This window comes from Musa acuminata, chromosome BXJ1-6, assembly GCF_036884655.1.
Source record: "Musa acuminata AAA Group cultivar baxijiao chromosome BXJ1-6, Cavendish_Baxijiao_AAA, whole genome shotgun sequence".
Lineage (NCBI taxonomy): Eukaryota > Viridiplantae > Streptophyta > Magnoliopsida > Zingiberales > Musaceae > Musa > Musa acuminata.
The window spans coordinates 372,088-480,780 of NC_088332.1; the positions used below are offsets into that span (position 1 = coordinate 372,088).

The following is a 108,693-nucleotide window of genomic DNA, read 5'->3' on the forward strand; positions in this document are numbered from 1 at the left end:
TGTTGTGTTTTTCTTGGACTGCTCATTCAGTTCTGTTAATTCCCTGCTTTTCAGTTTTGTTTCTATCCTCTCTCTATATGTGTTTTCCACAAGGAACCAATATTCTTTACCATACATGCTATTCAATTATAGGCTTTTGGAATTGTTCCTCCGTACTGAAACATTAGCATTTTTGTGACAATGGAAAATTTGATTTGTTCTTCTTATTTTTTGTATTTCTTGGAGTTTTAAAGTATGACATTGTTATGGGCTTCAAACTAAATTGAACGGTGCAATTCTGCAGTTCTGTACTAGATGCCCTTAGTTCTGGAAGATGAAGGACTGAAGTAGGTGCAATGGCATTGATAGCACATCACACACAGGTTCTTAATGCTAAAACCCATGCTGCTAATTTCGTAGCCTTTACATCTCCTTTCATTTTTCTGCACTTTCTTCCTTTAGTTGCTGTCTATGTCATGTTTGCTAATATTCATAATCAATAGAAGACTATAATATAGTATTCTAAGGTTATGCTGTTTTTTTGTCAACCTTCAGGGTTCTTTTTCAACACATTCACTGAGTTGTAGTGCATCAAGTAGAAGGGCAAATGTGAGGTCCTCGTTTGTTCAGTTGCTGTATAAAACACGTGTTTGTGCCCCTGAAGCATCATTTCATTTTAGGTAAGACTTAAAAACGAATGTGTTCGAAAGGAATATGACCATTTTTACCATAGTTGTTATTGGCTTTAAAAAACAACAGAGGTAGTTTTTTAAGATAAAGGAATACATGCTATGGATTGTTAATTTTACTAAAGTAATTGTTACTTGTAGGCTTGTTTAATTTAATGTTGCCCAATATCACTATACCCCCTCTTTGCAGCTATGTATGATTGGATCTAGAATCAGGTTCAGAGTACTTTGCTTCCTGGATTTGCAGTGGTACATGTCCTGAATGCAGAAATTTGTTGTTTGGTTTCATTGCTATGGTTACCATGTTATCCAAAATGAATGGTCTAATCCACAAAACTCACCCCCGCAGTTTGAAGAAGGTTAACATGTTCAGTCTTACCTATACAAATAAAGAGGTCATTTCCATTGACTTTACAAACCTAAGTTTAGGACAAAAAGGCAAACTCATCATGGAGATAAGGCCAACCTTTGAAGGCATTTTTATTATAACATTTTTCCTCCCACTATTCAGTATCTTGTTGGGACATTTCTCACTATTCAGTATCTTGTTAGGACATTTCTTAAGCTTAAAAAATCTGGAATTTGAACATTGTCTCTGATTTTTATTCTGCTGTTAGTCTTACATTTACTTTGTTTGCTATAAATGGTGTAGATTGGTAATTGTCTTTGACTCTTTGTTTGGTTAAATATATTGCAGTGTTGTTGAAAATGTTTAGCTTATGATAAAACTTTTGGTGACTTTATGGTGAAAATTTGCAATCAACTGAATGAATGCATTCCTCTTGATGACATCGTTATACAGTATTGAATGTGGAAGAGTACTGCCAAAGTGATACTGACCTTTTGTTGCCTCCGTGTTATGATGACCAGTTGATTTTACAAACTTAGTCCATTATAGTTTGGCTGAATGATTTTGCAAGAGGCAAATCATATCTTACAAATGGGTATGGTATAAGATAACAGACATGATAGTATACCTTACATGCTGATATTGGCTGACATGGAGGCCTAACATTTTCAGAACCACATGAATAGATGTTGGTGGATTGCTTTTTATAATTTTTATTTTTTGGAACCTTTTTATGTGCTTATCTCTCATAAAATTGAATAAATAAGTTTTGATAGAAGGATTTTGTGGCACACATCTTTTTCAAATAATTGGTCTTAGTTAAGGAAAGTTGAGATTGAATTCCAAATACCATTCAGTCAGCTAACACTGCATGGTGCCTTATTTTCTTTTCGTTGAAGAATTTTGACTTCTTTTACTCTTTTGATCGGCTTAGTCAGTTAGTATTTGTTGATAAGATCTATTGCTATGTTTAGATTCCTTGGTCTTACCACTTCAATTGTAGATCCAACCTAACTCCATGAGGTTGACTACGTTGGGCAAATTTCATCATAAAAAACAGGTGATTAAATATATGTGTACTAGCCTTTGGCATATTATTTTTCATCGTAGTCTTTTGGAGGACAATAAAATGAATTTTTTGTCCATTTTTTATGAGTATGTGTTTCTTTAGTAGTTTGGTATCATGAAATTAATTTTTGGTACCCATGAAACAGTTTGTATTAAAGCATATTTTGGTTGTTCAAGGTGTTGGGCGCAGAGCCAACCTCGATTGAAGCTCCGGTCTGTCATCAATTTGATGTTGGGAGATGAGTAGGTTAGGTAGAAGATCCTACAAAACTAAATCAGAGGCATGCCCGACAAAAGTATTTCCAAAGTAGAGCTGGAGAAATGTAACAGTTGCTTTAAAGGGTTCAAAGGGGTGTTAGGTTACTTAGCATACCTAGGACATTTTATATAAAGCTTTGGTAATCATCAATATTAATTGGGAAGTTAATTTGTGGAATTATTAAGCGTTACTCGAACGTGGAGAGTTAACCGAACCATCGGGACATTTCCATTGGCATAGTCGTGCGAACTTGGTATATTATAGTTGTCCATTGTGTTGGGCCATGGAGCCAACCTTGATTCAAGCTTGGGTCTATTGTCAGTTTAATCTCGCTAGATGATTGGGTTCAATAGGGGCATATGCAAAATTTAGTCGGGGACATACCAAACAAAAGTCTTTAATGCTTAAGTTAGTAAATCTTGAGAAATGTAATGTAGGATTCAGAGGTTTCAAAGAGCACTACCTAGGGCTTTTTAATAAGGGTTTTGATTACCATCAAAATTAAGTGGTTTCGCTGGATTGTTGGGTGTTACTCGGATGTGAGGATTCACTCAAACCGTTAAGAGATATATGGCAGCTTCATGGCTGGATTTGACCATATTAGAGATACAGGGAGTTTCGTGGCTAGATTCGATCGTATTCGAGATAGAGAATAATTCATTATCATATTCCATTACATCGTTGATAAAGGATACTTTATGGTCATATTCGGACACGTTGGAGAAATGATGCTTCATGTCGAAGTCGATTGCATCGAGGGCTCGAGATGCATCTTGGCAACATAAGTGGTGGACACAGGCTTACTTCTATGGCCGAGGTCGTGGGTTTGCACAAGTGAGATGATAAGGCCATGGGTGATAGGGTGACTAGTTGACAAGACGGACACTGAGGGAAACCCACGAACGAGGCTGTCGGTATAGGCGAGGGGCCCTTGAGGGCAGGAGGAACGCCGAGGGCGCGATTGCACGAGGCAGGCAATGATACTATTGCACTTGGAGACGTAGGCAACACTACTATTGTCATCACTGATGTGGGCACCTAACTCTTCCTCAGACTCCACAGCCCGATATAGATTGAATCACATTTGGACTTCTTCCTTAGGTCTAGGAGATTGGGTTTATGATATGGTCCAAGCAGATGGACTCAATGTCGGATGATGAGGAGAAGCTAATGGATTAGTGGTAGTGGTGGTGGTGTTGGTGGGTGTGGAGGAAGTTGAGGAGGAGCTGGAAGTGGGAGTGAAGTTATAAAGACGGTAGTTGGTGACACTAAGGAGGAGGAATGTTAAGGGTGCGGTCGTGTGAGTCACATGATAGGTGTCGATAACGCCGCCCTCACATATGGTCCACGTAATTCAACATCGCACACAAGCCGCAGAGCCATGAGGAAGGGCGTGGGTCCAACATGGATATGCCATGTCCACCAAAATAAAAAGAAAAAATAAAAACAAACCTGTGTCAGACACATGTTCGATTGTATCATTGATGTATCCCTATTTGACATGGATGCACCCATCAAATTGGGGTGTCCGTGCTTCTTAGCCCAAAAGTCCCCAATACCCTCCATTGAGTTTGAGCATAGGAAACTCTTGTGAATCATTCATGCTTTGTCGAACTCCGTCACTATTTCTCAGGTGAGTGAATAGTTGGTAGCTCATCAATGCTAAGCTTAGTCTTGTATTATTCTGTTTTGGCTTGGGTGCTAGGCAAGTGGATTGGCGTCACTCGTGTCTTGTGTCGGAGTCATTAGATCAGCATCGCATGTTGGGGCCCAAGGCTAGCCTCAATACGCCTTGATAGTCTCGTTTTTTTATGTTGAGGGAGACGAATGTGTGAATGAGTATTGATGTCACAACTTGGGCCTGATGGGCTAAAGGGTCTATCAACTTTGTTTGGCCGAACCATTAGCCAAAATACTTAAATTGAAGTTGATAGTAGTATACTCATCAAAACCTTATAAACCAATCTTAGTTTTATCCACGTTCGATATGGGACTAATCGAGATACTATAATTTTTCCTGCTCAAGAGCTTCATATCTTCGTCAAGGCTCAACATGGCCCAAATCAAACTCTAGCATGATGTATGTGAGACATAGTTCAATGGTGACTCCATGCCGTGGCGGGTCCCCTGACTCCATCCACGAGTAGCCTTTTTCTACTTGAGCTCCTTCACTATGCTGAAATACTGCGTCGGTTCTAATACCAAATGCGACTCGGGTCTAATAAGTTAACTAGCCTATCAACTTCGTTTGACCCAAACCATTGGCAAGAATGCTTAAGTTAAAGTTGATAGTAGTACATTCAGTAGACCCTTATAAACTAATCTTAGCCTCATCAACTTCCAATATGAGATCAATCGCGGTGTTACAATTATTAAATTGTCATTATTTTGTAAGATCTTGTGAGTAGAATTACCTTGAGAAAACTTCTAGATAACCTGAATTATTCCTTTTTAATCAAATCTAATCTATAGCATACAGCAGTGTACTTGCTGGCAATAAACTTTCTTCAGTGAAACTTAATCTTGAGTGAGGTTAGTTGATTCCCACCATTGTGCAACATTAGTATTGGAGTTATTCATCACAACATTGATCTCTAATCTTCCTCCACTATATATTAGTTGTATCTGAGCTTCCTACTTTACAAAGCCACCATCTTTGATGCTAAACAAACAGGTGGCTGCAGTCTGTGGGCAAAGGCATCCATGGAAGCCACCTTCTTCATTTTAGTAGGTAAAAGCAGTTAACCTTACCTGTCTTCCCCACCCGATGAACAGCTTCCTTGAAGCTTCCTACAGTTTCTTGCACTCAGCTGATTGGACTCGGAAAATAAATATTTCATCTTATTTAATGTCAGTTTTCAGAATTATATACCCTCAGCAACCTTTTTTTTTTCTTTTCAAGGACATAAAACTGCTTTGTTGATAAATTTTGCTGTTAATCTCGAGTTTTGGCAAATTGAGAGCTATGTCATGATGTCTTTAGAACTAAATTTGGCACAACAGGATAAATTTCTAGCATGCTTCTTAACCCTAATGTTAGAAACCTAGTGGATTCAGGTACATGTTGCATGAAACTCCACACACTCATCAGGCTTGATTGAATTTTTATGAGACTCACATTGTGACATCCAAGTTGATGCTAATTTAATGATTTAGTTTGAGGAGTCATTACATCCAAATGCGAGCTTACTCAACGCACTTGATCAGTGTCATAGGAAACATATATATTATCATGATAGAGTATGAAAGCTTAGATTAGGTATATAAAACACTAAGTGATAGACAGAGTAGTATCAGCATGAATATGAATGTTAGCTAGATATATAATTCATGGTGTAGGATTCATGACAAAGGAGGTGAGTTGAACATTAAAAGTTCTCTTAGTTGCCCAATGAAGAAAAAGATGGCTTTTTCATTAAGTTCATGAACCTGAAACACTGGTCCAAAGTGTTTATTCATTTATTTTATGAGCCTTGAAGTATTTTTTTATTCATCATCTCGGCCCAGTCTGATAACTTATTAATTTGATGAGTATGAAACACTAATTCAAAGCACTTACATTCATATTAATGATAATAGACTTATTTAACAATCTGCCCCACTTAAGTTGAACATATTGAACTGTACACTCAGCCATCTTTTCTGGTTTGGGTACCTCATCATGCCCATTAATAAATCCCCCTTGATATGATTTGTCACAACTTGATCTGAGGAGATATCTTAATAACATTATGAATCTGAACTAAGTGCTTAGGCCAAAGTTAATAACGATAAACTTATGTAGCTCTGTATACCAATTTGATTGAGCTGTTGTATGTGATGTAGATCTAAACATGCGGCATCACATTCTTTTATCCTGCTATAAATGCTCCTCATCTTCATGGCTTCACCTAAACATCACTTGAAGTCCTCACAAGAACAGCCATGTCTTCTCTTGGAGCCAGCTATGCTTACATCCATGAACTGAGGAAACGCTGCAAGGAAATGGAGAGGAAGAAGACAGATGGTGGTGTGGCCACAGAGGAGAAGAGCTCCAAGGGAAGAGTTCATCCTAGTGACACCCCTTCACCAGTGTGTCGTGAAGAACGAGGTGAAGGTAATTGTTGGAGAAGCTCGGTCACCAAATAAATCCCCAAAAAAGAAAGATGATGAATTATTGGGTGTTGATGGGGGGCTTGTTTTACATTTAGACAATGCTATGTCCACATATATATATTTTGCCTTCCAATGTTCCAAGTCTCTTTAGTAGGGAAATGTGGGAGGAATAATCATCCAATTGTTTTCTTTTTCTCTACCTACGTACGACAGAAATAGATGTTGCTTTCATTATTAACATAGTTCAGGTTCATAGCCATATGGAAGTTTTTTTAAGGAATAATTTTCTTCTATCATATCAAATTGCACACGAGATACAATAATAACAACAAAACTATAGTCCCAATCAGCTACATGGATATTTTTGTTGCTGTTGAACTCTATGATTGTAAATTATACATAAAGATACTCCTACACAAACTCGAATATGAGATGTATCAATTGCCCAGCACCTACTATTTACGTCATGGTTTAATTAACATAACACGAGGACATCTCAATAAAGACAAACCATAGAGAAGTTATGATGGAAGTCAAAGAGCATATGTTCATAATTTTGGGTTCGTAGAAGGTTTATGATGGAAGCCATGTATCTCAAGTTAACTTTTTTGTGTGTTTACTAGGGTTTTACTACACATATAACGAAACTTTTCTGAATTCTCTCTCTCTCATATGTTTGTATAGTACTTTATTTTGGAATTCAGTCTCAAAACCTCCTAAAATTAGATATCATTCTTTCCATTGAATTGGCATGCTTGTTGATGATTAAGCCGAAGTTGGTAATATAGGAAGCTCTCACTTGTTTTATTGTCCTTTATATATATATATATATATATATATATATATATATATATATATATATATGATACATAACAATAACAACAATAGAACCGTAAGGGTCTAATACACTACTATCATCAAATCAATATTTTAAATATAAAAAATATATTTAACTAAATCAAGCTTGAGAATCGATAAATATTTATGAGATGAGATTTCCAACTCTCAAGTTTTAAGTGGGTTTATCACATCACCAACCCCTCTACTTAGATCGTTTTTTATAACTCTTAAGTATAACTATGTGCCTATTTCATTTTTCATGTGATGTTTGGTCTATTCTTCCATATTTTTCATAAACTTGATGTCAAGTGTTTTGAGCCAATCTAAATTAAATTGATTAATTTTTATCATCCATCGAATTGCAATAATGTTATTAAATTAAACCTAATATTGAACATGATAGGTGATTTAAATAGGAAATGATTGTAATAAAAAAAAAATAAAGGCCCATGTCAGTTAGACAATGTAAGAGTGAGTTTACTTACCATCAGTAAAATTATACAAACATTGAAGTTTTTCAAAAATATTTGAAGAATTAAGACATGTAATGATCCATGCAATGATTCTCTAAGAATTTTGGTTATTCAAAACCATATTTCTTAGAGTGAAAATAAAATTGACAATTAATTCATAAAGCAGTATCTTTTAGCTAACTATAACATTTTTAAAAAAGCATATTCCTAATGATGTCAGGATCTCTATAGTCTGAGACACCAAAAATTCTGCCATATTAGAAAAATCCAACTTCATCCTTTCCCAACTGTTCTACATCTTTAATTTCCACATGGAACCAAATTCTCTCTTCCACAAACATTAGATATATAGCTAAATCAATCTTAGCCCTAAAGGTGAGTATGAAGAGAGGCTTCTCTCTCTCCAAATCATGCACATGTTTGTAACTTGATTCATTCTTAGATATTTTTTATGAATGGCCAAGACATAGATAAGTATGAGTAAACAACCAAGTATAATTAACAAAGAAATAGAAGACATTAAGCCAATTTAGTAATATAAATATTATTATCAGAATTATACAACCTAAGTTATCAAACATTTCTTTTACCAAGTATTCATCATCAGTGGGAAAAGTGTTTTCTTTCTCTATCCATGATGAAGCCCATCATATTTGCATTAACAAAGAAATAAAAAAAAACAATAAACCTATCTATTATACAACCAAAGCAATCAAGCATTTCTATCACCAATTATTCATTATCAGTAGGAGAAGTTTTTTTTTTTCTCCATCCGTGATGAAGCACATCATACTTGCATTTTACTTTGTGGTTCCATAATTATTAACTCAAAACACTCAGAACACTTTCCTAGCAGAATCAACAATTAAAAGAATCATTCAACCCTATCGACAATACACCAAAGAAGCAACAAATGTTATTGTTCAGTTCTCATACAGAACCATGAGTAACTGCATGTTGCAATACCAACATCCTTGCACAATTAGTTCGAACACATTCGGTGGCGAAGAAAAACTTCTCCAGATGACGGTGAAATACTGAAGCTACTAATCAGTAAATTCACAGTTACTAACTGGAAAATTCCATCATATCATGGCCAATTGTCAGAGGATGGTGCAAGCACATCTGTTGGTCTTTGGGTCTTTAGCAAGTGGTCTTTCTGTATAGAAATTACAAGGTTAGTATGGTAGCAAAATAAAATTAAGTTTGTATGGTAGGATGACTATGTAAACAAGAAATGCACACATCTGTTCACATTTGAATCTCATTGCGTCATATAGAAAATGTACAAATTAATAACCCTAATTCAATGGAGATTTACTACTTGCATCGACAAAAGAAACCGTCACTCATTTGCACTATGTTATAAGGTATAGACCAATAACTCATGATTATTGTCCTAATATTAGAACCACAAATGCAATTTTACCAGCATCAAATTGTATTCCTAATTTCCTATCACTTAAATGCAGATAATTAGGCCCTAAGTTTGAGCATGTGCTATGGTTTAATTAACGATGACTCAAAGAACCATCTTTCTTGGTTCAATCTTTTCCAAGATAAATCACAATTTATAATGTTTTTACAGGATGATAAAACCAAAACGCATGAACTTATCTTCCATAACTTGTATTAACACTAAAAGGCATAAAATATGTGCAGCGAGAACTAAAAAACAAATGTGAAAGCAATAACATCAGAGTCTGCCAATGGGACATCAACCATGTGCGACATCAACCCAAAATCAAATTTCTAAAGTGATGATATAAATTAATAAAAACAGTGCAATGAACTTGCATAACTGCATCATGTATGTAAGATTATTTGTACTTAGGCCACACAGGATTGACTGTTTGCACTTACAAACTTGCATAATGTACACAAAGGTATCTTTCAGGTTAAATTAGAATCTCCTTTCCAGATATGTTAAATACAAATTCAAGTTAAACTAGGAGTATGGTTGGATGTATTGACACATGGTATGTTCTCATGCCAACCAGTATGAGTCTGGCTGCAGGGGAGGGTAGAATTGAGAGAGAGAGAGAGAGGAGGAGGACGTAACAGTGACCCAAAGGAAAAGGCAGCAGCAACAAACAGAAAGGATGAGGCGGCAGAGGAAGTGGATGACGATACTGCAGAGGAGGAAGAGGAGGAGAAAGAAAATAAGAGGAGCAGAGGTGAAGGCAAAGTGAATGGAGAAGGCAAAGAGGAGAGAGAGAGAGAGAGAGAGATAGAAGAGAAAAACAACTGTCTCATCCTTATAAAAACAGAAAAAATTTAAAAAGTACCAGTGTTAGGCAGTAGGCTTACTCCCACATACGTATCAATACCAATTAGTTTATCATTGGGTAAGCTAGTATGATGACCTTACTGGGTGGTCAGCTTCGTTTTGCCCCAGACCAGAAGAAATTGTTCATATACTGGATGGCTACGGAATGATAAATACAGGTCCAGCCGGTACAGTTGAAATTTTAAACCTTGACAACAAGTACATACATATACAATATATTCTTGATGTATACCTCATCATACAAAAGAATGTATCAGATGATCACGTCCATTAAAATCCATAATAGAATGTTACATTATCTCAAAAATATTCTTTTAATTCCTTTGTTTCATTTTATCATTATCAACAATCTCCAGAAAATAGATGGCAACTGGCAGGTAGTCATGGTTCTGTTAGAATTGTAAGCATGTTGCAAGGAAGATGGAGTAATGCAAGGTGCAAAAAATCAAAGTGCCTGAAATTTATACTAAATAAAAGAGGGACCAAAAAGATGGAGTAATGCAAGAAACGAAAACATGTAAAGAAAATTTTAAAAGAAAAAAAGAAAACATGCAGCAACTCATTTCCTCCACTTGGTCGATGCAATTCTAGATCATTTTCACCCCAAGTCTCCTAACAAGAAATGAAACAATGACATGGGCTACAACTAAATATATCCATTTTCGACTTGCCTGAGGGCCTGACCAGCTTCAAAACTGAACCAACACAGTCCAACTGAGCTAAGTGGTGCATGAACCATTTGAGGACTCAAAGTCCTTGAGACAGCCCAAGATAGTGTTTCAGACATTGAAAGGCACACAGAGACCTCTCAGATCAAGAAAGGTATTTAGGCAGTTGCCTGCTCTTAAGGAAACACAGATTCAATTGACACGATATCATTTTGAATCAATATTCTGTAAAATATAGAAGAAATACTATATCTAAACTCCAAAATGCACCCTGTAAGAAAATTAATTCATAATGTCATGCAACTGAATCCTATGTGCTGTTTGACACCAATCGGTATTATGTTAATACATAAGACATGCTAAATCTATTCCACTTTTTCAAACACTAGGAAGATCATAACTGCTTGAAAAGTTTGACTAAAAGTAGCTTTTAAATGTTTCAATGTGGAGCATTAGGGCATAACAAATGCAAAAAAGAAATTCACTTAAGAATATAATTGGAAAAGAATTAGTTCATTTGGCAATAGAAACTATATAAACAAAAAGTAGTTTGAACTTTGAACATATGAACAAACATAAAAGAAAAAGCAGGAATCACAGAAAATACCATTATTTTTGTCAAGCATGGGAGGCCGCACTACAACATGCATAGTGATAACACCACCAGGAAGTTCACAAACTGGTACCCTAGACTCAGTAATTGTCCAGGTGTTCTCCAAAATCTTTCCAGCATTTATGAGCTTGACATCATTTATGGTTTTTGGAGCAATTTCTGTACCTAAGTAAACAAATGAGTTCAGCCCCCAAAACAATACATAAATGAAGGGAAAAAAATTTCAAATCCAAAGGGCTATATGATTTAAATATTTAAAAAAAATTAAAAATAATGATGTTGTAGATAGTGGCATTTATCATAAATAATTAAAGTGAGAAGGCTCTTCTTTCCAAATAAACATATATGATTCAAAAACAATTTACTTTTAGTCAGCATTAATTCTAAACTTAAGTTACGGAGACAAGCATTAGAAACCAAAGATTTGAAACTAGGTGGTGGTACTAAGACCGAAAATGTGAAATTTTATTTTAACAGCGGTTAGAGAAAAATTGAGGGTGTAGGTAAGATAGATGAAAGAGAAAAAATTTATGTATAGTGAATCTCCCATCCATTCACTTAGTTGTTTATAAGGTAAGATAGATGTAAAAGGTATCCTCTTCGATTTATTTTTAGTTGTTTACAACATTGTTATTTCCAATTGCTGTTCCCACTCCAAGCACGAAGCAAATTATTTCTTCTCCCGTTTTTTTCAATAGCAATGTCAAAGCCTCTATGTCACACCTCCTAAGCAACCACAATTACCTCTATGCCTTTTTCAAGAAATTACAGGCTTTGACAAAGAAAAAACTTGCAACAAATTATAGTCAATCAAGACATGCACCCAAGTGGTATATGCAATTAGGATCTGTGTAATTAAAGGTTTTAATCAAATTCACCACTGACAAAAGCATAATTAGGACTTGGCAGAATTCATCTAGATAATCAAAGAAATAAAACGCGAGGAGAAGACAAGCAATGTGAGCGGCCAAAAGGCCATCGAGGTCTCACCCTGGGGCCATCGAGCAAGTATAGCTTCTTTGAGAGAGGCGACGGTGGTCGAAGGATCGTACTTGTTCGGCCCGATGTCGGTGCCGTCAAACAGCCTAAACTTGAGCTCAATCAAATCATCTCCTGCCATCGCCAGGCCTTCAAGAAACAGTTACTATCGCCCAAACAATCCACGAATCAGGACCAATTCAGCTTTTGCGGCACCGATCAATCCAAACTGCCAAGCAAGAGCGAATCAGCCGAGAAATCACGTGGGCCTCAATTCCTCCAGCAACCAGAATTCCCAGGATTAGCAGGTAAAAACCCCTCTCTGCCGGCCGTAGAGAATCTTGCAAATTCCGGATCCAATACGAAGAATCACGGCTGACTCCCGCCCTACATGATCAGTTTTCATATCAAAATTGGGTCTCGGAGGATTCAAACAAGCCAAGAGGCAATCTAGATCCTCTTAGCGTTGCTGAAATTGCTCGAGGAGTGGAAGAGGCGAGTCCAAAAGAAGGGAAAAAGACGCTTCTTTTGCTTTCCAAAGCACACCCTCCTCCTCGGCCCTTTGCTTTATTATATGACTAAGCCAAAAAAGCCACTGGGAATATATCTTATTAGCTTCGATCAACCCAACGGTCTTTCTACCACCATAAATTTAGAGTAGTACGCGACAATCAATTATTATTCTCAAAAAAAAATCTTAGTAAACTAATTTTTATTCAAACAAAAAATTTCAATTATTTTTCATAAAATGACAGCAATCTTTTTTTTTACAAAAAAAAACTATATTATTAATCTTTGCTTAAAAATACATAAAATACTAAATACAAAACAAAATATATCAACAAATTCCTCGAGCAGGAATCTTCTAAAACATCCCTTTAAAACATATGACAAGGTCTCAAATAAAGTAAATCACAAATAAAATATCAATCCAATCATGCCACATGTCAACATCAAAATCTGGAATCACTTGAGGTAGCCTAATCGGATCTGAATCAGTTCACATTGGTGGGCTAAACCAGCTTGAATTGGCCGGAAATCGTCTGAAACTGTCCTGGACCGATTGCAACTGATTGATTTGGAAGCCACAAAGGGTCCGAGCGTTGGGCCGCCCGAATCGACTGTAACGACTCCAGTTGGGCTTCAAGGCGTCTTCTGCCCAGCTAGCCGTGAGCAGGGCCCAAGCCGTAAGCCCACGAGCCGCTGGGTCTCAAGGGCCATGGGCCCTGCGTCACACAAGGCAGCACCTGGGTGGGCTTGTCGGTTGGGCTCGCTTGATTCGATCGAGCCAACTGGTCTAACTCGAGTTAGACAACAGGCTGAATGGTTTTGAATTCGACCTAATTTGAATCTCTCTTTTCTTTTATCATTAATTTACAACCAATTGATTGCAAAATTTGAAACATGTAACATCACATGGAAAAATAAGATTAAGTATCAAAAATCATATTACTAATAATAGTTTGATCTTAACGACTTATTTATTTGAACATGAATTATAAATACAAATATGTAAATATCAAATATCTGAGTTTTAAAACAACATCATGGAAATTTACTTACAAATCATAAATCTAAATTATGTACAAATATCATCTTTTTAGTTCTAAAATCACCAATGCTAAAATTCTAAAAAGAATGGAAAATAATTGTATCATGATCGGACCATTTTTGTAAATCAAAACTTTAAAATTAAAAAGAAATAATTAAAGGAGAGCGAAGGACCTATCTCTTTGACGATCTTCTTGTTGATCAAAAACCTTAAGTCGTCGTTGATCAACATGAGGATATAACCATCAATTAATAGGAGAAGCAAGGCGGGTTTCCTACTCAAGCGATGAAACCAATCATGGCATCTTTGGAATTTTAATTAGTTAATTAATTTAATTTTATCCTTGATTGAATTATCTTAGGAATCAACATTCTCTCTTTAGTTATATGCAAATAAGTTGTACATTGCATTGCATGGTGACATTCCTTAAGAAAATTTTATATCTAAATTTGATTTACCTAAATGAAATTTACGTAAATCAAATTGCCCTATGATATACGCTTTATGGTATTTGCAACTAAGGGTATAGATTTTCTATGCTCCCTTCTTTCCAAAATTTGGATTAGTTGCTGACAATATCTCTCAACTATATTATAAGCTCATTTGATTGTTAATTTACTCTTCTGTCCAAATCTCATCACTCATCTTATCAAATATATTTTACAAAAGATGTGATCTCAAACTTCTTCAAATTCCATGTCCCTTCTTCAATTTGTGCAGCTTTTCTTCCCATTACAAAGAGATAATGTCAATATATCTTTGTAATAATCATAATATAAAAAGTTTCACTCTCGAACGACATCCTAATACACAAACAATATACATTTTCACATATAAGATACTTCGGAAGAGGTCATCCATATGTTACACTGATAATTACTTTTGTAGGCAAATTCAATAATGTACATATGCTTATCTCAACTACCAACTAAATTTCAGTGATAAACTCTTAAAAGATCCTTCAAAATTTTAATTATTTTTAAATTTTATTATTTGTTTTAGAATGAAATTATACTAAATTTTAATTGAGTACACAATATGAACCGAATATTTTTTATTAGAAATAAAACTAACAAGAACTCTATAGTCTCTCTTATACATGATTATGTTAGTTTGTTTGATGAATAATTCTTGTTAACAAAACAAAATATGTAAACTTATTAAAATTACTAACAATCACCTACATATTATCATCTTCTTTCTATATTTTAAATAACCCTGATACAAAATATATAGTGATGTACTCCCAGTTTCATTTAGAAAGTTATATATTCTATAATTTGTCATTATGTACTTATTGCTATAACTTTCATTTATTAGCAAAACAATCATTTGAAGATAAACTTTGCTATATTTCTCTTCATACCTAACCACTGGTATCCCTAATACAAAATTTGATACATCTTGATACTTTCTATATGAATGACAAATCACAAATATATATCTCTCTAAATGATTTTGGGTAAATAACTCTCTTTGGATTTTTGTTGCTTCTATGCCTATTTTAACCATCTACTTTAATACCTCTACGTTCTTAAGAAGTTCTTATCTGACTAATCGAAATATAAATTGTACCTCTCACTCATGACTTCCACCATCGTGTTGAAAAGGCATATGTCAACTTTGTACTTTGTTATATTCGTAGAAGTAAAATTTGCTCCGTCTAACCTTGTCTATTGATTACATCAAGTTTCTACGAGTGAATATAAGTTCTAAAAAAATCTACCATCCAATAGCTGTGATCATACCTTTATACAATTAAGTGTTTTACTTGACTTGCTAATATGCACTTGGAAAATATATCCTTATGGTATTTTCCCTCATTTGCTTATGTTTATAGCTTTAATGCTATGTAAATTCAATATATCACTTACCTTTATAGTATCATAAGATTTATTTCTTGAGTTATAGCACTTTTTAATATTGTGTTGATTACCGAAACAAAGCTCAAAGTAGCTCCAACCATTTCTCCAAATTATTAAATTGTTCAGTGCAAACAAGTTTTTTTAGAGAACACAAGTTAAGAATTTGTCAAATTTTCTAGGTAATCAATCTCTTTCTTACAAGATACTTTATAGGAATATATCAATCTTCTTTTCTACCACATATAAAATTTTATTTTAATAAATATATTTTTAATAAATTTTTTATTTCAAACTTAAATATTATTTTTTCTTCAACCAATACAATATAGAACAAATGAGAGAAAAAGACCTTCATTTCTAGTTTATCATTATTTAAATATCAATCTAATTTAGGCATATGAGATAAACAGTGATTTTTTTATTTGAATAGGAGAAAAACACATGATTCAAATTATTATTATTATTATTATTATTATTATTACATATTATTTGCCACCAGTCTTGTAATGTCTTGGGGGGGGAGATGCATTTGGACTCTCTCCTTTCATATTTGTCTTCTTTTTCTCTGATTCTTTCTTTTTGTAATTATTTTTCTTCTATATTTCTTTCTCTTTAATATATTTTTTTTCCTAGCTTGTTTTTGGTTTACGTGAGAGGTCTTCCCATACAACATTCACCGAAGAGCCCTTTGATGTCATTCTACAAAAGATTGTTAGGTTTGGAAATTGAGATGAACATGTTCTTGCAAAACTTTATAGAAGTTTTAATTTAGACTACACTTAGTCCTTGAAAATTCATGTGCATGTTTACCATCAATACCTTTTAATTGGTACCCATCTGATATGTCTGTTTTTATTTTCCCTTGGATTTTTCGTCTACAAAGGATTATATGACTATTTTCATTCATTTTAGTCTCAGTATGTTGCCTTGTACTTTTGATCCGTGAGAAATCATCACTGACAATCCTTTTGATCACACCACAACAAAATATAAGATAACACAGATAAATCAAGATATAGATTAATGTTCAAAATTAATCATGGATGTTACACGCAAAGCGAAGGAATTAAAAGACATTTCTGTAAAATCCAAATCAGAAATTGGAGAGAACAGATTTGGCACTAAAAATATTAGCTGCTCATGATATCTCTGAATGCAGCAGTTTACTTGTGTCTCCCTCCCTCGTAGAAACAACCCCACGCCACACTTGCAAAGACATCTCCACTTTCAAGAACAAGCTTCAACTTTCTTGCAGCAAATCAAATCAAATGGCTGCTTTATTTGAATTCAGATGATGAGTACATAACTTTGCTGCTAATATTTACATAAACAAGCACATATCCCCCAGCTTTTTTCCACCAACAATGAAGAATTATCATTCATCATCAAAACTTTATTTGATTGCCAAGAGGAAGGAGCATACAAGTCATCCCTGTCATAAGAAGTCTAAGCTTAGCATGCTAGGTTGTACAAGAATTTGCTGACATTATGCATGTTTCATTTTATTGTCTGAGCATCAAATGTTTATCTCAATAAGCTAGAACAAAAAATTATCTAGTGCTAGGTTTAAATATTTGATCTTGGTCTCATATTAAATGTACCAAAGATCTTAATTGGTACATCAGAACTACATGAGCATCTTATGTCACTGATTCAAATCTATTGTTAATGAATCAATAATTTTATCGGACCAAATCGTCATAAATGTTAAAACATACCTCATGATATCGATTAGTATAGTGAAACATAATTGAAAAAGGGTTACTTGTGGATAGGAACATCAAATGTGTTTTCTGTATTGTTTGAACAGCAAATGTTTGTTTATTTAAGCTTGAAAAAATTATTTAATTCTATTAAAAAAACATTAATTTAAAATTAAATATTTTAAATTAATGAGTCAATTATTCCATTTAAATCTTATGAATGGTTAGACACATTATAAACTATGGTAAAATGCCAAAGTGAGAAATGATTACTAGTGGATGTGATTAGGCATCAAAATAAGGATTTAACTTACAAGTACTTACATTTGAATCTTGATATTATTGACAAAGTCATTCAAGTGGAAGTGGAATAGATTGTAACACCACACCACCAACAATCTAATCTTTTTTAGTGGGAAAATTTATATTGATTTATAAATATCTCGGATTATTTATTATTCAGATATATCATTGCATCGTATCAAAAGAAGATATCACTGTCTAATAAAGTTCAGAAAACGTATTAAATATACCATTCAGAAATCCATACTACTATTTTTCAGATAATTTGATGTCATCAACAACAGAGTTGGAATTATGTCTATGCTTTCTTTCGAATTCTAATTTGAGCTTTTGTGAAGAAAAAGAAGCATACCGACTGATAACAACGTGACAGAGTCGAAACCATCAGCACCGATCTGTGTCCTCCATGTCTTCTTCTTCGCCTTCTTCTTGCTTCTTCAGCTTGGCTTGAGCCTCCAACAGTGCCCTGCTCACCTCCTCATCCCCTGGAATCTCTTGGATCAGCACTCCATAATCCTTCACCGATGCCTCCCACCTCTCCAACTACCAGACGATCAATGGAGATGACATCAATCCTTGGCCCGGACTATGTAGACTTTGAGCATGGCGGAATTACTGACCTTGGCGTTGCAGTCCGCCCGCCGGAGGCGAGCCTTGCTGTAGGAAGGACGGACGGCAAGGGCGGTGCTGCAGTCCTCGATCGCCTTCTCGTAGTGCCCAAGCTTGGAACGACAGGTGGCTCGGTTGTAGAGGAGAACAGCGTTGTGCGAGTCCTGGCTCAGGCCGTCGCCATACGCGACGCATGCCTCGGCGAACTTCGCGGCCCGGAAGAGATCATTGCCTCTGGAGCGAGCCGCGGCCACCGCCCGGGTCCGCCGCACCACCGCCCCGATCTCCCGGCTACCGGGGTCGAGCTGAGCAGCCACCTTGGCCGCCGCCACCGCGTCGTTGAACCTTCCTGCAGCCATGTCGACCTGCGCTTGGACCATGAGGACGTACGCCTTCGCGACGGCGCCGAAGAACCTTGTGTGCTCATCCATGCCGAACTTGGGCGCGGCGCTCATGATCGAGTCGGCCTCCTCGTGTCGGTTGAGCTTTAGAAGCGCTTCCGCTTGCCGTGCGAAGACCTGCCAAGACAAAGCCATGGCCATGAATTGTGCAGGTGGATCGAAGCAGAGACGAGAGATGGAAGGAGGAAGACGAGACCTGTGGAGCGAAGTCGGCTCCGGAGGAAGCAGCAGCCTGTGATTCCTTCAACAGGGTGATGTAGTCCTTCAACCTGCGTGCTTCGTTGGACTGGGAAAGATGGGATTGCAGAGCCTGCGCTCTCGCCATGTCGCCCGAGCTGGCCTCGTTTCTTGACTGCTTGAAGTGATGGATCGCCTTCTCCGCTTCTCCCAATCTGATGGATTACCATGTGATTAAGCCGTCGTGATCCTGCAAGCAGCAGTTGGATTGAGGTGAGATGGGAGCTACCTGAGATGGAGCGTAGCCAAGCGGTGATGAGCCCGGTGGTAAGCGGGATCGAGTCGAATGGCTTCCTTGCATTCCACGACGGCCTCGAGGAGGCGGCCCATGGCAGTGAGCGCGGCGGCCTTGTTGCTGTAGTAGGAGGCCTTGCCGGGATCCATGTCGATCGCCCGATCGTACAATGCCAACGCCTCCGCGAACCGCCCCATCTTATACTCCCCGTTCCCCATTTCCTTTAGCTCCTCCGGGTCCAGCATCCTCGATAGAACCCGGCAGAGCTCCGGTGCCGGTGCCGGTGCCGATGCCGGAATCGGCGACGGTCTCATTGGATTGCCGAGGCTTCCTTTGGTGTTCTTGGCCACGGTCGGAGGATTTTTGAAGTTGGCGTTGCCACGGAGGTTGCCCAGGTTCCCGAAGACCATAACGTTGCCGGACGAAGCCCGGACGAGGTGGCCGCCGTCGCTGGCGTTATGGCGGTCGTAAAGCATACCGTCGAGCTCCGCCATTAATCCACTGTTCGACCTCGCCGTCGTCTGCGGCGGTGGCATCCGGGGGTTGGCCACAGCACGCGCGGTTGGGGCCGGGGACCGGGGCTTCACGACGGGAACCGGGGGAAGGACGGGGACGATCGAGGTGACGTCGGATCCGGTGCGCCGGCGCGGAGCGGCCGAGGAGTCCTGCAACCTCGACGCGGCGTCGGGGACGATTCGGGGGATGGAGCTGGTGGACCTGGACCTCCGGCGGCGGAAGAGGCCGCAGCCGGAGATCCTCGGCTCGTCCTCGACCTCCATCTTCTCCGATGCAGGGCTCCGGTGGCTACGACGAGGTGGGGTCGGCAGCCCGGCATTCGCGCATGACAACAGCTCGCATAGAGAGGGAGAAGGGTGGCGAGACATCTAAAAGGAGGAGGGTGAGGCGATATATAGCGTTACGTCTCTGCGTGGCTGTCATGCACGGTTAAGGAGGTGGAGCTGAAAGCCATCGACGGAGGAAGCACAGCAAAATAATGTAAACCAAGAGGGTGGTGGAATTGCTTGGAATGAGAGAAAGAAGAATAGAAGAGGAATTCTTTTTGTTTTAAGGGTAAATTCTTTGGAAGAATTCCTTCATTTTTCTTTTCTTTTTTTTGCCTCTTTTCTATTTTTTTTAGAGGGAGTCCTATTTTTTATAATACCAAAATAGCTCTTAAAGTGTCGACAACAATTTTTTCTCCCTAAATTTCCTGTAGAGATTCTCATTTTTTAAATAATACCAAAATTCCTCTCGATATATCTTTTTAAATTTCTCACAGGGCATCCTTTTTTTTTCAATAATAACAAAATACCTCTCAAACTATGAATAAAATTTCTTTCTAAATTTCTTGCATTTTTATAATACCAAATTTCCTCTCAAACTATCAACATAATTTATTTCTAGATTTTCCACAGTGCATCTCAATTTTTTAGTTAATACCAAAATTCCTCTCAAAGTATCAATATAATTTATTTTTTAATTTTTCACAGAGGGTATCCCTTTTTTTTCAATAACACAAAAATTCCTCTCAAATTATCAACCATGTCTCCTTCAGTGGAAAAATAAGGACAAACAATACATTGTTTTAATATTTCACTCTATGGGAAAAAGATGAAAAGATAGTCTATTCTAGGAAATTCATCCTTCTTTTAATATGAAAAAATAAAAAAATATATATATATTTGAATTTGTGAGGCACAAAATATTTCTTTAGAAATTATAAAAAAAATTAAACATGTTTTTTCTTTGATTTTCCTTTGTGTATCCATCACACAAAGTCAAACATCCTCCCATTATAAATAAATATATATGAATTGATATAGGAAATCTCTGTCATGTGTGCTTGTGATGAAAGAAAAGGATTAATATGAAAGGGAGAGGAATCCGGGAGAGGGAGAGATGTGGATCTCTGATGAAATGGGAACAAGAGGCTGTTGCTGTTGTTTAATCGTTCTATCTTTGGCATACTGCGATTTGGACCTTTGGTGGCCAACCTCTTCGACACCTCAAAACAAGGAGAGCTTCTCTTCTCTTTCTTTAACCTCTTTCTCTTCCTCTTCCTCTTCCTCTTCCTCTTCCTCTTAAAAATGGCTTTAATGAATGATGCAGCAATGAGGGGGAAGAGTGGTCATGTGCACACCTCCACGTAGTTGTATATTCGTGCTTCCCACGTAGCCATTTCTTCTTTTATTGTTGTTATGTTCTGCTATTATTACTAATTTTTTAGGTTTTAGGTCTTCAAAGAATGGCTATCTTTAACGAATGAAAGATTTTGAGGTAGTCGTAGTACTAGTATTTGATATGAATGTAGTAGATAAGTTCTATGTGGAGTTTACTTTGACCAAACTATATAATGTTGAGTGATCGATCAAATTTGACATTATCATTATTTAAAATCATTTGAATTCTTAAAAAAAAAAAAAAAAGTGTGTGCGAGATGAAAATAGAGATGGACTAAAAATAGTTTCACAATGATAAGGATCGGAAAACTAGACTGTATGTGACATACTGTAGATTTCATCCACGAGTCAGCCTAACTTGTTAACTTGTATTTGTGTTCAATCTCGATATGTGTATTGCACAATTGAGTAAGTCTCCACTTTTCAAAAAATTTAATAAAATATCAAAGTCAAATGGACAACATGTAATTTAAATGAGTCAAAATTATAGAAAAAAAAAGACCCGAGTCGTCGAATGTATCATTGAAACCCCGAATCAAGTTACCCAAGTTTTAACCTCCCCGAATCAAGTTACCCAAGTTTTAACCTAGGTCAAGTTTGGCAAAATGAAGATGAGTTGGTCGAGGAGTAGGTCGTAACCTAGGTCAAGTTGTAGTTTGGCAAGATGAAAATGTGTTCGTCAATAAGTCGTAACCTAGGTCAAGTTGTAGTTTGACAAAATGAAGATGAGTTTGTCGAGAAGATAAGTCAAGTTGTAGTTTGACAAGATGAAGATGAGTTTGTGGAGAAGACAATCGTCGAACTAACAAATAGAGATGAACTAAAATAACTAATCTCAGAGAAGATTTCGATATATGACTTTGTTCAAACCTAATTCAAATCCTCCGAACATCAATACCATCATTATCATTATTAATATTATTTCACATTCATCATCTTTGCCAGATGAATCAGCCATGGTTTTGAGGAACAAATGGAAGAAGAGAAGCATGGAATGTGGTCAACGTCAGATGCAATCCACCTGGAATATAAAGTCAAACACAGTCACAACCCACAGGCTTTCCTAAGCATTCGAAATGTTACTTGTCCTATATTAGGAGAGCTAAAACGCGAGTCCGAGAGCTTATCAAGTTACAACAATACAGTATTTAGCATCAATCAACACAAGTCAGCTGATAATCTATATCTGCTAAATTAATCCATCTTTACAGCAATCTTTATCTAGATAAATTGAAGTGGACATGTATTATAGTACTCTCAGAATTAAGAGGTGAGCTGTAGCCTGAAGGCATGCCATTATGATCATAGATGAGTAGCAGTTCGGGTAGAATGAACACGGTTCCCAGATCTCCACAAACATATAAATCAGCTTCTGTGATCTCAAGTCTTCATAGTTTAATCTGATAACTACATGTCATCATATATGTAGTTATTAACTATATTTTGAAGGCAAGTTAATCCACAATGTGCCTTTTTTTTTCCAAATAAAGCTAAGCTTGTCAAAGGTTTGGGTCATCAACCAAATATCTATCATATGACAAATATAGAGGAAGTAAAAGAAAGAAAGTCATAGAGCTTGGTAGTAAGTAAGCTTATCCAGCCCTGTAAACCAACTCAATTCTTCTTTTCTCCTACATTTAGCATGGGGCTATCTCGGGATACGAGGCACATTCCAATGATGGCTTCATATTATGTTATACCTCCAGCTCTATCCACGGGTAGAGCTTTCCTAAGGGGTTGATCCTCCTATGGTAACTGACTCACTAACTCGATCACCCACAACTAGATAAAAATGCTAAAGCCCAGTTAATTACAGTAGACTCGTCGAACCCTATAAACCAACTTTCTTTCTTTCCCGCACCCTTTGTGGGATTGGATTTGGAGTGTCAAAAAGATCTTCTTGGCCTGTTATATCTCATCATTTTAGATTGGAGCAGGCTACTATTTGTTGTTATGATGGTTTTCTAGTTAAGTTTGATTCACAGTCCTTCACTAAGTTCTTTCATTTACTACACTATTTTTTGCCACATTACTTGTCCTGGAAAAGGTTCACTCTTATAAAAGATTTGACTCCACAAAAATGACAATAACTTTTGCAAACATATATGAATCAAGAAAGAAAGACTTACCTGGAATTTAAGATGACTAAGAAAGGATCTTCCCTTGATAAACATAAAAGATATGATAGTCCAGAATCCATTTGAGTAATACAAATTGTGGAACTGATAGGACATTTGGAAACAATGGATGCACCGTTGCAGCATTCAGCTTAGCAGAAATTTGACCATTTCTGGGACTTCTGGTAACTCCAAAGATTCTACCATTACGACAGACTACTCTGGTGAAGATAAATCACTAGAAGAAATCAAATTCCAAATAGTTGTTGGAACCTTTCTGATCTTTGGTAGCTGCAACTTTTTCATTTGTCAATGCTGCAGGCTTTGGCAGCCGTTCAATGTCGATGGATTTTGGGATCTCCGGTGGACTTGCACAACGTATCAGTGCCCAGTTAACTCCCTCAAAAAATGGATGCTGTTTTATCTCTGAAGCCCCACGCTTGTATGCAAGTCGTTGCTGAGGCTCCTTCACAAGCAGTCCCCTTATCAGATCTCTGGCAGCGAAGCTCACTGTTGGGGACTCTGGGAAGTGCAATGGCTGCCCGACGACATTGAACAGTGTGGCCCTGTTACCTGATCCCTTGAATGGGGTCTTCCCAAACAAAAGCTCATACATGAAGATACCAAAGGTCCACCAGTCAACGGCACTCCCATGTCCCTCACCCTTGATGATCTCCGGTGCCAAGTACTCATGTGTACCAACAAAAGACATCGACCGAGCATCTGTGGGCTCTACTATGAGCTCTGGCAATGGGCTAACCTGGTTCCCGGTCTCTGATTTCAGCTTCCTGTCCTTGGACTTGGATTTGGAGAAAAGTCGTGGACCAAAGCATGTTGTAGGGGCAACACAAGAAGGATGGATACAGGATGGCTCGACGCAAGCAGGCTGCACACAATATGCTGAATTGTTCCTCCTGGATGATTCAGAATCTGAATTGATCAACGTTGGGCTTACTGCACAGCGAAGCGAGAGATCGAAATCAGAAAGCATGATGTGGCCATCATTCCGAACAAGAACATTTTCGGGCTTGAGGTCACGGTATATGATTCCAAGCATGTGTAGGTACTCTAATGCCAGGAGGATCTCTGCTACATAGAACCTGCATTTTACGATATTCAGAAACACGGATCAGCTAATAGCAGATCCAAAAAAAGTTTTGCTTTGAGAGCAGAGATTGGTGTCCGGAATTATCAAGAAAATTTCAATAGAAATTGATTTGCTAATTATGCCACTCAAGTTAGTATCTAGTCTAAAGTATTAGAAACTAATAAAATGAAACAGAGTTTCCTAAGTGTTGTGAGCTTAATATGGTACCTTTCTCAACCTGCCTCATGTTTTTATTCATTCTAATGAAGTGATTAGAATTCTTGAACTTGAAAGGATGTGAACTATTGTAACCAAACTGTTTTGTTCATAGAATTTACTTTGTGGTAGGAATTATGAATACTAGTCGAAAAATTATGTCAAGCAATGTGGATAAACCTAGCAACCATTCATTCGACGAATAATCTAACCAGCATGTAATCAGTTTGTAAAAACCAAATATTTAAGCAACATATACATCATTGAATGTATTGGAGTTCCGGAATTAGCTAAAAAACTACTATTTAGCATGTTGTTTAAGTCCTAGAACAATCTACAGAGATCAATCAACCAAACACTCATGTAAGACAAGAAAATAAAATTTAAAAAAATGGAGAGTAATATTCAATAACAAGAGAAGAAAAATATTTACTAATAGAAAATAACCTAATGTATAGAAAAAGGATTTCCTCATTGAAGTTTATCTCATTTTTTCCAGCTTATGTTCGTTTAGTTGTGCCACTTCCTTATTTCTATTCAAAGCAACTGAAAGCCCAAAATAAATATTTGTTATCTCCACAATAAGTATTTAAGTGTTGAATCAATGCTTTGAGAAGTAATGAGTTAAAGCAAAGCAATCAATTAAAGAATAAAGGTAACAAAGATGTCAAAAGAATGATGCATTATGCAGCATTATCAACATACACATTTAATTCAGAAACGTGGACTCACCAAAACATATAGAAACAAAGGAACATGGAACCTTAAGGAAATATCTAATCTATGTTGTGAACACCTGAGTCTAACAAGGAGTAAAATTGTAGAGCGTACTTCACCGCTTGTTCTGAGAAATGTTTCCTGGGTTGCCTCTGACGAAGGGTATGCAAGTCTCCACCTGGGCAGAACTCCATCACCAAACATGAGAATTTATCAGTTTCAAAGTGGGCATAAAGTGTTGGAAGAAATGGATGATCCAGAGATTGTAGTATCTCCCTTTCTGTCTGAGATCTAAGAAGCTTCTTACGACTAGCCAGTGCTCCCTTATCCATGACCTTCATCGCAAAATAACATTTCGTCCCACTCAACTCTGATAGATACACACTGCCAATATCACCACATCCTAACTTTTTTAACAGCCTAAAATGGCTCAAACCGAGAGCTCGATCTCTCGAGCGGATCATTTGAATGGCTTCCCATCTTGAATCATTTGCTTTGTGAGGCTTGTTTAAGCTGCTACTTAAACTGCTACATGAGCTCTCGTCACTGACATCACTGTTAGTACTAGGCCTACACAAACTACTTTTTGTGCTCTCAACGAAATCAGCTGTCATACTGCTGGTTGCATCACTAACTTTAGCAGACACGAAGCTTACGAAGCTATCGTTTCCACTCTGTTCAGAGTTCTTATCTTTATCTCCACTAACATCCACACCATTTAGTTCTGTGGAAACTCCTTGTTGCATTGGTTGTTTCTGACCATCTGAGGGAACTGTATCATTTGTTTCAGAAGAAAAGATGGCCTTTCCAGGATGATGAATCGATCCTTTATCTTCTTTGATGTCATTCAAAGCATGCTTTGACATGGTCTGGTTTATAGTTACTTGTATGTTGGCTGCATTAGAATCGGACTTGATTGGTTGCAAAGTCTGTGAAGGTTTACAGGAATTTGGTTCTATTTTGTGACTCCCAGATGCTTCAGGTTGTTGCTCGAAGCTGCTTTTTGATATAGTCTTCGAAGCCATGTATTTTATATGCAAATCTTGCTTATAGAACCATGATATGTGACCAATAGGTTGCTTATCAGTTGAAATAAGATATGCAGCACCCAACCAAAAGAATCAAATGTCTCTTTTCCCATCACTGATGGATCTACTCAATGCGGGATCTTCCATCACGTACAACACAGATGAATTCACTGCAACGATGGCAAACTTAGCATTCGATGAATCAATCCCACTGCCTACAAAGATGCAAAACATGAATCAAAGAACTCCCTTGAAAGACTAGAGAGAGATTTTAGAGACCTTGTTTTTCTTTTTTTGGGGGGGGGAATGAAGAAAGTAACTACACAGCTTTTTCATTTGAAAACCCATCATATAGCAAGATCAAGAAACAGATTGAAAGTTCCAATCACACACTTTTTAAGTGCAGTAGTGACATCAACCAACTCTATCAAGATCAACAGTGCGTGTGATGGTTTCTACTATGTACGTATATAATGCTTTGACATCAGAAATCTTTAACCTCGGAGTAACTTTAGGCTTGGAGATAAGGAAACAGATTTGATATGAGGAACTCAGACATATGGAGCATCGAAGGCTATGTGGCCAGCTTGACACCTATTCGGATGTCTGAGGAAGCACGTCGTCTGCTCACGATGTCAACCGCAACGGAAGTTGATTCAGATAACTTTTCATGTCTCGTAATGCTATACGGTTTAATGTAAATGCTGACCATCACCGGATACCCGTGGGACTTTTTCTTTTCCCGACATATTCTTGCAGGTCAGTGCCGCTAAATCATCCTACCATCCCCACACCAATCTTGTGACAGTCGGTCCCAAGCCCGACTGGGTCCGCAACTTGTGCTGACCCATCGGACAAGCAAAATCGACATTAACAAGATTTCAACTCCGACAGCGGATTAGCATGCAGAAAAGAGGTAGTCAAAAGGAGGTCGGCATGGCACAAAAGAGTGCATCAAGATACGAACTTCCACAGCAGAGAGGATGAACATCCAAACCCACCTCAAAACAAGGGGACTTATTGGGCAAAGGACCAGAGGCAGCCTGGATTAGGGCATCGACGCCTTAGCAAAACAAGTTTTCTTATCTGAAGAGGCCTCAGGAAAACGAACCGATCGAGGAAATCATGGATCACAAAACACCGATCAAGCCAGCCCCAGAAAAATGCGAGCTTTGTACGGCAAAAAAGAGTCCCGAACCTCAGGAAAACCCACAAGAAAGGGCTTAACAGTGCAGACCAACAGATCACCGGCCTCAAAGCACAAATAACAGATCTAAAATCCTACGGAACCAAAGAGAATGAGGAGAACTGGGGAGAAGATGGAGGTGCAAGAAATCAAACAAAGAACCATACCTGGTGCCAAGGACACAACTTTAGGGCTTCGGAGTGGCAGGCGGCGAGAGAGTGCGTCGAGGCCACCGCAAAGCAAGCGAGAGAGCGAAGTGAAGAAGCGGGGGAAGCGAGGTTTATCCCAAGGAAAATTACGAGGGAGGGGAGCCGCACCGCAGCGGTTCGGGAGCTTTCGGACGGTGTGTCTGTGTGTGTGAAAAGAAGAGTCTGGTCAAAGCTCAAAAAAGCTCGCTTTTTTGTATCAGCCAATTGTTCCATTGTTTTCTCAGCTTGTCAACAGTGTGCTACCCAATCACCTGCCTCTGTCTATGCACTTCCCCAAGGATTGGTCCCCTCCTCTCTCTCTCTCTCTCTCTCTCTCGTAACAAAAGCACATTTTGCTCGATTAAATCAGCCCCTAAAACTTCAGGGGTGACGAGGCTTGTTATAGACTTGATAATTGGCTCCCATATTTTTCCCAATAGGCTCATGAAATCATTTGTTAGACTGAATCAGCCCCAAAAATTTCAAGGGTTGATGAACCTTCTCACAGACCTGATGACCAGGTCCTATGTTTTCATCTCTAACATGTGAAAGAAGCCATTTTGATGGACTGAATCATCTAAAATTTTATGGGTGATGAGGCTGCTCACCAAGCTGGTGCCTGGGTCCCATGTTTTCAACTCCAATATGCCAAAGATACCATTTTGCTGGACATTAAAATTTCAGGGCCGATGAAGCTTCTCACAAACCTGATGGATCTCATGTTTTCAAATCCATTTTGCTGGATTGAATCAGCCTCTAAGATTTCAGGGGTGATGAGGCTTCTCACAGATTGGGTATGGTATGCCCAAGAAACCCCTCTCAAATTTCAGGGGTCTCATGTTTTCAGCTCCAACAAGACTGAATGGGCCCCAAAATATCTGGACTGAATCACCCTAAAAAGAAAAAGTTTTATGAGTGATTCACATGCTTAATATATGAAGTCACTGATGAGTTATTTCCACATAAACAACAGAATCATCCTTGAAAGGAAAAAAAATGAATCATAGGTGATGTGGCCTTAAAGAGTATATAAGTGGATATCATGTTTTAACACCTTAATCATTGATCTATACACAACAAATGATATATATATTGTCAACTCAAAATTGTTTTTCTTTGACTTGCTTGCATACAATGCAACATATTACAATGGTAAGGGTTTACAACTATATATAATGTAAGGACTTTTTCTCACCACATGCATGCCAACTGCACAAGTTCTACACTCTATAACATCATTAACCATTCTGCAATGATATTTCTCACTACTGTATGTATGTAATAGAAATTACATACGTATAGTAGAAAAAACCATCCATATTATTATAGAAAAAACCATCCTATAACATCAAATCACAAGTCTCTTTCATTTCTCTATCATTATAGAAAAAACCATCCATATTAGATTTTATTATCTATAGAATTTGAATTTAAACTCGATTCATTATTTATTATTATTATTATTATTTTAATGCTCAGAAACAATGCCTTCCATGCCTGCTGGTGAGCCCACACCATTGCTCGATTACATCATCCATTCGTCATCACTGCTCATCACAGTCTCCTCCTCTTTCTCCATCGCATCTTCTTCTTCTCCTCCACCCCATATATATCCTTCCTCCTCTCCTCACAATTCCTCTTCCTCTGGCCTACACATCCTTCTTGTCCTCAAGTTTTTTTCCATTCTTCCTCTCCTATCTTATCAACACAAAATACAAAATATGTTAACCAATCATATGGGTTCGGACGAGTCCTTACCATAGACAAACCAACAGTATGGAATAATATGCTGCTTGTTCCAAAACCAGTAAAGGCAACCATAGAATACCAATCTAGGAACTGCAAAAATTATTCTCATCCATAGTGCCAAATCCAATGCAGAACCCAATACATGACTTGCATAATTTTTTCAAAAGCACACCTGCAGTCAAAAAGTTGTGTCAATGTCAACAGTTCAAATGGCACTGTTGGGAGTTCAAATGTTACGATCTTATGTGCACAAGTCATGACAAGCTTCCAAGTGCCTCATTTTGACAGAGAACAATAAGCAGGTGTAGAGTGGAAAAAGCTTTGACTTAAATAATCTACCACAACTTTAGACTCAGTCAAAACTTTTGCTGCTAATGTAGAAAGGACTTTACTTTGAAGAAAATATACCACAATTGTTAGCATCATTCAAAACTTTTACTGCTAAATGCAGTACACTGAAGACACTCAGAAGAAGCAGCCTAGGTGACAAATTTCCCTCAAACATCGTAGAAAGTGCTACAAATTCTGAATCAACAATCCAAAAAGTTCACCAACATATGGCAGTTCAAATATTATGATCTTATGTGCATAAATCATGACAGACAATAATACTAAGCAGATACAGAGTGAAAGGACTTTTGATTTGAATAAAATTTACCACAATCGTTAGCATCAGTCAAAACTTTTGCTGCTCAATGCACTACTCCGCAGTTTACCAAGAAGAAGGTGACAAATTTCAATCACTGTAGCAGGTTCTGCAAAGGTCATGTTAACAGTCCAATAAGTTCACCAATATATGGCACTGTTGAGAGTTCAATATATTATGATCTTATCAGCATAAAATCATGTTAGACCTCCATGTTCTTCATTATGACAGAACAACAATAAGAGGGTGTAAAGTGGACGGGATTTTGAATTGAATAAAATCTAAAACAACTGTTGGCATCAATAAAAAATTTTGTGGTACAGCAGTCTTGGTCCTCCGGTGATGATACTTTGCTGCTTCCAATATACTACTGGTTTATGCTTCAGTTGCCGAATGCTTCCCTGTTATCTGGCCAAGTGCACAAACACATTTAGTGGATGTTTCCAACTCAATATAATCTAACCCTGGATTGAGACATGTGAATTAGATATAAGTCTCCTAAATGTACCCTAACATGAGATTTATGCGACAACTTTGTCCTAGATTCTTTCCAACAGAAGCGAGAGCTAAGCCAAATACTAAACCCAGAATGAGCCAAATACATAAGTCTCAAGGAAAGCACTTTATTTTCCACAACAGGCTGCAATTTTTGCAGCTTGTCTTCTGTTTCTGTACAACTTCCTTTTTCTATTTTTTTTCTTTCTGTACAATTTTGATGCCTTAAAATATTGTTTTAGGATCATTCTGTAGAACTGTTGTCACTATGACCTGAACTGTTTTAGGAACCATTTAGCTGCAAGAAGAGAACTAGAGAAGGATTTTTTAGCTTTTTCCCCTGATACATAGATAAATCCTGTTTGATTGTAGGAATAAGTAAATGAATTATGATATTCTTAAATGGAAGAAAGTCATTTTATCAAAGGAATTTTTTTTTTTGCCAGATATCTGAAAATTAGCCTTTCATTTATTTTAGCTACTGCCAACCAAATAATGTATCCAATTAGAATGCTTACAAATGAGGAGAACAAAGAAAAAATAATGAGACATTTGCTTGCCTACATTGTATAACATTTGCTAACAGTTTCATTGAATGACATAGAACTCACAAACCTAACAGATTTTTGGAAGCATTAAATGAACCCAAAGACGGTTAATAGTTTTATTACTAACTCAACATGACATCATCAAGGAAAGAACAAGATAATCAATAAGCCTCTACATTCTCTGATATGGAAAATTATATACAAAGAACATGTTTCCACAACATGACCTGGTCTTAAAAAAAAAAAAAGACCTCATCTTGATTATCAAAATTGCAAAAGCAAAATATCAAAAAGAAAGAGAAGACGAGACAAATTTATCAAAAAGAAAAAGAAAACAAAGAAGTTAGCTTGGTCAGTCAAGCAAATGCTTCCTTTGCTCCATGGAGTTGTTCCCTCAAACAGAATCCACAATATCCATACCAACCTTCTGGTCGTCCATGGTTGATTTGGGTTTTAAGGAGAATGAATTTTGCTTTGGAAGTAGCTTCTTACTTGCTGCTGCTGACTCCTTCAACATGTTGAGGTAAGTATAGAATGACATTCCACTCAGAGCAACAACAGCACCGCATAAACTAATCATTCCCGGATCAGAATTAAAGAATACATATCCACCAAGCATAATGACACATGTTTTGAACTGCCCCAAAACAACATGAGAAGTAGCAGATGTCGCACTGCATAACATGAATCAGAATGAAAAGAGAGTTACAGGAGTAAAGAAGGGAGGCTTTTTACCATCACAATAGTGTAATGACATGTTAACTTAGTGTTACAATCAAAGATAATATACATTTCAGCAAGGCAGCTATATGATGGATATGAAATGAGAAAACCGACAGAAATAATATGACAGAAAAGCTCCGGGAGCCACAAACCCATCTTATTAATGGTGGAATAACTCGTGCATATCATGAAAGTAACAGGTGCAGTTTAGTTTGTAGCTTTAGTTGTGTAAATTTACCTCTTTCAAGTTGTTGATAACCTTCCTCCAAAAACGGAAACTGTATTCTTATAAGGCTTGACTGAAAAAGTGAAGTCCCATGTAAAAAATGGTTTGAAAGGATAACATCTGTGCAGGTGAAGTTTGAACAAACAATATATTGAGTTCCAAAATGGAGAATTTCCCATCACATGAATGATATGTTTGTCATCTCAGTGTTGTGAAGGAAGCATTATTACTAAATATCCACTGATGAAACTGCAACAGATGACACAAAAAAATATTCTAAACCAAGACATTAAAAAATATATTGACATGATAAATTTTAAATCCCTACTCAGGAAGTGTTAAAGTTTTCTTGCTAAAATGATTATCTTAAATGTCACAAAAGACTTACCCAAGTGCCAAAGCTCCAGACCACTGAAGGAGAAATCCAAATAAAGCTGATATGATGATGGCAACCACATTGTTCCAATTCCAGTTGAAGGATAAAACACCTGGTGGATCTAACAAAGGCATCAAAGCTACGAAGAAGAATATAGTGATTGGGCTAGTTTTCCACATCAACCTGATCAAATGACCACAGATTCAGTAGAATTCTTAGAAGCAGTGACTAGCTTAGTAGATCTAGTTAGCTTACGCAAGAGCAGTCCAATTTCCAGTTTGTTGCATATTTGACCATAGAATTTTATTTATAGCACCAGGCACGATCCATGCTAATGCTACACAAGCACCAAAAAAGTTGAATTCTAGATCAGTGACAGTTGCAACAGCCACACTGATTGAAACAATAGCCAATGTGATAACCTGCATTGCCCAAGAAAGAAAGGAAAAACAAAATTGAAGGTTATTTACTGTGAAATAAGCACTGATAACTAAATCAAGTAAGATTTGGGAACCAATATATTCCGTCTATATCTTAGATTTTCTTTAGTTGTATATTAGCATACACCCTAAACAAGTTTAAATTATGTGCACATTTCACTTAAAACCCAGTCTCTAAGACATTGTCAAACTATTTTCAATTACTTTTAGGAAAACAGATACATATACCTTTATGCTCAATTACAAGTGTCAGACAAAGATGTGGTATTTTGGCCTATTAGGTGTATATTCACAGGAAAAGAAGCTACCATATAGATTTTGCTGCATATTCAGGTGTATAAAATGTTTAATTTTAATGGTGTGTAGACAACAATGTATGGAAAAATGAACCAGCTAGAACTTCCATAACATCTTCAGCACTTCCTAAGAAAATATTTAGCTCGAGCCAGACCAACTCCATCAGAGTTATAAAATACTGAAGAAAGAGATGATTAATAGGACAAGCAAGTGCACCTTGTGAATAGAAACCTTCTTGTTGAAAATCATAAACTCAGCTAGAACAATTGTTGGAGTGACAGCTATCTTAGCCATCTGATAGAAACCCACACTGCAAATAAGAACCGGATAAAAAATAACAGAAGAAAGAGATCCAAGCATCAGAACCAAATAGGGCATCACTTTGCAAGGAAAAGGGGAGTATAGCTTCCAAATCATATCAGTTCTTGCATGACAATCTCACCTGTTATGTTGTAAGCTGACATTAGCGAGCCCTGTGGCAAGAGACATCACTGCACCCAATAGAAATAAAGAAGAAAATGGTGTGGCTTTAGAAGGAGGCGAAGCAGGCAGTAGAGAGAGTGCCTTGAAGATGGCCATGAGAAGCCAAGAAGTTACATAGTGGATCAAAGAAAGTGCAACTGGGAAATTAAACCCAACCTTGCCCATCACCTGTAGAAAAAGGAGTAAGGCTTATTCTATCTTACTGAATTAAAACAGATACATTGAAAAGGAAGTTGCCGTTAACTAGAGGAATTGATGTGATTTATTATATAGACAGACTTGGGTGGTGTAGGTGACATGAGAAAACGCACCACTTTGTTGGCCATGATTATTCCAACAGCAACAATGAAATTAAAGGTCATTGCCACAAATGGACCGCATAACCTTTGTTGCTGATGTTTTGCTACTTCTGAAGTATGAAAATCACTGTAAAAGGAACTTTGCGGCTGTTCCAGTGCTCGACCTGGCAGCATGATATTGTGATATAAGAACACAAGAATCAGCCAATGTAGTCTATCGTATTCTTCTTTCCCTAGTATCAGATGATCAATAAACACTGTATTTTCTTTTAAAAAGTGCTGTGTGCTATTTGCTTTTAGGGAAACGGATAGAGAAAAACTGAACAGTCTTGCAAAGATGGGGACGTTAGCGACCGAAATTATGGTGATATGAAAAAAGAATGGAATTTTCCCTCGATCTTTCTAGTTATGCATAGCTGTGACAGCTCACAAGCAAGCAGCTAACGATGAAGCTTACAGTGACGCATAAGGAATCTCATTTATATTACTTATACAAACCTGAGTATACGTAAGTACAAAAAGCAAGCAGCATCAAAAGCATAAAGATTCCAGGGTTTCAGTCGCTCATGGTTTTGTGTAACATGACCTTATATCAGTCACTACCGAATCTAACAAAGAAGGCACCCAGACTACTGGGTTTGGGAGTCAACGACTAATTAGGGCTTAACTTTGCAAGTCAAATGCATTGAAGAAAAATAATAATGGGAAAAAGTTCACAAATTAATCTGATAGAAAAAAAGAGATAGTAGGCGATTCGGACTGGGGAAAGATGGAATAATCTGGCACAATGGTCTATATTTGTGTTCTTAGAAATTCCTCCAAGCGTACTACATTATTAGAAACTTACCAACAAACAATTATAGGAGGTGAGATTAGAACAATCAACTAAGGGCACCAAATAATAAGAAAGAAATGGTGGAAAACAGAGAATTAGAATGAGAATTTTGAGGCTCGATAAATCCATATTCGTAAGCTAAAACAAATAATGAAAAAGGAATCAATTCGAGAAAGAAGGGAAAGCACTCAGCGACCACTTCCCCCCGTCTTAGGGGAAACAAGGGCAAAAGATCTGTTTCTTCCCCAGGGACTACCCCCTCATATAACTCAAATATCGCGTCATTATGGCGACCACCACCGATCGAAGAAAAGAACGGTACCGTTCTCTCCGGCATCGCTGTCTTTGCGCTTGACGAACCTCCTCCCGGCCTTTCCCAGTATGGATTCCCACACTCCCATTCCCACTCGGGACAAAAGAGCATCAGCCCGGACCGAAAGATCCGGCCTTTCCGCAACGAAACCACAGGTAAAGCTGGGGAAAGCAAGGGGAAGAGAGAAAGTGTGGGTCTTTCCTGAACTCTCCACCGGATTTGAGCAACGAAAGCAAAGGAGACGGTTGGAGACCAAGGGAAAAAAAGAACAAAAGAAAAGGAGAAGGGGGGTATTTTGGGCTACGACCGGTGTCTAAGAGCTGCTGCTTTCCTCGTTAATAATATTCATCCATATTATATTGTTGAACGATTCGAATTGAAATGGTTTATATTGTTGGTTTGATATATATATTATTTATTAAAGAAACCAACAAACTAACTGCTACAGTATATGGTGTTGGTGGCCGGTACTAATATAAAAAACATCTATACTGTTATTATTGTTCAATCATTTAATAGTTATTTAGACAATATAATATATATATATATATATGATATTTAAAACATCTTTGTTATTATGCAATTATTTAATAGTTATTTAGACAAGATTATATATATATATATATATATATATATAGGGTTTTCATGAATAATGTGATATTTAAAACATCTTTTCTTGTTTGTTGTTTATTATCAAATTTGTGAGATTGTTAGGAAATATTGCATGTCTGAAGGGGTGGGTTTCATGTTATACTTTCATGTAAGCTAAAAACTATGAGTTTGTCAAAAAAAAAAAACATTGCATATATCTTTGTTACTGTTTATTATTTTTTTAAAATAAAAAATAATGCGTCACATATTAATAAAAAAAATTATGGTTATATTTTTTCCCTAGAAGTTCAAATGTCAAAAATATTAGCATGATATTTTTAAGAAAATTTTAAAAAGTATTTAAAAATGAAAATATGATATACTGTGAAGGACCTGAATAATTCTAAAAAAATAAAAATAAAAAACACTAGCATATGTTCGTATGGATCCAATTTAAAGGTGTCATAAAATTTTTAGGGCATTTTGAGATGTTCCAAAAAACAATGCAACACATATTAGTAAAACTTTTTTTATAGTCAATTTTTTATCAGGTGTTTGGAACCTAATTAGGAGGTCAAATGTCAAAAAAAAAAAAAAAAAGAGTGCATGGTATTTTTGAGGAAATTTAAAACAGTTTAAAAAATAAAAAATGGCACATCATATAGGATTGAAATAATTTTAAAAAAATATAAAAAATTCTAAAATAAAAAACATTGACATATGTCCATCATGATCCAATTGAAAGGTATCCTAAAATTCTCAAGGCATCTTGACAAGTCCGGTTTTGCGATCCACTATTTTTAAATTTTGATTAAAAATAGTGCATCACATCTTACTAAAACTTATCTCATGGTTAAGTGTTTATCAGTTGTTTAGAACATAATTAGAATGTCAAATGTCAAAAAAAATAATACATTAGTGTTTGATATTTCTGCACAAATTTGAAAAAAAAAATTTAAAATTTATAAAATGACACATTATACACAATATGAATAATTCTGAAAAATAACAAAAAAATTTCTAAAATGAAAAAACATTGACATATGTCCATCTAGATCTCATTAAAAGGTATTCAAAAACTCTTGATGCATTTTGAGTCCTTCTATGTGATGCACTATTTTTGGATTTTGACAAAAAATAATGTTTCACATATTAGTAATTTTTTTATGGTCGATTTTTCACCTAATTAGAAGGTCAAACAAATGTCAAAAACTTGCATGAGTGCATGATATTTTTGTAGAAATTAAAAAAGCTTTTGAAAAATAAAAAATGGCACAATATGCATGAGTTGAATAATTCTAAAAAATATCAATAAATTTCTTAAAATAGGAAAATGCTAACATTTGTCCATCTAGATCAAATTCAAAGATATATCTAAATTTTCAAAACATTATGACAAGTCTATGTGATTCAATAGTTTTGAATTTTCCCCAACATAGTACATCGTATATAAAAGCTCAAATAATTGTAACTTATTAGAAGCTCAAATGTTAAAGATCATTGAATGAGTGCATGATATTTTTATAAATATTTGAAAAATTTTAGAAAATTAGAAAATGACACTTTGTAGAAGCTAAAAATGTAAAAAAAATTCTCTAAAATAGAAAAAATACTAACATATATCCATCTAAATCAAATTTAAAAGATATCTCTAAAATTTTATGATATTTTGATAAGTTATACTATCCATTGTTTTTTAGATTTTGACCACAAATAATATATTGCATATAAAAAATATTTTCTAAAGGCTAAATTTTTACCGGACATTTGGATCTAATTAGAAGCTCAAATGCCAAAGAAAAATATTGCATGAGTGCATGATATTTTGTTAAAAATTTATAAAAATTAGAGAAAAATAGAAAATGGCATATTATGCATAAATTAAAAAATATATAATTTTTTAAATAGAAAAACACTAACATATGTCCACTCGATTCTCATTAAAAGATATCCTAAAACTTTTAGGATATTTTGTTAAGTCCTACTATGCAACACACTGTTTTTGGATTTTGACCACAAATAATGTATCATATATTAGTAAAATATTTTTGTGGTCAATTTTTTTACCAATTATTTAGGACCTGATTAGAAGGTCAAATGCCAAAAAACTTATATGAGTGCATGATATTTTTTGTAAAAATAAAAAAAATAGAAAATAGAAAATGACACAATGTGTAGGAGTTAAAAATTTCTGATAAATATAAAAAGGCCTTTAAAATAAAAAAATGCTGACATATGTCTATTTGGATCAAATTGAAAGGTATATTATAAATTTCAAGATATTTTTTTAAGTCTTGCTATACAATGCACTTTTTTGGATTTTGGTAAAAAATAATACATCGTATATTAGGAAATATTTTCTGATAGCCTAATTTTTATTAAGTGTTTTACATATATGTATGTAGAAGGTCAAATGCTAAAAAACATTATATGTGTGCATGATATTTTACTAAAAATAAAAAAAAAGCCAATGTGATTTTACACATTTTAGTTTTTCAAATATTCATGAAATATAAAAAAAAAGACAATGTTCTTTTGTGGAAGATGATGATTATTCTCACAATGATCTTTTTATTAGTATATCCGAATGGTACACAAGTTATTTTTTTTTTTATATTTATTTGATATATATTATGTAACTCAAGTAATATTTTACATTAGTTAAGAGTTTCGAGATAACGTTAAATTTCAAAGAAATTTAAAAGGCTATATCATTCGAGAAAATTTTGAGATTAAATATGTTACAAAATAAGTATCACAATGTGTACATAAAAATAAAACACTTAGAAAGATATAAAGTAATTTTTAGGATGGAAGTGAATACCAACCTTAGTTGATGCCCTATAGAAGATAATAATATAATCTCAGTTGGTTTTAAGGTTTGATTCAAGTTTACGAACAAATACGTCACAAAAATTACTATAGCACATATTAAATGAAAATAAATATTTTAAAATCGTAAACCATATTAATACATGAGAAAGTGGCAAAAAGTGAGAGTCGGTGGATTTCATAGCCATCGGATATAATTATCTTCCATTTGATCTCTCTGCTTTTAGAGAGCAAAAAGGAGGAGGAAGAAGCCATTGTCAGGCATAGAAAAAGCCTCCACAGCATCTCCTCTTAGCTAATGAAAGCTACAACCACCACTACACCTCTTATTGATACCACTAATAGCAATTCCGCTACAAATAAACCGAGGAGGAAACAAGAAAACAAAACAAAAAGAAATGAAAAAAAAAAACAGAAACAGCGCATCGGTTAGCTGTTTTCTTATTTATCTGTTGCTGGGACGGAAAACGTTTTGGCTTCTCCCACCAAGCATTTAGAGGTGACCGATAAAGGGGGGAGGGAGGGGCAGGGGAAGCGTGGCGACCGACTCGACTGCGGAGTTAAATCCACCCCGCGGAGCACCAGATCTCGCGCTGCAAGTCGTCGCCCGTGCGTCTTGGGGAAGAAGAAAGCCTTCGTCGTCCCCGGGAGCGGGTATAAATACCCCCACGAGGCCACGACTCTCCCCAATCCCCTAATCCCCAGAAACCCCGACCCCGGTGAGAGAGAGAGAGGGAGAGAGGCGATGCATCTCTACAACGCGTGGCTGCCGCCGGTGGTGGCGGAAGAGACGAGGCGGGAGGAGGAGTCCTTCGCGGCCGTGGTTAGATCGGTGAAGGACTTGTGGCGGCGGGATGATCCCGACTCCGTCTACTCCACCCTCAAATGGATCTCCGTTATCAACATGTGAGACCTTCTCTACCTCTCTTCCACTATTACAAGTCTCCTGGGGCTTGAATTGTTAGGGGTTTGGTCCTTTGCATGGCTCGATCGACTTGCAACTTCGACATGGAGTTTGATGAATCGATTTTTTTGAGTTGTCTTGGTTCTTGTGGTACTGAAAGATTTCATTGTCTCCCCACTTCTCCTTTAAGCCTTTTTGTTTCTGGTAGTGTCTTCTAGGAGTTTTGGTGGGGTGAAAAATGGTGAGTTTTGTTGATTGTCTCCACATGATTGTTTCGTTTGGGTCTGCTGTGTTGCGTTGCTCTGTTTCTTCTTGTTATCTACGTTCTTAGAACTCGGAATTGTCGTTAACTTTGATGGCATGGTTCACTGTCTTAGTTTTGTGAAAGCAAAGAGTGAAGTGTCTCCGGCAGACGTGAGGGAGCTTGTGGAGTTTGGTTTGGATTTGTTTCACTCCTCACAGAACAAACTACATGTCCAGGTGATGATGCTGATGATGCTATTGAAATGTATGACTTTGTATGTGAACCATGGTTTTGTATCTTCAGTTTCAGTGGTGATTGTTACTGTTTCATGATCTTGATTTTTTTTTTCTTCTTTGCTTCTCTTGAGTAGGTTAGATGGGGAAGCGTGTTAGTCAAGCTTTTGATGAAACATGGGAAGAAGCTAGGATTAACTATTGAATGGAGACCCTTCTATGACTGTCTGACACGGACACATTTTAAAAGGTATTTTGTTGGCAGTTTCAACAACAATGGTTTATACTGATAAATTTGATGTTGGGCAGTTCAAGAATATCTTCTTTAAATTATTGGCGGTACCAGGTGTGATCAACCACCTATATGAATTATTTCCTGGCAGCAATACTTCCATATGAATTTGAATCGAAGATCTTATTCAAAAGGAAGAGTATAACAAATTACTAGCCTATAGCACAGTTTATACATGTGAAAACCTTTTTAGATTCATTCATGCTTGTAGCTTTACACGGTCACACAGCTGTTTTGCAACCATTTTCAACTTTGTAATGCTCAATGAGAATATAAGTTTCTCTTGTTTTTGTCAGTGGCAAATTAGTTCAACTGACAATGAGCTTAAAATTCTTTAGCTTTGTATGACAGACTCATGCTAATGCATATTCATCCTTTGAAAGTTTTTCAGCTGCTCAGTATTTACTGTCTAGACCATATATTGATTGTTTGCATGAGAAACTTTGAAGGTTGGATTTTTTTTTTTTTCAATTGTTGTGCTGAGCAGAAATACTGGCCCTGAAGGATGGAGGTTGAGACAACGACATTTTGAGACCGTGACATCGCTTACTCGATCCTGTCGGAAGTTCTTTCCTGCAGGTGCTGCTGCTGAAATTTGGTTGGAATTCAGGTAGCTACTTCTTTCATCAACTTCCAACATGAAATTCATTTCATACACATCCTGACAGTTAGGAAATTATGAAAGTCAATTGATGCTTTAAAGTTGGCATTACCATAGTATATTCAGATAATTTAGGTCATTTATGGTACTGTTGGTAGATAGTGAAGAAGCAAACAAAAGGTTGGTTAACCAGTGTAATAGATTAGTCATCAACTGGAGATATCAAAGTTGACTCTAGATGGTCTATTTTTTGAATCTTGTCGCGTTTCGAGTTGGGAATTTGTCCAGGAAGTCTGAGCTGTTAGATGACTTGCTTGGAGGCGAGTCCTTCCGGGTTCAAGATGGTTTGGGTGTTGGATCCCTACCTGAACGAGTATTGCAACTGCCACATGTAGAGGTCATCTTTTATAGTGTTCATTCTGTAACCACCATCTGTTATGGAGTTAGTAAGTGTATTAACGAAGAAAATATTCTTTTTAGATATCATGCTGACATGGCATACCCGTTTAGCACATTAGCATTTCCTGGTTGGATGGGTTCCATGTGTTGAGTCTTGACTGATCACAAATAGCTGCCATATTAGCATCTAGATTTGCCAGTTGATGTTTTCAAGAGTATTCACTTCAATTATGTGATTCCTCTAAACGGTTATTTGATGTTTCAGAAGCATGCCTTGTTCAAACTGATTGTGGGAGCACCATCCTTTTGTGGTCTTGACTAGCCCTTCAAATTTATATCCTACTGATTGTTAAGACTTTTCTTTTTCTTTTTCCAGTCACGCCAATAAACAACTCATTCTGCACAAGAGAACATTAAGATTGACGATACCTTAGATCTACCACTACATGTTGGAACTGTACTTACTAATATATTTTTCTAACCGAGTTTTTATATTCAAAATTGTTCTGTTTTCCTTGTTATGCTTTCATTTCATAATAAGTAAAATTTTCTCAGTTTGTCCAAATTATATACAGTTGGGTTTTTTGTCCACTCCTTTAAGCACAGAAATCATAATTTTGCATTACATATTGTTAACTATTCTTTCTTGGCAAATTTTCTTTTCTTTTTTTATTATTCTATATGTCTGTTATTGTAATCTGGAGATCCCAATGCAAATTTTCAGCAAAAAACTTCCAAGCCGTGTAAGATTTGAATTTATGATCCCAAGTGAAATGTTATTCTTGTGATCGTGTTATGACATCTGAAGTCTAAATTAGAGGACTGAGTGAAGGTTCATGGCAAATAATTCTTTTGATTTAGTCAATTATATTTCAATCACAATGAAAATGTACTGGTATTGCTTCTTATAATTCAGTAGAGTTGATTCTTTTGAGGTTACATTTTTCCTTCTCTTGTCATGATTTTATACTGAGCCCTTTTTTCCGAATTTTGTACCCAATCTTACCATCATGAGTTTGAAATGGAAGATTATGTAGTTTTAAGCAATTTTTGGACCATGATTTTGTATGTAGAAGACATTAGTGCTTCTTGTAGATGTTATAGTTGAAGTTTGGAAAAGCGTATAAATCAAGGATTGCAGTTTTGGGTACCGGGTCTGTGCCAATCTAAGGAGGAGCCGGTGGAGGAGAAGATGAGGATGAGGTGGTGGGGAAGTGCCAGAAATTAGGCAAGCCGATGGAGGTAGGCCGTAGTTGGATGGTGGCGGTTAGGTGACGGAACGCGAAGGGAGAGGACACTGTAGGTGGCTGTGGGGATGGGGCCACTCACGAGCCTTAAGAGCCATGCTGCTGCTTTTAATAGGAAAAAACAAACGAGCAGCTGCCTCTTAAGCGGAGAAAAAAGCAAATAAACATGACCAACCCAAAAGGGGTAGTCTATATCCCGGTTCACACTCGAATTAATAAATACCATTCTGTACTAAACATTCCAGGTGAAATCAAGCTTCCTAGTTTAAACGAATATGAATTAACTGGAGTGTCTCGACATATTTGTTAAACTTGGCATTTTGAGAGGCAAAGAGAGACAAATAATTAGTTTCACTAATGCTATTTCTATTAGAATATCCTAAATAAATGGATATTGTCATTCCACTTTTCTCATATTGCAGACTGACTTAGTTAATTATTATGCAGGGCTTTAATGGAAAACCCATGGCATAACTCAGCCTTTGAGGGTTCAGGATTTGTGCAACTCTTTCTTCCTGTTAACTCCGAGAATCAGAATTACTTTACAAGGTATAATGGAAGATGGGTATTACCAAAACTGAAACTTCTTCTCTTTTACATGTTCATACCATTTGATGATCTTGCAGTTGTTGGATCAAGGAGTGCCTTGATCTTTGGGAGACACTACCGAATTGCCAATTTTGGGATATTCAGTGGACTTCTTTTCTTGCACGTTGTATAAAGAGTTGCAAGGCTATTGACTGGGAACAGTTCTTGCCTGCACTCTTTTCTCGATACTTGAACATGTTTGAGGTATATGATACTCTTCTGAGTAAAATGCAATAGTTTATGTTAAACTGATCAAAAAGTTTATAATGTCCTTTTTTTTAATCTTTTATCTAAAAGAAAGTTTCTGAGATAAAAAGAGCAATGTAGTGGTTTAGCTTTGTCTCCTGTAATAACCTTTTGTTTTAAGTATAAATGAGATGACAAATTTGTTGCCTTTTTTAATTATTATTATTTTTGCATATCATCAAAGACATTTAATAGATCATCACCATGCATATATTAGTCCAACATACTGAAAGCTAAACCCTACATCATTGGTGCAACAACATCAAGAAAGCAACTCCAATCCAAAGTAGTTGAATTCGTTGATCATCACCATGCATAAATAAGTAGTACGGGATACTGAAAGCTAAACCCTACATGCTTAATACGACATCATCAAGAAGTGCTCCAAGTGCTTCACTCCTGAAACCCTCATCTCCCTACTTGGAAGAGTTGGGTCCTCTCTTCTTCCTGAATCCAACAACTGCGGTGATGAACCGGCGGTTATACTGCATCTGCTTGTGGGCCCTGCTCCTTGGCTTCTTCTTCTTGTCCTGCTCTGCCACTTTGGGGGTCTGTTCCATCACCTTCCGAGCATGAGCGAGAGATCTGTGCACCTTCCCCATGGCAGATGTGATTCAGCTCCTTCTTGGGCTCGCAGCGAGGCATGGAGGGAGGAGCGGCCACAATGACAGCCTTTTTTTATTATTAGCACTTAGGATAAATCGAGATATATTCTTATTATCTAGAAGCTACATCTATCTGTGTCTGGTGTTTATGGCATCTTTATCTGAGTTATAATTAGTTATGTAGTCTTCATATTAGTTACATCTTGAATATTCCCTCGATAATTATATATTTTAGTTTATGCATTTCAGATGTTAGTCATAAAGAGTAATGTTTTGTGATTATATGAAACTTATGATAAGCCTTCATTCCTCATTATTTGTTTTATTTGCAATCTGTTTTTTTCTTTTGATTCCCTTTTTTTTTAATTTTATGGTGCTGTTGGAGTTTCATATGCTTTTCACTAATTTGTAATAAATATTCTTTTTCATATAAGTAATCTAAAGCATATGCTGATTTATCTATTTATATGCTGACCAAAAAACATTTGTTACTTAATGGTTATAAATTCTGAAATGATAGTTGTGGTCTGTTATATACATGGTTTATTTAGGTTCCTGTATCAAGTGGAAGTGGATCATATCCTTTCGCCCTGGAAGTTCCTAGAAATATGAAGTTCTTGTTTTCCAGTAAGAGTGGCACTCCTGCTAAGGCTATTGCAAAGTCAATCGTAAGCAATTTTGTTCTGTTTTTATATATCAAGAGCATTCTGGGCATATTGTTATGCTTTTCAGGAGTCTTTTTATATTATGTTGATTTAAATCCTATGGTATTATTGTTGCAGGTTTATCTCTTGAAGCCAGGTAGCTCAGCGCAAGAGTACTTTGAGAGGCTGGCAAATCTACTGGAACAGTATTCTTTTCTGACCTCTTATCTCACTCTGTGGTTTAGTTGCATTTCTTATCATGTAATTACCATTTAGCATTCTGTTGCTGATGAAACATTTGGTTTTCTAGATATTATCATCCCTCAAATGGTGGTCGCTGGACTTACTCTCTGGAACGTTTTCTTCGGTACTTAGTAATTAACTTCCAGAAGCGACTTCAGCATGAGCAGCTGTAAGATGTCCATTAAGATGATGCAAATTCCAATCCCTATTGCTTTGCTGAAATATTTTTCTCAAATTATTTCTGTGCAGCAACCCGGACCAAAACAAAGAAGCTGATATCTTCTTGCGAAAGACAGAAAGGGCCTTATTTGTTAAAGTGCTGTTGAAATTAATAGATCGTGGTCAGTACAGCAAAAATGAATCTCTTGCCGAAACAGTTGCCGTTGCAACTTCTGTTCTGTCATATGTGGAACCATCCTTGGTCCTTCCATTTGTTGCATCTAGGTTTCAGCTGGCATTGGAGACTGTGAGTATTTGATAATGTAGAACATTTTATTAGTTGGATTATCTAATCTGTGCATATGAGTAGGGCCACAGTCAATATAAGTTTTTATACAACTTATTTTATTATACTATTTATGATAGTTGGTTGTTCTTGCTTTATTCCTTCATGGAAAATAAGAACATGTAGGACAAACTTCTTTGTTGGTTCATAGAGATTAAGAAAGACTAAGTGGTTGTGGGCAAGTAATGTCGTATTGCGTACCGGATCTATATTGGTCTTTGGTCAGACTGGTACATACTAGTCAGTACCAGTGTATTGACACATGGTACACTGGTAAGCACTGGTGTTTCAAAGATAAAAAAGGAGAAGAGGAAGGCGGAGTGGAGGAAGAAAAAGAGGAGGAAGGAAAAGGAAGGAAGAAGAGGAGGTGGTGGTGGAAGAGGTGCAAGGAGGAGGAAGAGGAAGGAAGAAGATGAGATGGTGGAGAAAGAGAAGGAAGATGAAGGAAGAAGAAGAAACAGTGGAGGAGAAGGAAGAAGAAGAAAGAAGAGGAAGTAGAGGAGGATGAGGAAGAGGAGACGGAGAAGAAGAGGAGGAAGCCTACTTGGGAGGTAGGCAGTGGTGAAAAGCAGCAGCGTCGGAGGGCAGTGCGAGGGTGTGATTCCATGCTCCTTGCCAAAAGATGACTGGACAGTCCGAAATGGGAGCGGTCTGCATACCAGTCAACACCCAGACCGCTAAGTACCCCACTTTCGTACCTGTCTCGGTTAAATAGAGAACCCTGGTTGTGGGACATGTCACCCATATTTTAACCATATTCTCGTGTCTTCTCTGATATTTCTGTTGGTTTTAAACACAATAGGACTTAAGATTTTGTGTGTTCTCTTCCACTAAAAGTCGGTAATTCACTGGGATAAAAAGTTCTTTCCTTTTTGCTGGGTAGTTGACAGCCACCCACCAGTTGAAATCTGCTGTCACATCAGTGGCATTTGCTGGTCGTGCAATTTTTCTTGCCTCAACTTCTGCTCCTCAAGCTGATGATCACAACAATTCTGATGCTTTGGTGGATCTAATAATAATCTCTCTCTCCAATGCATTACTTGGTATGGATGCTAATGATCCTCCAAAGACCTTGGCAACTATGCAGTTGATTGGTTCCATATTTTCCAATGTAGGTACTTTTGTTTATTCCTGTACATGCTCATGTATTAATAATTGTTTACTCATAAAGTTTCATGTAATTTTAGTTAGCTGTGGTTGGCGACAATGATGATGGGTCTTCATTCCTGCAAAGCATCAACTTTTCAGAATGGCTAGATGAGTTCTTTTGTCGCTTATTTTCTCTACTTCAACATTTGGAACAAACTAGTATCACGTGAGGAGTTATATTAGTTTTTATGCATTCTTGGTGTTTGTTGTTATCTGCTGTTGGTTCACTCATCCATAGCTGATTCCTGCAGAAATGAGGTTCCTCAAGCTTCAATTTCATCAGGAACGTTTCTTGTAGAGGACAGTCCATACTATTTTTGTATGCTCGAAATCTTGCTTGGGAAATTGTCCAAACCTTTGTTTGATCAGGTTTTTAATTTTTGGTCCAGAAACCACTTTCATATGACTAGTTTGCCTGTTTTCTTCTGTTCATTTTATATGTACTTTCTTTAATATTTTCAGTCTTTGAGAAAAATATCCAAGTTTGTCAACTCAAATATTCTTCCTGGAGCTACCACCGAAGTTGGCCTTCTTTGTTGTGCTTGTGTTTTGTCAAACCCAGAAGAGGCAGCAGTCCACCTTATTAAGCCAATCTTAACGACCATATTATCCTCTTTTGAAGGAACCCCAATTTCAGGTTTTGGTGGTGGAAGACGTTTTGATGCATCAGTTTCTACGAAGGTTTGTTTACACCATATAACTATGTAAATGTTTGTGGTGTCATATATTATGTCTTGAATTTTGTGTAGATGCAGGCTGCACTTTCACCAGCTCTTGAAACAGCATTAGAATACCATCTGAAAGTTCTTGCAATAGCCATAAGTTATGGGGGATCAGAGCTGTTGCAGTTCAGGGATAAACTAAAGGAAGCAATCGGATCTGCATTTCAGGCCCCTTCTTGGAAGGTGTTTACAATTTTTCCTAATAATCATTATCAATTAACTTCATGTAGGTTCAACTTTAGGTTAGTTATGTGTCTTTTCTTGAGCAAGGGTAACACTAGTTTGGTCATGAAATGACAGGTCAATGGAGCTGGCAATCATGTGCTTCGCTCTCTTCTTGGAAGCCTCATTCTCTATTACCCCATTGACCAGTTTAAGTAGGCAGATAGTTATCTGCTTCAAATTTCATCTTTGTGTAGTATGTATTTATACTATTGGCATTGACATTTTCTAACTGTTGACTGTTTCTGTCTGTATAGGTCTTTTTGTAGTGAGCCTGGTTCTTCTTTAATGGAAGAATGGCTTTGCAGCAAAATTAATGAGAATGAAATGAATGAAAAAGCCAGTTTGTTTCCTCGATGGCATGTTCCTACTCAGAATGAACTTTCTTTTGCAAGTGAGCTCTTAGTTGTTCATTTCCAATCAGCTCTGGATGTCCTTCTCAGTATTTGTCAGACTGAAATGCACACTGAGGCAGGTAAGATAATGTATGATCTTTTTTAACCACTAAATGAAGAGGTATATTTGAAAGAGCAATCTATACATATCAATAGGTGGTAGACACATGCAAACTTAATTTAAACATTGCATTGTATACCATAATCTGTGTACTGAAATTTAAGCCCTTAGTACTTAAGGTCCATTCTTTGATCCTGCGTTACAATATCTAACTAAATTCTGTCTCCAAACAGAGATTTTCATTATATCCTATGCTTTTGAGGGTTAGAATTTTGTTTTAATGCTGCCTGCTACAATAGTTTCATATTTTGTGATTTTACTAAAATATCTAAGGTTTTACTTTCTCATATATTGAACCTAAATCTGAAACTTATCTCTTAGACCAACTAATTGCATATTATGATACTAATTAAGAGAAGTATTTTGCACAGGCGATGAGAAGGAACACTTGAAAGTGACTTTATTGCGCATATACTCATCACTACAAGGGGTAATGTCATGCTTGCCTGATATGCGACCTTCCTACAAAAATAAAGGAACTAAGGACACTGATTTTAATTATTCTGTTATTGCGGGAGCTGTTGGGTCATGTATTGGTAGTGCAGAAATGAGGGAGAGGGCTGCTCAGCAGATACATGTAGCTTGCAAGTATGTTTTTGATTATTAAATATTGATATCTTACAAAGGTTATTTTGTCGAGCCGAATCTCATTTACCACCGTAAATTGACAGATATTTACTGAAAGAAAGATCAGATGATAGCATACTTCTTATACTTATTATTCGTGTCATGGATGCTTTAGGGAATTTTGGTATGTGCTTTATGCTAAAATTCAATCTGGTAATTTCTCTAGAAGTAATGATCTGTTGGCCTCTAAAACCAGTGGTCTATAACCTTCCCCCCCTTTTTCATACTAACATAGGAAGCTTGGAATATGAAGAATGGTCGAGTCACATACAGGCTTGGAAATTGGAGTCTGCTGCGATAATTGAGCCTCCATGTAATTTTATTATTTCTTCTCATGCTAAGGGAAAAAGAAGGTGAGCCTTTTGTAGCTGTATTGGTGCTTTTGATTGTTATGGAATATCAAACTAAAAATTGCTGAGTTGCTACTGGCCTACTATATTTTTTTGTAGGCCAAGATGGGCACTTGTTGACAAGGCATACATGCATAACACATGGAGATCCTCACAATCATCATATCATAGGTTTCGCACAGATAGCAATATATCTCCACCTGAGCACTTGGTTCTTCTAATGGAGGATCTTCTGGATCTCTCTTTGCACAACTATGAAACAGTTCGCTCGTAAGTTTTCAGCATATAGTTTCTTTGCTGTTGTAATTTGATCCAATCTTCTTATCCTCTATGCACAACTATGAAACAGTTTACTCGTAACTTTCTTTGCTCCTATAATTTGATCCAATCTTCTTATCCTCTATGGACGACTATGAAACAGTTTGCTTGTAAGTTTCTAGCATATAGTTTCTCTTCTCTTTTATGTGAACCTGACTTTTCTAATCGTTTTCTTATTGGATATTATTCTTTCTCCAGATCCTTTTCTTATTGGATATTATTTTTTCTCCAGAAAATATAGAAAAGTACATGTTTTGTGTGAATCTGTTTACTTTAATATGTTTATGGTAAGCATTTTGCAGGATAACTTTTCATATCTGGGTGAAGTATTTAAAAATTTAATGTTAACTAATAATGTTCATGGGTTTCCTTTATTTGGTTGATCTCCCCACTGACTTTGGTATCTGTCAATCTCTGTTCATGTACAATAATGAAACCTGTGGAGAGGGACATTTGGAAAGAATAGGTAAGAAGTAGTGTTCTGGGTACTTTTATGTTGGAGTAGGGTATGGTTTTGGTGCTCTTGTTTGTTCAAGCTTGTGTCAGTGAGTTTGACAGTTTGAGATTGACAGACTTCCATTAATAACAACTTACTCTTGTTTAGCAAGTTGGGGACCTCAATTTGTTCACCTTTAAACTTGCCACCCCTTTGGTAAGATAAGGCAACTTTGTAACATTGATGACCTCAGCTGTTTCCTGGTCAACCTTTCATATTCCGTTTTATATTCACTAGAGTTGCTAAAAGTGATCACTGGCATATGTCCTTTGTATCTTTCTTATTTGACTGACAGTTCTACTGATGCAAATGAGCAGTGTCACTGACACTTTCTTTGTCCTTCTAACCTTTAGACTTGCTGGAAGATCTCTTTCAAAGATGCTGAAGCGATGGCCATCATTGATTTCCAAGTGTGTTCTCACCATGAGTTCAAACTTGCAGGATCCAAAAGCACCAGAACATGTAGTACTAGGTTCTTGTGCAGTTCTTGCAACACAAACGATCCTCCGACATCTGTCAATGGTAGCCAATTCTGGATAATATGTTATTTCAATTTTATCCTAAATACATTGTTGTAACAACATATGTACCTTTTCTGTGCCATTCTATATGTAGGATGCAGTCTCATTCTCAGCATTTATCATTGGTCTTCTAGCTAGGTAATCTTCTACTTCTATCTCCAAAGAAACTTCTATTTTTTGTTTCATACCCTGTCAGTTTGCTATTACATTTGCTGCTGTCCAAATCTGCAATCTCATTTCTGCCACATGTTCTTATGAAGTTCCCATCATGAATCACTGAAAGTTCAGAAAGCTATAACTGAGGTATAGTTCTTTGGTCAATGATCAGCAATCTCATATATTGTTTTGCCTTTAAACCCATAATATGGTATTGCATTTTTGCCTTCTTGCAGCTGTTTGTTAAATACAACATCCACTTCTCTGGAATATCAAGGAGCTTTTTCAAGTCTTCAGGTACGAACCCAGAGGGGCCAGAATTTACTGAGTTGATTTCACAGATCAGTTCCTTAGGCTTTGACAATACAAGCCTGCATTGGAGGTAATGATAGAATCTATTTACTGCATGAGACTGTTTAAATGTGCTCAGTTGTTGCGTGTGTTATTGTTTCTGTACACTTATGTTGTATGCCATGTTTGTCTTTCGTACTCATATGTGGTATAAATGATTAAAATCTCTGTCCGGTGCTCAGCGGACTGGTATAGAACTGCCCAACATAATACATGTTGGTAGGTGTTGATACTGGCTAGGCTGCTACTAGCAGAGTAGATGAGGGAAGGAGAAGATTAAAAGATGTATGCTTTAGGGCTTGACAAAATAGAGTGTGGAAGTTGGGGGAATAGACGAGGGAGTTGATGGAGGTGGTGGCATGATGGGATTAGTTTTTGTAGTTCTTGCTGCTCATCTAGTGGAGTGGAGAAGGAAGAGAAGAGAGAGCCAGATAGGAGAGAGGACAATTGATTATGGTTCTCAGCAAGAAAAGTCGATTCATTTCGACCGGGCCATACAAAACAGGTGGGCATGAATTGGTACGCAACCTGTCCTCAATTTGCATGGTTTGGTCCAGCCACATAAAAAGAAAACACCTCTATACCCTAATCACGTCTCCTCGCACTCACGCAGGACCTATTGTGAGATCCTCCACCATGCACCATTGCAGTGCACCGTCGTCACCTACCTGGCACTTCTTCTTCTCCGCTTCCTCCTTCCTCCACTTCCTCCCTGCTGCCACTACTTCCTTCCTCTTCCTTTTCAATCCTCCTTCCACCATCATCTATTCCTTCCTTGTTTTTCCTTCTTCATCTCCCTCTTTGAGTCACTGCTTTCAATCAGAACGTACTGGTCTGGTCAGGGCCCTATACAGATCCAATACCCGAGATGACATTCCTTGGTTCTCAAGATCTAAAAAGCAGAAAAGAGAGAGAAACCTTAGTATTGGTATTGCATGGCAAGAATATAATAAAAAAAGGGACTTACCGGTACAACTTGATTCCTGTTAATTCACTGATGGGTTAGCTCTGGTAAGTTCGATGTAGTGAACTTACTGGATGGTAAGCTTGGTTTCAGTCCCAAATAGGTAAAAATTGTGTGGTCCGTCTACTGGTTGGCCATTGGACTGGTAAATGCCAGTAGGTGCCGACTGGTTGATTTGAATAACTTGCATATATTTTTTGGTCATCTTCCATTTTACATGAATGTTTGCTTTTATATTTTATTTTTATTACTAATTTGCATGCAATTATTTTTGTTTTCAGGTATAATTTGATGGCTAACAGAGTACTTCTTTTGTTAACTTTGTCTTCTAGAAGTGACTCACATTTATCTTCCAAAATTTTGGGACAAACTGCAGGTTAGTTGATTGGAAGTTTTGTTTGGATACTGGGGAATATGTAGCATATGGTCCCCTAAAATATATCCGTTTGTTAGTCAAATGTATGCCTGATATATCTTAGATCTATGTTCTGCTTTAAAATAAATCTTATCTGATGACAGGACATTTTTTAAGAAATTTGAAAAGTCAACTTCCTCAGTCAAGGATACTTGCAATTTCTGCTTTAAACACTTTATTACAAGGGACACCTCACAAAATCTCAAGTCAAGAGCAGCAACAGTCTGAGTATCCAAAAGAAAATAACAACCTCTCTACTGAAGGAATCTTGAATGAAATACTAATGGAGGATGGATTTTTCAGTGAAACGCTTAATAGCCTTTCTCATGTCCATATAATTGCTGATGAGACTTCTGTTACCAGAGGAAACCAAGGAGAATCATCCTTTCAGAGCCTGGCAGATAAAGCCATCACCTTTTTCTATTTTGATTTCTTAGCTTCATGGCCACGAACTCCCAGTTGGATATCCTTTTATGGAGGTGATACCTTCTATTCCAACTTCGCAAGAATTTTTAAGCGGCTGATACAGGAATGTGGATCACCAGTTTTAAAGGCTCTTCAGAACACCTTGGATGAATTTTCTAGTGCAAAAGAGAGATCGAAACAGTGTGTAGCTGCCGAAGTGATGGCTGGTATCCTTCATTCTGATGTTGGTGTCCTTTCAGAGGCCTGGGATGAGTGGATGATGAATCAACTTCAGAAAATTATGGTGGCATCATCTGTAGAAACAATACCTGATTGGGCAGCTTGTATTCGGTATGCAGTTACAGGGAAAGGGAAGTATGGCACAAGAATCCCTCTTCTGAGACAGCGAATATTAGACTGCTTGATAGTACCCTTACCTCAAACAATGGCCACTAACATTGTGTCAAAGAGGTATGCATTCCTCTCAGTTGCACTGGCTGAAATATCTCCACCTAGGATGCCCATTGCTGAGGTTCATTATCATCATCAACTTCTGGAAGAGTTATTGGATAACATGAGCCATTCGTCTGCCCAGGTATGATTTTGGCACCTTTAATCAAGTTAAAAGACTTGTATGCACCTTTGATTGAATAAAATATTTTAGCAGCATTGTATGGCAATTTATTTTTTCTCTTTCTAGCAACATTAGATGTCATGTTGCTAACATTTGCATTTTGTTGGCGACCGACAGAGTCGCACATGAGCTCCTTGCTGATCAGTATAAGCTTTGTGTCTTGGTACACACTTGGCACTGTCACTTTTTGTTGGAAGCACACCATCCCATGGACACACTATTGTGTGCTTTCGGGGTACCTTGGTTTGGCGGGTACAAACTATCCTCTAATGAATCGAAAAGTAACTATTAACTAAACCTCTTTCCTCTTAGAAAAGTTTAAAATCAAAGTTTAAATTATTCACACTTTTTTTATCTCTGTCATCTCAGCATTGCAGTAACAGCTTCCATAATCTGGAAAGCCTCATGTTTTCCTAGTGGTTTTTGGAAGGATGAGCACTCCAGTATCATCTAGGCTCAGTAACTTGAAGAGTACTAGATGTTCACTCCATAGCGCGCTCATTTGTGTGCCTGGTCGTTATCCGAACATCTTATTGTGATCTTGGGCCTATCATGTTGATGGGTTGTTAATGAGACTTAGCTGGATATAATTTTTAAGATAAATTTAGAATATGGATTAAATCACTTCCAACGGAGTGCATTTTTGAGAGAGTACTTCAATGAGCAATATGGTTTCTCATGGGAATGGTATTTGCAATACAAGTTTACCAATAAGAAAATGGCTATTTAGTAATCATGCCACAGTAAATGCATGACAATACATTTTATCTGTTATTAGTGTACTTAGTACTTTAACATGATGAGGCCTTAATTATTTTTGTGCTTGAACTTTCAAGTTTCACCAGACACTAATTGACTTTTAGCCTGTTATTAGTATTGCACAACTTTTATTAATATATCAATGTGAGGCAGGTGCGGGAAGCTATAGGAGTCACTCTCTCTGTGCTATGTTCAAATTTGCGGCTCAGTGCAGCTTCTGTGCATTCTTCACCAGAAAAGGTTGAGGAAGAAGGGGGTCTTATGGTTGGACTTCTGCAAAAGAAAGATTGGGCAAAGCTTCTAACAGAGGGAGTTTCTGAGTTGGCAATGAATATTCTGAGTAGAAATCACTCTGACAGCATGGAGATCACTGGAGAGTTAACTCATGAAAATGTCTCAGTTAACAAAGAAGTGAAGGCAGATATCAGAAGGATGGAGACGGTACCTAAATTCTTTTTTTTTTTTTTTTTCTAAAATTGACACTATATGTCAAGGTCAGTCTTATTAATCCAACATATTTTTCTTGTGGTCTTTGCAGATGTTCCATTTTCTTATCTCATCTTTGAGATCTGGAAGATCCTCTTATTTGTTAGATATAATTGTTAGGCTCCTCCATCCTGTCATTTCATTACAGGTATGAAATAAGCTTTAAATGGCAAGATTCTGGTGCCATAAAGGATCCGTAACATCCAAGTTACTGTTTTGTGATGTTTTACTTCCTGATACCAAACACACTTGACACATAATGTTGAGTCTATTTTATATTTGCAGGAAACATCAAACAAAGATTTGTCAACACTGGCCAAGACAGCTTTTGAATTACTAAAATGGAGGGCATTACCACGGCCTTTCATGGAAAGTGCCGTTTCAGTGATTCTTTCTTCAGTAAATGATCCCAACTGGCGAACAAGATCTGCATGCCTTGCTTATCTTCGTGTCTTTATGTACAGGTCTGATATTGCTTTGTCTTGGTGTTCCTAACTGCCTTATTCTACATCCAATTTGATGTGTAGGTTTCAGTAGTTATATTTATTTATTTTATTGGGTCTATTTCATACTGTCTTCAACTGTAGATTGCTCTATGACTTTTATTTTTCAGATATGCTTCTGCTACTTAGTACATGTAGTCTCACTTTGCTAAACTTCTCTGCCTTTCTAGTTCTCTAAGTTGTGTAGCTTCCTTCTGTCAGAGTTGTACCTAGGTGTCCTAGGTAACTGCTCAGCTGGTTGTTTTTTTTGCATAAGTTTGCAGGACCAGGGGCAGTTGGTTGCAATTAATAAACAACAAGATACATATTTTAGTTAAGAAAGAAATATATCTTCCAAGGTGAAAGTTATTGTTACAATTAGAAATGCGTGGTTTTATGAGGCAGTTATAAGGTGATGCATGATTTGTGAAATTTGAGTAGTTGGGTTATTTAGACATTACACATACAAAAAGTTAATAGAATAACAAATGTTTACTTGTGTCATGAATTAGTTATAGTTCCGATAGAAGAAAAAATCGAGGGAGAACTACTTAATATTGCATGAACATGTCTAAAAGGAGGCTAGATGATGTTAATTGATAGGATCACTAGTGTGAGAAGATACGAGACCTAAGAAAATTATCGTGCTGAATGGTTGGGACATTGCGACTTGTTGCTGTTGGTAAAAAAGGCATGGTTGGCTTGCCAGCATTTGCAGCAAAGATTATTTGATAGTTGGCTAATTGTATGTTTTACTTTTATTGAACCAATAATTTCAATCGTGTTTTGGTCCTCCAAAACATCATCATGAGGAATAGAGGGAAGGATATATAAATGAAATCAAATCAATTTGAAGGTTCTGACATTTTTTAAACTCTTCTGGACAGGCACACATTCACCCTTTCAGGAGTGGAGAAACAAGAAATATGGAAGTGCATTGAGAAGCTACTCGTGGACAACCAAGTTGAGGCAAGTCTAGCTCTGTTTCGGTATTTGACTGAAATTTTTTTTAATAATAAAAAATCTGTCAGGTGATTTGACCATTATGTTGTCTACACTTGATATCACATAACAAATATAGTACAAAGCAAAAGGCACCAAAGTTCTCTTTGAGTTCTTATGGTTTAAATCATTTCTCTGACCAGCCAATATATTTCGAGAGATCTTAATCACTGAACTCATTAGCATATCATGCTGTCTCCTCCTAATTCATCCCTTTGTTTGTCATGCATCTTTGTTCTTTTTCATTCATAGTTATGAACCAGCACTTTCCTGTTGTTGATCTCTTCGTCTCTTTGGTTAGAATGATGAATTCCTGGCTGCTCATGTTCTTGTTGGCTTTATCTTTGTAGGTTATCCACGGTGTTATCTAATTTCTCCCTAGAAAATTTGTCTTGCTAAAAGGTGTTCAAATTGGTTTTTTCACCCAGGATTTAGGTTCTTATCCCCTTTTTGTGTGGCATAAATTTATGAATCATAGGGAGGAACAGACTGTGGTTCTGTTTCTTGTTATGGTTGGATGGATTTTGGATTATGAATCTGATGCTAAGGGTTTATCTATTTATCATATGGATATGCCAACCTTGCCTTGTGGCATCACTTCTATCCATGTAGTGCTTGGTTTCATCCATCACTGTTTACAAGTAGTTCAGCTGGTGGTGTCAAGCTTTAGGGATTTGTGCCCATGCTATCTGAGAGGACTGAAGAAAGTAGAGAATTCATCATGAGTGGATAACTAACCTAAAGCTTCTGTAGTTGTTCATGGATGGGCTCTGTTTGGGCACATCATCTTACAAGAATTATGCTGCATATTCTTAATAAAACAAAATACTATGCAACATGGTGTCAGGCAATGACAAATTTTGTGTAAAGGACTAATAATTTAATTGAAGGTTACATGATCATAACCAATTTCCATGTTGACAATGCAATATCATGGGGTTCATCAGGCTAGATTTAAAGAAAAGTTTAATTCTTTTATATTTTTGTTAACCAGTCTCTCTCTCTCTCTCTCTCTCTCTCTCTCTCTCTATCTCTCTCTCTCTCTCTCTCTCTCTATATATATATATATATATATATATATATATATATATATATATATATTCTTCAGTTAACCTTCATCCCTTTTCCATTCAAGCAGGTTAGGGAGCACGCGGCAGGTGTCCTTGCTGGTTTAATGAAGGGCGGAGATGAAGATCTATCAAGGGCTTTTCGTGATAGATCCTGCACGGAAGCAAAATTGATGCTCAAGAAACGAAAGCAAAGGTCCAGCTTGTCACACATTTGTGTAGGAATACTCCTTTGGCTATTGAACACAGATTTAAATGGCTCATGGTTATATTGCAGGAATTCTCGTTCTAATCAATCTATAGCTTCTATACATGGTGCTGTCCTCGCATTGACTGCATCAGTATTGTCAGTTCCATATGATATGCCCAGGTATTTCTCTACTTGCCACAGCCTTATGGTTGACTCTTTCTGAATTGATGGAAAAATCAGAATCTTAAAAATAGCAAGTTCTTCGTATATCCAGTCTTTGCGGTCAAATTTTATTTGGTTTGATCTGCTTGGTATTTGTTAAAAGGAGAAGGCAGTTAACTCTTTAGGGAACTACTCCAGCTAGTATTGTTGAAAAAAAGTTCATAAATGATTTCATGTTTTCCATCTTCCTCAAACCAAACTTTGAGTTATGCCAATGTAATTAATAGCACAAGAAACTTAAGAAGCAAGAATTTACATCCATGATGACCATATAGAGGTTATATTGTTGCACATGATATTCTAAATTTTTGAACGCCTATCCTGGGTAATCCTTAGACAGCTAAATAATCCTAAAGTTTGAACAAGTTGCTTGCTTCAGGTCTTTTCTCTTTAATTTCCTTCCCAGTGTCTTCTTCTATCCTTCACTGCATACTGTCTTCATTTGTTCTTTTCTTTTGTGGGACTTCATGTTACAAATGCTCAACAGTCTTTCATGGTCCTTGTAATGAAATTGCATTGGGTGAGATCAAGAGGTCACATCAGTTAGCTTTCTTGGCTGAATGAAATTGTAACTAGTATTATTCTTTTCATACAAAATTCATGTTACTGAGTTTTTCCTCCTTTTGAAGTAATGTGAAGCTAAATATAGATTTTGGGTTAAACATACATATCTAACTCCATGTTTCTACCCTCAGCTGGCTACCTGATCATGTAACGCTGCTCGCTCAATTCATCGGTGAACCTTCACCCATTAAATCCACTGTCACCAAAGCCGTTGCTGAGTTTCGGCGTACGCATGCAGATACTTGGAACATCCACAAGGATGCGTTCACCGAAGAACAACTGGAGGTAAGTCACCAGCTCTCTAGATCTGTTTTCTAGCACCCCTCCTTTCATTTGCACGCTTGCAAATTCTTTTCTTGATTTGATTACTTGCGGATGATGGCTTGCAGGTTCTTGCAGATACATCATCATCTTCTTCATACTTTGCCTAACATGTCAGTGGGCGAATCAAGCTGCAAATGGTTGGAAAAAGAAAGAAAATATTTATGTTTATTGTGTGTAATATCATTAAAGATTGGAGTTTCTGTTCTTTTGACGTCTTACAGACAAATATCCGCGTAGCTAGTGATCAATTCAATTGATTGGTATTTATAAAACCGGTAGATGAGTATATTTAAACTCTATTCAAGCTAATAACATCATATATTGTTGGCAGTAACATCAAAAGCTTTCATATGTCCTTTTAGTAAATAGATGTCAATGATTGTTAAATTGATGTTAATGCTTTATTGATATCGTTAGCTTGAAGAAGTGGTGGATAAGTAGGTGGTGGAAAGATTCTATAAGAAATTGTTAATAGATGATTTAAATATTTTTAATTTATTTGAATGATTATGAAATATATGTTAATTTAGTTCAAATAGTTGGAATATTATCGTTTATTGTTGTTGTGGTTATTGTCGGATTTACGGTGATGTGGACCCCAAAATTTTAATATTTTTAAATAATAATATCTCATTATTTTTATAGGGCTATGGTTATGAAATATATATTTAATTTATTTCAAATAGTTGGAATATTATTGTTTATTATTGTTGTGGTTATTGTTGGACTTATGTTGTGATTATTTTCCTATAAAAGATGGATAGGTGAGGTGGGTTAATTATGGTCGAGTGAGAATTTGTGGGCTAACTATAAATTGATTCACTTAGTTAGTTGTCTCGGTTCTCATATTTTAAAAAGTTGTATTGATACTCCTGTGATAACATTTAGGTTCATTTATTCTAACGATGTCACTTTTATCGACGAAAATATAAAAATAAATGATAAAATATAATTTTAACATTTAGTGGTGGATGATGGAGTCGTTGGCATCGGCGGTGGTGGATGATGACATCGTTGGCATCAATGTTGATGCAGTTGTCTAATCGCATTTGACGATGATAAAATCTGCTCTCATCGCAACACCACTCACCTCCAAGAGGAGCGTGCTATTGATCTCATTATCGCTTTGCATTTGCATCAACCCTAACGCAGTTGTCAAGAGGCAATTGCGTTGACGTCGATGCATATGGTGGTGAAAGCTGTCATGGCGTCTACAATAAAGATGGATTGTCGCTTTGCATTTGCATCAACCCTAACGCAGTTGTCAAGAGGCAATTGCGTTGACGTCGATGCATATGGTGGTGAAAGCTGTCATGGCGTCTACAATAAAGATGGTGGCCATCTCATCGTTGATCCATTAGGAGGATTCCCGCCTTGACCCATCCCCTTTTGCATCTACGTTAGCATTGACATGGATGCCGAGTAATTGTTGCATTGGACATCATGCTTGAAGATAGCAGAGGACGTGGCCATCGACCTCCTCTACCTCCACCAGAGCAACCCACCTACCGTGCGTGCCAACCTCAAGCCCTCCAACGTCTTACTTGGCCCAGACTTTGAGTCTTGCCTTGTCGATTATGCTCTTATCTCGTCTCTCCTCCTTCCTTGGCCTCACCCCATGACCTCATCGCCCCCTCCTCCACTACCTCATCCTCCCTCTTTTACTGCATGCCCAAGTCCCACCTTCCCAAGCCCTCCTTCACCCCTCTCTCCGATGTCTACAGCTTCGGTGTCCTCCTCCAAGAGCTCCTCACCAGGATGACCCCCTTCCAGGACTTGCTGGAGGAGCACGATAATGACATCCCCTAGTGGGTTTGCTCCATGCAAGAGGAGCAAAATGACTCCGGCAAGGACCTCGGGTCATCTGGGAATGAGGCATCCAAGGAGAAGCTAACGATGCCGCTAAACATCATGGTGGCGTGCGTGGCGGTCGAGGCAAAGATGCAATCGCCGATGCGAGAGGTGCTGTGGATGATTAGGGAAGCATGGGTGGTGGTGATGGTCTCGTCCAATAGCAGCGATCACTCGTCAGGGAGGTGGTCGGACACGGTGCAGAGCTTGCCGAGGGAGAATGGATCTGAGGGTGACGGTTGCTCAGCATATGCGTTAGCATCGACGCAGATGCAAAGGGAAGAGGTCGAGGCTGGGATCCACCCGTCGGGTCAATAGTAAGGCGATTGCCATCTTTGCCGTAGACGTCGTGGTGACCACCACCATCTGCATCGATGCACATGTAGAGCAACGTGAGGTGGGTGACAATGAGGTCGGTGATGTGCTCCTCGTGGAGGCAGGTGATATCGTAATGAGAGCGAACTTTATCATCATCAAAAGTAGCCAGGTAACTACATCAACGTCGATGTTGGTGGCACCGTCATCCGCCACCATTGACACCATCAGCCATCAAACATTTAAATTACCTATTTATCATTTATTTTCATATTTTTAAGCCGATGTTATTAGGATAAATAAACCTAGATATTTCACTTTCATAATTATAGAAATGTCAATATAACTTCTTAAAGTATATAGATCAAGAAGCTAGACGCAATTAACTACATGGGGTGGGGTAATATTAAACTAGTATAAAATTCATTGTTCTCTCGACTCTTTTTCCGCTGTGCGATCGAGAATCATGTAATCCATATGAAGGGCCAGGATGAGATATCTCTGGCTACAAGAGGACGTTTCTGCTGCGTTACACGACAGCATCCGTCCCTGGCGGTGCTACAAATAACGTCGGATTGAGCCCTCCCCTCCCCTCCCCTCCCCTCCCCTCGAGCAAAGCAAAGCAAAGCAGACGGAATTGATTCCCACTTGTGCCCCAAGCAACAAACCCTGCTGAATTGCCATTAATTTGTAGTATAGGTTATCTTTGTCCACAAAATAATTGCCATGTATAGCAGCAGCAACACAATACTCGGCAAACCTCATTCCTACTACAAAGCTCACACCCCCCCCCCCCTAAGCTATATAATCTATGAAATAAGATCCATCATAATTCAGCTTAAACCACCTTCTCTTAGGCCACGCCACATGGATCTCATTAAGGCTAGGAGAGGGAGAGAGGGACGGACCCTTTGGTGGAATCTGAATATAAATACCAAACAGCAAAGGCTACATACAAAGATAGAGAAAGATAGGATTGGTGACAAGGCTTCATTATGGACCTTTTAAATCAACTAAAAGGCATAAACTATAATAGACCCAAGTGTCAAACCAAATGAAATCCTTCCATAAGCTAATGATCATAATATTCAAAAGAGATGTCCACATTACAACTAGGTAAAGAAATGACAATGAGCATCCAAAGAAAATATTCTCAATCTCATCAACATATGTTTCACAAAGAAAGCAAGAACGAGCAACAATACGCAGCAATGTAAGTAGAGGAGAGGTGGGCGGTTGACAATGAAGTAGTTTCTAGCAAAACCAAGCAGTACCCAACAAAATCAATAATTTCCAAAGATTGGAGGCCAAAAACTATCAAGTAGCCTTTAGAATAAAAAAAATTCAGATCCTTTTAACATCATTAGGAAATACAATAAATCTACAAGCATAATACCAAAAATATTTCATAGTTCGACCACACACTTTTGTTGGTTAGAAATGAAAAAAGACACCTTAGAAGGTTTATGAATCAGATCAAAAGTAGCCTTTAAAGATAGAGTATCAAAAACTCAATTGTCATTCAAAATATCAACAAAAAGACCATCACCACCGACAACATGGGAGAAATCAAATTTCAAATCATTCATGGCATGTAAGAAAATACTATCATTTAGAGGACAAGAAAGTTTCTAAAGAAAAATCTTATCATATTTAAATATTTTCTCTCAGTATCGCTCAAACCCCAAAGTAATGAAAGTCAAGATCTTTTTAGCTTGATCATTTAGATCATCAAAACAGGTTGAGTTCCAATGAGAAAGGTCCCTTGTAAGACGTCTAAGCTTGAAAGTGAAAGAAGCATGATATACTAGGATTAAGCTAGCCTTAACCACATTATGAAAATATTTATTTTTGATCCAAAAAATTTAAAACCAAAAAAGCCTCTTCTACGAGTCGAAGAACTATTAACATTAATAAAAAGGGAACAATTATCGGAACATGTGCAAGAAAGGTGAGTAACTATACATCTATCAAAAAACTGAAACCATCTTGGGTTAGTGAAGACATGATCCAAACAGATACAAATCCTAGCTAAGACCTAATGATTATTTGTTCATGTAAAACTTAGACCCAAAAAAATCAAAAATCTAACACCCCAACGGAATAAACGAGATTTTGGAAGGAGAGAACATCAATATTGCATGAGAACATCGAATCACCCTATTTATCATGCGCATCCAAAAGATAATTGAAATCCTCTATTAAACACTAGGTAATATCTGCAAGATCAATGAAGTCAGAATATCCAAGAAATCGAAACGATGCTACCATTAACAACCTAAATCAATCATGGTTCAAAATCCTTATGTTGGATAATAGCAAGATGTCACCCGAAGCTCCCACCAAAGGCCATGTAAAACTCAACCACCAATGGCCCAATGATCGGATAAGTTCCCTTGTGAGATTTGATATCTCGGTTACCACATCGGTAGGATCCACACAAATCACCCACGGGGAAGATCTCACACTCGACACCCATTGACCAATCATTCTTTCTTAGTATTGACCACAGGTTGTAAATTTGGGCATCCACCTTGCTCACTCGTGATATCAGCCATAGTTTTCATTGCGATTGAAGCCTCGAGGCCAATAGCAGCTACGTGTGCAGAAACAGGGCCTAGCACAATGGTGATGACATCCACTTCCAAATGTTCCTAACGTGAAGTCGAGGCTATAGAATTCACAATCTTCTTCCTCGGGGCTGGCACTGAGACATTCATGTCAGGCAACTCTCTATCCGTCCAGTTTTGATCTTTGGACCATATAAATCTCTTTCCAAAACAAGGACAGAACCAATAGATGGGGCATTAGAGCCAATGGGGTTGCTTCAATAGATTTCTTTGGAACAAAAGTTTCTTGCTATAGAAGAGAACAGGACTTACTGAATAGACAACTTGTTCTTAAACAAACTGGGGATTTACTTACTACATGTCAAAACAAGGTCTCATCAGAACTTGACATGGAGAAGTAGCAGATGGTTTCAATCATATTCGAAGAGAAATTATTGGCACGAAATTGCAGTCTATTAAGAGCTACTGTCATTCAATTAGGCTTTTTTAACACAATTAACCAAAATCTAAAAGAAAAATGGAGAACAAATTTGTATAGACAATAAAAAAATGTGTTTCAAAATGTCTGTTATCAGGTCATGTCAACAACAACAAAACGAATATCATAATTCCCATGTTTTTTCTTTGAGAAACACAATGTGAAAACAAGTCCAAATGAATCAAAATATCAAACCTCAACTTTTCGATATCTTGCCACGACGGAAACAAAGCTAACTGAATGCTATAATAGAAAGAACTTAAAAAACTATATTGAAAGAACAAAGAGAAAGAATGATCTTTTCTTCTCGAGTGTCCAGAGAAGAAATCATCTTTCCTTCTGTTATTTACAGCTGCGGTCGTAGTTGCAGCCTGCTCATCATCTGGTGATAAACCGAAGCCGCATTTGACATGGACAGCACTGAATCTGGCACAGTTTCCTCCTTGGGCTCAAGTTTAGGTATCATATATCCTGCTTCAGTAGGCTGGAGATGAGCCAGATAAGGGTGAACTGGAGGCATAACAGACATCTTCATTGCGGCCATCGGACCCAGTCCAGCCATAGTAAGGTTTGTCAAGCCTGGTTGTCCCAATGCAAAAGGGAAGCTGGTTGTTGATCCTAATTGTTCTCTTCCCGGGAAGTTAAATGCATTCAGAGCTGTGTGGCCATCAAACCTCACAAAGCAGTCTTGGGTTGGCTCAGGTCTTTGTTGAAGGATATGCGGTTGAGGAGCTGAGATGGGTGCTGTGTTGGAGGGAGCAGAGTTTATGTGACTGTTGCTTCTTGCTGCTGGGACATCATGATTATGCTTTCCTTCATATGTCGTAATCACTGACTTGAGATCGTGTGAGGCTCTCTCTATGTGCTTCCGAACCATGCACCCTGGATTGGTGCACTTATAATAACTCCTATATCAAAAGAATTGCTTCTTTCATACTTTTTTCTCCAACACCAACCAAGAAGAAAAACATAAGAAGGGCAAACCCAATGAACCAGTCTCTCACCAATGTGGAGTCTGGGGAGAGTAATACATGCAACCTTACCTCTATATTTGGAGAGACTGTTTCCAAACCAAGAAGAAAAACTTAAAAACTTCTATATGAACTAGAGTTTCTATGTGACCGTAACTTGAAGTATAACAAAATTATGATAATAGAAGGTACCTTGGGTTTGGATTTCCTTTGACAACCTTTTGTCCATACTTGCGCCAACGATACCCATCATCCAGTATGTCAATCTCACTGGTTGTCTGAACGACCACTCTTGGTTCACGAACTGCTCTTGAAGCTGCACTCATTTCAATAGCACAAGCATCCAGCTTCCTGAATCAGAAGAGAGGAAACCAAACAACTATATATCATAGTCCTCAGACACATAAGAAATGACAAACTGCAGAAAGTCGACATTGTTGTAACAAAAAATTAACCTTCTTTTTGACTCAGTCTCATCTCCCTCGCCGTCACAACCAAGTGAGACACTGCCATGGGTTGCTCGATCGTCCTCTTCTTCATCATTGGACAATGTGGATGAAACACCAACAACATCAGGGGATAAATGAGTACCATCTTGAATCCGTTGCAAGGCGTTAGAAGGGTCACGGCATTCAGCAGCAACAGGTGCAGATGAAGTTGCCTCCAGACCATCCCCCAACCATTCTTGGCCTCCATTACCACTTTGTGAGCTTCCTTTTACAGGCTTGCCATCTAAACTTGTTTGTGAACCAGGTTGTTCCGATTCATTAATCTGAGGGTCATTGAATGGGTGAGATGAAGGAACTCCAGACCGGCGATTTACATGGGGTTTTGGGTGATTGTGGGCACTCTTGTAGACTATCTCAGTGATATGGCCTTCGTGAGAGCGCTCCACCTTCTTCTTCACCAGACAATTTGGGTGAGTGCATTTGTAATAGCTTCTCGGATATTCGCTACCCTTTACCTGTTTCTGCCCATATTTTCTCCAATTGTAACCATCCTCAGCTGGAGTGCCAACAGTTGTAGAAAGTTCTCCTCTTAGATCAGCATCCCCATCCTCCTGGTCATCGACGGCCGGAGAATGGTGACTTGCCACTAATGAGTCACTCATTCTCTGGTTTAACAGAATATTATTGTTGATATCTTTTCTGTCAGGTGGGAAAGAAAAACCAGCCTGAAGATGGATATCATGTTGATTCTGGAAGTTCACACTGCCAGCTTCTATACTTATTGATTGTGTAGGCTTTTCTGGTCCGGTTGACACTTCCATGCTTGGTAACTCCTGCTGCTGGTCAATATAGAAACAGCCTTACAAAAATTGCTACTGAAAACAATCAATGAAATGGCATAAAAAGAGTTAAAATACTGATATATATATTTGTAAGCTTGGATGGATCTTATTTTGTCAATGTACTCAGATTTGTACAAGAATCATGAGTGATACTCAAAGAAACTATGAAAGCTAAGACTAGAAGCTATTCCAATACATTTTCAGGGTTAGTAGGAAGATGTCCATCATCAATATATACAAAAATATCAGAAGTATAATCGAGAACTGGCTGTCACAAATGTTGCATCAACCCTGTTGTATATTGACTAGATTATATACTTGATAAGATAGAGCTGAATATGTCTTATTTGTATTTAGCTATCTCCTCGGAGGCCTAAACACAATGCAAGGACACACCTAAAATAGTAATCTAATGGTGGTGTATCAGACTCACATACCAAAGACTGAAGGTTCAAAGCCTTATCCAATAATTTCTTTTTACAACTGAAATATTGGTTTCATTGTGTGGCAACCACACTTATCAAAGGTTGGAGGTTCAAAACCGCATATGATAATCTTTTAAGATATCAACTGGCTTGACTAGTATAACAAGATCCTAGGATCCAATCCCGTCTTTACCACTTACTTTTGTGAAAAATAATAAAACACTTACACATGAAATGGGGACAATTGGGCTTCTACATAGAATAAGGACCAGAAGCACAAATAACAAAAACTAAATGAAAATTCTGTTACCATCAACATGCCATCACAAGACGTTATAATACATAACAAGAGCAAAGAACACCATTCACGAAGCTTGCAAGAGTGTGCCACAAAAGGGGAAATCAATATGTATTTTAGTTAAAACTCTACAAACCATGATATGCACCATGACCAGCCAAAGTCAAAAGATCCACTTTTGTTTGGAAAACCATAGTGTAGCTTTACATTAAATGAAGTTCAATAGTAACAACAAGCATGATTATTCCTCCAGCAAATTAGAATAGACAATTGAAAGAATGTCTAACAAACACGTCCCAAGATATCTCCCAGCAGGAGAACAAATTTCACAAACTTAAAATGTTGGCTTGCCTCAAGAAAAACAGTATGCCCCTTGATTATTTTCCATAATCATCTTCAATAACTTCTAATCTGCCTTGTTTTTGAATGCCAGCACAGGCATAAACTAAAAGAAAGAAACCATATGTTCATAGCTAACCAGGCAGAAAAGTGCTTCTTTCGAATACCGAATTTCAGTCTGTAAGTTATTTGGTCATATCAACCAAGTTATTCCATTTCCTATCAGTAGGAGACTTCTTAAGTTAACAAATCACGAACACAGTAGGCTATGTATGGAAGAAACACAATAGTTTGGTTTGAACAGCAGCAATAATCAATAAAATATATAAAGAGATACTTCTATACAGAGCTTTCCATAAATTAATCAAAAAGCAGGAAACACAGTTTTCTACAATGAAATACATATATGAGTTGACCTTGACCAACACTATCTGGCAGCAGTCAACAAACACAGAGAAATGAAGAAAAAATATCTATAGACTAGAACCAAACACCTGTTGTCTAACTGAAAATTCAGACACACATTTTAAGAAGCATATCTCCAATTTGAGGCATTTATATTGTCCATGATTATAGCAGAACAAAGAGACTGATAAATAAAATAGATACAGCCTCCTTGCTGAAACATGTGCCATCATAAACTTACTTGGAGTGTGAGTAGAGCTAAGAGCCTATGACCTGGATCCTATCAACTCAAAAGTTAATTGTGGGTTTCAAGTCAAATTCAATTCTATTGAAAATGATCAACAATTCTCAAAGCCTACCAATAAAAGATCATATAACTTTTGAAGCTTTGTAACAAGTGCATCAAGTAGGTTAAGAACAAGTTTTGACGGAATAGAAGAGAAAATTGAAGCATTAAAAGAAAACAACTCTTAGTATGAATGCATCTAGGAAATATTTAGGTCAACATATTCATATCAGTGATTGTTATGATCTACATCATAAATTCAAGCACAAGTATCCGTTATACTTTTTAATTTTTTTAGTCTAACAGAAAGCACAATAATCCCAAATCACATGAATTTTGGTTTTTAATGTTTTAAGCATCATATATTATGTCCAATAGAGCATATTTTAGTTATGAAGACCCCATGATGGTTCATTCAGTAGGATTGAGGCTGCAACCCTAACAATATGATTCTAGATCTTTTTTGTACATATCTATAGTGATGGAGAAAAAAAAAACTATTTGTGGAGGCTTAAAGTATGTGATGAATCAGGGGAAAACTATAGCAGCAACAAAATTCATATTCACCACATTACCTTTGTTTCAGAGCTTGAAAGATTTAAGTGTGATTCTGGAGGAGGCTTAAAGGCAAATGCTTCTGGAATGTCTTCAAATAGGTCATCTTCACTTTTAGTAGGGTCTGATGAATCTGAGACCAGGATTGGGTTTGAAGCAACATTTTCTCCAAACTGGAACTTGCCTGTAGTCGGAGAGAGTTGAGCCTAGAAAAATAACAATCAAAAGTAAGGTACAATGGGTTCAACCCAATATGTCATTTCAATTCACCAATAAACTGATAACAGATCTCTTGTGTCCTTGTTACTTGTGTCATTTCATCAGTTCAACACAACATAAGATGTACAGCACCAATATGGTAAAAGTTTTTGTTTATGTATGCAATAGTAAACACAGTTTGAACTAGCAGAAGACTTGGACTTAAAGGCTGTGTGCGACATCACATGATTCTTGAGTAGAATATGATGATTGCCCTTTTCTTTTTCTTTTTCTTCGCATAATGTTTATTCAAACAGATGATTTGTCAGTCTGGCTATGTATGAATTGCTCGGTTACTCGGTGGTGATGAAACATTATCAAATGAAGAAAGATAAATGCCAGAATCTAATTTAGGCTCTTCCTTAATTCACTGGACAAAAACTGATTCCACATAACAACCCATAAGAATTTTCTATAAGAATGTGGATCTGAATGACATTGACAAATGCATGTATCCTAGCCCGAAACCATATGAACGTAGTAAACCTGTAGATTGTTCTTCTTGTCACTCTTCAATTGCTGATCTTAATTTAATACTCATATATCCAACTTTCTTAGAATGTCTTCTAAAACTCATTACAATGCATAATAAATTCAAGGCGTGATATCTTACCATAGGATCAGCAAGAAAAACCGGAGACTCCAACAACATGGTAGGACTAAGACCCGGCGGAATCGTCAAATAAGGGGACTGGATATCTGAGTGTGAAGCCATGCTGGCCGGTGGAATACCAGCTGTGTCAAGCTTGGGCACATTAAACCCTTTTCTTGTGGCCATCCTCTCAGCAAGTCCTCCAGAAGAGCTTGATATGGGAGCACCGAACAATTTGGATTGCAGTGAGAATTCATTCGAGTCATTGACGCCAGCCTCACCCTCTTCTGCTTTTGTGCTTGGGCCCATACTTTGGGTTTCAGATTTCCATGAAGGCCCCACATTTCCATTCTCTGCCAAGAAAATTGAGAGTGACTTCGAACCAAATTCCTCATTCGAAGAGTTCGATAGGGTTCTTGAGCCGGAGTTTGGAGGTGGCCAGTATTCGATTGTGGAGCTATTGTCCTCTGTCCCAGCCATGAACAAGTCGGTCTTTTGCTTGATTCAGCTTGAAATCCTGTAAGATCTGAGTAGATAGAACAACAAAAGTACATTATAACCGGATCACGCTTATGAATAAGTTGCAGTAGAATTTAGCTACCTACAATCCCACCATAGAAATGCAGGTAAAAGATAAGATTTTGAAGGATTTCCAGCTGCGCAATCAACGAAAAAAGATCGGAATTAAACAAAAGATTCGAAATTTAGGAGATTATAGGTACACGAAGCTCAGCTTAAAACAAAAAGAACCCCGAAATCGAAGAGAAGACGGCAAAAAGCTACGAACTTTACGACGAATTGAGACCCAGCAAGCCCAAATGAACTACCAAAAGCACACAAAATCACGTCTTTGAAGCAAGAAAGCAAATCAGAAGAGAAGAATGACCGGCAAAAGGAAAAGGAGAGGAGGGAGAGGCTTTAGCAGACTATCTAATGATCGGTCCTCTTCGACACGGATACAGCAGGGGAGGCAAACGTACAAGAGACAGAGCTCTATCAATCTTCTTTCTCTGCCTTTGGGGAAACCCACAATTCCCCCAACAGATCTCTCTGCTCTCTCCAAAAAACGAGAGAAAGAGAAGGGGAGGGCGGTTTGACCGGTAAAGGGAGGAGAAGAGCGCGCGAGAGAACCACGAAATAGGAAGGATTCGTTGGCCTGAAGAGAGAGAGAGAGAGAGGAGCGCATTTGATGCAGAAAGAGCTCTTTCATCTGTTTGTTCCTTCTTCCTCTCTCTCTCTCTCTCTCTCTCCTTTTCTTGGGTATATCATTGAGCCATTTGCTCCACGTAATATTTGTCCATTTACGATGTTAATTTCCTCACAATTTTACATTGACATACACTACTTGAAATTAATCCTTTAATTTAAATGCGTTATATATTTTTAAATGATTTATCCTTTTTTTAGACACTTTTAGTTCCTCAAATTTAGAAAGAAAAAAAAAAAAGCCTATAAACCTTTTCTTAATCCTCTTAAAATCGATGTAGATATTTCTCCCAACTCTACATAGGTAATCAGTATTTATTTGCTTTATTACCGTATATAATTCTTTTTGATTTCATGGATTTGAAAGAACATTTGAATGTAACAACTAACAACATTGAAAATAGAGACGAATGAAATTAAGTTATAAGAACGAATGTACTACTACTGATATGAACTTAGGTATTTTAGATTTATGATTCAGGGATAAGTAAATTAATATGTTAGTTATTCTGTTAGATTAAATTATGATAAATAGTATCAAAACTAACCTATATAAAAAAAAAAAAGATAAGCAATGTGGATGAGATATGCACATCCTTGACGAAATCATCACGCGTGGTTGAGATCATCACACAACCATCGTTATATTGGTTATATTGGTCATCGTTGACGAAATCAAGTTCCTAAGTGGTTGAGATCATCACACATCCTGTTTAATCTCCATTGTAAATGAAGAAGAAATGAATTAGATTATAAGAACTTGATGAATAAATATACTATCATTAACTTAGTTTATGATTAAACTAATAAATTAATGTTACCATTATTTGGTGAGGTTGGGTTGTGACAAAGCAAGTGATTAATTATTGCAACCACTGAATGGGAAATGTTTGGGGAAACAAAGAAAGCATATCAATTTGTTCAAAGTAGAATTAGACAAGACTATGATTCTTTCTTTCTTTCTTTCTTTCTAACTTGTATCGATCATTTCATACTTGATTTGAATAGGTGGAAGGACTATTACTCGTATGCTATGGTTCCACAAATCCAAAACTATGCGAATGCCAAAGAGGTTATTAAGGCTTGTTTGAAAAAAGAAGAAGAAATTTCTCTCTTCTTCACATTGTAGTTGTATGATTCACATTTCAGTCTTCTTCGCATGAAACCATTTGCCACCTTTCTGTTCCCAAGACTTTCTTATGTCACTGTCTTAACCACCTTAATTTGTTGTTGTTTAGTTTAGCTTGAAATTGTTTGTCAATAAAAAGCTGTTGCATTTCTTGGGTTTTGGAATAACAAATCATTTGCAGAATAATATATTGATTTATTTAAAGTGTCTTTTGACTTGCTCTGAAATATAATATATATATATATATATATAATATTAAATTCTGTTTATATGTCTTATTCATAGCTGAAAGCGAATGGTCGTCAACATCATCACTCCATCCCCTTGGAATGTTGCTTTAGCTTGAAATCTGACCACCTAAGACACTCTTTTTTTTTGTAGCTCGGAAACAAAAGGGCCAACACAATTTCCTAGTCAATATTTTATTTGAAAGTCTATGCCTATTTTAGCAGGAGTTGCTTTTAATCACTGCAAAGAATGAAGTACACACTATTCCAATCACAGTGTTAAAAGAATTATCATTAATAAGAATAACATGGAGGTAATTGAGAGAATTATGTAAATCAAATATTTGGGCACCACATCTGTAAGTCTTCGGCAGAGATTTTGATTGGATGATGTTGATCCCAAAATGTTAAGATTTTAAGCAAAAGATCAATATATATATATATATATATATATATATATATATATATATATATATATATATATATATTTAACTCTAATGCCTCTATTGAACGTCCGATGATATAAGATTTGAATTCTTAACCTTTCATATGTATGTCATGATAAATATTGTGATCGAATGATCATTGATCTCAAATGTTTAAGCTGCTAACAATATGACTCGATATATACTAAATTCTAACCCCTTGAAAATAGAACTAGAGCTAAGAGCTATATATATATATATATATATATATATATAGAATTAAGCATGATAGAGGAGACTCAAAAGATAAATTGTGAAGATACATCCATGGAATTATGTATTTACTGAAAATTTCAAGAAGTGATACCAAAGAATATGCTTGATTGTTTTTGATGATACATCTTCTAACATTAGTACAAGTATAAACTATTTCATTAACTCCAAAATGAGGGAAAACAACAGCTACTACCATTCCACAAGTAGAATAATAGACAGGGATGCATGACTTCTTCAGCTTTTGTGTAGCTCATATTAAAGTCTCAATTTATATCTCAAGTGAGAAGAATTTATCATAAAAAATCACACCGTCATCTCCGTTTCTCTAAATATTATGTTTTTCATGATGAGTACCTTAAATATTGATATGATAGTTATGTACTAGATCCATTTAAAAACTCATATGATATAGTTTGAAATCTCCTTCACTTATTTTACTCTTAAAATATTTATTTAATTGATATATATATATATATATAATACTTGAAATATTAGATCTATTTATTAAAGATTGAGAGTTTGAAACCTCATTAAACATATATTTTTTTGGAAGGTTTCAACAAACTTGATTGATAGAGAGTTTATCAAATCATCACAAAGGCTTGGGATCAAAACCAAATTTAGAGATGGTGTGATTTGTTACTTATATTTTGTAAAAAGAAAAGGGTGTACTCGGGTAGTTACTTCATGAGTTGAGGGTTTCAAGCCTCTCATTTAACTTCTTCCAAATAGATCTAATGTATCCAAATGATATCTGAAAAAGATATGTCTAAATGACGAGCAATTTATTTTGAGTTTTCTTAATTTATGTGCGAGAATAAACCTACCGTGGAGTTAAAAAGTCATATTGGATGTCAACATGGCAAAATTCATTGCCATGTTTATATCAAATCAAAGTAAAATATTTTTATAATCGTTCAAATCAGAAATATCTTCCGATACGATGTCTTCACATGATAATGATAAAAGGGATCATAACCTTTTCTTTTTATGCTCTATTTCTTTACTTCGTCTCGATCACATGATGATATAAGCATCGGAGGGAGGAAGATGGTTTATGTGGACAAGGCAGTCTCGTCTGTTCCAAAAAACAAAAAGGTTCAGGATGTGTTCCTTTCACATCAAGCTTGGATTAGTAAAGCTTGCAAGAGATGGGTTGAAGCCTCATTGACATTGGCAGTCGGATGAGCATATTAACCTTTACACAACAAACAGAATACCGCTGCAGAATCCGTGCATCTAAATTAATGCAACCGACTTGAGGGGGATGTCGACGTCGAATCTCAAGCTTGATGTGACTTCCAAATGTAATAATAGGATATGAACGTGGAAGAAAGAAATGAGCTACCACGATAATGATAATGAAACCGCACGAACTCTCAATTATCTGGGATTTACCTATAAATCTTTCCTTCTCGAGATAAATAAAAAACTATATGTTAGTTTAAAATATTTAAAGTTTTATTTACAAATTATATTAAGATTTGTTTAAGTTCTCCTGTATCTCTCATTTTATTAATCAAATCTTTGGATGCAATTTGGTCGAGCCTTCGTCGTAGTAGGTCTTCTAGCGTGGGTCGAGTTTCTCCGACTCACGCTCCTCAAGCGCCATTCACCCTGACCCTCTATCGTAGCATGTCTTCAGATTAAGGTTTTTTAACTTACGTGACTCGAGTACCATTCATCCAAACCCTCTATCGTAGCAGGTCTTCAGATTAAGGTGTTTTGACTTACGTGACTCGAGCATCATTCGTCCAAACCCTCTCTCGTAGCAAATCTTTTAACGCAAGTTGACTTTTTTCAAATCACGCGCCTCATGCATAATTCGACTTGTGCCTTCGTCGTTACAAGTCTTCGGTTGAGTTTTTCCGACTCACACGTCTCAGACACCATTAGCCCTAACCCTTCACCATAGCGGGTCTTCTAACACGAGTCAAGTTTTCTCGACTCACATGTCCTTTTAGAGCGATCCCAAAGAGACACTTGACCCAATCATGGAGAGTGGCTCTATCGTAAGATGGGATAATATGCTTTCCTCGATCAACATTAATAGTGGGAGGAGAGAGATCGTATCTTTTTCATATCTTCCTCGATTGGTGCCTTAGTAGTGGATGAGATAAATCATATCTTTTTTATATCTTTCTTGATTGACACCTCAATAATTGAGTAGAGAGAGAGAGATCGATATCCGACATGGTCCCAAAGGGACATTTTCATCAATTGTGAAAGGAGAGAGATCATCCCCTATCTATAAATCTCCCTTAGCCTATAGTGTGAGGCTCATTTCACTATTTGGGTCTCTAACATTTCGAAAGCTTTCTCCTCAATTCCAGCTCTCAAGGTGAGTCGATCTCTAGGTTGTCCATCGTTTGGCTTCCTCACCTTAAGTCAAGATGTATCTCCCCTCTTGCATAAGTTCCTCTCCATCTACTAGCCACCAGTCGATCGAGATCCAATCACTATCCTCGGACAGTTCAAGGGTGAAAAGGGGTGCAAGTCTCTCCATCATTGGGGGAGATAACTCCCATCAACCCAAGGGTTCTTCAGGATTTAGAGTCTATGAAAAGTTCATATGACCACAACTTGGTGGTAAGCGCTCTACTCCTGGAGCGTTTGCGAGTCAAATACTCCATCTCGGATGACTTTGAGCTACAAGCTCCTCGTCCCGACTAACATTCATACGTGTTTTCCTTCGCCTAGTTAAAATATCCTGTCTTGAATGATAGGGCATATCGTCGTCTTAGATGATGCCCAACTCACTATCTAGTAGTGTTTATTGAAGAATGCAGGTGTGTCGGTATCACCTCAACCTATAGGCTTTTTGTAACTTATTTTCGATTGTGCAATGAGAAAAATGACTACTATTTAACTATTCGAGAATCACAAAAAACGAGAAAGGACTCATCAGATCCATAGACTAGTATCAAAATAACATCACAAGTCGTTCATGTATAAATAAGATAAAAAAAAGACCATCCAAGCTTAAGGCTAAAAAAGGCCATCTACATAAACAAAGCAACACAAGTGCCAAAAGATAAATTGGCAAACCTTGATAAAAATTAATCTACTTCCTCCATCTTGCTCTCTTCTGCGTCAGCCTCCTCTAGTGATGGCATCTCAGTGTCCTCCACCTTTTCATCTTCATCAATGCTGAGACCTAGTTTCAGCATGCGATGGATCCTGTTCCCGAAAGTGTTGGGATCATCGAGGCTGAAACCAGAAGTGAGGAGAGAAGTCTCAAACAGCAACAGTGTCAGGTCCTTGACTGACTTGTCATTCTTGTCAGCATCGGCTCGCTTCCTCAGCTCCTCCATGATCTGATTCTCCGGGTTGATCTCCATGGTTTTCTTGCTTGACATGTGGCCAGCCATGCTGGAGTCCCTGAGAGCTTGTGCCTTCATAATCCTCTCCATGTTGGCAGTCCATCCATACTCACCAGTGACCAAGCAGCAGGGAGAGTCGACGACACGATCAGACACGACAACTTTCTCCACCTTGTCACCCAGCACTTCTTTGATGACCTTGCAGAGTCCTTCAAACTTCTCCTTCAGGGCTTCCTTCCTCTTCTTCTCATCCTCGCTCTCATCATCAAGCTTCAGTCCCTCCTTTGTCGCAGACACTAGCTTCTTCCCCTCAAATTCCTTCAACTGACCAACAGCATACTCATCGATTGCATCAACCATGAAAAGCACCTCATAGCCCTTCTTCTTGAGCTTCTCAAGGAATGGAGAATTCTCCACAGCCTTTTTGCTCTCACCAGTGATGTAGTAAATGTCATTCTGGCCCTCCTTCATCCTCGTAACATAGTCCTTCAGGCTAGTCATCTCATCTCCACTCTTTGTAGAGTGGAATCTCAGCAACTCTGCGACCTTTGACCTGTTCTGAGAATCCTCATGGATTCCAAGCTTGAGATTCTTTGAGAACGCCTCATAGAACTTGTTGTAGTCCTCTTTGTTTTCAGCAATCTCAAAAAAGAGCTCGATGCATTTCTTGACCAGGTTCTTCCGGATGACCTTGAGGATTTTGTTCTGCTGGAGCGTCTCTCTTGAGATGTTGAGTGGAAGGTCCTCAGAGTCGACTATTCCTTTGATAAAGCTCAAGTACTCAGGAATCAGTTCTTCACAGTTGTCCATAATGAAGACACGACGGACGTAAAGCTTGATGTTGTTAAGCTTTTTCTTTGTGTCAAAGAGGTCAAAAGGAGCCCTCTTTGGCACGAAAAGAATGGCCTTAAACTCAAGCTGGCCTTCCACAGAGAAGTGTTTCACAGCCAAGTGCTCCTCCCAATCATTAGTGAGACTCTTATAGAATGCGGCATACTCTTCCTTTGTTATATCTTCAGGCTTCCTCATCCAGATAGGCTTCTGCTTGTTGACCAAAGACCATTCATGAGAAACCTCCTTAATCTTCTTCTTTTTCTTCTCTTTCTCTTCCTTCTCCTCGTCAACATCTTCCACCTTACCTTCCTCAGCGTCCTTTTTGTCCTCCTCATCCTCATCATCAGAAATTTCTTTCTCCGTTGTCTTCTCCGACCAGAGGGAGATGGGATAGCTGATGAATTCAGAGTGCTTTTTTATCAAGTCTTTGAGACGGCGTTCCTCAAGATATTCCAACTGCAAGTGTATGAAGCACAATGGATGATCATATTCATAAGCTAGAATAAATAGACAAGAATAATAACTTTGTCGGACAGGGACATGTCCATTGGGAACAGATTTAGAAGTCAAGACAATAAAGAACATAGATGACACTGATCAATGTCAACACGTGACAGGTCATGCATTTATAAGATTGAAGAAATACAAAGGTAGCATGTACGTATTACTAGAAATGCAATGTAGATCATAGAACTTCTATTTGTACATAACAAAGAAACAAATACAAGAATGTAGTAGCATACAAATTAAATCAAGGCAACCTTCAGATCTTATTTAAACAGTCACTGTTCCAGTTACTGCAGGCAAATCTGAAACTAAACAGTAATCTCATATTCTCATGACACCATATAGACTATGACACTTTCAGAACCTTTAATCTATGGAAATTTAAATTAACATCAGTAGAAGTATTTGCAATACCTCTAGGAGTTTCAAAGATTGGCTCTTCAAGCTTGAGCAAGAGATATAGACATGCATATACCACCATATGAATTATGCATACAGAATTAGTGCACCAAACATGTCCATATCACCAGAAATGCATTGTAGATCATAGAACTTCAATTTGTACATAACAAGAAACAAGTACAAGAATGTAGTAATGTAAAAATTAAATCAAGGCAACCTTCAGATCTTATTTAAACAGTCACCGTTCCAGTTACTAAAAGCAAATCTGAAAATAAACAGTAGTCTCACAACACCATATAGACTATGACACTTTCAGCACCTTTAGTCTATGGCAATTTAAATTAACAACAGTGGGAGAAGTATTTGCAATACCTCTTAGGGTTTCAAAATTTTGCTCTTAAGACTTGAGCATGAGATACAATCATGCATATACCATCATACAAATTATGTATACAAAATAAATAGTTATTTTCTTTTCTTGCCTTGATATGATCATCATATGAATACCATCTACTGGTTATGGATATAGAATTAGTGCAAAGTAATATTCTTATTTTTTTTTATATTGTCTTGCCTTATAAATAGCTCCATCTAATAACAGTCATACAACTTATGTATATAGAATTATTGCATAGGGATGTCCTTGATAGTTTTTTTTTCTTTTCTTGCCTTGATATTATCATCACATGAATACCATCTACTGGTTATGGATATAGAATTAGTGCAAAGTAAAATTTTTAATATTTTTTCTATTTTCTTGGCCTGATAAATTGCTCCATCTAAAAACAGTGATATAAATTATGTATACAGAATTAGTGCACAGGGATTGTCCTTAATAGTTTTGTTCTTTTCTTGCCTCGATATTTTCATCATAGGAATACCATCTACCGGTTGGATATAGAATTAGTGTAAAGTAGTGTTCTTGATAGTTTTTTTCTATTTTCTTGCCTTGATAAATAGCTCCATCTAATAACAGTTTCTACATAATGTTTAATGTTGTGAGTTACTACAGCCTCAGAAGTTAGAGCAGATACCAAAGATGGGAGTTAAATGAATACCATATTAACATTATATTGATAGTACGAAAAAGATTATAGTAACAGTACAGTAAAATAACCTAATTATTATAACAAATATAGCGAGCTAGTGCTGTAGCGTGTACCTGATCCTCCTTGAGAAAGAGAGTAATCTTTGTTCCCCTCCCAAGGCTCTCCCCTGAGGTATCCCTGGTGACCGTAAACGAACCCCCGGCCTGTGACTCCCAGACGTATTGCTCGTCATCGTTGTGTTTGGTGGTCACTACGACCCTGTCGGCCACAAGATACGCAGAGTAGAACCCCACACCAAACTGGCCAATCATGCTGACATCGGCCCCCGCGGCGAGGGCCTCCATGAACTCCTTGGTGCCGGAACGAGCGATGGTGCCGAGGTTGTTGACGAGATCGGACTTTGTCATCCCGATGCCGCTGTCGATGATCGACAAGGTGTTGGTGGCCTTGTCCGGGACGATGTGGATGAATAGCTCCGGCTGGGCGTCGAGCTTGCTCTTGTCCGTGAGGCTCTCGAACCGGATCTTGTCCAACGCCTGTTATGGGGCACCAGATCGGTAATAAAAACGGAGAAGGGAACCAAAAAAATGGATATTTTCCCCCTTAAAATCGACATCAAAGGGAGGGACTCACATCGGAGGAGTTGCTGATGAGCTCGCGGAGGAAGATTTCTTTGTTGGAGTAGAAAGTATTGATGATGAGGCTGAGGAGCTGGTTGATCTCGGCCTGGAAAGCGAAGGTCTCCGACTCGGCCGCCATGGCTGGGCTGTGAAGAGAGCTCGAACTCGATCGAGAGGAAACCGAGATCCGAGAAAAATTGGGGGCACGACAATGAGATTGCGAGGAGCGGGGACACCTTATAAAGAAAAGGGAACCAAGTTTCTAGATCCTTCCATTGATCCGGAGAACCGGTTCCGGTGACGGTGCGCGAACTCATCAAGAGGCGGGTTTGATGATATCGTCAACGTCTACAATAACGCCAATCTTAAAGCCAGGTTCTAGATCCTTCCACGGATCCGGGGAACTGGCTCCGATAATAGGACGCCACCTCGTCAAGATTCGGAAATAAAGCCAGTTTCTGGATCCTACCGTGGATCCGAGAACCGGCTCCGACAACGGTTGGCGACCTCATCAAGGTTCCGCTTCAACATTTTCGACATTAATCGGACGTCTATCATAGCGCAAATCCTAAAGCGAGTTTCTAGATCCTTCCAAGGATCCTGACAACCGGCTCCGATGGCGGCTCGAGACCCGTCAAGATTCAGGTTCGTTGACGCGCCATTAAGCTCACGTCAATCACACCGCAAATCCTAAAGAATTGAATTTTGCCCCGCCTTCCTTCCGACCGTCGATTAGATGTATAATATATTCTCAAATCAAGCATATTATATATATAATATTTTTTAAAAATTAATTTTTTCTCATAAAACATATCTTTTTATTTTATTCCCATAGATCCTTCCTTATTTTCTAAAGGATAAAATTATCCTTAACCCCATAGTAGTTGTCTTCTGTCTTATAACCATCCCGGTATAAATATAACGAAGAAAAAGACCAATCACGATAAGACAAAAGTTAAAGGTAAAACGATAAAAATAATTAAGGAATGTTATGTGAAAGTAAAATAAAAAATAATACTCTACCAAAAAAAAAAAAAAATAAGATTGATAATCTTTTTGGAATACAGCGAATTTTTCTTACATTAACTTTCTAAAATTTCCACACGTGCTAATTATTTTGTTAACTGCTTCTCTGGTCTTCTTCTGTACATATTAGATCTTTCGACAGAATTCTCTAACTATGACAATCGTGAAGGAAAAGTTTTAATGCATAAACAAGAATCAGATCTTTCGACAGAATTCTCTAACTATGACAATCCTAAAGGAAAATCTTTAATGCATAAACAAGACTCATTTTGTTATGAACAACCCCATAGACAGCTTGAGGATTCGAGACTTTCTATAACTAATAAGAATTATTAACCAAAGCATTTTTCATATGCAGAATTGACGAATCTGGGAACAAAATACTGATCAAACAATTACATTTTACCTGTGGCTTCTTCACGTTGAAGGAACTTCCGATGTATACTATCCCAACGATATCCTCGCAACTGAACACAAGAAGCAGTCATAGAGTCGATCAATGCAGCGCACATATGTGGTGATGCGGAATCATATGCCTCCAATAAACAAAAGAGGAATTGAGGGCCAAATTATCAGGGTTGTCTCAAACATAATCTCATCTTTAATCCATAAGGAAGCATAAATGAGTTACTAATTTTACCAATTCCCAGCAGCACCAACACATATTGGACAATCATGCACAGAGATATGAACCCCAATCGAATACAATGAACCTTGCTGTGAGATTAAATGTGCTAAAACCCGTGTGAAAACCTTGCCACCAGATGTTTTTGCAATTTAACAGAAGCACAAAGAATGAATTAGACCAAGGAAATAACTGCAGCCACTCCATCAAAGTATTTAATTCATAGAGAGAGAGAGAGAGAGAGAGAGAGAGAGAGAGAGAGAGAGAGATATATATATATATATATATATATATATATATATATATATATATATATATATATATATATATATATAATATTGGATGAAGTAATCAAATCTCTAACATCTGGTTAGCAGGCATTTAAGCACAGAGGAATCAACAAGGAGACTAAATTGCTAAGCGTGAGTTGTAGAGCATACAACAGTAGCGTAGTATGCCAAGTTTTGTCAGCTTCATGAACAGCAATTTGCATTAGTGCCTGTTCAACAGAATAAAAGAACAGAAATTAGTTGAGGACATGAAATCAAAGGAATACTTGTACATGGTATTATATAATGCTACCGCAAAGAGAGAACCTGCTAAAAATATCAACTATCCTGGCACCTGGATGCATAGGCCCAGCTGTTATGAAATAACATGAATATTCATGGGCTAAATAATTTAAAAAGATCCCAGTAAACAGAACTTGGATCCTCGCCATTACAAAATGTTATAAATCATGAGATCTGCACATGAATGGACATTTAGTGAAATTTGCACTTGGAACATGATCAATCTTATAAGCAGTGTGCATGTGGCCTGGAATTCACATCAGAAGACCTCAGATACAAACCAGTACAAAACAGCCTAATAAGAGAATGTGGGACACTACTTGGAACAAAGACACAAATAGATCAACTGATACAAATTTCATATAAAGTTAAGATCCATTTTAGCCCATGAGATTCTAGTAATGAACCTCTTAAGCCCTTATAATTTACTCATATCTAAATAACCATTACATTTTCAAAAACATAGCATATAAACCCCTCCTGTCAAATCTGAGTTAACAAACATTAGAGTCTACTTATGTGACATGCTGACTCACAATAAATCATTAATATAATGACACGTGTAATTTAAGTTTAAAGAAAAAATACTGAGACATCCATCAATGACGAGAGGTGTTGTCATAGAAGCGACTACTAGCAATAGCATCAAGCCGTTGTTGCCTGGCAGAGCGTCATACGCACACAACCTCTCCCGCGCTGACAACAAGCTAAAGAGCTTTTGATCCTATCTCAGGTGGATGTGCATCGACCAATCCGACGCTAGGCACGCAGTGATCTCCTGGTCTCTCTTCTTCCTCCTAGGCATCTTCATCCCCACCGCCTCCCACTTCATCCTCTTCTGCGCTCCCACCCACTGCGCCTATTATGTGATGGTCCAACTCTCCCTCACCTCCGCCTCCCACTTCATCCTCTTCTGCGCTCCCACCCACTGTGCCTATTATGTGGTGGTCCAACTTTCCTTCACCTCCGCCTCCGGCCTCTCCTACCTTTGTTTTTTTACCTTCATCTGCCGCTATAGCCTCCGTCGCTTCCTCTTCCTCGACAAGCTAGTCGGGGAGAGCGAGAAGGTACAGGAGGGCTACATGAACCAATTAAACCGCTCCTTTCGCCTACTCTCCGTCTTTGTGATGTCATGCTTTGTGGGGGAGGTGACTTACAAGGTATGGTGTTACTCGTCGGGATCGAAGCAGGTGTCGTTCACAGTGGTGGGCAGCACCGTGGTAGGCGACGTGGTGGCATACGCCCTAGAGCTGGCGAGCTGAATCTATCGGAAGTGGAGGTGAGGGAGAGCTGGACCACCACGTCGTAGGCGTAACGAGTGGGGGCATAAGAGATGACGAAGTGAGAGGCAATGGGGACGAAGACGCCCAAGAGGAGAAAGAGGGACCAGGAGACCACTCACTACGTGCCTAGTAACGGACTGGTCGATGCACATCCACCTGAGACAGGACCGGAAGCTCCTGAGCTTGTCGTCAATGCGGGAGAGGCTCCGTGCATACGACGCCCTACTAGGCAAAAGCGGCTCGATGCTGCTGCTAGTGGTCGCTTCCACGACGACGCCTCCTCCAACCATTGATGGAGGTCTTAGTTTTTTTTTCTTTAAACTTAAATTACACGTGTCATTATATTAATAATTTATTATGAGTCAACATGTTACATAAGCAGACTCTAACGTTTATTAACTCAGACTTGACATGAGGAGCTTATATACTATGTTTTTAAAAATGTATGGGACTATAAACATTACACGTGTCATTATATTAATGATTTATTATGAGTCAGCATGTCACGTAAGCAAACTCTTAATTTCTGTTAACTCAGACTTGACGGGAAATGCTTATATGTTACGTTTTTAAAAATATATGGATTATTTTAAACACAAGTAAATCATAAAGACTTAAGAGGTTAATGACCAAAATCATAGGGGTTAAAATGAATCTTAACTCTTTCATATATCCAATGGACAATAGTGCTTGGGCTTACAATACACCACTACAAAAGGATTCCAATAAAGTTTTCCACTACAATGGATAGTAGTTGCTTGGACCATAATCAAGTTTTCACTTGCTATCGTAGCTCTCTATGACATTTAAATAAATAAACAACAGATTCCACCTTGCCTACATGCTCCATTACCAACTTATGGTAGATCAACATAAAGATACATAACAAAAGGATTAAACGATATTACTTCATGTGATAGGCAGATATTCGACTTTCCCTCGTAATGCTGCTTCTCCACTAGAATTCTGTAACCAAACAAATGTTTGACTCCAAACAAAATCCTCAAACTAAAATGGTTCTTAGTTGAAAACAAGTTTTGCTTCTTTTATCCCTTGCAGGAAGAGAAACAAATATCTTAATTTTGCAGTTTTGAGGTCCTCAAATACAGCCGTTTATGTCTTTACTTTTGTGGCAGTACAAGACTACACCTTACTTCATCAATAATTACGGCTAAGATCCCTGTATAGCCTTCCTCATGACATCTTCATCCTAGATCTTTTTCTTTCCTCCTCAAAATTATTATAAAAAAGGTCAAGTACATGGACCAAAGTCAAAAAAATACAACTGCAAAACTACATAGCTTTGAAATGCTTGAGTTGGCGCCAAATTAATGAAACTCATAGCCACATATTTCATGCTTAGTCATGATGCAACATCTCTTCAATGGTAAAATTTAACAATACCACACAAATAAAATGATATTCAAACTTTAACTGGTCCCCTAGTCTGGTTGCTAATCAGTAATTACCAAAAAAAAATCTGCAGTGCATAACTAGAAAACAAGCAAGAGCCTTGTGTTTCAACTGATATTGCAAGTTGTCATAACTCATATAAGAAAAAGAAAACACACTAAAAGGACTCACCTAATCTCAGAATCTCGTGGATGCAAAACAGTTGCAAATGAAAATGAGACAGTATCATCAAAAAGATTGCAAGTGATACTAGCTGGTGGTCAACCTAAATTAGCTTTTTGATTCATCGTGTATCCATCTCTATCTGCAGTTGATTGGGTGCTGCCTTCATTGGCTAATCTAGCATTACAACCATCTATGTTCTCAGGTAGATTCTTTTCACCAAGGGCTTCTTCAGGCTTGGTCATGGCAAGTTTGGCATCTTTGTCCAGTTCATTTGCAGGAGACTTGCCATCACTTGGCAATTTCATTTGGTCAAAATTATGTGCAAATGGCACTTTAGACAAATGATTATTTTCAACATCCATATCATGTGAATGCTCACAGAAATTTTCTGATGCTGTCCTAGGCTGCAAAACAGACTCAGCAGTTGGTTTAGTGCCAGCCAAGGATAATCTATTATTCCCTATGTTGTTAGTATCCTCACAGTGAGTACCAGGAGGAGTACATATGGGCCCACTTATTTCCTTTAAATTATTACATCCAATCAGATTGCATGTTTCATTTGCTCTTTTATCACCAACAGTGGTCAAAGTAACTTGTACTTCTGGACTGGTTGTCCTTGAATCTGGAACTGGATCATGATGTTTTCCCTCCTCATTCAAAGAATAGGCATGTTGAGAGACACCAGAAATGCCACTGGGAATTGCTTTTTGTTGATTAACCTTGTCCAAATTTTCTGTTTTCTTAGAAGAAGCATGAATGCTTGCATTTGAAGTAGCCTTTGGTGCACCAATAGGAGCTCTCGTAACCCGACCATATTTAGGTGGCAAGGGCTTTCCATTACTTGATGCTAAGCATCTGGGGCAATGCCATTCTGCTTTAGGAATGCCTTTATTACCATAAGATTGAAGACATTTCAAGTGGTTTCCTTTCTCACAAGCATCACAGACAAGCAAACTTTCAATATCGGTGATAGCATTCTTGCATACTTGGCAATTGAGAGTAGAATTCATGTACTCAGTTGATGGGGGAGTCCAACTTGGATGATCAGAAATATTTGCTTGTAGTATCCTCTGAATGTTTTTAGCAATGTCGTTATGATTGGTAAAAAGACCGGGTGTATGAACAACTGTCAAGCCTTGAGAAGGTTGATGTACTATTTGTAGGGTTCCTTGTCCAGCTTGCATCATAGAAGGTTTTGTTTCATGATTTATCATCGTCTGATGGGAAGTTTTGACAGTATTCACACCAAGAGCACCCTCAGTCTTAACAGAAATATGATCTGACAATTTGTTTGCTTGGCCAAACTTTGCCACAGCAGCAGACGTTGATTGCACAGAGGAGATTGTTGGGATTTTCTGAGACACATTTTCAGCTACAAAGAGGACAATCCATCGTTAAGCATATATGAAGTGAATACATACGTTAAGAAAAACATCTTCAGCACAATTAGGCAAGAAAAAAAAAGGAAGGGCAAAGGGATACCCAATTTGTTATGCATACTAAGAGATGTAGATTAAAACACTATCTTCAGCACAACTAGAAAAGAGGAAAAAAAAGGAATGGCAACCAAACACCCAATCTTTAGTCATGGAGCCCAAGATATGCATCAAAACACAGTTTCCCAATCTCTAGAATTCAGTTAGTCTTCGCCTGATATGAGTGATTAAGTAAGTGAACCCTCCACCTCCATGACTCGTCAAGTAAATGGTGATTTAATCAGAGGTAGTTTCTGTTTCTAAACTCCAGAAGTAGAATTTTTCCTTCAAATTCAAATTTTCAGTCAGAAAAACACAAATGGAATTCAAAAGTGTTTCTTTTGTTACTAAGTATCTAGTTTTAACATTTAAAAAGACCAAATAGAAAACAATAATTGCACTCTTAAAGTTGTTATATCTCAGTCATAAGCAAATTAACGACCAGCAATCAGACCAACAGACATAAAATGAGGGTGATCAGAGTTTACGATTAACCTTGATCTTGTGTCAGATAAGATGAACCATTCATTCTTGCATTTAATCCAATATGTGCTGAAGGCGTACCCCTCTCAAGTGAGCCGGATAATTTGTTTACAGAACTCACACCAGCCTGAACATCATTTAAATGTGGCTGCTTCAAAGAAGGGGCAGCAGAAGTTAGCAACGGAGCACGCGTTATCAGTGAAGCACTTTGTGAACCTCCAGCAGAGGTTCCCATTGGACTTCTGTCATGCATAAACCTAGAAGCATCTTGAGCCAAGGCTCTATGGATATCAGATTTTGCACCAAAGCTTACAGGAAGATGTTGAGGTGAACAAACTGATGACTGCATGTGAGCCTTGGACTCTTCAATCTGTAACTTGCGCCAGAAGAATAGTTCATCAGATATATTATTGATCACCAAAGCTTTGTAAGTATGTAAGCATACTAAGCACCAAAAAATGACAAGAATGTTGAAGCACATAAAAGTCAATGTCACAATTCACATGCAAACAAACACCTGCCAAGAAACCTGAAAAGAAATTTAACAAAAGATGTTTTTGCTTTTAAAGAAAAGAGGAACAAATGCCATACAACAACAAGTTGCCTATAGTAACAACTAACTGACCAAGTTCAACATCAAACGAAACCAGTTACTTAAGAAGTCTCACAGTAGCTATCCTATGAAATCATTAACTAGATTCCAATGGTTTACATCATCATTTTGTAGTTTCAGAACAATCATCATAAAATATGTCTTGCACCACAAGCTTTCACTGATTCCACAGAAAGGAAAGCTATATGTTTTTCAATAAGTTTTGAAAAACTGTAGTATTATTTACTATTATTGAGAAACTTAACACCCTAGGAAGCACCTAAAGAGAGATTAAAAATTTCAAAAGAGGAACAAAACATCAGCTTTTTCAAATCAAATTAACTACTAGAGTATTATAGTCAAACTAACACCACCGATTTGTCATAGAAGAAACCTGAAGTAATTGAATGAAGGGAAGCAGTTTGTAAAACATGGTAAGAGCAGATAGTCCAATTTAACAAAAAATCAAGGGAAAACATATTCCAATATTTTGACCTGCTCTATTAGGCAGAAAATGTTAAAACAAGGTGCAGCCACATTTGGACAATCAGTGACACATACAGACAAGAATTTAATGATTTCATGATGTCCTTCAATTATCAACTCTGATGTTCCAGCAACTAGCAAATCATTTTTTTCAGCTTCACTCCCAAAAGAATTAAAACCATTGGAAGTACCGGTCTTTGATTCTGCAATTTAATATTGACTGCGTTGAGGAGTCAAGCAAGAAACTTGAAATAAGTATCAGACACTTTCTGGACTTCTAATCCTTCCCGAAGGATTAACTTACAGCACCATAAAAACCACTTCTTAGCTGAGTGGGAAGCAGCCCATACATAAATCAACTCTCTTAAATACTACGTATGTATCACGTATCTGGAGCAATTACCTCGTCGAAATGCAAAGTCCCTCAAGAGGAGAAGAATCGCAACAATCGACCATGTTTTGTTCACCATCAAGTAAGACACCTACTGTTGCAACAACAAAGGATCTTATGGGGCACGCGGACGGACCTTTTTCTTGGTGAGCAGCAACTTGTCGGCAATCGACATCTTGGGCGGCCGGAACCCCATGACGGGATCCTTGGACCTATTCAGTCCGAGATCCTCCACCACGACCCTGACCGCCTCCCCGGAGAAGAGCTCCTTGGGCTTGACACCCTCACACATCGCCACGAGCCGCTCCCTCGCCTCCGCGACCAGGGCCTTCTCCGCCGCCGTGGGCTGCCTGCCGCCCCGCATCTGGCCCATGGCCGAAAGGACCATCACGATCTCCGCCACCCGCTTCAGATCCCCGCCGTCCCTCGCCCTCTTCTTGATCGCCGGAGGCTCTGCGGCGGAGGCCTTCGCGTGGCCCTCGTCTCCCATCTGCAAGGGGGAAAGAGATCAGGAGCCATGAGAGAAGGGAGAGCGAAGAAACCCTAACGGGAGGGGAGAGGAGGGGGAGAGAGCGCGATGGGGAGAACAAAAGGGAGGGAGGGACGAGGTGATCGAGTCGAGTTTAAATACTGAATTGGGCGGGAGAGGGAGAGCGCGAGGGCGTTCGATCGAGTGTTAGACGAGATGGCGGTGGGAATTGGGGGAGATTTGGGAAGGAGAGAGAAGCGATGCGGAAAAGGGATTCGGAAAAGGGTTTATTTTATGGCCCTCTTATATTGAACCGGCACGGAAATTAATCGGCGGAGCTGATTCGACCGCGTATCGAACCGGTTCGACCGCTGAACCGGACAGTTCAAATATTGGAACTTTTTCCCATAGATTACATTTTAGAGTTATTTTTTTCTTTCTGAATAATTAAGTATAAGTTTGATGGATAATAAAAAATATATTTAATTATATATATAAATACTGTAATTAGAAGAGATAAAATAATTAATAATAATGGTATGAGAGAGATAGAGACTTCATGAGCTTATTTTTGACAAATGACAAAAGATGCATGCAGTTAAGCCTAAATATTTGAGACTTCATGAGCTTATTTTTATCCAATATGTTGGAATCATTAGCTCTTTTAAACTAATTCAAATCTAAACATACACATATCTCATCCCTACGGGCAAACAATCCCCTAAGTTATGACATTTGTATCAATGTTCAAATATGTCAATCATTCCATGTCAACATGTGTCTTTAGTTCTATTATCATTTGTTCTGATTTAATCAAATATATAATTAACTCATCAATATAGTAGACTCTTAGTCTTTATTTCATTTTAGTTACATAGATTGAGCCTTGCGTGATAAAATAGTTTTTCACATGACTTTTTTTTATAAGAATATATTTCTATTATATTAAATAATATAAATGATGCTCATAAGTAAACTCAAACTTGAGGCCTATTACTTTATGTAATAATATACTAATCAATTCGGATATCAGGACTTCTCACACTTTTTTTTATTCTACTATATTAATTCGATGAAACATGAGTTCATGAACAACTCTTTTTTAAGGGAAAAATAAAGATGTGAAAAATATGAAAAGAGTAGCAAGTGACTAGGGGAACAAAGATATCTTAATTACCACTGAATCAATTTTCTTGGTTTCTTTAAAATATTGTATGTAACTTAAATTTAGGTATTTTGAAAATTTTAATATATCAATTAATATTAATTAGTATCAAAATCAATATAGTATTAGTATTAGAGCATGTTGACGAGGCCATTAAACCAAAGATTTTAAAACTCCATATTCTCACTCGATTTAATAATTATATTGACTTAAAATGATTTAATAATTATATTATTATTATTATTATTATTATTGATTGATTTAAACTTAAGTATTTTGGATCAAGCATTTCGGAGGAATGATTTAAATCGAATAAAATTAAATAATTAGTTATCTCATTTGTACAGACAGATGATGACATATATTTTGTAAAATGTGGCTCGAACGATGCAATCTCGATTATTAGTGCATTGTCAGTAATATTTATGTGATTGTGTGACACCCTGTTTTATAGAATGGTTATGTAAATTGGATCAGTAACTCGGACCTATCAAGCTAATGAGAATAGAGTTAATATTGGCAATGCGATGATAAGGAAAAACCATAAATGAAATAACCTAATAAAGAATCTTACGTGGCAAGATATTTTCCTTGCATATATAAAAAATCCACTTATTATTATTATTCATTATTCATGAAAAAGATGAATAAATTGTCAAAGAATAACTACATCAAAAGCAGATGCCTACAAAAGCATTTCAAAACTGAAACTTTGTTCTCTTTGCCACCCCATCAAAGGCTGCTAGGAGAAAGAAAGCAAAGCCATATCAGAGTGACAATACTCCTCCCATTTAGCAACCTGCTATTTGGTAGGGTGAGACCGCGACATGCTGTCAACCAATTCTCCAGATGCGCCCTTTTCTTCGACACCGTGTTCAAGTTATATCACTCTCCGATGGTGATGTCTGAGGCAGCATCATCGACGGCCAGATTTGACATGCTCTCCGCAACACTACTTCTGTCTTCTCCATTCTGTGATGCAGCATCATCAGCTGATACCTCTGAAGCTTCAGCTACAGACTCGGCCTGCTCAGAGCTTCCTGCGGGTTGCTGCAGACTCCAGTACATGATGCTGGCAGTGAGAGTCAAGATCATCTTCTGGTTTACCTGTCATAAAGCGAACCATGCATTACTAAGAATCTAATTAAGAAATAATTTATACATCTTGGTTTGTTGCCGAGTCATTCATACGCCATGCACTTGCCAATGAATTGCCAGCAGTATTATGTTCATCTCCATGTCTGATATCAGGTATTTAATCAAGAAAGCCAAAACAGGTACTCAAGTCAAGAAGGTTACATCGAAAAGATAATATTCGGCACAAAAATTATGTTATTTAGAGTATGCATGTCCATTATTCCAAATCAGAGAGGCAGGACTTGCAGATTAATCAACAATTTGTTTAGTCTTCTAGGTTTGTGGACGCAAAAGAAAAAGATCTTAAATATGCTACTCTTACCTCCATGATGTCCTCAGGCAACAAAAAGACAGAACATCCGAGCTTTCTTGCTACACTGATAATATATGTAGCATTCATCTTTTTTTCCTCATCTGCATTTGAAGGATGTGATAATGAAGGGCCAATTTTGTGTGGAATAATATATGTGATAATAAAATAAAATTTCTGAATTCCACTCTCCCTAGACATGCATAAGCTGTCCTTTTTACCCTCATAATCCAAAGACAAGCATATCAATTTAATTTTGCAAAAATCATATGAGCCTCAATGATAAATTTGTTGACGCTTAATGCTGAAAAAATGTTAAATTTCTTTACAGGCTGATCAGCATACCAGTTTCACCCTTTGTAACGAGCTTCCAGCTTACCACCCTTGGCTGCACAGCACTAAGAAGTTGAAGAAAAAATATTCCGCTTGACAAGTTTTTATCCTGAAAAAAAATGAAATGAATAAAAATAAGAATTTGTATACATAAGAAGCACAAAATTTACCGGAGATAGATCAAAAATACTTTGAAACTCTCAATTTGAGAACTTCTGCCTGAGTCCTTGACTTTATTGTTGGCCCAGTTGAGGATATCAGAATCTGATATCTCTTTTCCTTGCGAATGAAATCTCAAGTTCTTTAGGAGTTGAAGAATATTGAATCTCATTAATTGCCACAGATAAGCTGAAATGAAGCACAATGAAAGGGTTTTATTGCATATTTGTGTTTGTTGTTTTGATTGTAGGAAAAAGAAAATACAAGCACACCTGACCAAATTAAAAAAAAACGATTGACAACAAATCGAGAAACTCACATGTAAGAAAGGCATCCCATTTTACAGCCAAGAAGATCAGGATTTTTTTAACTGACTATTATGCATATTAGACATGATATCATGGCAAATGGAGAAGATTCATTTTTAAATATTTACTAGATAAACACCCTGGGAAAGATATCCTTAAATAGCTAGTCACCGATAACTTGCAGTTGTCTAATATGTAAACGACAAAAACATATGATATAATAAAGAAACATAAACATGATATAATAAAGAAGCAAATTGAGTGCATATATGATATAATAAAGTAACAAAACATGTAGCTCTATGCTTTCCCTAACCATTTCATATCAGCACCCTCTCCATACGATTCTTGAACTTGACTTCAAGCGCATTAACAACAGGTTTCAAAATGAGACTTTCTACTTCTCAAACATTAACCAAGCAGTAGGCAACAAAACAAACTGCAGCAAAAAGACAAGCAAAAAAAAGGATATCTACCATTGCTTGATGATAGAAATTGAAGCAAGTTATTGATTGTGATACATTGCTGGTCACCAATTTGCTCTGAATTTGATTCTTGATTGTGATAAAATAATTTGTGTAAGTTGAAATGAATGTAAAAGCAAGCCCAACTGAATTAACTAATCAAGGATAACATATCCAAATATATTAATGATGAAAAGAATAATATGACTGAAATCCTAAATATAATTATTATTGATAAAAAATACCGCTATATGAAAGATGGAAAAGTTTTACCTTTTGTTCTCTCATGTGAGTGGATGGCAAGCTCACTTGATTAACTTGCAAGGCAGCTATTTACAAACTTGGATGGCAAAATAGTACCGGACTCAAAAGTTTAAAATACAATACACAGTGGAGAACTGTTGTGGCCCTTTTGTCTCCTTAAAATATAAAGGACCATAAATTAATTGAATCTTACAAAACGGCATAGCATGTATCATATAGTATTTATTCATTGATCAATTGCCTTACATTACAATTCTATTCTGAGTTTGACTATGCACCCTACACATGCATGTCAAATGGAACACTAGGAAGGTTATCTCCAACGAGTGATAGATTTACTTATTTGTGATGTATTCAACTAGATTAAGAGTTTGTTACTAGTGTGCAACATGTAATTGTGCTTTAAGATATCTATAGAAAGTTCAGCATTTCCTATGCTTCTAGACAACTTTTGATTCAGAGAAAATCTCAAATCGTTGCATTGAAGGTTGCATGATCTTAAATTCACAGTAGTTAAGGTTTGGTACCACTCCTCATGCCAAAATTACCACGGTTAGGAATAGGGTTCTTAGAAGATTGTCTGAAATCATGTTACAAAAAAACTTGGTCAAATAACCAATGGACCTTCTCAATTTTCAGTTGCGCTCTATAACACTCTCTGTAGAGGTTGAAAAAGATATTGACAATATAAACAAACTACTAGAAAATTCTGTAAGTTCACAAAATGAAAGAAACAGTGTTGAAGACTTAAGGTAAAAGTATCTCACCAACAATTAGCTTTTTGTTTCCCTGCACAATGTCATTGCCAGCAACATTCACTAGTGAAAAATTCAACTGCTTCCCGACCTCTATGACTTGGTTGCAGTTTTCAACTTTCCTGAAAGGCATCTTAATAGGAGGTTTTGTAGCCTGCTTCCAGTTAACTGATCCAGGAGACACTTTGTCGAGTACTTCCAAAAGAACCCATCTGCAAATGTCTTTATATTATTTTGGGAGCTTGGTGAACGAGCCATAAGTTAGTTCAGAGAAGTTCTTACCCATTCCTGACATCCTCAAACAAATTATTAACATATGTAACAATTCCAAGACTATTGATCCATAATCGAAAAGCTCTTTCTTCCCTAGAATCTTGGATGTCATCAGGCATCATTTGTGATAAGGTTAAATTTTCATTGTCAGCAGATAGACCGTTCCTGCATAAAATACATAGTTTGCATATAGCTCTACCTGTATCCCAAAAAGCAGCATAGTTTAATTGAAAAGCAGGTGCAAAATCTAACCTGTGCTGGAATATCTGTGCGACAAATGCAAGGTTCAAATTTGGAGAGCCTTCAACAATGTCTTTTGGATTCAAGAATCTTTTGCAGTCCAGCTTCTCAGCTTGTTCAATTACTCTTTTTGCTCTTTCACCAGGATCTTTAATTTCCAAAGTTGCTGAGCTGGAATGCTCAGGAGCAAGGGCATTAAGAAGGTAAGCATAGGCCTCACCATCCTGTCAATTAGGAGTTTAACAAGAATTAGGGAAAATAATATCTATGATAATTGCAAAAACCATTGAAGAACAATAATTTGAAGGAAGAAATCACATGTAAATGTAACAAAGTGAATTATGATGATCAAGAGAAAACCTATTATTTATGAAATAAAAGGACCAACCAAATAATTTCCAGGGTGTCCAATTAATTGAGGCAACAGAAATCCTTTTTAACCAAACGAAATAGTTACTTGCAGACAAAGAAATGAATTCTATCAGTGAAAGGCCACTGAAGCAATAGGTTCAATTTCTCTGTTATACACTTCACCAAGACCCCTAAAACCTAACTCATCAATCATATTATCAGACAACTGAAGGTTCTGTTTTGACCAAAAAAATATAGTAGAAACTCCAATTAGTCATTCTTAGATAGGATGCAGCTCACAAAATAGGAGTAAGGAATCATGGAGAACATTCTGATATTACATTTCACATAAAGGTGCAGTTCGATCATCAAAATTATCAGATTAAAAAAGCAGCAGTCATCCTTTCACTTGTCCTGTTTAAATTTATAAGACAACTAATTTAAATAGCAACATGAGCATCTTTTCTGCAAGAAAAATATATCTCTATAAAAAAAATCCAGAAGTATTCTGTTTCGTTTGGTGGTTATTTGAGACATCAACAGCATAGCCGCACTACAATTTACGGGTATGCTACTGTCTAGCCAATGGATTAGAAATAGTTTAATGGTCCATATATTCTTTTCAGAGGTTAAATTGGGAGAGTACTCACAAACCAACTTCTCAATTACATAACCTTTCTATCAATGTTTTTCAAAAAAACCTACCATTTTGGTTGGGGCGGTCCAGATTGAAATTTTAATCATTGCTTTCTACAAGGATTGACCTGAGAAGCTGACTCTTATCCAATTCCCATCTTGTTTCTAGATCACTTCCTAAATCAGAATTTAATCACCACAAACTTCCACCTTGTCCTTACATAGACTGCCACATTCCATCAGTTGTCTTCTCTGAATCTCCCCCATCAAACTGTTCTGACCATTTTCAAGCCCCTCCGGAATATAGGAATGGCACCAGTAAGATTCTCTTATGCCACACCTCATCCCACCCCCATGCTTATTAACAAGAAGATAGAAACCAGCACCCGAACTGGGGGTCAATGGTTGAACACCTCAGCTAAACAAAATGATTGATGAGCCACCTGTCACTCTCCATTTTTCCTCATGCAAAATAACTACCACTTCAATCAGTTTACTGAAATAATATTTAGCTAGTATCTTTCAACATCACATTATATATCAACTATTGATAAGAATTTGATGGCTACTAGGTACTTTTGGGTCAAACAATGTGAGATGTTTTGTGCACTACAGTAATATGTGATGATCATTTATTGGAGACCTCAAAGGAATTCAAATGTCTGATAGATGAAATCCATAACTAAGAAGAATGCTTTTAGAATATTGCACATAATACGTTGCACATATCTATAACTAAGAAGAATGCTTCAAGTATATTGCACATGGTACGTTACACATATCTGTAAATTGTTTGTTCAAAGGCCTCCACGAATCACCTTGCTACATCAAAATCATCTCCCAACTCAAAAGAAAAAATTTAATAATAAATAATTGTGCATATAATGTGTTTTGCAGCTTTAAGTCATTGCTAGTAACTCTGATAGGTGCAAAAGAACGATTGGAAAGTTAGAACATTCTTTAATACATGTCGACACGTACCTTGAGATCCGAAGAAAAATTTGTTATAGGTTTTTTGTAGCCAGCTTTTTTGAGATGAAAATTCATCCACTTCAGTAACATTTTTTCTGGTGCTAGGCTCATTAGTTCCTCTACATCCTGTAAAAGTAGAACCAGCAAACATTAATCAGTTTATATAATTTGTTTCTGTTAAAAAACAATAAAACAATATAACTAAAGGCAATCTGTTACTTGACCTTGCTGTCATCTACCAACTCCATGAGTTGAGGTGTCTTCTTGAGGTTAAGATCTGCTAAAAGTTGTATCTGATACATGATAACCAGGTAAGTCCTGATTCTTCTGGAGTCTCAATGTATGGTCATGAATGCAAGCAAATTTCATTTTCATTTTTTCTCTCTTCAGAATAAAACAGTTATCCTAACTCAACAAACCCAAGGCCTTAGCCATAAAATACTAATGATGAAAAGAGTCATATATTCTTATAGTACCACAGTGAACTACTTGGGCAACACAGACTATAAGTGGGTACCTTTATGATCTGGGATATCAACCCAAGCACCAAATGAGGCTGCATGAAAACAAAATTTCTTCAGTTCTCACTGTTATAACTGCACAACAGGTTACACATGTATATTAAGAAACAATTGACATAAACAAGAATTCAAATGATCATTCTGCAAAGGTAGCGACAGAAGAAAAATAGGATCCTATGATTATTCAGTTAATTTTTTCAAGATATTCAAGAGACAATATTCATGAGCTCACATGCTAAGACATTCTTTAAGACATAAACAGTTAAAATGTGCTAGTTACACTGAGCACCACATACAATAAGGCATTCACAACTAGTGGAAGAAGTGATGAATCAATTCATATTAATTATGGCACAGTACATGGATAAACTCAAAGGTAACATTCAATATGATTTTCATTCCACATATTAGCAAGACACACAAGAAGAGACATCATAAGCCTTGCCAATAAATAACTATGAAAATACAAGCAACAAATTTTTTGTTAAACATTAACAATACTACACAAATACAACAAAAGAAATCTTTATATCGAGTGTCAAAATAATCTACTTACCCTCGCTTCAACTAAGTCTTGTGTTCCAATATTGACTACAGTGCACCCAATAGCCTTTGCAGAGTTCAGGCAAAGAGTGTGATTCTCATTCCTCTCCCATGGATTGAGCACTTCTTTGGTATTTATTGCTCTCTCATCTATAGTCCCCGGAACCGCAACATTGATCAATTTACTGATATAAATTTTGGAAACAAAACGAAAGCCCATCAGAAAAGAAAGCTGTTGTTAGAAAAAGCAGAAAGCACAGGAAGATTTCTAACTAAACTCGATAAAAACTAGGGAACATTTACTTAACAAAACAACATCACCCTTCCTTATGTTTCTTCTTCTGTTAAGATAAATTCAAGAATTTAGATAATAAAATTATAAAAAAAAAAACAAACAAACATCTTTGACTGCCAATAGTCACTGTCCATTATTTCTCTGACAACTTACCATAGAAGAACTCCGTCTGTAATAAGATTGAACAGTTCATTGGTTGTTGGATCCAATGGCAGATATTTCTTCAAAAATGGGTCTTCTCCAAGATAGTTGTTGATGTGTACTACATAGGACTCCTTCTCTGATTCATTGATAGTGTGCAAGAGTGTGGTTGTAGTGGCCTTCAAGAATGACGATGAGTTCTTAGCACCGCCTAATTTGGTTGCTGCCTTTTCTTGAAGGTCCAAATACACCTGCACAATACATCAATTCCACCACATTGAGATCAGCTTCTAATCCTCAATAGACTAATGCAGCATTAACAGCTCAGAGTTACCCGAAGGAATGCTTCAAAGTCTAATTCATGGGTGGTATCAGGATAGGATTCGGCCAAGATGTCAGCAATCTCTTGTTCCGTGACCACCTGATTCAGACCCTTCAGCTTTCCCATCAATGGTGGTAAGTCTCCCACCATCACATGACCCGTCTCCCTTTTGGTTGACAGAAACTAAGTCAATACAAACATAGCATCAGAAACAGGATTACGAAACCAAGAAACACTTGGAAATATGAATTAAAGCTATAGAGGATCACTTACTTTAGACTTGAGGCCTCGAAGCTCCACCTGAGTAAATTGGCTTTGAAGCCATTGATCCGAGACGAGAACACCAACAAATCCAGACATCCTTTACCGATCAAGTTATCTACTTTCTGATCCTATATCCCTCTTTCTACAAAATCCAACCAAAACGCGAACGGAATCTCCGATCTTAGAACCGACTCGGACCCAAATCACGAAGACAATAATCACCAAATTCCAAACCTGAAAAATCGCACCTTTCCTCGCCCAAACCCAAAAAACACAACCAAACCAGGAAGAGTGAACTAGAAATCAACTTACAACCACCCTAAAAGGATCTAAATAGAAGGCGAACAAGAATGACGAAGAATTGGCTCTGTTATGGTCGAAGCTAGGAGACCAACCCAAGAAAGAACAAGACTTTCGAGCTATTCTTCCTACTTTCTTCCCAATCCCTGCTCACAATATCTTTTTTTTTATTGTCTTATGTTTCTTCACGATTCTCCGTCAAGTCCAGGTTACGCCGGTGTATGGAGGACGATGAAGTCGGGGGCGGGGGGTGGGGGGCGCCTATCCGATTCGATCCCTTCGCGCCTGCCGAATGCTTAAGAAAAGGATCAGAAATCCGAAGCCAGAGAGAGGAAGACGGAACAAACGCCCAACGAAATAAGGGGAGGGGCTTGTCGTTGTTTCTACGGACCCGCGAAGAACGAGGAGGCCGGCCATGACCAAGCTGTCCCCCTTTCGCCTTCATATATATATATATATAGAAGGCGATTGATGAACAGGAGAAGGAAAGGGCAAGTCTCACGCGGCTTCTTCGTGCATATAGATAATTTCTTTTCTTTTTTTAATTTGTCTTATCGTAAATCTCTAATTATTTGTTGGAAATCAAGACCTAATCCCTCTCAACACGTTTATACGTCAATCCTAACCACTCTTCACACGGAAAGAGATGTTATAATTTATAAAGTATATTATCATTTTCTAATAAGTTAAGCTTTTGACCTATAATAACCCAATTATCATTTTTCTAAAATAAATATCCTAAGATCGGAGAAAAAATTACAGAATATCTAGAAACAGATCATACGTTTTAAAAAAATTACAGAATATCTTAACTTTAAAAAATTCTGAAATGACACTCCTTTTTTTTTTTTTTTTATGAAGCCAGCCGTTCTCCTTCACCCGCTCCTCTGGTTGTACCTTCACCCATCAACAATCTCCCTTTCTCACGAATGATCGCTTGCAGCCTTTACACGAGGTCCCATCTCCCATAGTCCTCGTCATTGTCACTTACAGACTCAACCTCTTCCTTTACTTGTAGCTCTTATTATCAATTACAAATGAGGAATAAAGGAGCTGCATCATTAACTGTGAGCGAAAAAGAAGAGAGGTGGATCGTGCACCCTTATCATCGATCATAGGAAAGGAAAAGGAGGAGGCTCTTCACCATCGCCTACAGGCCGCCCTCACATCGTCGTCGATCATGAGCGAAGAAGTAGGGAGCAAGAGGTAACACTTTGTCATCACCTGTGAGCCACTCTTGCACTATCAATTACAGATGAGGAAGGAAGGAGAGAGAGCAACCCATACACCCTTGTCGTCAGCTGGGAGAAGGGGTAAGTGTTGTTTTAATTTTTTTTGAAAGTAAGAATGTTTTTATGAAGTTTTTTAAAAAGTAAAAAAAAATCAAAAATTCATCTTACATCTATTATAGTATTTCATTTTTTAAAATAGTAAATTGGATATAGTAAATATTTAGCCAGCAAGTACAACACAAGATTCAGCAAAAACTTGCCTAGCTATCTCTCTACATGCTCGAAGTAGTTCTCATGCTTACAGTGAACAAAGCAGTTATCTAGCATACAACCTTCAAAACAAAATATCTAGCCATCATCTCATGTATAAAAGGAAGATGAACACATGTATAGACTTCAGTTTCGTCATCAAATAACTGGACAGTATGATTTTCAATAGATAGAACAACAACACAAGAATTATATAACATCATTAGATAAATGAAGGCAATAAATATGATCACATGTGGTGCAAAATGAAGTAAACTTGGAATACTAACTGTATGATACGTACTTTGTTAGACTATCGGTCAACAGAAAGAAAGTTTAATTATAGTATAATTCTTTAAGAGATATCTTGATGAGAGAGACTCTTAAATCATCTTTATAGATCATATGTTTTCACCCATAAAAAGATAGGACCTCATAGAAATAAAATAAATTAATTAGTGAGATATTATATATATATATATATATATATATATATATTCTCTATTCTATCGTATATGATGAGAAGAGAGAAGAAAATGAGTCTAATTCTCTTTATAAATCAGTATAACTATGATTTTCAGATCATATGATAATGCACTTATATATCAAAAAAGGCTTTCTGAATGATATCGAAATATATGTGTTATATATTTGATCTATTACTATTTTATTTTAATTTTTAATATTAAATTTTTTTACATAATAATAAAATAATAATATTTTTTTTAATGCTTACACACTTAATATATTAGAACCCACTAGTTTCAGGATTGCAATATAATCTACATATGTGTCATTTCATAAATTATATATAATATAAATCATTGCAATGAATACTAAAAGACGCCGCATAAGTCACCAACAAAACAGCAAGAACTTTATCTACAACCGATGAAGAAAAAGAACTACAGTTCACAGTGATTATGATAGTAACATAATATTTTATTCAAATCCTCATCCGATAAATTAAACATCAAAATTAGTAATTTGATAATGATGTATGAGATCTATTTACCAAAGACTGAAATAAAAAAAAATATTAGAGGCCCTTCACGGCAATCAAACTTCCAAGATATATTGAGTGCATAGCAATCCTTGGAGGTCCAAGGAGAGCACACAGGGAGCAACTAAATAATGTGATCTCCAATGCCAAAGAGATTATTAGCATTCTATCATAATGTACTTCTTCCCTTGGGAGTTAAAGTAACTTCAAGTGTTAATATAATTAATTTATATTATTCCTAATGAGTGTAACGTTTCCCAATCGACTCTGGAAGTGGACGAAAACTTGAACTAGACTATAAAAGTCAGATGAATGTAGTCTTCATAGTAATCAAATTAATGAGTCAATTATATCATTCAAGAGGGAAATTACAATACTCTAGTGAGAGAAGACTTGAGTTGCTGTGTGGATTTGTAGAGATGCTGTGGATTTGTAGAGATTACTGATTCTTTCTTCGAAGCTCTTCCTTGGATCTCTTTGCATTGAGCTTCTTGAGGTTCTTCTTGTATTCTTCTGCAGTCCGCGACTAGGACAACATCACAAGACTGCATTGTGACAAGAGAAATAACTCAATACCATATATTTTATGAAGCTGCAGGGTTTTTGCTACCATAAGAAGAGCCTTACAGGGACAAATGCATGCTATCCATTAAACTTTGTCAAAATGGATTTCTCCACGTTTTCCCAACAAAGATAGAAAGCCTTACTCATCTCCAACCAAATTATACATATTATATAATATATTATTATTATTATTATTATTATTATTATTATTTTATATATATATATATTCTCTTGATTTTTGTTTTTGTTTGTTTTCTCAATTATAAAATGCCTAGGCATCTTCGCCCTTTTTTATATTTAATTAATATTAATGTAAGTCATTTTAAGTGTCTATCTTTTGTTGTCCGATATCTAGTTAATATTTATGTAATATCATCCTTTTCAATTGGTTTACGGAGCTTTAAATTTTAGAATTATCGATCATCTCCTCCAAAATTTTTATCATGAAAAAAATAATTTAATACATATTCTCTTGATTTTTTTGTCCGTTTTCTTAGGTCTAATATGCGTACACGTCTTCGCCAAAAGCAATGGTAGTGTTCCGTTGCTGACTCGCCTTCTTTGGTGTAAACGTACTTCTCGATCGTCAGCCTCTCAATTACCTCCGTTAATTGACGTTTTTATGTGGGACCCATCGAAGATCTGGAATCCTGGAGCGGGTAAAGTTAGTGTAATTAGAACAAGGGCTCGTAAAAGAGCTGCTATAGTGAGAAACCCCGACGGGAGACCACCACGACCACAATGTAACGGATTCCCAGTGGGTCCCATCAGAATCCTCCTCCTTCCTACTTGTCCGCCACAACCCTTCCGTCGCCCTCCGGCGTACCCAACTCGTCCGTCCTCCTCTTCCTCCAACCCAACCCTAATCGGGAGAGGAAGAGGGGGAGAGAAAGAGAGAGTGCGATTGCCTCGCATGAATTTCCACACAACACCGAAGCCAGAGCTCGGCCTCCGGCGTCTGGCGTCCGCTCCACTCTCGAAACTCCCCGGTCCCTCACCCAGGAGGTTCCCGGTTCGCCAGAGATTCCGCAACGGCACGAATCTATGGGCCCTCCCGAGGAAGAAATCGGTGCTCCGATGCGAAGCCGATGGATCCGACAGGACCTCCAACGGAGTACTCGAGAAGGCCGCCTCCGGTTTCGCTGCCGCGGCGGCGGCAGCGGCCGTGATGGCCGTCTGTGGCTGCGACGCACCCGCCCTCGCCGAGTCTCTTACCGTTGCCTTCCCTGTTTCTCGAGCACGCGAGGCAAGTGTTTATATCCAACTGAATGCCTATCTAATGCTTCAACTGGACACAAGTTTAGAGGAACCATCATGATATGTTGTAGCACGAGTAATTACATGCAAAACAGTTTTCTTTCACATAATTGCATGCAAGATGGTATTTTTTGGATCCCTGAATTATTGGTAGCAGTTTTGGTGGGTGAATTGGCAGTTTCGAGGAAGAATTGACATGTTTTTGCGCTTCATTTACATGCAAAATGATCTCAGCATTTCTCTTGCCAGCATGCATTTGCTCTGTTTTCCGCTTAGTGGGTCTGTGTCTTCTCCTTCAGGTGAACACGGTTCAGAGAACTCTTGTTGAGGCTTGGGGATTGATTCGGGAGACCTTCATCGATCCTACTTTTAACCACCAAGGTGACTTTCATGTTGGAATCTCTTTCATGTCAATTTAGATGTTCCGTGTTGGGATTTTTTGTCTGGTTGACTATAAACGTGAGTTTCAAATTACAATTAATTCAAATAAGCCACCACAAAGTCCGGTCTTAGTCTGGTACTCTGACAAGAGTTTCATCTAACGACTTGATTAAATAATTGTTCTTGTTGGGACAACTTCTAGGGGTAGATATCACATGTTAAAAAAAGGAGGAAAAGAAAAAACATCAAAGCCTTTACGAGCCTTCAAGTTTCTTGACAAGCTTTATCCAGAGAAAAGATGAGAAATAAGAATCTTTTTCATTCCATAGATTCATTTGACTTTTCTTTTTCAATCTCCACAGGTGTGGAAATACTTACAGATATAGCACCTATAAGGCACTTACCATGAGAACTACTAGTATATGATTCTTTTGACACTTCTGTGATTGCAATTTATTCTTGATTAGCTCTACGAGAAGTAACTTTCAGGTACTCTTTAGGTATTATATGCTGACTGCTTATGATATCGCAACACGTTAAGATTTATCTTGTGCAGTAAGCCAGTAACAATAGGATTAATCTATTCCATTTAGATTTTGCTTTATGATCTTTATGAACCAATTATTCCAGTGTGATGAGACTTTAACCTTTCTCCTACCTGCTTGATCTGCCTCCTCCTGGTCTCCTCCTTCTGGCCTTGTCAGAAAATCCTTTATCCTGCTCTTTTCTCATACTTGTTTGATCTCTCTCTTCCTTCCACCCTCCTCTTTCTGGCCTGTAAATTCAGAAAAGCCTCAATTCTATTGATGTTTTTGTTTGCTAGTGAATGGAGATGCCGCCGCTGCTACTTCAGCACACACAATCTGGGCTAGGTTTTACTAGCAGCTTGGAGATAATGTAGATATTTGTACCAATGAATTTACATTTTCAAGCTGATCTCACCAATTGGTGTTTTCAAAATTCTACCAGTATTGGTCCTTTTTGGTTGTTCCTATTTCCTGGCTCACTCAGGGCAGTGTATATTATATGCTCACACTGTTCTGAGACCAATCCACTCTGTCTAGTATCACACTAATATTTAGATGGCTTTGAGACTTACTTGACAAGAAGTTGTACTGATACAGATTGGGACTTAAAGTTGCAGCAGACCATGGTCGAAATGTTTCCACTTAAGTCGGCAGATGCAGCATACAATAAAATCAGTGGAATGCTTGCAACTCTTGGTGATCCTTTTACGAGAATTATCAGCCCAAAGGTACTATGTTTCCACAGAAACACTTTCTTCCCCTTTTGTCGCTATCATGGATATGATCCTTCTCATGCATGTGGTCTTTAGTCCGGAGTATCCTGAATCTGAAATTATACTGTAATTACATATCATGTCTGGTATCTGCTAAAGATGTATATTTTTTGTTCATGATCAGTCTACCATGACATGGTCTAAGAAAGTAGTTTTGGTATACATAGTATTTGATTCCTTTTGTCATAGTGTATTCTACTCAATATCGTGAGACTTTCACATTCATTGGAGAAATTGACTTATGCATATAGGTTATAAAATGCCTTACTGATTACTGTTTCAACTTCCAATCATGCAGGAATATCAAAGTTTCAGAATCGGCAGTGATGGAAATTTGCAAGGGGTTGGGCTATTTATAAATGTTGAACCAAAATCGGGCAACTTGGTTAGTGAACCTTTGTCATGTTGGTACATGTTCTATCTGATATGTATCCTGTGGCATTCTATATTTTTTATATTGTAATGGGTATTAATGACATTTTACCATATTTGTATTGTATGTTATTCATAAACGAAAATATTACAATTATGATAGGTGTAGCAAGTTGATGGGAGAAGGCCATTATGCAAATTTATATGTAACTATTTTAGTTAAAAAAATAAATAGTTGATATGAAATTGATGCAGGAACTTGAACATTGCTGATATATGTATTTGCTAATAAATGCCAATGATGTCTCAGGTTGTTTTGTCTTGTATTGAGGGAAGCCCTGCTGACCGAGCTGGTATACATGAAGGAGATGAGCTAATTGAGATTGATGGTAAGTGTGATTACAGAAGTTTTCTGTTCTTTTGATGTCATTTCAGAACATAAGCTTCCACCCATGAACTTTACCTCAAATTGCATCTTGCTTCTTGCTAATTACAATTATATAGGTAAATCTATGTTCTTTTTTATTGTTTGTGTAACCCAAAATCATTCTTTCTGAGAAGCTCCAACATTTCTTTTGGCAGCTCAAGCATCATAACAACACAGTCAATGTACTATAGTTTGACACTACATCTCTATTCTGCCTGTAGAACAAACATGTATGTCAAAGCATCAAGATGCTAAGTGAACCTACCTTGAGTGTGGCTAATTATTGACTTTAAATTGCATGAGTTCATTGCAGCTTGGTTGATCTGATCAAACGTCAATTTGTTCTTATTTTAGGAGAGAACCTTGCTGGATTAGGTAGTGAGGCAGCAGCTCGCAAGCTTCGAGGACGTGTTGGCACTACTGTCAGAGTGAAGCTTCATAGTGGAGTATGTCTCTCTGTCTCTCTATTTCTTCATCAAAAAAATTTTGTTTTCAAGACAATGAAGTTAATGGCCCAGAAGTACATGAAGCGGATATATGGTGGTAGAATTTATGTTAATGTAACATTGCTATTAGTTGTCACAGGGTGCTTTAGGGATAGCCTATCCTTTGAGAATAAAAGCCATACTTATTTCTGCCACTAAATGATATATAGTTCCTATAATCAGTGCCATTAATTAACACGAAAAAATATTCTTGTTATTGGAAAATATGATCGTGAATTTCTTATTCCATCACAACTGATATTAAACTTTCTGGAAAGCTATTCATGTTTGGTTCAATGACATACGAATGGAGTACGGATAGGATAAAGGGATAAACCTATTATATTTTCTTTGTTAAGTTGTGCACACTGGAACAGAGTTGTATACTCTTGAATATGATATCAGCGCTTTACATAATTTCATTTATCTAACTTGCCAGGGAGCAGAAAGTGGAATTGGCAATGGGCTAAGAGAGGTATTGCTTCCTTGCATCATATCTGCTTACAAATCCTTTACTCAATGCAGTCATACCTGTGACCAAGCTCTTGCCAAAATTTTATACTCGACCAATTCCATATTACCTTCCCTATCTATTTCTGATTCTGTGGCTAGAGTCCTGATTTCAGCTTTGTGGTTTGGATTAAAGGTACAACTACCTCGTGAGGTTATTAAGCTTTCACCTATATCTAGTACAATCATCTCCCACATATCAATTGATGGCCATGAGCTGAAGACCGGATATGTCAGGCTTTCTGCATTCTCTCAGGTGCCACTTTTGAAGCTAATCTATTGCCATAATTCGTATTTGATGCAAGTTTTTTATATCAAAATAATTATTTCATAGTTTCCTTTCATTTATGCATAATTATTATTTCATTTTGGAATCAGATGAAAGTTTAATCCTAGAGCTGGTACATATCTAGTTTATTTCACCTTGGTATTGATATATGCATGGAATATTGTTGATCAGAATGCTGCTGCTGAAATGGAGAATGTTATTTTAGAAATGGAAGATCAAGGTGTCCAGTCATACATCCTAGATTTGCGCAATAATCCGGTAAGTCATAATGTCATCACTCACTCGCCATATTTACACAATTAAGTTAAAATTTGAACTTGTTAAAATCCTATATTAAATGATTTTTACAGGGAGGTCTGGTCAAAGCTGGATTGGATGTTGCCCAGATGTGGCTAGACGGTGATGAGACTCTTGTAAACACTATTGATCGCGAAGGAAATATGTTACCCATCAATATGGTCAATGGGCATGCTTTAACACATGATCCACTTGTGGTGCTTGTAAGTTTCACTCATGTATCACTTCCAAATTAGTGGACCTGGAACTTCATCCTTAAACATTGTTCTTACCCACTGTCCTGATTCCACGTCATGGCAACTTCATTATTATTATTATTATTTTAACCACTATTTATCTTGAAAATACTCTTAAAGTGATTTTCACACATCTTAAATTATTCGACAACTATTTCTCTCAGCACATTTGTGTATCCTATGAAACTAATTGAATCTAAGTTCCTAACATCTTCAAGTCCTTTCAGCTGTGTTCTGATCCCAGTTGTTCTTGTCAGCATATTCCCAAGTTGATAGCAAATATGCCTGGGGAATTGGAGTGATCTTCTCCCTCTCTCTTTTCTATTCTACCAATATTAAATTCTAGAAAGAAATATTTTCTTTGATTTCTCGATGTGCTCCATGCTCTTATCCTCCATCATTGGCTGCTGGTTATAATTGTTAACTTTGAACTTCTTGTTCCTTTTGTCCTAGTTGTGATGTTTTACTGCATCTTCATATGCACTAAACTTACATCAGCTAAACGATGTGTGCTTGGGATTTGTCAATGCAGGTTAATGAAGGGAGTGCCAGTGCGAGTGAAATCCTTGCAGGGGCATTACATGATAATGGGCGTGCAATTCTTGTTGGTCATAGAACATTTGGAAAAGGAAAAATTCAGGTAATTTCTTTAAACTGTTGCACGAAAGTAAATAGTATCTAATTTCCTGCAATTGGCACATTCTATGAAGACAGTAAAATAAGTAATTTTGATGACTATTAGTGGAAATCCAACTCCCAAAGAAATGCCCCATAAAACCCATTTCAATAGGCACATGTGTTTCATCATCTAGATTGTCTCATTAACTTGAATACATGGAATGTATAGGTATTTACCTTTTTCTATGGTGCAGAGCGTGACTGAACTGCATGATGGATCGGCTCTATTCATCACTGTCGCCAAGTATTTGTCGCCGGCTCTGCATGATATCGATCAGGTTGGTATCGCTCCTGACGTGCAATGCACCCCGGATAAGCTGACTTCATCCATAGCATCTTTATCGAGAGACAAGAACACTACATCAACTCTGGAGTCAGATTCATGTATCATGGTAGCAGAACATGAGCTTGAGGTCCAGAAGCTGAAGGGGTCTGCTTCATGAGATTAGCAATCATCAGTTCCTCATGTAGATGTGTCAATAAGTGATAGAAGCAAACCTTTATAGTCATACTGTTCATACCACCATTGTTGTTGGTTGTAAGGCCAATGCATAATGAATCTTTCTCTTGAAGTGAATATATTATAGTTTTTCAGCTATGCTTATTCTGCTCCAAATTACTCATCGTTGTACTTTGACGTATTGTGTCCACGTTGTTTTGATGGTTGTATCTGTACACATCGTTTGTGTTTATATTGTGTTTTTGGTCTTCTTAGTCACGAAGGAGCAACATTTTTCAATTATATATATATAAATATATATATATAGATATTTATTTATAGGTTTTATCTAATTAAACCTAAAACTACCACCCATCTCTTTCTCTTCGCCGCCTTTATATATTATGATACATTCCGATGAAAACTCATAAAATAGTCATTTACTATTCACGATGTATTATCCTCATCAAATCAGACTTAGCAATGTGACTTAGTAAGAAAAAAAATCTTATTCAGCAAATCAGTCCCTAACTTCAAGAGAATCAAGTGTATTAGGAAAGATCTCATCCAGCATAAAAAGGAGGAAAAAACACAAAAATTAATTCTACGAGACAATCGATTTCGTTAGATAATAATCTTATTCTTTTGTTTAAGATGGACGGACTTATGCACTATAATTTCTGTAGTGCATAACCAATTTACTTTTACATATATTGCTAGGAGTATGTCTAAAATGTTCCCATCCACTGCACCTCATCTAACCTCTTGTAAGTTGATTTGGTCACCCTGAATTATTTTAAAAAAAAATTATCTTATTTTTCATTGTTCTTTGCTATTTATTTGGGCCAAATCCCAATCAGTTTTAAATTATTTTAAGATCTTTCTTTAGTTTTTAAGCAAGTAGTTATGTAGGCGCAGCATTCTGATCGAAAGGGAAGTATGAAGATTAATGTTTATGCTACAATTTTATTGTGTTAGGTTAGTAAGTTCATATTAGTCTTGCAAGCAATCTTAGAAACGGCAAATTACGTACTTGCTAACGTCAAAAAATGATTGAAGTGAGATGTAAACCAATACTATCAGAGCAGAGCAAATGTGGCAGTGAGATGCAAACCAATACTATCAGAGCAGAGCAAAT

The 108,693-nt window shown here is 37.2% G+C and overlaps 11 protein-coding genes across 25 annotated transcripts; 2 read left to right on the forward strand and 9 right to left on the reverse strand.

Annotated features, from left to right (window-relative positions):
- Positions 1–8,617: 8,617 nt before the first annotated feature.
- LOC135675485 (membrane-anchored ubiquitin-fold protein 3-like) lies at positions 8,618–12,859 on the reverse strand. 2 transcript variants are annotated; one of them, XM_065185671.1, is made up of 3 exons: positions 12,314–12,859; positions 11,318–11,482; positions 8,618–8,911 (listed from the first exon to the last, which is right to left on the reverse strand). In XM_065185671.1, exons 1-3 carry the CDS (start codon positions 12,441–12,443, stop codon positions 8,856–8,858), a joined length of 351 nt encoding a protein of 116 aa, XP_065041743.1. In that variant the 5' UTR covers positions 12,444–12,859; the 3' UTR covers positions 8,618–8,855. The 2 variants fall into 2 exon arrangements, with proteins under 2 accessions (XP_065041743.1, XP_065041742.1); XM_065185670.1 differs by having other exon boundaries at positions 11,318–11,488.
- A 3,876-nt stretch (positions 12,860–16,735) lies between these two features.
- On the reverse strand, positions 16,736–20,098 carry LOC135677607 (inactive TPR repeat-containing thioredoxin TTL3-like). Its single transcript, XM_065189968.1, has 5 exons — positions 19,201–20,098; positions 18,931–19,126; positions 18,345–18,851; positions 18,077–18,267; positions 16,736–17,150 (listed from the first exon to the last, which is right to left on the reverse strand). The coding sequence occupies exons 1-4, from the start codon at positions 20,088–20,090 to the stop codon at positions 18,109–18,111; spliced, it is 1,752 nt and encodes a 583-aa protein (XP_065046040.1). The 5' UTR covers positions 20,091–20,098; the 3' UTR covers positions 16,736–17,150; positions 18,077–18,108.
- A 3,418-nt stretch (positions 20,099–23,516) lies between these two features.
- Positions 23,517–28,109, reverse strand: LOC135675486 (serine/threonine-protein kinase D6PK-like). 2 transcript variants are annotated; one of them, XM_065185673.1, is made up of 3 exons: positions 27,905–28,109; positions 25,638–26,721; positions 23,517–24,603 (listed from the first exon to the last, which is right to left on the reverse strand). In XM_065185673.1, the coding sequence occupies exons 2-3, from the start codon at positions 26,546–26,548 to the stop codon at positions 23,742–23,744; spliced, it is 1,773 nt and encodes a 590-aa protein (XP_065041745.1). In that variant the 5' UTR covers positions 26,549–26,721; positions 27,905–28,109; the 3' UTR covers positions 23,517–23,741. The 2 variants fall into 2 exon arrangements, with proteins under 2 accessions (XP_065041745.1, XP_065041744.1); XM_065185672.1 differs by having other exon boundaries at positions 25,638–26,766.
- Positions 28,110–31,104: 2,995 nt separating this feature from the next.
- On the reverse strand, positions 31,105–35,667 carry LOC135675487 (nucleotide-sugar uncharacterized transporter 2-like). Of its 2 annotated transcripts, XR_010513875.1 has the most exons (8): positions 35,365–35,667; positions 34,220–34,371; positions 33,868–34,076; positions 33,642–33,735; positions 32,944–33,110; positions 32,701–32,871; positions 32,325–32,561; positions 31,901–32,037 (listed from the first exon to the last, which is right to left on the reverse strand). XR_010513875.1 is itself a non-coding variant. In XM_065185674.1 (7 exons), the coding sequence occupies exons 1-7, from the start codon at positions 35,441–35,443 to the stop codon at positions 31,758–31,760; spliced, it is 1,152 nt and encodes a 383-aa protein (XP_065041746.1). In that variant the 5' UTR covers positions 35,444–35,667; the 3' UTR covers positions 31,105–31,757. The 2 variants fall into 2 exon arrangements, 1 of the variants encoding a protein (XP_065041746.1); XM_065185674.1 differs by lacking the exon at positions 32,325–32,561 and having other exon boundaries at positions 31,105–32,037.
- Positions 35,668–39,271: 3,604 nt separating this feature from the next.
- LOC135675488 (proteasome activator subunit 4-like) lies at positions 39,272–58,822 on the forward strand. 4 transcript variants are annotated; one of them, XM_065185678.1, is made up of 35 exons: positions 39,272–39,684; positions 40,060–40,162; positions 40,297–40,409; positions 40,939–41,061; positions 43,146–43,247; positions 43,325–43,490; positions 44,689–44,805; positions 44,920–44,987; positions 45,092–45,193; positions 45,274–45,490; positions 46,413–46,640; positions 46,717–46,844; positions 46,930–47,047; positions 47,141–47,359; positions 47,428–47,583; positions 47,701–47,777; positions 47,880–48,097; positions 48,510–48,726; positions 48,810–48,889; positions 49,001–49,118; positions 49,215–49,385; positions 50,283–50,451; positions 50,545–50,588; positions 50,711–50,753; positions 50,843–50,988; positions 52,203–52,297; positions 52,441–53,336; positions 54,288–54,575; positions 54,673–54,768; positions 54,906–55,084; positions 55,990–56,071; positions 57,243–57,367; positions 57,449–57,541; positions 58,279–58,432; positions 58,537–58,822. In XM_065185678.1, exons 1-35 carry the CDS (start codon positions 39,524–39,526, stop codon positions 58,576–58,578), a joined length of 5,454 nt encoding a protein of 1,817 aa, XP_065041750.1. In that variant the 5' UTR covers positions 39,272–39,523; the 3' UTR covers positions 58,579–58,822. The 4 variants fall into 4 exon arrangements, with proteins under 4 accessions (XP_065041750.1, XP_065041747.1, XP_065041748.1 ...); XM_065185675.1 differs by having other exon boundaries at positions 39,279–39,684; positions 47,434–47,583; XM_065185676.1 differs by lacking the exon at positions 46,413–46,640 and having other exon boundaries at positions 39,387–39,684.
- LOC103971008 (small ribosomal subunit protein eS30z/eS30y/eS30x-like) lies at positions 43,703–44,265 on the reverse strand. The gene has a single exon (XM_009384925.3). It carries the CDS (start codon positions 44,132–44,134, stop codon positions 43,949–43,951), a length of 186 nt encoding a protein of 61 aa, XP_009383200.1. The 5' UTR covers positions 44,135–44,265; the 3' UTR covers positions 43,703–43,948.
- Positions 58,823–63,807: 4,985 nt separating the features above from the next.
- On the reverse strand, positions 63,808–70,340 carry LOC103971010 (probable WRKY transcription factor 2). Of its 4 annotated transcripts, none has more exons than XM_009384930.3 (6): positions 70,086–70,340; positions 69,127–69,631; positions 68,276–68,461; positions 65,112–65,941; positions 64,849–65,007; positions 63,808–64,593 (listed from the first exon to the last, which is right to left on the reverse strand). In XM_009384930.3, exons 2-6 carry the CDS (start codon positions 69,583–69,585, stop codon positions 64,032–64,034), a joined length of 2,196 nt encoding a protein of 731 aa, XP_009383205.2. In that variant the 5' UTR covers positions 69,586–69,631; positions 70,086–70,340; the 3' UTR covers positions 63,808–64,031. The 4 variants fall into 4 exon arrangements, with proteins under 4 accessions (XP_009383205.2, XP_009383204.2, XP_018675722.2 ...); XM_009384929.3 differs by having other exon boundaries at positions 65,112–65,944; XM_018820177.2 differs by having other exon boundaries at positions 65,112–65,944; positions 70,033–70,340.
- Positions 70,341–75,255: 4,915 nt separating this feature from the next.
- LOC135675489 (heat shock protein 81-1-like) lies at positions 75,256–79,325 on the reverse strand. Its single transcript, XM_065185680.1, has 3 exons — positions 79,117–79,325; positions 78,597–79,019; positions 75,256–76,981 (listed from the first exon to the last, which is right to left on the reverse strand). Exons 1-3 carry the CDS (start codon positions 79,240–79,242, stop codon positions 75,428–75,430), a joined length of 2,103 nt encoding a protein of 700 aa, XP_065041752.1. The 5' UTR covers positions 79,243–79,325; the 3' UTR covers positions 75,256–75,427.
- A 1,758-nt stretch (positions 79,326–81,083) lies between these two features.
- LOC135582696 (uncharacterized) lies at positions 81,084–88,367 on the reverse strand. 6 transcript variants are annotated; one of them, XM_065185684.1, is made up of 5 exons: positions 88,246–88,367; positions 87,751–88,104; positions 86,227–86,515; positions 84,288–85,559; positions 81,084–81,253 (listed from the first exon to the last, which is right to left on the reverse strand). In XM_065185684.1, the coding sequence occupies exons 2-5, from the start codon at positions 88,102–88,104 to the stop codon at positions 81,228–81,230; spliced, it is 1,941 nt and encodes a 646-aa protein (XP_065041756.1). In that variant the 5' UTR covers positions 88,246–88,367; the 3' UTR covers positions 81,084–81,227. The 6 variants fall into 6 exon arrangements, 4 of the variants coding, with proteins under 4 accessions (XP_065041756.1, XP_065041753.1, XP_065041754.1 ...); XM_065185681.1 differs by having other exon boundaries at positions 86,158–86,515; XR_010513877.1 differs by having other exon boundaries at positions 81,100–81,253; positions 84,194–85,559.
- Positions 88,368–89,847: 1,480 nt separating this feature from the next.
- LOC103971014 (fimbrin-5) lies at positions 89,848–98,276 on the reverse strand. The gene is made up of 14 exons (XM_009384936.3): positions 97,546–98,276; positions 97,285–97,455; positions 96,963–97,201; positions 96,528–96,699; positions 95,968–96,006; positions 95,675–95,743; positions 95,460–95,576; positions 93,504–93,715; positions 93,261–93,416; positions 92,991–93,190; positions 91,219–91,376; positions 91,041–91,137; positions 90,708–90,799; positions 89,848–90,355 (listed from the first exon to the last, which is right to left on the reverse strand). The coding sequence occupies exons 1-14, from the start codon at positions 97,630–97,632 to the stop codon at positions 90,134–90,136; spliced, it is 2,031 nt and encodes a 676-aa protein (XP_009383211.2). The 5' UTR covers positions 97,633–98,276; the 3' UTR covers positions 89,848–90,133.
- Positions 98,277–101,667: 3,391 nt separating this feature from the next.
- Positions 101,668–107,714, forward strand: LOC103971015 (carboxyl-terminal-processing peptidase 3, chloroplastic). The gene is made up of 12 exons (XM_009384937.3): positions 101,668–102,130; positions 102,441–102,522; positions 103,647–103,777; positions 104,121–104,207; positions 104,505–104,583; positions 104,976–105,067; positions 105,546–105,581; positions 105,753–105,872; positions 106,077–106,163; positions 106,256–106,405; positions 106,971–107,078; positions 107,311–107,714. Exons 1-12 carry the CDS (start codon positions 101,798–101,800, stop codon positions 107,557–107,559), a joined length of 1,554 nt encoding a protein of 517 aa, XP_009383212.2. The 5' UTR covers positions 101,668–101,797; the 3' UTR covers positions 107,560–107,714.
- The last annotated feature ends 979 nt before the right edge of the window (positions 107,715–108,693 follow it).

Bases quoted from the DNA above. Each gene is read 5' to 3' on its own strand.
- LOC135675487 (XM_065185674.1), bottom strand. From the start codon at position 35,443: ATGGGAGTGTGGGAATCCATACTGGGAAAGGCCGGGAGGAGGTTCGTC. The intron at 33,736-33,867 runs GTGAGATTGTCA...TCTTATTTGCAG, and splicing joins GTCAGCTTACAACATAACAG to TGTGGGTTTCTATCAGATGG. The intron at 32,872-32,943 runs GTAAGCTAACTA...TCATTTGATCAG, and splicing joins GGAAATTGGACTGCTCTTGC to GTTGATGTGGAAAACTAGCC.
- LOC135582696 (XM_065185681.1), bottom strand. From the start codon at position 88,104: ATGGGAGACGAGGGCCACGCGAAGGCCTCCGCCGCAGAGCCTCCGGCG. The intron at 86,516-87,750 runs GTCCGTCCGCGT...CGCAAGTTACAG, and splicing joins TGCTGCTCACCAAGAAAAAG to ATTGAAGAGTCCAAGGCTCA. The intron at 81,254-84,287 runs GTTGACCACCAG...TCTGTTGAACAG, and splicing joins GAATCAAAAAGCTAATTTAG to GCACTAATGCAAATTGCTGT.
- LOC135677607 (XM_065189968.1), bottom strand. From the start codon at position 20,090: ATGTCTCGCCACCCTTCTCCCTCTCTATGCGAGCTGTTGTCATGCGCG. The intron at 19,127-19,200 runs GTAGCTCCCATC...GTAATCCATCAG, and splicing joins TTGGCTACGCTCCATCTCAG to ATTGGGAGAAGCGGAGAAGG. The intron at 18,852-18,930 runs GTCTCGTCTTCC...TTGTCTTGGCAG, and splicing joins GAGCCGACTTCGCTCCACAG to GTCTTCGCACGGCAAGCGGA.
- LOC103971015 (XM_009384937.3), top strand. From the start codon at position 101,798: ATGAATTTCCACACAACACCGAAGCCAGAGCTCGGCCTCCGGCGTCTG. The intron at 103,778-104,120 runs GTACTATGTTTC...CCAATCATGCAG, and splicing joins CGAGAATTATCAGCCCAAAG to GAATATCAAAGTTTCAGAAT. The intron at 104,208-104,504 runs GTTAGTGAACCT...ATGATGTCTCAG, and splicing joins AACCAAAATCGGGCAACTTG to GTTGTTTTGTCTTGTATTGA.
- LOC103971008 (XM_009384925.3), bottom strand. From the start codon at position 44,134: ATGGGGAAGGTGCACAGATCTCTCGCTCATGCTCGGAAGGTGATGGAA.
- LOC135675489 (XM_065185680.1), bottom strand. From the start codon at position 79,242: ATGGCGGCCGAGTCGGAGACCTTCGCTTTCCAGGCCGAGATCAACCAG. The intron at 79,020-79,116 runs GTGAGTCCCTCC...GCCCCATAACAG, and splicing joins TCATCAGCAACTCCTCCGAT to GCGTTGGACAAGATCCGGTT. The intron at 76,982-78,596 runs GTACACGCTACA...ATACACTTGCAG, and splicing joins TCTTTCTCAAGGAGGATCAG to TTGGAATATCTTGAGGAACG.
- LOC103971010 (XM_009384929.3), bottom strand. From the start codon at position 69,585: ATGGCTGGGACAGAGGACAATAGCTCCACAATCGAATACTGGCCACCT. The intron at 65,008-65,111 runs GTTAATTTTTTG...CTTCTGATTCAG, and splicing joins GAGACTGAGTCAAAAAGAAG to GAAGCTGGATGCTTGTGCTA. The intron at 64,594-64,848 runs GTACCTTCTATT...CTTTTGATATAG, and splicing joins AAAGGAAATCCAAACCCAAG to GAGTTATTATAAGTGCACCA.
- LOC103971014 (XM_009384936.3), bottom strand. From the start codon at position 97,632: ATGTCTGGATTTGTTGGTGTTCTCGTCTCGGATCAATGGCTTCAAAGC. The intron at 96,700-96,962 runs GTAAGTTGTCAG...AATTTATATCAG, and splicing joins ACAGACGGAGTTCTTCTATG to TAAATTGATCAATGTTGCGG. The intron at 93,191-93,260 runs GTAAGAACTTCT...AGACATTTGCAG, and splicing joins TTTGAGGATGTCAGGAATGG to ATGGGTTCTTTTGGAAGTAC.
- LOC135675488 (XM_065185678.1), top strand. From the start codon at position 39,524: ATGCATCTCTACAACGCGTGGCTGCCGCCGGTGGTGGCGGAAGAGACG. The intron at 47,778-47,879 runs GTAGGCAGATAG...CTGTCTGTATAG, and splicing joins TACCCCATTGACCAGTTTAA to GTCTTTTTGTAGTGAGCCTG. The intron at 48,890-49,000 runs GTATGTGCTTTA...ATACTAACATAG, and splicing joins GGATGCTTTAGGGAATTTTG to GAAGCTTGGAATATGAAGAA.
- LOC135675485 (XM_065185670.1), bottom strand. From the start codon at position 12,443: ATGGCAGGAGATGATTTGATTGAGCTCAAGTTTAGGCTGTTTGACGGC. The intron at 11,489-12,313 runs GTGAGACCTCGA...TTGTTTACTTAG, and splicing joins ACTTGCTCGATGGCCCCAGG to GTACAGAAATTGCTCCAAAA. The intron at 8,912-11,317 runs GTATTTTCTGTG...ATTTCTATACAG, and splicing joins CATGCTTGACAAAAATAATG to AAAGACCACTTGCTAAAGAC.
- LOC135675486 (XM_065185673.1), bottom strand. From the start codon at position 26,548: ATGGCTTCGAAGACTATATCAAAAAGCAGCTTCGAGCAACAACCTGAA. The intron at 24,604-25,637 runs GTACGCTCTACA...CGTAAAATGCAG, and splicing joins TTCTCAGAACAAGCGGTGAA to GTTCTATGTAGCAGAGATCC.